Source organism: Pseudophryne corroboree, chromosome 12, assembly GCF_028390025.1.
Source record: "Pseudophryne corroboree isolate aPseCor3 chromosome 12, aPseCor3.hap2, whole genome shotgun sequence".
Taxonomy (NCBI): Eukaryota; Metazoa; Chordata; class Amphibia; order Anura; family Myobatrachidae; genus Pseudophryne; species Pseudophryne corroboree.
In genome coordinates this window covers 108,126,666-108,270,844 of record NC_086455.1, presented here as the reverse complement: position 1 = coordinate 108,270,844, position 144,179 = coordinate 108,126,666, and the positions used below count along the sequence as shown (strand labels likewise).

Below are 144,179 nucleotides of genomic sequence, written 5' to 3'. Positions count from 1 at the left end.
TCCCTTATACGTCACCTGCAGCGCATTCATCATAAGTCAGTGACAAGTTCAAAAACTTTGGGCGACAGCGGAAGCAGTCCACTGACCAGTAAATCCCTTCCTCTTGTAACCAAGCTCACGCAAACCACCCCACCAACTCCCTCAGTGTCAATTTCCTCCTTCCCCAGGAATGCCAATAGTCCTGCAGGCCATGTCACTGGCAATTCTGACGAGTACTCTCCTGCCTGGGATTCCTCCGATGCATCCTTGCGTGTAACGCCTACTGCTGCTGGCGCTGCTGTTGTTGCTGCTGGGAGTCGATGGTCATCCCAGAGGGGAAGTTGTAAGCCCACTTTTACTACTTCCACCAAGCAATTGACTGTCCAACAGTCCTTTGCGAGGAAGATGAAATATCACAGCAGTCATCCTGTTGCAAAGCGGATAACTGAGGCCTTGACAACTATGTTGGTGTTAGACGTGCGTCCGGTATCCGCCGTTAGTTCACAGGGAACTAGACAATTTCTTGAGGTAGTGTGCCCCCGTTACCAAATACCATCTAGGTTCCACTTCTCTAGGCAGGCGACACCGAGAATGTACACGGACGTCAGAAAAAGACTCACCAGTGTCCTAAAAAATGCAGTTGTACCCAATGTCCACTTAACCACGGACATGTGGACAAGTGGAGCAGGGCAGGGTCAGGACTATATGACTGTGACAGCCCACTGGGTAGATGTATGGACGCCCGCCGCAAGAACAGCAGCGGCGGCACCAGTAGCAGCATCTCGCAAACGCCAACTCTTTCCTAGGCAGGCTACGCTTTGTATCACCGGTTTCCAGAATACGCACACAGCTGAAAACCTCTTACGGCAACTGAGGAAGATCATCGCGGAATGGCTTACCCCAATTGGACTCTCCTGTGGATTTGTGGCATCGGATAACGCCAGCAATATTGCGTGTGCATTAAATATGGGCAAATTCCAGCACGTCCCATGTTTTGCACATACCTTGAATTTGGTGGTGCAGAATTTTTTTAAAAACGACAGGGGCGTGCAAGAGATGCTGTCGGTGGCCAGAAGAATTGCGGGACACTTTCGGAGAACAGGCACCACGTACAGAAGACTGGAGCACCACCAAAAACGCCTGAACCTGCCCTGCCATCATCTGAAGCAAGAAGTGGTAACGAGGTGGAATTCAACCCTATATATGCTTCAGAGGTTGGAGGAGCAGCAAAAGGCCATTCAAGCCTATACAATTGAGCACGATATAGGAGGTGGAATGTACCTGTCTCAAGCGCAGTGGAGAATGATTTCAACGTTGTGCAAGGTTCTGCAACCTTTTGAACTTGCCACACGTGAAGTCAGTTCAGACACTGCCAGCCTGAGTCAGGTCATTCCCCTCATCAGGCTTTTGCAGAAGAAGCTGGAGGCATTGAAGGAGGAGCTAAAAGGGAGCGATTCCGCTAGGCATGTGGGACTTGTGGATGGAGCCCTTAATTCGCTTAACAAGGATTCACGGGTGGTCAATCTGTTGAAATCAGAGCACTACATTTTGGCCACCGTGCTCGATCCTAGATTTAAAACCTACCTTGGATCTCTCTTTCCGGAAGACACAAGTCTGCTGGGGTTCAAAGACCTGCTGGTGACAAAATTGTCAAGTCAAGCGGAACGCGACCTGTCAACATCTCCTCCTTCACATTCTCCCGCAACTGGGGGTGCGAGGAAAAGGCTCAGAAATCCGAGCCCACCCGCTGGCGGTGATGCAGGGCAGTCTGGAGCGACTGCTGATGCTGACATCTGGTCCGGACTGAAGGACCTGACAACGATTACGGACATGTCGTCTACTGTCACTGCATATGATTCTCTCCCCATTGAAAGAATGGTGGAGGATTATATGAGTGACCGCATCCAAGTAGGCACGTCAGACAGTCCGTACTTATACTGGCAGGAAAAAGAGGCAATTTGGAGGCCCTTGCACAAACTGGCTTTATTCTACCTAAGTTGCCCTCCCACAAGTGTGTACTCCGAAAGAGTGTTTAGTGCCGCCGCTCACCTTGTCAGCAATCGGCGTACGAGGTTACTTCCAGAAAATGTGGAGAAGATGATGTTCATTAAAATGAATTATAATCAATTCCTCCGTGGAGACATTGACCAGCAGCAATTGCCTCCACAAAGTAGTACACAGGGAGCTGAGATGGTGGATTCCAGTGGGGACGAATTGATAATCTGTGAGGAGCGGGATGTACACGGTGATATATCGGAGGATGATGATGAGGTGGACATCTTGCCTCTGTAGAGCCAGTTTGTGCAAGGAGAGATTAATTGCTTCTTTTTCGGTGGGGGTCCAAACCAACCCGTCATTTCAGTCACAGTCGTGTGGCAGACCCTGTCACTGAAATGATGGGTTGGTTAAAGTGTGCATGTCCTGTTTATACAACATAAGGGTGGGTAGGAGGGCCCAAGGACAATTCCATCTTGCACCTCTTTTTTCTTTCATTTTTCTTTGCGTCATGTGCTGTTTGGGGAGTGTTTTTTGGAAGGGCCATCCTGCGTGCCACTGCAGTGCCACTCCTAGATGGGCCAGGTGTTTGTGTCGGCCACTAGGGTCGCTTATCTTACTCACACAGCTACCTCATTGCGCCTCTTTTTTTTCTTCTTTGCGTCATGTGCTGTTTGGGGAGTGTTTTTTGGAAGGGCCATCCTGCGTGACACTGCAGTGCCACTCCTAGATGGGCCAGGTGTTTGTGTCGGCCACTAGGGTCGCTTATCTTACTCACACAGCTACCTCATTGCGCCTCTTTTTTTCTTCTTTGCGTCATGTGCTGTTTGGGGAGTGTTTTTTGGAAGGGCCATCCTGCGTGACACTGCAGTGCCACTCCTAGATGGGCCAGGTGTTTGTGTCGGCCACTAGGGTCGCTTATCTTACTCACACAGCTACCTCATTGCGCCTCTTTTTTTCTTCTTTGCGTCATGTGCTGTTTGGGGAGTGTTTTTTGGAAGGGCCATCCTGCGTGACACTGCAGTGACACTCCTAGATGGGCCAGGTGTTTGTGTCGGCCACTAGGGTCGCTTAGCTTAGTCATCCAGCAACCTCGGTGCAAATTTTAGGACTAAAAATAATATTGTGAGGTGTGAGGTGTTCAGAATAGACTGAAAATGAGTGGAAATTATGGTTTTTGAGGTTAATAATACTTTGGGATCAAAATGACCCCCAAATTCTATGATTTAAGCTGTTTTTTAGTGTTTTTTGAAAAAAACACCCGAATCCAAAACACACCCGAATCCGACAAAAAAAATTCGGTGAGGTTTTGCCAAAACGCGGTCGAACCCAAAACACGGCCGCGGAACCGAACCCAAAACCAAAACACAAAACCCGAAAAATTTCAAGTGCACATCTCTACATGACACTCCCCAAAACAACCTGGATTGAAAGTAGAGATGTGCGCCGGACACTTTTAGGATTTTGTGTGTTTTGGTTTTGGATCTGGTATCTCCGTTCGTGTTTTGGATCTGGATTGGTTTTGCCAAAACCAAACTTTTCGGGTTTTGGGTTTGAATCTGGATTTTTTTGGGGAAAAAACATTAAAACAGCTAAAATCATAGAATTTGGGGGTATTTTTGATCCTACAGTATTATTAACCTCAATAACATTCATTTCCACTCATTTCCAGTCTATTCTGAACACCTCACACTATTGTTTTTAGGCCAAAAGGTTGCACCGTGGTAGCTGGATGATGAAACTAAACAACACAAGTGGGTGGCACAAACACGTGGCCCATCTAGGAGTGGCACTGCAGTGGCAGACAGGATGGCACTTTTAAAAACTAGGCCCCAAAGAGCACATAATGCAAAGGGGGAAAAAAGAGGTGCAAAATGGAATTGTCCTTGGGCCCTCCCACCCACCCTTATGTTGTTTAAACAGGACATGCACAGTTTAATAAAACCATCATTTCAGCGACAGGTGGTCCCCCTGGAAAAAGCTCACCAAGTTCTCCAAATCATAGCTAGCTACAAATATACCACCTCCTTCTTTGATGAATTTTCACATTATGAGAAGAGGCAAGAGGAAGAGGACAGTGTCAAGAAGGTTGTTAAAAATTAAAGAGGCAAACGCAATCAGGAACAACACACAGGCTTTCACCTCCACGTGGAACCAGAACCACCAATTTAACCAAGCAAATATATAATTACCACATTACTGGAAAAACTGAAAAACTAGGGGCCAAAGCCTCCGAATTTGTACCTGGCTCCATTTTCAGGAATTAAGATAATCTCAGATTTAATGCTGGGATGCAAATAAACAGGAATATACCATAGGATCAAGATTGGATATTTTCCCCTCCACGGAGTCTGGAGACTTATTTTGTGAAAATCTCATGGGTTTCTTTTTTTTACATTTTTTATTGCATTTTTATTTACATATTTTGTGGCAGATGCCTTATTTTCATTTTTCACAGCTCCCAGTTACATGAATGTGAGCATACCCGTGTGTCCCAGTTACACGCATGTGAGCATACCTGTGTGTCTTATTTCTTTTATTCATATTTTATTTTTAAATAAAGCAGCCTCTTAGATGTTTTAGCAGCCCCTCGTGAGCCCCACAGCAGCCCCGGATTGGGCAAGTTGAGTTTGGGTGGGTTCAGTACAGTACAAAGCAAGACTATGCAATGATTTTTTTGTTATTCAGCCCCTGTCCTAGTGGAGATTACCACTCTAGTCAAAACTCATTTCATATTACAAGTAGGACTGTGGGAGGAAGCAATGCTAACCTCTGTGCCAACAGCAAGCCTCAGCCTGGCAAGCCAGACATCTTCCTGGCTGTAAGCCACCATAAGGCTCCATACTGGGACCTTATTCAGTAACTGACTGTGCCTCACAGGAGCCCCTGGCCCATCTAGTGCTGCAGTGAAATGGAAAGCTGATGCAATGCAAGATCACAAACTCTGTTCTTCTAACACCACGAGGTCTTGCAATAACCCTACACAGTCCTTACATTGTACAATAATTAAGGAGAAAACATTTACAAAATAAAAGGAAAAGAACCCTTTACAACAAATGCGCATATTGTAAATAATCCCAAAATGTGGAACATTAATAATAAATAAAAATTAAGGTTGACTAATTGGAGCCATTCATTTGAGTCCCTAACATGAAATAATTGAGAAGAACCTCTAATGCTGGGTACACAGTGCACACTAGAAGATATATCTACTAGAGATGAGCAGGTTCAGACAGGACACCCCTGTAATTATATGGCAGACATATAGACATATATGTGTTTGGAAAATTTAGTCTTCTCTGGCTGTTGCCAGAGAAAATTAAGTAGGAGATGTTGCCATGTCACGTTCCGCTGGATTATTATTCGGACTCTTCTGAGTCTGACTTTCACCACAAATGTAGTCACTTTATTGGAAAATACTTGCAAAATCCACCTTTTTTATTTTTTAAATATGGTTGTGATATTGAAGCTTGTTTCATATTCTGCTCTATGCGTTCTAGGATCAAGAACAGCAGTACCCTTGGAATTATACGGCAGCGCCTCTGTATTTATACAGCAGATAAGCAGCACCCCTGGATTTATTGACAGCATCCGGAGTCTTACCTCCGGTTCTGGTCCCTGCGGCCTTCCTGTTAGCTGGCTGGTGTGGCTGCGGCGGATAGAAGCTGCGGTAGCGAGGTCCTCCATTGCAGCTGCCGGGTGTCTGGAAGCCAGGGTCCAGGTCCTGGGGAGCGGAGCATGGCAGCCGGAGGTGTCTGTTTGCAAGTGTTCTGTTGCTGGAATGTGGCGTCTGGGAGGCTGAGGCCTGCGGTAGTGGCTGTGTGCTGGTTCCACATGTGTCCTCTGTGCAGGGGGCCGCCATGTTGGAGACCAATCCAAGCCAATAGGTATCCCAGTTTGCATCCAGCCAATCCTGTGCAGTCTTCCCTTATAAAAAGGGGTTGATGCTTAGTCATGATGCCAGTGCTTCAAGTTACTTGCTGCTGTAAGGTGCTCATGCTCTGTGCTCCCAGGTTAACCCCTGGTATCCTGGTTCTGTTGTGGCCACCCGGTAGTCAGTTCTGTTATTGCAGTCCCTTGCTCCCAGTCCACCTGCTCTTGCGATTTAACCGCTGGGTCCTCTATGTAATAGAGGGTCTCCATTTGCTGACGGTGTCCACAGCTATCCTTTCTTCAACATCGTTCTTCAAGTCGTCTCTTCATTCAGTGTTCTTCAGCATCATTTACAAATTACAAGTCATCTCTTTATTCAGTGTTCTTCAGCATTGTTTACAAGTAATGAACATTTTGTCTTTCAGAATTCACTCAAACTTATCTCCTAGTCGTTGCGTATGATTGAGGTCTCAGTAAAGCTGAATTAATCTTTCTTCAGTGTATCATTCTCATTCATTGTCCTCTTTGCCTACCCCTCTACATCTTCGGTCCTTTCAATCCATGAGTAAGAACTACATTCAGCCACCTCGTTTCCTTCCTTTGCCGATAACTACTCCCTCAGTCAATTATCAGTTGTCAGATCCCCAAATCAAGCCAGGCGTGACACTTATACAGCAGATAGGCAACACCCCTGGACTCATACAGCAAAGGCAGCACCCCTGGAGAATTACACAGCAGATAGCCAACAGCACCCCTGGACTTAAACGGCAGTGAGGCAGCAGCCATGCCCTGATAGGGTAGAGGGGCAGCACCCCATATAGGGCAGCACCTCTGGAATGATATGGCAGACAAAGAAAAGACATACAAGATGGAATTGTCCTTGGTCCTACCACCTGTGTATGTTGTATAAACAGGACATGCACACTTTAACAAACCAATCATTTCGGCGACAGGGTCTGTCACACTACTGTGACTGAGTTGACTGCTTTGTTTGGGTCCCCACCAAAAAAGAAGCAATTAATCTCTCCTTCCACAAACTGGCTTTACAGAGGCAAGATGTCATCCTCATCCTCATCCTGTGATTCCTCACCCCCTTTAGTGTTTACATCCTCATCCTCACACAGAAATAATTCCACACCGAAGAGGTGGATTTTTTGGTATTTTGCCCAGGCATGACAATGGGGATTTTCATCCCATGGACAACAACTGTCTCCACTGGTGCCTTATTCAAACAAACCACATCACCATCAGAATCCTCATCATCAACTTTCTCCTCAGCGCCAGCTAGACCAATATCGTCCTCATCCTGGTGTACTTCTACAGTGACATCTTCAATCTAAAAATCAGTAACTGGACTGGTGGTGTTCCTCCCAGCACTTGCAGTGGGTGTGCAAATGGTGGAAGGAGCCACCTCTTCCCATGCAGTCTTGGGAAGGTCAGGCCTAGACATTGTAACCGCGGACACACTTGGACTCGTGAGTTGGGATTTCTGTGAATGCACAGTTGCTTTTTTCCTGTGCTTTAACAAGCTTTTTTTTTTTTTTTTTTTTGAGAGGTAGGAGGGCTTCCATCTTCATGAGAAGCGGAACCACCAGTCATGAACATAGGCCAAGGCCTTAGCCTTTACTTGCCACTTCGTGTCATGAATGGCATAATCGCAATTTTACATTTCTTATAAGATCATGTCTTTTTTTTGTTATTAATTTTTGCTTCTTGGATTTTACATGTCCTCTATGACATTGGGCATTTGCCTTAGCAGGCAACGTTGATGGAATTGCATTGTCAATGTCATGACTGGTGGCAGCAGCAGCTTCAGCACTAGCAGAGGCAGAACTCTGGGAGGCAACGGAGTCAGCTGCCGCCGGGCTCCTGCTTTGAAGGGGGGCACCTCTCCCCCTGTTCTATGTGTTCAGCGACATTAATCAATTAAGTTAATTGACAGCAGCCGGTATCTCTTCTGTAGCCGACTTCCCCACTAGTCACTACACCTTACAAATCACACCCTCTTTATTATAGATATACTGGAAGCAGATAACTTACTGATGAAGCTATTTGCTCCTATAAAGGAAGCATGAGAATTCTAACTATATGAAGTTATTTCTCTGACAATTACAAGTAACTTCATATAGTTAGAATTCTCACACTTCCTAAGCAAGAGCAGATATCTCCATCAGTAAGGCGCATACTTCCAGTGTAATAGGTTGTGGGTTCTAATCCTGGATATTACACTTGCAAATGAATTGTCAGAGAAATAATCAGCATTGGGATTGACTGAGCAGATCTATGTAGTATGTGGCTGGACCCCTACATAGATCTGCCTAGTTGCAACGGTTTTGTAGTAGCTTCATATAGTTAGAATCTGCAGGCTTGCTATGCAGGAGCAAATGTGTGTGTGTGTGTGTGTGTGTGTGTATATGTATATATATATATATATATATATATATATATATATATATAGGGGGGCACCAATATTTTCCTTGCCTCCAGGCAACTGGGCCAAATTTACGCCACTGAGCACTAGTACTAGGAACTGGAAGTGGTTTCTGATCTTTTACTATTTTTTCCTCCAAATGTTTGTTCTCCACTTCACAGGACAGCACCCCTTTATTATTACAGCACACAGAACAGTGCCCCTCTATTCTCACAGCACCCCTGTATTTTTACAGCATACAGGACAGGGCCAGTGTACTTTTATTTTCACAGCACTCCTGTATTTTTACAGCAAACAAGACAGGGACAGTGTGCCTTTACAACACTCCTGTATTTTTTACAGCATACAGGACAGTGCCCCTGTACAGCACAGTAACAGGACAGCAGCACCTATGTACAGCTACAGTACCCCTAACAGCACAGTACACCACAGTGAAAGGACAGCACCCCTAACAGCACACAGGACAGCACCCCTAGAAAGCACACACTGACCCCACCTGATGCCACCACCCACAGAGAGACAGAGGTCTGTCTCCCTTACTCTCCAAGTCCGGAGTGAAAATGGCGGCGATTCAAGGCTCCTTATATGGAATCCAAAACCCATGAGAGTCCGACAGCGGGATTATGACGTATTGCCTCATTCTGAGATCAGAGTCTAGTGGGAAGTCCCGAGCCGGACTCGGTTCCTGGCTCGGATCGTGAAGTTCGGGGAGATTCGGATCTCTAAGATCCAAACCCGCTCATCTCTAATTGAAAGTAGTAAAATTGCTGAATTAGCTCTGTAACATTACACTGTGTCCTGGACATTACAACCCAGTATAAGGAACCATTAATCTAATTAAGTATTTTCAGTGAAGTAAACCATATAGAGAGTATACAGGAATCTATGTGACTATATTGATCCATGCTTAAGTAACTAGATATTATTGTGAACTGCTATCTAGATATGAGTCTGATTTACTTACTAGAGATGATTAAGAACCATTAAGTAGGCATTCCTGTGAGATGTACTGTGGGTACATAATATGCATCTGTTGTCTAGTCACTTTGCATTTGCCCTGTACAGAGCTGGCCCAACCATCACACCAGGCACGCGGCCAGTGTTGGACTGCAGCACCAAGGGCGCACTGGGGGAGTGCAGTTGCAGGGTCTCATGTTTAGGGACAGACTTGGACTGGCCCACAGGGGAGCAGGGGAAACCACCGGTGGGCCCCACTGTCTGGGGGCCCACCACCTGCTCTAAGGATCAGGTTTCAGACTGTGCACTTGAATTATGCATCATACATATGTTACCTTATACTGGACTATGGTGTATTTTCTACAGTGCGTTGCTGTTATTAATCTGGTACATTATCTAAGCATGCAGCAGCTGAATTTACTGTATATATATATATATATATATATATATATATGGGGCCCAGATGTTGCACTCTCTAATGGTTAGTCAAACCAATGATGTGGAAGGCCACACCCCCTCTGCAGACTGGCCACACCTATAAACATGGGCCCCTATCACTGCATTCCCCCGGTGGGCCCTACATGTCCCAGTCCGACACTGTTTAGGGATATGGACAGTCTCCAGAGGGGGTGGGGCTATCCGCCTCAGAGGCTTGGCTAATCATTAGTCTGGGCCACTTTATAAATATACAGTATATATAGTACATACTTCTAGGAAGGGATTCAGTCAGTATCTTGGCTGTCGGGATACCAGCGGTCAGAATACCGACTCCAGATTCCTGACACTATTTGGAATACTGACACTGGCATCCCAAATAGGGTCTCCTGCCCGAAAACCGGAATACCGACAGCCAGGAACCTGAATTACCACACAGCACAGCACAGGAGGGTTAAGTGGTCAAGGGGAGAAGGTAAGTATACTTACCTTACCCTGTTGGGATTCTAATCATCGGGATGCCGCAGTTGGTATTCTGACTGCCGGCATCCTGAATATCGGCAAATTATACCATACATGCTAGGACATGCATAATTATGTACCAGATTAATAACTGCAATGCACTGTAGAAAATACACCATTGCCCTGTGCAGTATAACGTAGAGATGTGCTGCCGGCACTTTTCGTGTTTTGTGTTTTGGTTTTGGATCTGGATCTCCGCTTGTGTTTTGGATCTGGATTTGTTTTGCCAAAACCACCCTTCCAGGTTTTGGTTTTGGATTTGGATCTGGATGATTTTTGAAAAGAAACACAAAAACAGCTAAAATCACAGAATTTGGGGGTAATTTTGATCCTACGGCATTATTAACTTCAATAACAGTAATTTCCAGTCTATTCTGAACACCTCACACCTCGCAATGGGGCTAATTCAGACCTGATCGGTGCTGTGAGTATTCGTACAGCAGCGATCAGGCCTGAACTGTCCATGCGCCGGCGCCGCAGTGCTCCGGCGCATGTCAGATAGCCGATGGCTGTCTTCAGCTAGCGATCGCCTCTGCCTGATTGACAGGCAGGGGCAGTTGCTGGGCGGGAGGGGGTGAGATGGCGGCGTTAAGCTGCCTTTTAAGGTGCATAGTCCGGCCAATGAATGCGTGGCCGGACCGTGCTGGGCCGCGGGGACTGCGTGACATCACATGTAGCCACTGCGACCCGGGCAGCGCCAAGAAGCTCCCGGCCAGCATGCATCCTCAATCTAAAAACAGTAACTGGACTGGTGGTATTCCTCCCAGCACTTGAAGAATGTGTACAAATGGTGGAAGGAGTCACCTCTTCCCGTCCAGTGTTGGGAAGGTCAGGCATCGCAACCGCCGACACACTTGGACACTGTGTTGTAAATGGCATATTGGCAAGTTTATGTTTCTCCTCAGATGATTTAAATTTATTTTTTGGGGTCATTTTACTGAGACGACGTTGATGGCATTTCATCATCTATGTCAGCAGCAGCTTCAGCACTATGAGGAAGTGGTTCTTGATCTTTCCCTATTTTATCCTCCAAATTTTTGTTCTCCATTATTTTTTCTGGAGTTATAGAACAATATGCGGCCTTTAAAAATTATTGGGATAATAATAACCCTTTTATTTGGAGTTATTATAATAATATGCGGCACAGGAGAGCATACCCCTACACCACACAGGGCAAACCATGTAAAAATTATTTGGATAATAATAATAACTCTTTTATTTGGAGTTATTATAATAATATGGAGCACAGGAAAGCGTACCCCTAAACCACACACACTCGGCAAAGCCTGTAAAAATTATTTGGATAATAATAACCCTTTTATTTGGCATTATTATAATAATATGCAGCACAGGAGAGCATATCCCTAGACCACACAGGGCAAACCCTGTAAAAAATTATTTGGATTAAATATTAATACCCCCTTTATTTTAAGTAAATAATATACAGCACAGGACAGCACCACTGGACTTATACGGCAGTACCGCTGGACTTATATGGCAGTGCCGCGGGACTTATATGGCAGTACTGCTGGACTGGATTTATATGGCAGCACCACTGGACTGGACTTACACAGCAGCACTACTGGACTTATGGCAGCACAGGACATCACCACTGGACTTATGGCAGCACAGGGCACCACCACTGGACTGATGCAGCACAAGATAGCACCACTGGACTGGACTTTTACAGCAGAACCACTGGACTTATGGCACCACAGGGTACCACCACTGGACTGATGCAGCACATGACACCACCACTGGACTGGACATTTACAGCAGCACCACTGGACTTATGGCACCACAGGGCACCACCACTGGACTGATGCAGCACATGACACCACCACTGGACTGGACATTTACAGCAGCACCACTGGACTTATGGCAGCACAGGACACCACCACGGGACTTATGGCAGCACAGGACACCACCACTGGAGTGACTGGACTGATGCAGCACAATACACCAGACTTGGACTAATGCAGCACAAGATAGCACCACTGGACTGGACTTATACAGCAGCACTGTACTTATGGCAGCACAGGACACCACCACTGGACTGATGCAGCACAAGACAGCACCACAGGACTAGACTTATACAGCAGCACTGGACTTATGGCAGCACAGGACACCACCACTGTGACTGGACTGATGCAGCACAAGACACCACCACTGGACTGATGCAGCACTTGACAGCACCACTTGAATGATACAAAAGAGCAGGTCACCACCCCATGCATCATGCCACTTTTCCGTCCAGACACTGAGGAGACATGTCCTCTCACTACACTCTCCAGGACTGGAGTGAAAATGGTGGCGACGCATGGCTCCTTATATGGAATCCAAAATCCGTGAGACAGTGGGATGATGATGTTTTGCCTCGTTCTGGTTTCCGAGTCTGTCAGGAAAACCTGAGCCAGACCCCGTTTGGGACTTGGAGCGTGAAGTTTGGGGGGTTCAGTTCTCAGGGAACTGAACCCGCTCATCTCTAGTATAAGGTAACATATGTATAATGTATAATTCAAGTCCACAGTCTGGAACCTGATCCCTAAATAAGGAGGTGGGGACTTCCAGACAGTGGACCACAATGGGGGTTTCCACTGTACCCCTGTGGGCCAGTCTGTACCTGCAAACGCCAGCATAAAGCGCCGCACTGTGGAGGGCGCTGCCATGCTGCAGCCCGACAGAGACAGTGTGGGGATATAATCACTTTGCTGTGTGCCTGCTGAGATTTTGTTATCTGCAGGCGCCTAGCAGCTTCTTTCCCTGCAGCTGGAGCTCACTACTGAGCTCTGCCTTCCAGCTCCCGCAGTTTGTTTAGAGAGAGACATCATGTTATCTCTCCCATACAGTACAGCGGGACATAGGAAACCCGATACGTCACACCAGTGACAAGCTGCAATGGTCATTGCTGCACTACCATCTCATGACAATACTTTTACTGATAGGAGTCTATATATGCAGTTAGAGATCGATCATATTTGCAGGTGTCTGTATTTCTTGGGAGATCCCTGACCTAGCTCTACACTAGCATCTATATTTACCACGGTACGTATATTTTTCATAATTCTCTCTCTCATCTGCACTACTGTTATCCCCTGCAATAAAGGGGGTTAATTGCAGAAAGCATAAGTGTTAGCTTTACTTTCCTGTACTATTGTGCTATAGCAGGTAAAACTCATCCGCCATTTACTGCTTTGCACATGGCATCACAGTCCCTCTGCGTATGGATACTGCGGGCATCATGTGTAAGGGGCACTACTGCTGTGGGCATTATGTGTAAGGGGCACTACTATTGTGGGCATCATGTGTAAGGGGCACTAATAATGTGGGCATTATGTGTACAAGGGGCACTACTATGGTGGGCATTATGAGTATAAGCAGAACCACCCAAACATTTCACTGGGTACACAGCCGCATAGAGTGCCACACTGTGGGGGGAGCATCCACTGCCTTCTCCATCTCCAGACCGCTATCTGACCATTGCTGCCTCCCAAGATGAGCTCACGAATAGCCTGAGGCACGCACCCATGCCGCAATGCCCGGACTGCAGGTTGAAGTGAAAGGGGGGGCTGGGGAGGGAAAGCCCTGGGACAGGGTCACATGCTGTGGGTGTCATCTTGCTGCAAGGCAAGCACACTGCCCTCCTGCTGTTGCTGAGAGCAGAGACCACAAGCACAGCATAGTTTACCACCTACAGCCTGCTTCTACTACAGGTTCCCACTATAACAGTACAGAGCCTGGGTGGAAATTCTGAGGTTCCTATCCCACTGGGACTCCTTCTACTGATGATCCTACAGCTGCCTGATAGCTACGTTGCCTCACCAGTCAACTAATATCTCTCTGTCACCAACTATCTCCCTGTCACTCATGCCTCACTAGCCTCCCACTATCTCCCTGTCACCCCTGCATCTCCATTCTCCCACTATATGCCTGTCACTGACTACCTCTCCAGTCACTCCTGCCTCCCCAGTCACCCCTGCGTGCCAAGTCACCTATCTCCCTGTTACACCTGCCTCCCCAGTCACCCACTATTTCCCCATACCTGTGGAAGTACTATTGTGTTGTCACACCCCTTCATTGTCAGACCACACTGCGTTTTCAGAGCTCACTGTCCATTTAGAGAGTTTATCCCATCAAGGAGCACCAAAATCTATACTCTCTTACTAAAAAAATTGCTCTCGGATCGGCCCTGGCTCTGTAGTCAGTGCCACATAGGCATTTGGGATATTGCATTACTGAATCTTATATTTAATGTGAATTAAGAAATTATTGCAATCTGTTCCTTTAATTAAAGTGACTCTTTCTAGCCTGTATTTGTAAACCCTAGATATAAATAAAAAAAATTAAAAAAAATATTGTATCTGGGAAAGGGTAAGTTTCCTTGCCTCTCTGTGCTGTGGTGTGAAGAAGGGAAGAAGCAACAGTGCTGCCAAGGGCAGAGTGCCAGGGCAAGAGATTGTTTCCTGCCAACACTCTGCATCCTGACAACATTAGGGCTGTGATAATCCAACACATTTAAGCATTCTACTATAAATGTATTTGAGGTACCACACACTGCCTCTTCACCCAGAATTAAATTCAAACTCCTCCTGTACAAAGCTCCTCAACTTCACTGCTCCTGTCTACTTCTCCAGCCTCATTTGCTCACACACTCCCTCCCACCCTCTTCACTCTGCTTATGATTGCTGCCCTATATTCTCCCTTATCACGACTCATATTCTCACATTCAGGCTTTCCCACAGGCCATGCTAACCTCTGGAATACCCTCCATTGCTCCATTACACTTCCATTCAGCCTTCATGAGTGCCCTTAAACCGTAGTGCTGCGTGCTGTAATGTATGTAGTGCTAGAAAAATTACAGCGGCAGTGGGTGGATGCAGGTGGCAGGTCACAGTGGATGTGGGGGTGCGGCCGATTCTCTACCCACAAGGCATATGCGCTGCATATGAACTGTGGGCCGAGCACACTTGGCACCACCCTAGTTTGGGCCCTGGTCTTATCTATGCTAAAAGCTTGTTGTATTTATGTATCTATGTGAATTTATATACTGTCTGTACTTATGTATACTGTTGTTAGTTTTATCACCTTGTGCAGCCGTACGGAAACCTTATGGTGCCTTATAAATATAAGAGGATACTAATACAGTACATTTTTCAGTAAGCAAGGTTTTCTCAATAGTAAATTCACTTCTCACCTCAGTGTTTTGCTCTTTGACAATATATTTAAAAACATTGTTATAAAACAGTAGTAGGGTGGGCCAATGTAAAAATGCAAAAATGTGTAAAGCCTTTTGGTTACCCAGTATAAAACCAGGACAACTGCAATTCCAAAGGGGAAAAATTGGCAAAACTGGAGCATCTCTTTTTATCTGGTAGGAGCTTCCGATACTTCTGTCCCAGTGATTTCACACATAGGGTGGGATGTAATGGCGTCTGAGATCACCGGAGTGCAGGATGCTGGCCGATCTCAGACGTTTGTTAAAGGGGCAATCACTTGGCATGATTTAGACTTGTAAGTGATTGCTCCTTTAAAATAACATTCGAGATCGACTGGCATCATGCACTTTCGGCGATCTCGGACGCCATTACATCCAGCTGATGTAATATTTAAGTTTTAGAGAAGATTTGCTAGTTAGGTAAACTAGATACTCCCTTTATTAAAAAACACTTTGATGTGAATAAAAAAAGAAAGCATCAAAATATAATACAATGTTAGATAGCTCACTATAGAAAGTTAACCAGGACAAACAAGTGATATTTAATGGTGAAGCCCAGACATGGCATTACTTTGGGATGGATTAGTGTCTAACGTTTATTTTGAGTTATAAGAGATAGATACGTGGATTCATGGATAATCCTTAATTATCTAATTCGGCCAGCTAGGCACTGACATTTTGTTTTTGATTTTAACCTCAGTTGTAGCTAGACCAGTGATTGGCTGCCTGATATACTCTATAGCCAAACACTCTTGAATCACGGCACCCTAGAATATAAAAAAAAAAAAAAATTCACACCACTACTAGGAAATAGTTATTGATAAATTCAGTAAAAATTATTAAATTAAGAAAATTTGCCTTACCATTCAACCGTAGGTTCAGTTATGTGGTGGTGCACAGGGTTTTGCTTCTGTTTGTCCATATATTTTATGATTGGCAGCTGCCAGCACTGGTTTTTCCTATCACATTGATCAAAAAGTATCTAATTTGATACAAGACCACCAACCCGTGGCACCCCTGCCACAAGGTTAGGAAACTACTGCTCTTGCCAACAAAAGGGCTGCACGTCTCATTATAGCTAAGTAAAAAGTTAAATCAATAAATTTAATGAAAGAAAGCTGAAATTATTTTCCAGCAGGCACTTTAAAGTAGTTTTCAAATCAAACAAATATTACATTAAAGCATGATGGAAATGGTGAATACAGTTAAAAGTTTACAGATATATTTACTAAAGTTCAATTTTCATCAATTTTTATTAATTTTAAATTGATGGAAACTGATCTAAATCAATGTTGTACTTCCAGGGATAAAACACACATTTACAGTACTAACATTTAAAAATTAATATTAAAATAATCATTTATTGGTAAAATGTGTGCATTCATTGATTTGTATCAATGAGAAAATCGACCTTTAGTAATTAAACCCCTTAGAGGGCAACCAGTTGCCCGTCACTGAGCTAGAAAATAATTTCCTTGGTTTTAAAGTTAAAGTGAAGCTAAAAACATTTAAAAAAAAAGAAAACATGTATCAAAGCTTGATGTAAGTGACAAGTATATTTATACCTTTTCAAGTGATAAATGCAGGATATAAGATTGATCACTTGCACAATCGCAGTGTTTACGATGTTCTTACTATGATCAGTATGAAATACATACAAATGTGTAGATACAGTAAGAGAATGATCTCAAACTATATAACCTGGCGCTGTATATATATATATAATAGTATTCACAAAAAAATAGTTGTGAGCTATGGAGCCGCTGAGCAGAAACGCGTTGACGCCCCCTTCCACTATTGAGTTTGTTTGAATAAACAGCACAGCAGCACGGACCAGCTCTCTGTAATTTACCACTCCCACACTTCGTTGCTTATTCACAGCCCAGCCATCCAGTCCATCTCAGCTAAACCTCCGCAGTGAGGTACGATCACCACGATCATCACTGTACAGCTGTTCTCTTGGTACCATCTCCGGGAGCCGGACACCCACAGATTCCCGCTGTAAGGCTGAGACAGCACCGGCCAATTGCGGGTGCATTGCCACTCACCGCTGCCGCCAGCTAAACGGATGACGTCCTCCGGTGTGAGGTTTTCTCATTTAACAACATCCCGCTGATGACTGACGGCCTTCACAGCATCGAGTCTACATTACCAGTGGGTTTGCTCTACATTCAATTTCAAAGGCAACAAACACATCATCCTTATTTACCAAGTGCATTTGCACACAGGACCCTGTAGCAATATTCAGGAACCAGCACGGTGGTAACTATTACAGCTTGTATGCCTTAATTAATTTCACAATCAATGTGGAGCTTTATGATTCAATGTTACACTGGGACGCCAGTGTTTTAATCCTTTATTATTTATTTTAGAGAGAGCTTTTGTCCAAAATTTAACTTAGTACAATTTATGCTGTCTCAACTAGCACATTCCTGAGACAGTAATTACTATCCTCTATTGTGCATGTAAGAAGTTGCAACTTTTGTTTCTTTTAACTTGCTTTATATGTATCAATCACTTCTTTAAGCTGTGTGTCGTGTTCATATATTTTGATATAAAGATATTCATTTTAAAGTGAGTTGCATTGAGTCAATTATTCTCCCTGCTAGACTGCACCTAATTAAACAAATTAATTAATTAATTGATTTCTGGAGCGCAGAGCATTCTCCTTTTTTCTGTTTTGCACTATGAAATACATACAATCAAAATCCCGAAGGTCAAAATCCCGACAACAATTGACCGACGGTCAAAATCCCGGAAAGGTTAAAATACAGACAAGGTCAAAATACAGACATTTAAAATATCGACAAGGTCACAATACCGACATTTAAAATGTCAACAGGTCAAAAGGTCGACAAGAATTTTTAATTGTTTTTTGGTGTGTATGTCGTCATAGGTCGACATGGACACCGTATAAGTGTACCACATCTCCTCGCATGGCTCACTGCGCTCGCCATGCTTTGGGCACAGTGCCTCGCTGCGCTCGTCACACTATTATATTCCAGGGACTGTTATATTCCCCCTCCAGGACCACTGGGATGGTAAAATATGAACAAGTCAAGTTCAATGAAAAAATCATTAAAACTCATGTCGTCTTTTTGACCTGTCGACATTTGAAATGTCGGTATTATGACCTTGTCTATATTTTAAATGTAGGTATTTTAACCATGTCAGGATTTTGACCATCAGTCAATGGTTGTCGGGATTTTGATTGTAGGTAAATTGACCGCATCCCCTTACTATGCTCATATTCGAAGACCATATTCCATAGTAATAATGTATATACATGGAGAAAGTATACTTTGATGCTAATAAAGCAGTTTATTCCCATTAACATAGCAACACATGATGGGAGAATATGTTTTTAGTAAACTGAGTTTTTTGGCAACCAAGGAACAGTAAAAGCAAATCCCGCTTTACTACAACATATTGTTTTAGGTTTAATATCATAGGTGGAATTTTAGATTGGAGATTGAGGGATTTTCTTTCCCTTTCCACTCGTCCACCTATTTAGCAGAGCAGAGCTAGGAAAATATGTACAAGATATAATGATAACATCTTCAATTGGTTTGCCTCATATTTCATTCCATATGGTTGAGTTATACTGTCCCAGCCTATTTTTAAACAATCTTTTGTATGAGGGGATGGAATATATTCAGGTGATTTAGTTTTATTAATGTCTCCTGCGAGGGCTGAAAAACCATCTGGATCCATATTATACAAACAAGCGATTCTGTTTGTACAGTGTATGTCAGAGGCATGCAACCTGTGGCTTTCCAGCTGTTGTGGGCTAGTTGGCTGGCACGGTAGTATGGGGAGCAGTAGTAGCTCCACATCTGGAAGGCAAGATTTATTAAGCATAGGAACATATAACGTGATGGCAGAAGAGAACTGAAAGGTCCATGTAGCCTGCTTGTTCCACACAGGAGTCAGTGTGACCTTGTATAGCTGGTCAGCTGATTACATTATACTGCTCACATCATGAGATCACAGTTTAGCGTTTAATGGTCTTCTGCACCTCAGTGCATGAGAGTGTCTTAGGAGACAGACTGTCTTTTATCCCTTGACTTGCTGACTTCTGGGGAAGGTGAAGGCCTGTATTAGGGCTGCCCTGGTGACACTAGTCTTATGCCATGATGGGCTTGGTGGAGGCCAGTAATAGTGCCGCCCAGGTAACAGTAACATAGTAACACTAGACTTTTCCCATGATGGGTTTGGTGGAGGCCAGTAATAGTGTTGCCCAGGTGACACTAAACTTGTGTCATGATGGGTTTGGTGGAAGCCAATAATAGTGCTGCCCAGGTGTCACTAGTCTTATGCCATGCTGGGTTTGGTGGAGGCCAATAACAGTGTTGCCCAAGTGGTACTAGTCTTATATCATTTGAATCATTTCCCAATATGCAGATCCTTCTAATTGGCTCAGGCAGGGACTAACTAGGAATCTACAATTCAACCTTTAGTTCATCTCAAATGACTGAAGATGGTAGGCACCAGTAGGGGTGTTCTTTTGGAGATGCATTCAATTTGCTGGCTGTTGGGATCCGGTGGTCAGGATACCAATGCCGGAATCCCAGCAGTCGACAATGCCGCCAGCCGGAATCCTGGCAAAACAGGACTATTGTTCACATCCACAGCATCCATAGTGTGGGAATAGCCCACAAGGGGACTCTTTTTGCTTGCCCTGCTGCAGGCATTCTGGCGGCCAGGATGCCGCTGTCTAGATATGGACAGCCGGCATCCCACCCACCTTCTATTGTGTGATAGAACAAGTCTTTTGTTAAGAAGGAGAAGGATGGCACAGTGACAAGTACTGGTGGTTATATTGGTGGATTATATTATACTTACTCTGTAAATATTATTGGACACTACTAACACAATTATTATTATTATTATTATTATTATTATTATATTATTAGTACTACTTGTGGCATATTGTTATTGCTGGTATACTCTAAGGTACTATATAATTGATGGTATAATCCTGGATAATACAACTACATCTGGTACTGCTGGGCTTACAACTATTGCTGGCATACTGTATTACTGGCGGCTTTTTCCTGGACATTATTGTTATCAGTGCCCTATTACTAAACATTACTAATATAGCTGGTGGTTTATTAGTGTGTGAAGATCAGGTGTGGGAATTGATAAGTAGCCAGGGTCAGACTGGCCCATAGGGGTACAGGGGAAAACCCAAGAAGGCCCCACCGCCTCACTCCCTCCTGTGTAATCCTCCAGATTGTACTCTTGAATTATACATTATGCATATGTTACATTATAGTGCACAGGACTATGGTGTATTTTCTACAGTGCATTGCTATTATTAATCTAGTACATCATCATACATGCACTAGCAGTATTTACTATATATATTATTAATCAAGGGGCCCAGACCATACACTAATGTTAGCCAAGCCTCTAAGAATGGGCCCCTACCACTGCATTTCCCCGGTGGGTCCTTCATGCCCCAGTCCGACCACCCCTGTAATTTTACAGTGTACAGGACCAGTGTATTTTTAGTTTAACAACAGCACCCCTGAATTTTTAGAGCATACAGGGCCAGTGTACATTTATTTTCACTGCAACCCTGAATTTTTACAGCATACAAGACAAGGCCAGTATACATTTATTTTAACAACAGCACCCCTGAATTTTTACTGCATACAAGACAGGGCCAGCACCCCTGTATTTTCACTGCATACAGGAGGACAGTGCTCCCTGTAGAACACAGTGACAACAACTCCCATGTACAGTTGCAGCACCCCTAACAGCACATGAAACACAAGTGACAGCCAGGACAGCACCTCTACCATCACAGGGACACTACAGTGACAGGACAGCACCCCTACAGAGCACACACTGACTCCACCCGACGCCACCACCCACAGAGAGAGACAGAGGTCTGTCTCCCTCACTCTCCAAGTCCGGAGTGAAAATGGCAGCGACGTGCAGCTGTTTATATGGAATACAAAATCAGTGAGAAATCCGACAGCGGGATGATGACGTTTTGCCTCGTTCTGGGATCTGAGTCTGGCAGTAAGTCCCAAGCCGGACTCGGATTCTAGCTTGGAACGTGAAGTTCGGGGGGCTCGGTACTCTGAGATCTCTACTCTAATTAGTGTACAAATATTTTGGCTCCTAGAATAAAATAGTAAGCACAGAATGGGGAGTCTGAAGTATTAAGAACATATGGAATAGGAAGCACAGAATGGGGAGTCTGAAGTATTAAGAACATATGGAATAGGAAGCACAGAATGGGGAGTCTGAAGCATCATAAGAAATGGAATAGTAAGCACAGAATGGGGAGTCTGAAGCATCATAAGAAATGGAATAGTAAGCACAGACTCGGGAGTCTGCAGCATCAAGTACAAATGGAATAATTGCCAATTGTCACTAATTTCCCTGGATAATGCCCAAAATGTTTGTGCTTGGAGTATTCCCCATTTTTCAGTACTGACCATCTGCACAATAAAATTGATCTTTTTCTGCACAAGTGATGTAGTTCTTACAGTCTGTTCTTATATGCTATTCTCCATAAATGGCTATTTATTAAAGAGGCGTATCTTGGCAGCTGTGCAAAGGGGAGTTCATTGGATACACTTGAAGGCATTGGGCGCACAGCTATTTCAGAGCATAAACAGGCTGGTCTCCTGATGCCAAGAGGACATTAACCCAGATTTTCATTGGGATGCTGCTTGTACACCTACATTTACATACACACTTGGGTGTATTAGTATGCATTACACAGCAACATATATGTAAAACGTTAACCATGACTTTAACATTGAAATTAATAAGACGCAGCCTGTTTGTTCCCCTACTTCCTCATTTATTTTAAATAATAATAAGATGAGGATGAAATGAACAATTAAACAACAGAACTAGTGAGCAGGCAAAACATTTAAACATCACAGCTTTGTATCTAATGCGCATCGACAGCAGACAGACATATTTCTGACCGATGATCTCTGGCAAACTCATGAAGAGTCACTGTAAGAAAGCAACATTGGGGGTCATTCAGACCCATTCGCACGCAGCGGTTTGTCACTGTGGTGCGAATGGGTCCGGAATGCGCGGCGTGCGCACTGCACATGCGTGGCATTACGACGCGGATTACAAAGAAAGTGGTCGCAGTGGCGGCCGCAAGAAGATTGACAGAAAGAAGGCGATCCTGGGCGGCCGTTTTCGGGGAGTGGTGGAGAAAACGCAGGCGTGGTCAGAAGAACGGAGGGCGGATGTCTGACACCAAAGCCGGGACCTGCATCACTGGAGCCGTCGCACAGGGTAAGTAACTGCAGGGCTAGTCTTCTTTTACACAAAACGTTTTTTAGCTTAGCAGGGCTGCACAAGCATTCGCAGCCCTGCTAAGCTAAAATACACTCCCCCATAGGCGTGGACTAGTTGATCACACCAGCAGCAAAAAGTTGCTGGCTGCGATCAACTTGGAATGACCACCATTGAGCTTGTTTTACTGTTCCAACACACTGAAAACGGCAACAATAAAAATCATTATAGTTAAGCTATAGTCCTGTGCAAATCATTTTAGGAGCTTATTATGAGTTTATAGTTTTACTGCACATTGCTCTTGCTCTCAGTGCATTTGGTATAATGGGGTCAGGGCCGGTGCTAGGTTGTTCAGTAGCCCCCTGCAAACTATAAATTTGTGCCCTCCCTTACATTACAAAGGGATAGCGCGCATCAAAAAGGGATGTGGTCTCACAAGGAAGGGGCGTGGCCACACAATAGTACCCCCACATAAAACGCCCCCAGTAGTGGCGCTGCTTATACATAACGCCCCAGTAGTAGCGCTGCTTACACATGACCCCAGTAGTAGCGCCGCTTACACATAATAAACCCAGTAATGGCGCCGCTTACACATAACAACCCCAGTATAAGCGCCGCTTACACATAATAAACCCAGTAATGGCGTCGCTTACACATAACGACCCCAGTAGTAGCGCCGCTTACACATAATAAACCCTGTAGTAGCGCGGCTTACACGTAACGCCCCTAGTAGTAGCGTCGCTTACACGTAACGAACCCAGTAGTAGCGCAGCTTACACGTAACGTCCCAGTAGTAGCGCAGCTTACACATAACGCCCACAGAAGTGCAGTTTATTCACATTCCCCCTCCCCCACACACATACACATACATACATACATATACACATACACATACATACATACATACATACATACATACACACATATACATACAGACATACACATACATACATACATACATACATACATACATACAGACTTCCTCACTCTCCCTGGCTGGCAGGATCTGGAGCAGCATGTCCTCCTCTGTGGTACTGCAGTCTGCTGATCCAATGTAGCTCCGACCACTCCACCTGTGCAGCTCCACCCCCTTTTCGGATGAACAGTCACTGCCTCCGTCACAGGAGGGGGGAGAGGAAGCTTTAAGCTGCCGGCGCCGCTGCCTGTCATGTAGTGACAGGCATAGCAGCCGGCAGCAGTAGGGAGGCCAGGCGCAGCAGTGGGGATGCAGAGCAGGGAAAGCGCCTCTTCAGCCTGGTGCCTACCTGATCTGCATTCCTTTGCTGAGTGGGTAACGGTGGGCCTGAATGGGGTCTATGTACTAAGCCTTGGAGAGAGATTAAGTGGACAAAGATAAAGTTCCAGTCAATCGGCTACTAACTGCCATGTTACTGGTTGTGTTTGAAAAAGGACAGTTAGGAGCTGGTCGGTTGGTACTTTATTTTTGTCCACTTTATCTCTCTCCAAGTGCATAGACCCATCATTACATCTCACAGTGATAGTTACAAATATACTACTGGTATTTAATACCACTTACTTGTCTGGTGAAGTCTTGCAGGTGTTCTCTGCTGTGTTTATGACAGCCTATTGCTGCTGATGTTGGTAAACTCTCAAATGCATGCAAGTGGTGGCCATCCATGCATGCACACAACCTGGCGGGAACTTAATTAAGCCATAAAGACTTTGCCATTCTGGTGACTTACTATACTTACAGTGAGGACTTTATCTTAATCATATCTGTATACACAGTGGTAAGATTTTACCTATGGGCCCCCCAAAGCCCCTCCCCCCTCAAGGTAAAATCCGCCACCTCAGTTTAGAGTCAGTGAAGCCAGATGCAGTCTTCACTGTGACTGGCAGTGGCTTACTATTGAAATCCCTACCTGACAGTCAAAGACACTACAGGCAGTACCATTGGGAGGTGTTTCCTCCCTCTGGGACTGCTGGACCAGGCTGAGAATAACAGAGTTGGATTCCTGTAGGAAGTCACTCTGTCTTTCGGGCAGCCCTAGCTGGCTTCTATGGGCTGCTGCCGATCCAGTCCATAGAAACCAAGGGTTTGCGCATGTACAGTACCATCACCGCTACTGCACATGCGCCTGTCCCGGCATCTGTGAACTACATTGTACAGATGCCGGGACCCGACTGGTGGTGGTGACAAGGGAAAAGGGACCCGGCAGCATGTCCAGCGGCAGCCCTCCACCAAGGTAGCAGCTGCCGCTGTTTATTGCTGTTTGCTAAATATTGGAACGTGATCATAAACCTTTTTAGTGCCTGAAACTAATGCTTAAGGTGTTATTATCCATTGTAAAATGGAGCCCTAAGTGGGGGTTGGGTACTTTTAGGCAGTTTCTTGCAGGTATAATGAGCTTTAGCCATACACACAGAAACTTGTATCAGTCCCTATTCACCCCTAGTATGCCCTTTATAGTCTGAATCATTATTAAGGACTCCATTTAAAAATTATTCATAACCCCCTTAGAAGAGGCATCAAAAGGTGGGTGCAGACCACGCCCGGCTTTCACCCCACCAGGGGGTGACACCAAAATGCCGTATCCTCCGCTGTCACCGGAAGCAGTGTGCTGCAGCATGACATTATCCTGACACTGAGAAGGAGGAGGCAGTTTTGCCCGAGTCTCTGGGGGTTCCCATCATCTCCGGGGATGCTGGGCACACCACCAGAGTGATGTAAACTGGGGATGTCATGCAAAGCCATGCCTCCATAGAAATATCAGCGGAGGACTCCCACAAGCTCACACCCCCTGGCCTTTAGCATTAGTTTTTGATGCTAAAAGTGGTTATGCCAGCATTCAACAGTCAGCAAACCCTTATGCCAGCTATCAATAGTTTGATCTGTACAATCCCCATTGTTGCAGTGTGGACCCAGCAATGCCTTTCCAGCTCTAGTGAAGCCTCTCAGGCTTTGTTGAGTACCTTCTGGGCTGAAGCACAATGTGCATGTACAGATGGCTGCTGCGTATGTGCATTAATCAGTAACCTGTCTCCACAACACAGGAGAGGGGACCGCGATGGTGGGAGACAGTGTTGGACATCTGTGGATGTGAAAGTGATGGTAGATACTGGCGTTGCTAACGTTAGTGGTAATAACAGACTGAAATCTCCATTCATTCGCATCCACTTATTCAATGGGGGTTCACTACGGCTGGCCGGCGGTCGGGCACCCGGCGACCAGCATACCGGCGCCGGGAGCCCGACCGCCGGCTTACCGACAGTGTGGCGAGCGCAAATGAGCCCCTTGCGGGCTCGCTGCGCTCGCCACGCTACGCGCGCCACACTATTTTATTCTCCCTCTATGGGGGTCGTGGACAATACGTTCTGCTCTCCTGACTCCATCTAAAAATTTAATTTCTACCCTGCATCACTTCTAGTTGTCCCAAAACCAACCACTAAAAGATCTACATAAAAAGGCGTGGAAAAAGAGACCCTTGGGAGACACTGGAGGTATAAAATTAGAATTACACTAGCTAAAACTTAAAATCTAAATTAAAATAAAGAAAACTCATTTAAAATGTACTTTATGTGTGTGCTAAAACGTCTCCACTCATCCACGCTATTATCTAATTGGCTGCAATGAACTCCCGGGTGCAAGTCATCGCAGCAAGAGGCCACACTTTACGGCAGCCTGAATTTGTACAAAAAGTGATCGGTGCCCCATAGGGCTCCAAACTTTTGTATGAATTCAGGCTGAAACGACCCCACATAGGGTGCGAGAAACGCCACTGCTGTTAAAGAAACCTCCACATAGAGCAGCAGTTATATACCACTTGGCTGTACAGTATTTTGTTTTTATAACAGATTATTCTTTATCTCTGCATTAAACACAGATAAGGCATCAAAAAATGTAAATGTAAATAAGAGAAGGACTGAGTATGACAAAGAGGATTTTGGGCCTAATTCACGCTTGTATGCAATTGCGATTTTCTAGGCTACGGAACTGCTAATGTAAGCAAGTGAAGCTGCAGCCCAGAAAAGAAGACAGACGCCCACTGGTGCCATCGCAAGTTCAATCGCAATGGCGTACACATATGCAGACTACACGCAATAATGAGGAACATCGACGGCTAGGGTAGCCCAATGGCTAAGTTGACTGGACATGGCAGTAGCATGGACATAGACCGGACATGGCAGTAGCATGGACATAGACCGGACATGGCAGTAGCGGCACCGGTGCCATGTTTTTGCATGTACGTTCTTGCAGCCAACAGCAGATACACACCCCAAAAACAGCCACAACATGCCTGCATTTTTCCATACACTGCCCGTTAACACCTCCAAACGGTCCCTTCCTGTCAATCACTTTTCCCAAGAAATACTGATTGCGTGTAAGATCGCCGTGGCACCTTGATGCATGCACATTGCGATCGCAGCACATGCACAGTCTGCTGATAATCTGTTGCGTAAACATCAGCCATTGCATACAAACATGTATTAGGCCCTTTATTTGCACAAATGGATCTCAGGCTACTCTCTAGTATTTACCGAGGCAAATGTGGATCCTGACTCACCAGCAATTACTGAGTGCTCAAAATTAGTGCTGCGTCCAGGAAAATGGCATTATACTAAAGATAAGAATTATACATCTACTGCTAACCTGTAATATGAAAATATGGGTTCAGGATTTATATTCGAAGAAAAGTTTTGTATAATATTCTGCATTTCAGAGGATCCTAAACATGGAGTTAATGCATCGCTAATGAAATCTTGCACACTTTCCTAGTACAAACTTTAGGAACACAAATTTATTGCAACACAACCAGTATAATGATCTTACTTTGGAAACACTGCCACTTTGCTTTCTGCATAAATGGGGTTAATAATTCTACTTTATTACTCTGTGGTATGGAATATTGTGAAAATCAAATGTACAGCATGCAGCACATACTTACAAGGGTTTTACACTTCACAAATCAATTTGACTACATTCATTTCTTAACCAACAATAATACTTTGTTGTGAGACTCTCCCTTAGGATCTCCAGGACTCACTGTATTTAGTAAGGTCAATTACATATAGCCAGGATATCTGCCATTCACCTTTGGCGCCTCTCTTCATAGTGGGAGCAATCTGACACAACAGCATGCTTTCAATTACAGCCACTAGTTTGAAGCTCCTGTAACAAAGAGAGCTGTCACTAAACGACTAGTATTGGGAAATTATTCATTACATTTTATTTTTAAAGTGGAATATCTGTTTGCAATTGCATATACCATACTTTAAATAAAATAATACACTTTCAAACAAAAAGGGATATATAGTATTACCCAGACTTTTATAGAGCAGGGGTTCTCAGCTTCAACCCAAAGTTTTCCCAACAGGTTAAGTTTTTAAAGGTTTTTGTTTGTAGATAACGGTGGGATAATTACTGATCCAGCAAAAAAGATGAACTCACCTGTGCATGATTAAAGAAACAGACAAAACATGACCTGCTAGTAGCTAGTAGAACCTGAGGACTCAAGTTGAGAACCTCTGCTCTAGATAGACCAGTGGTTTTCAAACACTGGAACTAATTCAGATCTGTTCGCTCGCTAGCGTTTTTCACTGCGCAGTGATCAGGTAACTACTGCGCATGCGTATGCACCGCAATGCGCAGGCATGTTGCACTTGTACAAAGCGGATCGTTGCTGTGCACTGGTTCTAGCAAAGAATACATTCGCAAGGTGATTGACAGAAAGAGGGCATTTGTGGGTGGCAACTGACCGTTTTCTGGGAGTGTTTGGAAAAACGCAGGCGTGTCGAGGCGTTTGCAGGGCGGGTGTCTGACGTCAATTCCGGGCTCGAATAGGCTGAAGCGATCGCAACGGCTGAGTAAGGTCAGAGCTACTCAGAAACTGCACAAACTGTTTTTGGACTGCTCGGCTGCACATGCGTTCACACACTTGCAAAGCTAAAATACACTCCCCTATAGGCGGCATCTATCTATTCGCAGCGCTGCAAAAAATAGCTAGCGAGCGAACAGATCTGAATTAGGCCCCATGTCTTCAAGACCCCAAACAGCTCATGTTTCCCAGGTCACCTAGCAGGTGCACAGCTGTACTCATTACTCATTGATATATTTTATAAGATCCACAGGTGGAGCTAATTATTTCACTTGTGATGCTGTGAGGAGACCTGGGAAATATGAACTGTTTGGGGTCCTGAGGACAGAGATTGAGAACCTGTGCTCTATACAATGGGTTTCTGGATAAGACCTCTCATACCCATTGGCATTTCTATAATGGGTGCATGGTGTGCACCCATTTCTCCTATACTTACCTTTCCGGAGTCCATTGCTGACCGTGGGTGGGGGCCCCCTCCTCTCCCGTAGCCGTCGCGCCGCTGCGAGTGCACTGACCACTAGAGACTCTGGCACAGTGCCAGAGTCTACAGCACATGCGCAGGACTCCAAAAAAATGGTGCAGTGGACATTTTCCGGAGTCCTGCGCATGCGCTGTAGACTCTGCCACTGTGCCAGAGTCTACAGCGCTCAGAGCGCTAGCAGCGGCGCAAAGGCTACGGGAGAGGAGGGGGCCCAAACACGGAGTCTGCACACGGGTCCCCTCCTCTCTAGAGACGCCCCTGCTCATACCTGTATGCAATTTTTGTTTATAGAGAGAGCTATTTATCAAATCTTGTAAAAAAAGACAAGTGAAGGTGTTGCCAATAGTAACCAGTAATCAGATTCTAGCTATTATTGGTCTAGTACATTCTAGAAAAAAAAATAGAATATAATTGGTTCCAAATGGTAATCCCTTCACTCATCTTCTTTAGAAGGTTTGATAGATCTCCCCCTTTGGTATTATATGCTTTCAGATAAATTGCTCATCAGCAGGACGTGGCCACATTTTCAATTATTTAAATGGGCACTGCTGTATAGGGTACTAGCGTGCAGGAATGCATATACTGTATGTTATGATTTTCTATGTAGTTTCAGGTCCCAGTCTACCACCATACACTTCAGCAAGTAAAACAAATGAGAAATCATGCCGCCGATAGGCAGGAAGTAAATGGCAGGTGCAATAGCATTAGTACACAGCTAAAGCCCCACAAGTAGGCAATTCATTTACCTGCACAAAGTATTAATGATAATTAGTAAATATTCTTAAACACATCATAGAAAAAAAAATTCCTAAAATATTGACCACGTGTGCTGTTATTCCCCCACCCTAATGCAAGCAAATATACATGTATGCAGTAAAACAATAGATGTGCTGCAGTGTTCTATTTCCATGTGCAAGTGACAGAGAAGATTTATGCACAATAGGAACATAAAGAGCTGTGCATTTGTCTTTTCCACAATACTGCTGGAGGAAACTCATACATGTGTACAGCTGTTACCTAATAGGTCAGAAATAGTACATTGCAGTTAATGGAATATAAAATAGCCATTACACTAAACACACGCAGTTATTAAAGAACAAAAACCTCCCTAAATAAATTTAAATGAAAAACATTAAAAAAGCAATACAATAGTATATCATTTCATAAGGCAATAAGTACGCAGAATAAAAAGTTTATGTAATTAGACTGAACATAATTAAAAATATATATATATTAATATCAATACAAATGCTTTCAGTCTCAAAGAAAAAAAAGAGAAATACAAAAAGATAATATACAAATATATCTGTTCATTTGGTAATTAGTTTGCTCCAACATGTAAATTATTTATATAATATAGAGTTTGTGATCAACATATACAGTTCTGTATACTGTACTGCATGTACAAGAGAGGTATGGGGGGGGGGGGGGAGAATGAACAGCGAGTATTTACTCCTGTAGAAACTGTGAGGAGCAGTGCTAAACAACTGAAGTAGGAGTAGAATAAAAGAAAGAACCTTTCAGTTGTGGGCAATAGACCAGCTATCTGCATATTGTAAAATTATCAATACTATACTGTGCTGAACATTGTAGTATATCACTGTGCTGAACATTGCAGTACTGTATATCACTTTATATAACTGTGCTGAACACTGTAGTACTATATATTACTGTGCTGAATATTGTAGTATATCACTGTTAATCACTGTGCTGAACATTGTAGTATATCACTGTGCTGAACATTGCAGTATATCACTTTATATAACTGTGCTGAACACTGTAGTACTGTATATTACTGTGCTGAATATTGTAGTATATCACTGTTAATCACTGTGCTGAACATTGTAGTATATCACTGCATATCACTGTACTAAACATTGTAATATATCACTGTATATCACTGTGCTGAATATTGTAGTATATCACTGTATATCACTGTGGGGAATATTGTACTATATCACTGTATATCACTGTGGGGAACATTGTAGTATATCACTGTGCTGAACATTGTAGTATATCACTGTATACCACTGTGCTGAACATTGTAGTATATCACTGTATAAATATCACTGTGCTGAACATTGTAGTATATCACTGTATAAATATCACTGTGCTGAACATTGTAGTATATCACTGTATAAATATCACTGTGCTGAACACTGTAGTACTGGATATCACTGCAGTGAACATTGTAGTATATCACTGTGCTGAACATTGTAGTATATCACTGTATACTGGCCCTCATTCCGAGTTGATCGCTCGCAAGGCGATTTTAGCAGAGTTGCTCACGCTAAGCCGCCGCCTACTGGGAGTGAATCTTAGCATCTTAAAATTGCGACCGAAGTAATCGCAATATTGCGATTACACACCTCGTAGCAGTTTCTGAGTAGCTCCAGACTTACTCGGCATCTGCGATCAGTTCAGTGCTTGTGGTTCCTGGTTTGACGTCACAAACACACCCAGCGTTCGCCCAGACACTCCTCCGTTTCTCCGGCCACTCCTGCGTTTTTTCCGGAAACGGTAGCGTTTTTTCCCACACGCCCATAAAACGGCCTGTTTCCGCCCAGTAACACCCATTTCCTGTCAATCACATTACGATCGCCAGAACGATGAAAAAGCCGTGAGTAAAATTACTAAGTGCATAGCAAATTTACTTGGCGCAGTCGCAGTGCGAACATTGCGCATGCGCACTAAGCGGAAAATCGCTGCGATGCGATGAAATTTACCGAGCAAACAACTCGGAATGAGGGCCACTGTATCACTGTGCTGAACATTGTAGTCAAGGGCGTAGCTACCATAGGTGCTGGGAGTGCAGCTGCTATGGGGCCCAGAGCTGAGAGGGGCCCAACTTCCCTGTCAAAGTTACATGTTGGGTGGTACGTAGGGGTCCTTTCAAACTTTTTCCTTGGGGCCTGCAATATATCTAGGTACAGTATGCCCCTGGACCTGCACATTGTAGTGTGGTATAAAATGAACTGGAGGGCATTTTAATATTATAAAATATGCACCGGGGCACTGTAATGAGGCACCCTTATGAACAAAAATTATGTAGGGCACTATAATAGGGAATAAAATTAACAACTGTGGCAGAGAAGTGTCTCTCTAGAAGCACTGGGATGGGGACACCTTCAAAAAGTTGCTATGGGGCCCTGATTGTAGTATATCACTGTATATCACTGTGCTGAACACTGTAGTACTGTATATCACTGTATATTACTGTGCTGAACATTGTAGTATATCACTGTTCTGAACACTGTAGTACTGTATAACACTGTACATCACTGTGCTGAACACTGTAGTATATCACTGTGCTGAACATTGTAGTACTGTATATCACTGTGCTGAACATTGTGGTATATCACTGTATATCACTGTGCTGAACACTGTAATATATCACTGTATATCACTGTTCTGAACACTGTAGTACTGTATAACACTGTATATCATTGTGCTGAACACTGTAGTATATCACTGTATATCACTGTGCTGAACATTGTAGTACTGTATATCACTGTGCTGAACATTGTGGTATATCACTGTATATCACTGTGCTGAACACTGTAGTACTGTACATCACTGTGCTGAACATTGTGGTATATCACTGTATATCACTGTGCTGAACATTGTAGTACTGTACATCACTGTGCTGAACATTGTGGTATATCATTGTATATCACTGTGCTGAACATTGTGGTATATCACTGTATATACCTGTGCTGAACATTGTAGTATATCATTGTATATCACTGTGCTGAACATTGTAGTATATCACTGCATATCACTGTGCTGAACATTGTAGTATATCACTGCATATCACTTTGCTGAACATTGTAGTACTGTATATCACTGTCCCGAAATTGTAGTATATCACTGTGCCGAAATTGTAGTATATCACTGCATATCACTGTGCTGAACATTGTAGTACTGTATATCACTGTGCTGAAACTGTAGTATATCACTCTATATCACTGTGCTGAAATTGTAGTATATCACTGTATATCACTGTGCTGAACATTGTAGTACTGTATGTCACTGTGCTGAACATTGTAGTATATCACTGTATAAATATCACTGTGCTGAACATTGTAGTATATCACTGCATATCCCTGTGCTGAACGTTGTAGAATATCACTGTATATCACTGTGCTGAACATTGTAGTATATCACTGTATATCACTGTGCTAAACACTAGTACTGTATATCACTGTGCTGAACATTGTAGAATACCACTGTATATCAATGTGCTGAACATTGTAGTATATCACTGTGCTGAAATTGTAGTATATCACTGTGCTGAACACTGTAGTACTGTATATCACTGTACTGAACATTGTAGTATATCACTGTATATCACTGTGCTGAACATTGTAGTATATGATTGTAGATCACTGTGCTGAACATTGTAGTATATCACTTCTATACTTTTCATTGTCATACAGATAGCCTATGTAAACTGTGTTAATTTCTCACTAGTACACGAAACTGTCATATTCATTTATGTACACATTTAAGGTATTTGTGGTATGTATCAAAGTCATAATTAATGCCAATCTGATAGTATAAATATCAGTATAACATAAGATGGATTACATGACCGCATTAAGTCTATGTACAGTATGTTGTTATATTGAATACATCACCTTAGGCAGTTTTACTCATTTTATACATTTTTCTCTGTTTTGTTTTATGTTGTTTTTTGTTTTTTCTTTGATTTTTTTCACTTTGTTTACAGTATGTTACTTTTCCCATGTATTATAGAGTGGCCACAACAATTGTATCAGAAACGTCCACAGAAGACTATCCAGCTACAATGCAGTTTTAGGTTGTTTGCTCTGATCCCAGAGAAGTGCAGTTTTAAATTGTAATGATTTGGAGATCTTTAATATTATTATGCAGTAGTATAAATGGTGACACTTCGGGCGGTAACTCTGTGAATATCTGTGCATTTACAATAATCCTACAGTAAGTAGTGTAGAGCAATGACATTGAATATTATAGAACATTACATAGTGCTATTACAGTAATCTAAGGATGAACAATCTGAAATTCTCCAATTGTAGTAGAACTACAAGTCCCAGCAAGGAGTACCAATTCCACTGCATCTGGAGAACTATAGGAAGCCTACAGTACCTGACCTATAGCAGATATAGACCGCATGATGTGTGGTTTATGTATTTATACCTCATGTAAATAAACAGTTAGAAAGCATTACGCAGGGCATAGGAGAGTATAAATGTAATTATGTCCCCCAGATGTTTTCTTTTTCCATGAAATACACAACTGGAAGTACTGATTATGAGGTCCTTGCTGGTGTAGGAGTATTTATAGTTCAGGAAGATCACAATCTAGAACATTATCATTATATTGTAATCTTCAACCATAAATATTCGTTTGCCCTTAATAATGTAGATATTTTGCTATAGAATGAAGCGCTATCTTGTGCAATAGGCAACAGATAAACCTTCCTATGTTGGCACACGCAATAGATTGCATCCGGTTACTATATATTAGAGGTTTTATATACTATATTCTCATATACAGTTTCACCCATTAGAATGGACTGCATCGTGCATGATATTAACAAAGGCAAGGATGATTATACAGTTTACAAACGAAATAAAATCACAGACTCGCCTTTTAATATTACATTCCACAGTATACTCGTCTGCATAAGAGTGGACCACTGAGCTGACAATTCAACTGCAGGTTGAGAGATTATATACAGGTGATGACAAGGAGAGAGGGAAAGAGAGAGAGAGAGAGAGGTGACATTTTTACATATAATAATAGTAAGCGTCTTAAACTTCCTTTGTACATATGCTTGACAATTATATCTAGAAAGATAAGGCGTCCTGGGTTTGAGCGCATATTTCAGGGACGCAGCATGTGGCTGTCTGTGTGCACTAAAAGATGGATGTCACGCAGAGTCCCGTCACAGCTCCACAGGGCGAGACACGGTCACTGTAGGGGATGATCAGTGTGGTCACATCCGTAGAAGTGGAAGACTGTGAGAAATGACAGCAATACATGTAAGTCGGGAGACTTGTCACGGTAATATTTCCTTCACTTGCAACCCCTAAAACAACATTAATGCCCATCCATAGGGTGCGATCGGTAAATCTGTATTTGTGAAATGTTTTAGAGATTTATTGCAAAAATGTGCAGTACTGTGTTTCGATTCAGAACAACTCACGATTAATTGCATGGAAATACAATAATGTCAAACGCTCCATAGTTATCCCATAATATAGAATTACAGGGCATAGTATAAATATTATAAGGAGTATAAAAAGAATCCATAAATTAAAGACGCTGACTGGTTTTTATGTTGCTGACTTTATTAAACATTACAGGTAGACATTAAAAGTAATAGTACAAAATATGACATCCCGTTAACTAGGGTCCGTATTAATGATACAATATTTAGTTGAACAACAGTACTAAATAGCAACTACAAAACAAAACAAAAATCAGCATAATAAATAACTCCGTTTATACAATGATAATTTTACAAAATTATATATTAATATTACCTTTCAGATTCGAGCTTAGTCTATAACGTAGATATGTGCATAGCAAATATATGATACAGTAAAAACAAAATACATATAGCATTAATAGTTTGAGAGATTATGGCAATTTTTTTGCATACAACGGAAACGACATTGTCACCCCAATTGGAACATTTTAATATAGATTAAATGTATTCCGATATTGTGTACGGTATCTGAAAAGCAAGGAATATGTAATAATGTTTAACATTACCTATTTACTAGTGTGGTGCATCGCTTTCAGTAGACATAGATTAAAAAATTGCCAGATTTTCACATGAAACTCTTTGGAATAATAATTATCCACCAGCCCGCAGTGTAAAGTTTACAGCAACTGACATCTTATATGGTTAGATTTCGGCTCTAATCTCTCCCATGCTATCATTTATTACAATTTATGCATAAAAAAAATACAAATCGTCCCCCTCTCCTCACAAAAAATTTTTAATAAAATAAATTATGGAGGTGGCTGCTTAAAATAAAATATTACGATTACGATTTATTCCAAGAATAATAACTCAGGTATACTTGACGGATAGTGCTAATGTAATTATTATACTTTTGAGTTGTAGGAAATTATTAGTCCTCTATAAATAGGTAATATTCCCACTAAAATAAATGTTTTTTATATATATATATATATATATATATATATATATATATATATATATATATATTTGCGGTGTCAGGTCAATAGTAAAATTTAACTCACCAGTTCCAGCAGGGAAAAGACAGGGACAGCACTCACGATATCCCTATATATATATATATATATATATATATATATATATATATATATATAGCTGTATTGCTACACTAATACTGTATATATATATATAATTTCACTAAGTCTTATATAATTCACTTTTCGGAGAATCCTATAGAGTGTGTGTGTGTGTGTGTGTGTGTGTGTGTGTGTGTGTGTGTGTGTGTGTGTGTGTGTGTGTGTGTGTGTGTGTGTGTGTGTCATGTACTCATTACTAGATAGAAATGTAACAATTTGGTATTGTAAAACATCTGCTGCGTTATCAATGTGAAATACAGTATATGTATTTAAGAGTACTGTATATAAGAGTGTGTAGTTTTTTTTTTATTTCCAGCAGTTCCAGTATCGCCAGCACTCTGCTACTTCCTCACTTCCAGCACATATCACCTAGTAATAGATAATTGAAGGACTTCGATCATTTAATTCATGAATAAGATATTTCTCATTAACATAATTAGATACATTTTCTCATGTACACTTAAAATCAAGTATTAAGAAGTGACTATATTTTATGCTTCCATGCAATCAGATAAGTGTGTGTACAGTTCCCCCTCATATAATAACACTTCATTGTTGTTGTATGGAAATATTTGTTTGTATAAAGTTTCCCCATTGCCCTTTGCTCTCTGGCTGGGTTTCAGTCCAAGCTTGCAGACCTTCTACCCGCTAATTATCCTGCAAGACCAACAACAATTATACTAATTACTCAAATGGGACCTCATGCTCTATGTGTACAATATGCTAATTCTAATCATTAATAGTAGCTTAGTCCCGAAATGAATCCTTATGCCAGGCCAGGAGTGGAAGCTGCATGGGACTCGTGTGTATTTGTACTGTATACTCCCATATACCACACACACACAAATACACACTTCTCACTCGTGTCACTGTGACTGTGACCTTTGCTGTCCAGGCGACGCTCAGCAGCTTCATGGAGACAAGATGAGCACGTTCTCTGCTCATGGACATTAGCCCCAAATCCCTGGAGACACGAGTACAGGCAGCCAGACAGGAACACACAGTGACAATACTGTATGGGACATGGAGACAAACACACACATCCAGTCTATTTATTACTATACATACATGGCTGCATATGGATGATGATGTAGTAGTAGTGTGGGACCCCCAACTTCCTGGCCATGTGCACTTTGTAAGATTACTCCTGCAAGAAATGGTTAGCCGTAACTATTCCTCAGCCTTAGCCCCTGCGAGCACTAATATGTATATATTAGGTATTTACAAATGGACAATAAATATGCCTGAGATTTTCTAACTGGACCTGACCTTAGCATTTTCCATAAATATATATGAATGTATGTATGTATGTATGTATGTATGTATGTATATACTTGTCACTGAATTACCGCAGCATTTGTTACTAATCTACTTAACCTATCTGTCTAAATAGATAGATAGATAGATAGATAGATAGATAGATAGATAGATAGATAGATAGATAGATAGATAGATAGATAGATCATCGGATTCTTAAAGTTATTTAAGTTATTTTATATAGTCCCCATCTGTGTCACCCCTGTCTGTCTACCCCTCCCCTTAGAATGTAAGCTCTCACGAGCAGGGCCCTCTTCCCTCATGTGCTTATCCTTTCCTACTTTAATAATCCTCAACTGCCCAAATCACGCAGTTTTTTGGTCACCTGGAACTTATCTCTGTCATTTACTGGTGTAATTATGCTTAGTTACCCTGTACTTGTCCTAAATTGTCTTCAACTGTAAGTCACTGTTTTCCTGTTTTGATTATGTGCATTTGTACTCTGTAATTGGGCGCTGCGGAACCCTTGTGGCGCCATATAAATAAAGGATGATAATAATAATAATAATAATAATAGACATATAGATTATATTATAGATCCACAGTGGCTAGATTCTATACATGTAACAAATATATGTATTCTATACATCCATAGATTACATACAGCTATTATATAATAGTATGTTTTTATATAATCACAGACGGAAATAAGATATTTTCCTCATTAAATGCAATCTTCTCATTACCTTCCCCAGCCAGGTAATATTCATCCCATGAAATGAATACGTTATCCCCCAATTATTGCTTTCTAATGATGTATATCTTCTGGGAATGGAGAACAGAACATAAGACATTTCCCCACATCTCCTCATCTTATGAAACAAACAGTAACTTTCTTAATTTCCCTCCCAATAATTAAACACAGAAACTTCCCAACATGTATAAACAACAAGGGGAATCTCTTCCATACCACATAGGTTGGAAATAAGTGTGTGCGTTCCAGCTCTTCAGTTTCCCCCAAACCTCAGCGATATATAACCCTGTGAGTGCTGGAAGGATGTGGGCTCTGTGATGGCTGCTGTAACATTAGCTCAGAGTTATATACCATCCTGTGACCAGAGCCAGGCCACAGCATCATTACATATTTCACATACAGAAATGCTTTCTGTATATTCTATGGATGTATAAAATGTATCACAAATGTCAAGGGCAATGGCTATGTCCCACTGACAACAGATCATTGCTACAGTAATTGCCATTACCTCTCTATGTACTGAGGTCATGACATTATATGGGGATTTGATTCTGCACAATGCCTAGACAGACAGATAATGACTAAGGCTGCAGAACAGTACTCGAAATAAGCTTGAGATTCACCAAGTGGAATATATATGTACATATGTATGTATATATATATATGTATGTATGTATGTATGTATATATATATATATATATATATATATATATATATATATATATGTATTATGGACAACTTAGAAAATTTGGTGTGCAATGTATCGTGTACAAAAATATGCTGTTTTATTGCCTTCTTATTGCTGGGAATCCTGTAGTCCGCTATTAGCCATGGTGATTTAGCCATACTGCTATTGCACGTCTTATAGGATACATAAATAATAATAATAATGATAATAATAATAATAATAATAATAATAATAATAGATGATGCACACTGCTTTATATTGCAGTGGTTGGTGTTGGTGGCTTTCTATAATGTGCCAGCATTTTGTGGCATGGAAATAGTTACAAGGACAATTAGCTGCCCGAGCCTCCTAATCCAAAACATCATTTTCAATGTTTTTGAGACTTACCGCATCTCAGAGGGTACATATCCCTTCCCCTCCTGTAATCAGTAAGCCAGGTGCTGGAAGGGATGAGTGCACAGCATTGAGGAAGCCAGCAGATTGCAGACGCCCAATTGCATAGGGACATTTCTGCAGACAGCCCATGTAGGTGTGACCAGCCAGCATGACAGTCCGGCCCTGCCTGCCCAGCCCACGTTACTATTAGAGGGAAATACAGAAGTGAGAGTGTTGCACCAAGAGGGGAAGGTGCTTATTCACCTTTATTCCCGGGTCCCTGCTCCAGCAGATCGGTCTGACCTGCCCCCGTCAGGTGCTACAGCTTGGTACAGCAATGGGTAAGTGGGCAGCTGGGGGTCCTCACCCATAGAGCTGTCTGCCTATATGTATGCATGTATGTGTGCCCTACTGACAGGATCCTGCAGCCAGCGCGTTAGGGATCACTAGCACAGCCAGGCAGTATAATAACTGACGGTATCATAAGAAGTACTCCTGAAAAGAGTCGCTGGAAATGCTGCTTTGCGATAATAAATGGACGTGAAAGTACGATTTACCAAGCATGGGCTGCCGATAAGACTTGTGGCTTTAACCCCACCACTGCCATGAAGCGGTGCCAGCTAGTTTATTATATACCGTATGTATGAGTATATACATTTTATATATATATTTCACGCAATTTAAAGCGTCCAAGTGTTTGATAGGAATCGTGAGCTACTCTTTCCGCTGCGGTTTGATTTGCAGGCGGATCGCGTCTAATACAACGATATTTTTTCTCTATTTACTCTGTGCACTGTGTGTGGCTAATCTGTCTGTACTGAGAATTGGTTGCAACTGGAAGTTGAACGCCGATTAAGACAATAATTTCCTTATTCTACATACTTTTCGTGATTCTACTTATACAGTTCTCTACACTGATTCTGGGGGGATTCTGAACCTAAGCTGTGCAGACCCCAACTAATTCCTTGTTCTATATCTTTCCACAGAGCCGGCTTTTGGGGAAGTTAACCAGCTAGGAGGGGTGTTTGTGAATGGGAGACCTCTGCCCAATGCCATCAGGCTGCGGATTGTGGAGCTAGCCCAGCTTGGGATCAGGCCCTGTGACATCAGTAGGCAGCTGCGAGTATCCCATGGATGTGTCAGCAAAATACTGGCTCGTTATAATGAGACTGGATCCATCCTGCCAGGAGCCATTGGTGGCAGCAAACCCCGAGTAACCACCCCGACGGTGGTAAAACACATCAGGACCTACAAACAGAGGGACCCTGGTATCTTTGCCTGGGAGATCAGGGACAGACTGTTGGCAGATGGGGTGTGTGACAAATACAATGTGCCCTCAGTCAGCTCTATCAGCAGGATTCTCCGAAATAAGATTGGAAATCTCTCCCAACAAAGTCATTATGACACCCATAAACAGCATCACCACCCTACAGCCGCCTCTGCCCTCCAATACAACCACATCTACTCCTATCCCAATCCTATGGCTGCAGGGGGCAAGGTGCCCACACCTCCTGGCATGTCCTCTATACCCTGCACCATGGCCATGCCCCGGACCTGGCCCTCCTCACACTCTGTCACAGATATACTGGGAATTAGGTCCATCACAGACCAAGGTAAGCGCCCCACTCGCAGAAACATACTGTACACTAATCTAACAGGCCGGTAATATCATACTGTACACTAATCTAACAGACCGGTGATATCATACTGTACACTAATCTAACAGACCGGTGATATCATACTGTACACTAATCTAACAGACCGGTGATATCATACTGTACACTAATCTAACAGGCCGGTGATATCATACTGTACACTAATTTAACAGGCCGGTAATATCATACTGTACACTAATCTAACAGGCCGGTAATATCATACTGTACACTAATCTAACAGGCCGGTGATATCATACTGTACACTAATCTAACAGGCCGGTGATATCATACTGTACACTAATCTAACAGACCGGTGATATCATACTGTACACTAATCTAACAGACCGGTGATATCATACTGTACACTAATCTAACAGACCGGTGATATCATACTGTACACTAATCTAACAGACCGGTGATATCATACTGTACACTAATCTAACAGACCGGTAATATCATACTGTACACTAATCTAACAGACCGGTAATATCATACTGTACACTAATCTAACAGACCGGTAATATCATACTGTACACTAATCTAACAGACCGGTGATATCATACTGTACACTAATCTAACAGACCGGTAATATCATACTGTACACTAATCTAACAGACCGGTAATATCATACTGTACACTAATCTAACAGGCCGTTAATATCATATACGCTAGATTTTATTGTATCTGAAAGTGTTCTGTATATTGTTCATACATACAGATGGACAATATGCAATAGTCTTATATTATTTCCTATATATTTATCTATGAGATTATAATCTAGATATTATAATAAAACATCTGAATATAATCCAGTAAATATAATAATCTATTTTATTGCAATCACAACAGTCATTTTAGTGAAATATTTATACCATATTCTGTACGAGAGGCCTGAGAGATCCCTCCCAGCTAGCCATTCAATTGATAGATATCAAGGATGAACATAGACAAGTGAATCTTCATAGGGAAACACAAAAGACACAGACAGTATTGTAACTGACTCAGTGGCCAGTAACTGCAATACAAATTGGTTTTGTTTCCATATAACTTTCTATTTGCAAATGTTATAACGGTGAAAAAAGAAAAAAATGAAATATCGTTCGTAATGGTTCCTATAACAATTAATTCCCCTGCAGGATTTAAAAAAAAATCTATCTATCTATCTATCTATCTATCTATCTATCTATCTATCTATCTATCTATCTATCTATCTATATATAAAGTATAGATAAATACACACACAGACACACACATGTATAAATATACATAAACATAGCAGTTTAGCGGAATTGTAATTATTCTCATTCATACCTTGTAACATTCTTTCGAAGTGTCAATATTATTCTACATGTTTGAATCTTGATATCCGTAACTAAGAAAATAAAGCTACACTGAAAAATATGCATATGAGTGACATGCTTTATGGCACAACAGTAAATTATATTTGCACACATTAGGTAATTATTGCTTCATATTAATATAAATAAAATCGAATTAATACAAGTCTTGGTGATAAAATACCATATGAATGTGCCATTGTCTGTGAGAATTGGAGCTATCAGTCTCTCAGTGATCTACTGCCTGGTAACCAGCAGTTCTTTGAGGTGTACAATTTATGGCCCTCTCCCTAATACTTCCAGACGTACTAGGAAAACTTCATGTAAGGGAGACGATGTGTAAGAGACATGAGGACTAAGGAACACCAGGAAAAAGACAAGTAACTCTTACTAAGAAGAGGAATTTGTCATCAGCATAATGCCGGCTGGAAATGAAGGAAAAGTTTCACTTCTCCAGTTTGTGCAATCAGACTAAATTCACCCAGACAGGAAGTTCAGATGTCAGATAATTGGTTTCATTCTTAGGCACAAAGCACAACCTCTGGGCATAATCTGAACAGGAGAAGAGATTTGCTGTTCACCTAGAGACTCATTTTCTGCTTATTTTCTTCCTTCCTAATCCATGCAATGATAGGAGCTCTTATTTTCGTTCTGTAAAAGTGTCCCTCATTGACAACCCTCTATAACCAACCATATGCGCTTCCTAAAATATTTAAAAAAAAAACCTCTCTAACAAGAAACTCTCTCTTCCAACCCTTTAAATTAACCAGCCCTTATTAATGACTTAATTAGAGAAAGTCCTGTTTACTAAAGACAGAGTTCTCAGAACAGTCAGAGATCACCATTTCCTGAATTGATGTTTAAAAAAATAACCTAACATTGGAGAATTAGATTACAAATTGGGAATGTTTGTAGATTCCCCTAATGGTTTCCTCTTTTATTAACACCACATTGGCAGTCAGGCCTCCGAGGGAACTGTCTGGATTTGTTCCTCTATGTCTCAGTTTGGGAGGAAAGATTCCTGAGCTGTGTATGGGAGCCTGGCCGGGATTGCACAGGCCATTAGCAGTTTGCTTTCTAACCGAATTGCTAATTTATTGGTGGCACCCCCTCGCCTCTGACACGGGGACACTTCTCTCTAGCAGGGAAAGTGTGAGCTGGCTGTAATAGCAGAGTCTGCAGGAGGGAACCCGGGGTGGGGGGGGGGGGGGGGGGGGGGAACTGTCATACTGTTCGTCTTGGGTGCATCTATAAAATGCCTCATATGTAGTTTAAAACAGAAAACACGACATATCTATATTATATTCAGGTGAACATACAGTATATGCATGTCACAGACCTGTGTATAATAACAGACTATTAGGATTGCTAATTATTTGGTTTCATGCTTTTGATGTGTCAGACGTTCTATTAAATGCCCTACAAGAACAGAACAAAATATTATGCTGGAAGCTAAAGGAGATGAATCTGCTTTATAACGAGCATTACAATTCAACTGAAATCATAAGGTGTGTGTGTGTGTGTGTGTGTGTGTGTGTGTGTGTGTGTGTGTGTGTGTACACACACACACATATATATATATATATATATATATATATATACGTAGATGCTATTACTTGGATGCAAAACAGTTGAATAAGAACACTAGATGACAAACAGAGAAAGAAAGAGGGGTGCATTCACCAGAGATGTGGAATTAAAAATCACTTTATTGGGTCATCATGAACAAAACAAACCGTCGTTTACAATATTTCAGGTTATACAAACCCAACATATATACCAAACACACCGTTTGGTTTTAAACTGTAACGTCTGAAACAACCAGGATTATTATATTATATTGTGTATACATATATATACACAAATATTTATAAAGCTTTGGTTGTTTACAATTATATATATATATATATATATATATACACACATACATACACACATATATACATACTGTACATACACTCACTGTATATAATTGTAGGTCTCATTCAATTATAGATCTTCAGGTGGACCTCTAGATGTTAGTTAGTTCTCCTACACTATTTTTCCACATACTGTATCTCCTCTCCCATTTCTGCAATCTGGACACATTACTGATCTTTCAGCTTTTACTGCATTGTGAGAATAACTTTGGAAAGTTTTTACCTCACTGTAAAATAAACATTTCTGACAAATTCTGGAATGCTAAGTATTTTCCATATTTGTAACCCTTTCTTTAAACACAGACTCGACTTTCTTCTGTAAAATACAGGGGGCTGCAGACTATTTTTCTTGCACACACGAAAAAAAAATATATTTTTTTAAGCGGCTTAACAGAAGGTTAATTGATGTGCATTAATTAATTCTCTCCTCTAACTACATGCTGTCAAAAACAGGTTGTGATTAATTACCCCTGTGATTAATTGGTGATTTTTGTACCGTGTCATTTTCTGACAAGTGATTTTTCCTTCCCCTATTGCAGTATTTATCCTAAATCTCAACAAAATGCCCACATCAACATGTTTTTTTTACTGATTGCTTCAACACTACTTCCATTTTATTTGGATCTGTGAAATTCTGACATTGGGGAGAGTAGGCACCCAGGACAGCGCACAGGAAGCCAAGATATACACTCTCCTAAGTGTTACACTGACCGCAATATTTTAATAACCTGATTTCAAAGCCTGTAATTATATATAGGGCGCAAACCAGCGAGGGATGAAATGAGAGCCTGTTAAACCACTACTTTACAGTAATATTACTTACCATGTATAATCGTAATCTCCCTATCCAACATATGATGCTGTCTTCACTACATTTTAAGTGAGCACATGGTATGTTTCTCTTTATGGGGGGTATTTATCAAAGCTTGGAGAGAGATACAGTTGTGAGAGATATAGTACTAGCCAAGCAGCTTCTGCCTTACTTTTTACAGGCTGTGTTTAAAAAATTACAGGAGCTGGTTGGTTGGTTGGTTCTATATGTCTCACAATTTTATTTCTCTCCAAGCTTTGATAAATAGCCTCCTGTACGTTGGTTAAAGATACATACTTGGTAAAAATAGCAAATTTAATATAACTTAGGACACAAGTTAAAAACACTATATACCATGGTAAGAAAATAATAATAATCCAGTACCAGTAATTGATAAGTAGGGGGGGAAATGATTTATATTTATATTATATATATATATATATATATATATATATAAACATACACACACACACACACACATACTGATTTGTAAAGAATAATTCATTCACTTCTTATATATGACTTCTAAAAGAATATTACCTTGCAACTCTTAATCTTTGAAATAAAACAGAATCTCTATCTATCTATGGGACAGATGTACTATGCCTTAGAGAGACAAGCTGCCAGCCAACCAGCTCCTAAATGTTATGTTTCAAACACAGCCTGTAACATAGCAGTTTATCTCTCTCCACGTTAGCACTCTCCAAGCCTTAGTACATCTACCCCTATCTTTCTTTTATCCAGTTATACAACTGTATCCATCTATTCCGAGCAGTGAGTTGCATACTATCCTCAGCATTATAGCAGGGCTGCAGGGTAAATATGGTCAAATATTTCACCAACCCAAATACAATATGTGCACTTGGTACTTATTGATCCTCAGCTGTTTGGATATAGTCATTGTGCAGTAGATTACATTACATTACTCGGGTGTATCATTTACATAAAGAACGTTTCTGTATGTCCTTTAAAGTGATTAGATGCTGTTACATTGTAAGTGTCAGGTATAATATTTTAGGCTCTAGTCTAGGCGCTAGTTGAGTTATTGCTATTCCTACACATGGAGAGAATGGACTACACCTGTGTACATGGTTTTAGAAGTATTAGTTGAGGCGTGGGGATAAGTATTACTATTATTATTATTATTATTATTATTATTATTATTATTATTATTATTAATTAGAGAGCAGATACCGACTTTCACCGTCGCTCAGTAATAACGTATACCTTGTCTCCTGATAAACGCAATGGTAACGCTCGCCTTGTCCCCACAGACACATCGCCCTACCACAGCCCCAAGCTGGAGGAGTGGAGCAACCTAGGCAGGAGCAGCTTCGCCTCCACCCAGCACATGATGAATGGACTGGAGAAGGGCTCCCTTGAGCAGGAGGTGAAGTACAGCCAGGTGAGTCTGACCTGTGTCCACCATTATTGGCGCAGTCCAGCAATGCAAAGTAAGCCGACCAGAAATCATGGCACTTGTGTACTAAAGTCTCTGCTATCTTTTTAGCTTGGGGATCAATTAGCCAGCGCAATTAATTCCACCTATATATTAACGTTGGGAGTTGTTGTTGTTGTTTTTTTTTGCTACATTATGTTATTTTCATGAATAGTTCTTGGTTGCAAAAAATAAATACATACGTTAATTATATATGTGACGGATTTATAAGTGTGATTTACCAATCTTCAAGTTTCGCCAGCTCAGCGGTTTTCATTTCGCATATCATGTGCCCAAAGAGCAGGATAGGTGCAGAGCCAGAAATGCTGAGCGTCCATTCCTCCTAGGGCAGCCCTACAGAGAAGTGAGGGGCTTGTTACCCTTATTCATTATCGCAGCCCCTCAGACATAGGTCAGGAGCATGCAATGTGCACCAAGCTTTCCCATAACACCTGGACACGGGCTGAGACAGAAGCACATCTGCACTTTTGTCTTTAAATAACTGAAATCAGTACAATTTTAGGAAATTTTTACATGTAAAAAACAAACAAAGTACCTACTAGGAAAAAATAAATAAAACAAAGGATTTGGGGTAATTAATACTATACAATATACACTGTAATATCTGATGACATTTAGAAAGAGTACAACATGTATGAATTAATTGTTTGTAATAAATGGTAGACAGTCTCTCCTGAGCAGGGCCCCCTCTATGCTTTGTTTTCACATCTACATTTATTTTATCTGTCATGTAGGGGGGACAACAATATTGGCATAATAGTGGTTGGCATTACTGACTTTGAGCCCTGAGGTCCTAGGATCAATCCCACTAAGACAATAACTTTGTTAGAGCTTGTATATTTTAGTCTCCCTTTGTCTGTGTATATGTGATAGGGGATAAAGCCTGTGAGCTCCATGACTAAATACTCTCTGTAAAGAGCTGTAGAGTATGAGTGTGCTACAGTATGTGAGTAACTGGCAATGCATGTATGTTATGTATGTTCTATTCCCCCATTGCCCAGCACTGAATATTATTATTAATAATAATAATAATAATAGTCATTTAGAAAACATCCAGAGACACATACACCTAGAGAGAGTGTAGGATTGTGTATAGATTATTGATCCCTGTGCAAAAACATATATGATTGCTTTACAGAATTTATGCAACAGTAATGGACTTCTAGACCCAATTGTGTGATAATTAGATATTCAATCATTTACATTTATTTGCTTGTAATACAAGCGATGTGGGTGCTCATATTAGAGATAGACAATATGAGACACGTTGTTATAACAGAATTGAAAACTGGAACCAGGGCAGGGTCTGATTTTACCTTGCAGTATGATAATTGATAGTTGAGAGACCCAGCTTTTTTTCTTGCCCAGGATCACCTCAGTACATACACCTACAGATACAATTGTCCTACAGCAACGCGTAATATGTTGGCATTTTGTAATCCACCAATAATAATTGTAGTAATACACCAGTGTGAGCTGTATTTGAGATCATACCTGGTAATAATTACGCTAATATTATGTCTATATGAGCAGGGCCCTCTCCCCTTTATCGTCTCTACATAATTATATTAACTGCACACTTTAATTATGCATCTATGTGGATTTATAAACTGGCTACTTATAAAAGAACTATATATATATACATATATATATATATATATATATATATATATATATATAGTAGTCCGGCACATCCCATGCAAACAATACTTTACTGGTTGCCTGCTTAGAGTAATCATACATCACCCATCAGAAGCAAAACTCCACATATGTAATAACCTCAGTCATGGCAGCAATTTAAAGTGCAACATTTCAATGCCTATTTTAATCCAGCTGCATATTCATCGGGATATCATGAGATTCCTGATGAAAATGCAGCTGGATTAAAATAGGCATTGAAACCTTGCACTTTGAATTGCTGCTGTGACTGAAGTTATTACATGCTTGGAGTTCTGTTCATGATGGGTGATATATATATATATATATATATACACACACACACAGGGAAAAAAAACACAATTTAATATCTAACTAAGACTCTGAAATTATTAACTGTAAAAATAGCTTATATTGATGTCATTGCATCAGTATTCAGTAAGGACACTTACATTACAAAGCTCTCTCTGCTGGTTTTAGGATAGCTGAATGAAACATCCCTGCAGTCAGCTCTTTAGACTTTGAGCTGGTCTTTAGACATCACATATGTGTATATATTCTGTAGCCTTCGAGAAGATATTATAACACATACTTGCATGGGAAGAATGGCTAAAATATTTTTCTAATTAAAACCATTTTGCTGTGTTATTATGAAGCTATACTTATGTTTATGCTATTTGTGTTATATGGTTTATGTTGTATCTCATATGTAATTGATCCCAACTACAAATTAATCTGGAACAAATGAACTTTCAGTAGTGGCTTCAGTGTGATAAATTCCTCAGACATGCAAACAGTATGCCAGCAACATTGTAATGTATATACAATATGGGGGGTATTCTATTCTACCATGTGTATTCAATAGCGGGTGTTTTCGCCTCGTTTTTTTTTATCTATTTTCACCCATGCCTTTTCACTTTTGTTTTAGTCGAATCGGCATGGGCAAAAACGGACCCAAAACAGGCTAAAAAAGGCCCGCAAATTCAACAAAACCCGTGTATAGGTGGCAAATTTGCCGATCCACGTGGTTTTCGCCAGTGCCGGGATTTTTGACCAGTTGAAAAATCACCACAGGTATTGAATAGGCCGCATGTAATTCACCCTAAAAATGGGCAAAAAGTGCAGATTCTCTGACTGTCATAAAATTTGGCACAAATTTAATACCCCCTTAAGTGTTTGTTGTTCTCCCACTTATGGTGATATTTAGGGATCACAGTGTCTCAGTGTTCTTAATATATATTTCTGAATAATAAGACAAAATTAAGGCTACATTAAGGGTCCTAGAAGTCATATTAAATTCTGGACCTGTATATTTGACAATGAGATAGACAGATAGACAGATAGACTTCTCTCTATTATTCACATACAAAACAAAAGCAGGATAAGAGTTTTAAGATAATAAAAAAATATACATAGCTGCATCCCTGACACTGCATATTAAAATCAGTACATTAGCTGACATTTCTAATTACATTTATAAAGGAGCAGTTAAATGAACTTAATGTAAAAGTGCCTTAACTTTACAGAACCTGATACTTTTGCAATTTTGTTACATAACTAATCACTAATTGTGGAAATTACCATTTAAATACAAGTTGAAGTATTGAAAGTTTACTGTAAAACAACTCTCACCGTTGGTCAGATAAACAGATGCCATGATACGTTAACACTCTCGGTTCTGTGCACTAAGCCTTGGAGACAGAGATAAAGTACTTGCCAATCATCTCCTGTCATGTTACAGGCTGTGTTTGAAAGAGGACAGTTAGGAGCTGGTTGATTGGTACTTTATCTCTCACCAAGTCTTAGTACATAGACCTTTATGCCACCTGTTTATAAGACTCACCACACATACAGACCTTTTATCCTGCTTGAAATGTGTCTTCTTAGGTGTCCTGTGAATGCAATGTTTCGGATCCATTTTTTCCCCATAAACTGTACAACAGATTGTCCCAACTATGCCCTCAATTTAACCCAGCTATAAGCCACTGTAAGCATCTATATCTAATCTATAGACAATTAACTTTTTTTTGCCAAGTACATAAACATAACCAGTATAATTTCTTCCACATGCAGATTTTATCAGGGAATCAGTTTCGTCATACAGTGATCGCTCGACTATTCTACATGGCCGACAGCCATTTTTGTAGCCTCCTACTGCATATATGTTAAGTGACACATACAGTAACTGTTTGTGGCTGCTGCTAATTTTGTTGAGACAATAGGAGCTGCTAGTTAATGAATAAAGCAAAAAAACAGCAAGTAAAGGTGCACCAGGACAAAGCATGTTGCAATGCAATATACATATTTTTTTTTTACATGCAGGGTAAATGCTGGCTGATTTTGCATGTAGCCCAAAAATGCTGGATAGCTTAGTCTTTACAATTTAGATCTGAGTTTGGACATGTCCCTCCCAAATCTTAGGGACCTCTGTACTAAACCTTGGAAAGAGAGAAATTGAACAGAGATAAAGTACCAGCCAATCAAATCCTAACTGCCATGTTACAGGCTCTGTTTGAAAAATAACAGGAGCTGGTTGACTGGTACTTTATCTCCATCTACTTTATCTCTCTCAAGAGCTTAGTACATAGAACCACTAATCACTCTGCACATTTTAAATCTGCCTCACGTGCAGTGCAACATGGTTGAAAAAGTGCTCTGAACAGCACGAAACGCGTTGGTGGACAAGTGGTATCACAGACAAGAACATCTACGCCGCTTTGCGGACTCGAACTGACGTCGCTATTTCCGGCTTTTCTACAACATCCTTCTCCCGCTGGACGCAGCGGTGAGAGCCGCGACTCACAAAGCCGGCCACGGACAGCCCTCACAGCGATACCAACGGCTGAGGAATCCCCATGGGTAAGTTAGGGACAGTTAGATTCCGGACTTTTACATCTATATCTGGATACCACCAACCTAACCATTTCTCAAAAGAGCTGTAAACAGAAGTTTTTAAGTATTAATCATTATTCTTTTTTACAGGTGCCACACTCACTTTATACAAGCATAATTTAGCGCTCGTTTTAAACCTACAATAATCCATTTTATCTGAGCTGCTTTTACATAAGCGCAGACAACATTTTTTTGATTTTATGGTTTTACAAAGGTGCACAGTTAACTTACTCGATATTGCTTTACTCCCAGCCTAAAAGCTTATTGAGGATGCTTTCTGTATGGAGAGAGGGCCTGGTTCAGAGTAGTGCAGCTGCAAGTGGATTTTCTACGCAATGCAACTGCAGATATCAGCAAGTGAATAAAAAGAGACTCCCACTGGAGCTACCCCAACTCATTTGCAATTGCTTACACATACACAACCTATACGCAAGAACAAGGAACATCGGGCTCAAGGGTAGACCGATGGCTACGCAAACTGGACACGGCAATAGTTACGCAGGTGCCATGTTTTTGTATGTTAGCAGTGTCGGCCTGGCGCAGCTGATGTCATATTCATTGAAAACGGCCATGACACGCCAGCATTTTAACAACCACTCCGCGATAACACTATGTTACCACTCCCAAATGGCCATTTCCTGTCCATCACTTTGCGAAAGTCTTCATTACATGAGGACTCGCTGGGGCACCTTGAGGCGTGCACAATGTGAACGCTGCACATACACAGTCTGCTGATAATCGCTCAGGTCTGTGGAACATTCGCTTTGCATAGTTCTCTGAGTAAGGCCCAGAATGACTGTTAAATAAGTGTTCCTGTAGGCAGGGCCGGATTAAGCCTTGGGGGTGCCCAGGGCACATAAGACAGGGGGGAGCCCTGGGAAAGTTTGGTGGAGGGTGTATATTAGATGCATTAGATTATGTATTTCCCAACACAATCTAATACTGTATACTGTACAACATTGTTCTTAAATGTAATACAGGTTGAGTATCCCTTATCCAAAATGCTTGGGACCAGAGGTATTTTGGATATCGGATTTTTCCGTATTTTGGAATAATTGCATACCATAATGAGATATCATGGTGATGGGACCTAAATATAAGCACAGAATGCATTTATGTTTCATATACACCTTATACACACAGCCTGAAGGTCATTTAATACAATATTTTTAATAACTTTGCGTATTAAACAAAGTGTGTGTACATTGAGCCATCAGAAAACAAAGGTTTTCTCACTCTCACTCTCGTATTTCGGAATATTTGGATATGGGATACTCAACCTGTATACACAATCCATACCTCCCAAAATGACCCATTCCAGGAGCGACAAAATGCTCTCTACCTGGACTTGCCTCTTAATATATGATTGTAGTCCCCTGTGTTGAACAATTTAATTGATAAAAAAGGGGTTTTCAACACATGAGATTGCAATCATAATTTAAGAAGGAAATCCAGGTAGAGAGCATTTTGTCCCTACTGGAACGGGTCATGTTGGGAGGTATGGATTGTGTATATTAAATTTAAAACAATGGTGTATATTAGATTTAAACTAATAGTTTAATAATGCCTGGGTACTATTTTTAGCTCCATCTAATTGAAAAACAACTATTTTATAACATTATCTAGTAGTGGAACAAAGACAACTTAAATGACCTTGAAAAAAAATACACATAGAAAAATAACATCTATAATTTATCTTGTCACATGCAAGAATAGCAGCAGCCTCTGTACTACTTACACACTGGGACAGGGCTCAGGAGGTCTCTCTCTAGACCCTCATTAGATAACAAGTTACACGGGACTCAGACACCCAGACAGGGAGGTGGAGCAGCTGAGATTCTTGTGTCACTTACAGCTCACTCCACCTTCCTATCTCTCCTCTGGTCGTAAAGCTCCATCGGTAATCATGAAACCTGATGCTCCGGTGTCTCTGCCTGCACTGCATACTGTTCTGCTCACATTCTGGCTGGCTGATTCTGTTGCTACATAAGAGGGAAAGCTAGTAACATCAGGGTACTCTGGCTGGGGGGGGGGGGGGCCTGACAGAGGGGGGCCAGGGGTACAGTGTGCCCTGTGACCCCCCTCTTAATCTGGCTATGCCTGCAGGTGATTCTTACAGATGTCATCATTATGGCATATGCAGGTTTGTAGCTGAGCATCCTTCCCCAATGTTGTGCCACGTAAGCATGTTTGAGGTAGGATGTACATGTAATAGCTGAAGAGCACATGTAAGAGACACTTTTAGTGCAGCATTAGCAGCCCGTTGTAATGTAATCTGTCAGATACAGCAGCAGGAAGTATTTACATTGTGGCAGGCAAAGGATTAACATGTTTACTGACTGTGAAGAACAGTTTTGGGCAGGGGCCTGTGAGGCCCGTTTGGACCTCTCCATACAGTGGCTGTAATTAAGCAACAATCCAATAAATAAGTAGAATATATTAACGTAATTAATTATTGTATCATAAAAAGATATATTTAGATAGTGTTCTAGATGATAGATCAACAGTCAATAGGTCAACACCATATTGTCGACATGCATTAGGTCGACAGATACAAAATGTCGACATGGTCAAAAGATTGACATGTAACATATAGATAGTTGAAAAGGTCGACCGGTTCAAAAAGTCATGACAATGGTCGACACATGTTTTTTCTTTTTTTTCATGCTTCTTCGCAAATTTGCCTTGATTTACCATCCACGTGGACTCCAACTGGGAATAGTAACCGGTGCCGTGCGCAGCAAGTGTACACGTTTTTCCACCAATTTGGCTCACATGGTTAATTATACAAAATGACAGAAAAAAACTTGTGTCAACTATTTTTAGGTCGACCTTGTTCACTGTTGACCTTTTCCGTGTCGATCTTTTGACCATATCAACTTAATGCATGTTGACCATACAGTGTCACTCTTTGATCAAGTAAAACTGGTTAGAAGACCCCTGCTGACCCGCTACTGCACACTGGTAATCACTATTTGGAACCCTGGCACAGGGATGCGATAATATCCAGAAAGAAAGAAATCGCCATAAGCTGCAATCTTGATTCTACAGCAGAGAACAGTAGACCTCTCCAGGTGGACAGTGACTGCAGTGATCTTCCTCAGTGGAGATGGTGATATTGCAGATCACTATCTCTGTGCTCTGCAATTGCCAGCAAGTGTGTGCACTAGTTCATATTGAGCCATCCTGAGGAAAAAGAACTTTCTAAATACACTGACCAGCCCAGAGCCAAAGGGAGATAGAATTGTTTCTCCTTTATTTGAACTGTGATATAGGTATACTATGGACACAGGATGCAGTTAAAACGCTGGTTGTTGGAATCCTGGCGGCCGGGATATCACCAGATGGGATGCCACTGTTGCTATGCTTACAGCCGCCATCCCATCTGCCGGAATTTCATAGCGGATTTATGGACACAGTGATCTGTAATGCTGTTGTGTGCCTCTGGACATTCGAAGTTGAGTATCAGAATTCTATATTCCAGCATATGATTCACCTCCTTAGAAATCTAATGATAAATATTGACCTGAGATATTTTATTCTTATGCTTGTTTTATGCAGTAGCAACCGGTTGCTTAATGTACAATAAATCCTCTTAATATTTAAACTTATTTTTGTGTTTTCACATTGTTTCCATACCAGTTTTCACTTGTGATCATAGCGCAGGATCTCTTCAGACCATACAGTGTCAATCTATTTACTGTTGACCTATTTATTGTTGATCCACACTCATTCAGACATTTCAGATATTAAAGGCAATTCGGGATCTATTCATGAAGCAGTGAAAAGAGTGGAGAAGTGAGCCTGTGGAGAAACATGGCAACCAATCAGCTGCTCCATACAATTGTATATTATGCAAATTATAAATGTTACTTCAATGCTGATTGGTTGCCATGGGCAGCTTCTCCACTGGTTCACTTCTCCACACTTTTCACTGCTTCATGAATAGACCCCTTAATGTCTATGGCAGTTGTACTGGTACAGAGGAGTCCTGACTTAGATGCTCCTCCATGGGTAGTGATTCCCAGACTTTAGAGCTTTTCCTGAATTTAGCATCTCTTTTGCATTGTAGCCGCACACAGGTATTTATAGTGTCCTAGGATCAGTATTGTTGTCGCAGAGTAATTGGTATAAAGTAGTAGATTAAACACAACAGTGTGTGGCGTGGGTCAGCCATATCGGTACTCAGTCTTTTGCCTTTGTACCCATGATAGGGTTTGAGCCACATACAGCAGCTGCATGTAATGGCAGAGCCAGTATCGTGTACTGTACATTTGTCACATTAGTTCTGCAAATAAAATACATATTTTGTGTAATGGGCGGTGCTTAGTCACAAAGTCTGCGGCATGCCAGACGGGGCTATTTGGTGCGAGTTTTGTATGTAGACAAATGTATAACTTTAGTGGCCTGCTGTCTCATAGTTAGGAACTGTGGTAGCTAGTACACAATATTTGCAATTATTTGAAAAAAAAAATACTGTAGAATGTGAAGGCGTCTAGTTTATTAATATATTATTATTTATTAGCAGTTTCTTATATAGCGCAGCATATTCCGTTGTGCTTTACAATTAGAACAACAGTAATAGAACAAAACTGGGCAAAAACAGACAGACATAGAGGTCTAGTGTAACGTTGACTAGTACAGAAGTTATCCATCCATTTCTGCTGTAAACAGGCATTGAAAGAGCGGACATTTTTTGTTCATTGGTCAATTCATTTAGGTGCAAGTTATGTCCTGCGAGCCGTTCTCATGGGGGTGGTGGTATGCAAGGTCGACCACACTTAGGTCAACACTGTCTTGGTCAACCACTATTGGTCGACAGTATGTAGGCCGACATGGGTTCTAGGTTGACATGAGTTTTTGCACTTTTTGCACTTTTTGTGTCGTTTTCTCCTTACAGTGACCTGGATCCCCAATTAGTGCACCGTGTTTGCTCGCCATGCTTCGGGAAAGGTTACCGTTCCCAATTGTAGGCCACGTGGTTCGTAAAGTATGAAACAGTTCAAAAAATGAAAAAAGAAATGTGAAAAACTCATGTCGACCTTTTGTCATGTCGACCTAGAAACCATGTCGGCTTACTTACTGTTTGACCTAGACAGTGTTGACCTAAGTGTGGTCGACATAGAGACCGGATGCCCTCATGAGGAACTCACAGCAAATTGCACTTGCAATCCAATTCCAAACTCACATTTTCAGAGGAAATTCATGTCTTTTTTGTGCAAACTCCCCTGAGGGTGCGAAAAAGTAGGAAAAATCTATATTTTATGGTAAAAATGTCAGGACTTGCTTCAGAACCCCTTGGACCCTCTCCCTCCCCCCCTTTCATGACTAACTAGGCATTTGGAAGTTTTTCAATAAGTTTATTTGGGCTATTAATTACATGTAATTTTTGGAGGTTAAAATATGGCCTCAAATTACCCCAAAATCTACTTGTTTTGTTTTTTATGCACCCCAAATTTAAATATTTCCATCAATTAAAAAAATAGATCTTTATCATTTTTAAAAACATTTTTAGTGGCATCAAATTACTCCAAAATCACGTTTTTTCATTTTTCATTTAATTTATTTCAAATGAAATTAAATGAATTTGCTTTTTAGCATTTTTTTACCTTTAACAAAATAATGCACAAACTAGCCATTTTACACCTTTTAAGAGCATCCAGCATATTCCTTATGCCCACTTACATGCAGGGCCGGCTCCAGGCATGTTTGAATTGAGCGGCCGCGCAGGGCGCCGCACGCTGGTGCCGCCATATTGGAGCCTGGCGTCAGCCTGCTAAACTGCTCTGTGCGTGCTGTGCGGCGCCGGCGTCTGATGTCAGATGCCGGTGCCGCACAGCGTGCACTGAGTAGTTCAGCTTCAGTACTCCCGCGGCCCACAGCACTCCCCCTCCCTCGTCGCCGGCACAGGTACTGTGGGGACATATCTGGCACTCTGGAGACGTGTATCTGGCACTGGGGGGGCATTTATGAACCTGGCACTGTGGCAGCATTTATGTACTTGACACTGTGGGGGCATTTATGTATCTGGCACTGTGGGGGCATGTGTATTTGACACTGCTGAAGGGGGCATATCGTGTATCTGGCACTGCTGGGGGGCACATCATGTGTATCTGGCACTGCTGGGGGCACATCATGTGTAGCTGGCACTGCTGGGGGGCACATCATGTGTAGCTGGCACTGCTGGGGGTCCCATCATGTGTAGCTGGCACTGCTAAGGGGCACATCATGTGTAGCTGGCACTGCTAGGGGGCACATCATGTGTAGCTGGCACTGCTAGGGGCACATCATGTGTAGCTGGCACTGCTAGGGGGCACATCATGTGTAGCTGGCACTGCTGGGTGGCATACCATGTGTAGATGGCACTGCTGGGGGGCATATCATGTGTAGCTGGCACTACTGGGAGGAATATCATGTGTAGCTGGCACTGGCACTGCCGGGGGGCATATCATGTGTAGCTGGCACTGCTGGAGGGCATATCATGTCTATCTGGCACTGCTGGGGGGCATATCATGTGTAGCTGGCACTGCCGGGGGGCATATCATGTCTATCTGGCACTGCACTACTGTAGACATTATGTGTATCTGGCACTATACTGGAGACATTATGTGTAAGGAACACCACTGTGGCTGTTATGTGTAAGGCTGCTAATTGTATGCGTAGAGGGGGAGTGAAAATATATTTATTTATAGTTTGATAATATGAAGTTGAGGCCACGCCTACTTTCCCAGGAATGCGCGCACCTTCTGCGCGCGCATTGGGGGGGGGGGTGTACTCTTTGAAATTTACCTGCTCAGGGTGCTAATAGGCCTGAAGCCAGCCCTGCTTATATGATTCTACTAATGAAGTTGTCACTTTTTTGGGAAAAAAAGGTTTCCCCACATTTTCATGCACTTTTCCCAATTCACATTTTATAGAAAATCTTCACACCCATGTCTGAGTAGCATGGATAGGAGTTTATAATTGGATCTCGCATTTCTCGGTGTATACATTTGTTTGAAGTCTGCAAGTTTCATTAAATAAACTTGCATTCGTAGACTCATACTAATTTGATTCAGCCCCATGTCTGTGTGAGTAGAAACTATAGTATGTATGCATATGAAAAATTCCTAGATATTTACGTATCGATATAGCTTACAAATGCATCTCTAAAGCTTCCACACACATGTACAGATACCATCTCTCAGCGGCTTGGCCAGATGACCACGGGCTGGATGCAATGGCTTGCGAGATGGCCGGAGCTCTAAGATTCCAGCCAAACTCGTACTTTTTTTTTAAAGCAGCAAACGTTTATAAGGCAAAACCAACCAGGTTTTGCCTTGTAAACGTTTGCTGCTTTAAAAAATGTACAAGTTTGGCCGGAGTCTCAGAGCTCCGGCTGTCTCACAAGCCATTACATCCGGACCCATATGTCTGTTCTAGCTTATGAATGTTATTACTTGTGGCAATGTCTGACACTGTTCATCCATGTTAAAGATGAGAATCCTATATTTTATCTGCAGTAGATGCCTGCACATACACATTTGTTTTGCTGTATATTACTATAGATTCCATAAGATATAAACATGTACTATATTTATATCTTATGCTTAGGTGCATAACTAATAATGAATGTGTGTACAAAGGGCCTTATTCAGTATGGTCGCATACTGAACTTTTACAAGAGCTGTACTGCGCTGCACACACAGTGAGATGCGATCGCATCTCACTTATGCAAACACTTCTGCCTGATCGCGAGGTGGTCCAGGGCGGCGTTGCAGTCAACTTGGCGTTGCGGGGGCATCCATCGGAAATGGGAATGGGTTCGGGGTAGCTGCGTGACATCACACGTGGCCGCTGTAACCCAAAAAATGGCTAAACAGCACCTGCCTTTACAGCCAAGCTGCGGACGCAGAGGGCATCCACAATCATTTGCATGCTGGGGGGCCTGTGCCCTGTGCAAAACTGCAACTGAAGCTAGATAAGGTCCAAAGTCCATTAATAGTTCATTATGAACATATAGGGGCATAATTGACAATTACTGAGTTTCTTTTATCATTAATAGATCTTATTAGAAAATAGGGGGTACAGAAAGAAGAAAAAGCAAAATGAGTACAGAAGTAAAAAAAAAAAAAAGAAGGGGGGCATAATTACCAATTATACAGAAAATCATAATGACCAATTATCAAGTTTTAGACCGCATAATTATAATTTCTTATCTCCGCTGTTTGTAGCAATAAGAAATTATGGCTTGCCAGCATGTATCATTGGTCACACGCAGGCCAAGTCATCTCTACGATGTGTAAGAAGTGAAATTATGCAATCATTTCACTTCTCTTTTGGGACCCCGAAGCGCTACTGGCTACTGCACATGTGTGGTCACCTATGGCGAATGCTTCTGCTGTTGGAAATGGAAGGACTGCAGCAGATATCGCAGTTTATATTTGCGGTTACCCCATGAAAAAGGGTCAGCAATTATGCAGCTTTGTAATAACTGTATCTAGAAGCACTGAGATCATGGGTTCGATTCCCCCCACGGCCCTATATGTGTGGAGTTTGTATGTTTTCCCGTACTTGCGTGGTTTTCCTCTGGGTACTCTTGTTTCCTCTCACAATCCAAAAATATACTGGCAGGTTAATTGGATCCCAACAAAAAAAAAAATGAACCCTAGTGTGAATGTGTATACATGGTAGGTAATATAGATTGTAAGCTCCACTGGGGCAGGGACTGATGTGAATGGCCAAATATTCTCTGTAAAGCGCTGCTAAACTAAATTGACCACCTACATCTGCATGTGTACGGCATGCTTATCTGGTGATTCATTCCAGTCATTTCCACTGCAAGTGCACCCAGGCACTGGTCCATGTTTTCATCTCTGTGCATATACTGTACTTAATTGTCGCTTTACTATTTTATTCTTGCATTAGCTGAAACCTTTGTGTGATCATGTCTGTTCTTACATATTATTACTGTTGCAGTTCATCCATGTTAAAAATGGCATGTGTGCTCCACTTTCTTAGTTGTTTGCCAGAGTATATACATTGTAGTATATATTTTTTCCCTAGCAGCTATTTGAAAGAATTCTTTTGTTTTACTGTATATTAATATAGATTCCAAATAAAGAAAATATCTATTAAAATGTATGTTTATATGGATCACAGTACATTCAAATTAGTATAGAATATTACAATGTAAATTCATTATTTATACTGGTAGGAATTTAAAAATCAATTGGGAATTTGCAACACATATAATAAATAAGAAACACAGCTCCTATTGTAGGCAGCAGGTTACAAAACTATTACAATAGTGGACATACCATGACGGGGGTATACAGTATCTAACCAGCTGGGTTTCGTGCCAGTGCTAGTTCTTATCTGGAGGTGAGCTGCACAGGAAGTAGAGCCTGTCATCTGTGTTCTTGGGGAAATAGTAATTTATATGTTATATCAGCTACAAATTGATGGTTTCATTAATGCAACACATATGAAAAATTCACTATTGCTCTTACTGTATCGGTTGATCTTCAACAAAATCGCAGATAAGTGTACTTTTATGACGGCTTAGGGGTATATGCAATTAGCGGCGAATCGCGGCAAATTATCGCCGTTTTTTTAATTTGACACAATTCGACCGTCCAATTTCGGCAAGTGGTTGCCGAAATTCACCATATTCAATGGAAAACGGAATCGACAGTCCCGCGGGCGAAAAACGGCCGATTTGGCGGATTTTGCAGCGATTTTAAAAAACGGGGAAAAACGGGAAAAACCCGGAAAAAAATGGCGTGGGGTCCCCCCTCCAAAGCATAACCAGCCTCGGGCTCTTCGAGCTGGTCCTGGTTCTAAAAATCCGGGGGGGAAATTGACAGGGGATCCCCCGTATTTTTATAACCAGCACCGGGCTCTGCGCCTGGTGCTGGTGCAAAAAATACGGGGGACAAAAAGAGTAGGAGTCCCCCGTATTTTATACACCAGCATCGGGCTCCACTAGCTGGACAGATAATGCCAAAGCCGGGGGTCACTTTTATACAGCGCCCTGCGGCCGTGGCATTAAATATCCAACTAGTCACCCCTGGCCGGGGTACCCTGGGGGAGTGGGGACCCCTTCAATCAAGGGGTCCCCCCCCCCAGCCACCCAAGGGCCAGGGGTGAAGCCCGAGGCTGTCCCCCCCATCCAAGGGCTGCGGATGGGAGGCTGATAGCCTTGAGAAAATGTAAAGAATATTGTTTTTTCCTTTAGTACTACAAGTCCCAGCAAGCCTCCCCGCAAGCTGGTACTTGGAGAACCACAAGTACCAGCATGCGGGAGAAAAACGGGCCCGCTGGTACCTGTAGTTCTACTGGAAAAAAAATATCCAAATAAAAACAGGAGACACACATCTTGATAGTAAAACTTTATTACACAACTGCCGACACACACATACTTACCTATGTTGACCCGCCGACTGCCACAGTCTCCGACGATCCGGGGTACCTGTGAAAAAAATTAGACTCACCTCAATCCAGTGTCCGGGAGATAATCCACGTACTTGTTAAAAAAAGAAAACGAACACCCGGCCCAGCGGACTGAAAGGAGTCCCATGTTTACACATCAGACCCCTTTCCCCGAATGCCGGGACACCACGTGACTCCTGTCACTGAGGTCCCTTCAGCCAATCAGGAAGCGCTACTTCCGTGGCGCTCACCTGATTGGTTGTGCGCGTGTGACCTCAGACAGCGCATCGCAAAGCCTCTCCATTACTTTCAATGGTGGGAACTTTGCGGGTAGCGGTGGGGTTACCCGCGGTCAGCCGCTGACCGCGGGTGACCTCACCGCTGACGCAAAGTTCCCACCATTGAATATAATGGAGAGGCTTTGCGATGCGCTGTCTGAGCTCAGACGCACACAGAGCCAATCAGCAGAGTGCAAGGACGTTGCACTCGCTGATTGGCTGAAGAGACACTTCTGTGACAGCTGTCACGGGGGTGTCTGCATTCGTGGAAAGGGGTCTCATGTGTCAACATGGGACCCCTTTCAGTCCGCTGGATCGGGTGTTCGTTTATTTGTTTTGCCAAGTACGAGGATTTATATCTGGACACTGGATTGAGGCGAGTATAATTATCTTTTATTTTCAGGTACCCGTGGATTCTACTTGGAGAAGAGGACCGACTGCTTCGTGTCAACATATGTAAGTATGTGTGTGTCGGCAGTGTGTAATAAAGTTGTACTTGTCACGGTGTGTCTCCTGTTTTTATTTGGGTATTTTTTTCCAGTAGAACTACAGGTACCAGCGGGCCCGTTTTTCTCCCGCATGCTGGTACTTGTGGTTCTCCAAGTACCAGCCTGCGGGGGAGGCTTGCTGGGACTTGTAGTACTACTGGAAAAAACAATATTCTTTCAATTTTGACAAGGCTATCAGCCCCCTATCCGCAGCCCTTGGATGGGGGGGGACAGCCTCGGGCTTCACCCCTGGCCCTTGGGTGGCTGGGGGGGGACCCCTTGATTAAAGGGGTCCCCACTCCCCCAGGGTACCCCGGCCAGGGGTGACTAGTTGGGTATTTAATGCCACGGCCGCAGGGCGCTGTATAAAAGTGACCCCCGGCTGTGGCATTATCTGTCCAGCTAGTGGAGCCCGATGCTGGTGTATGAAATACGGGGGACCCCTACTCTTTTTGTCCCCCGTATTTTTTGCACCAGCACCAGGCGCAGAGCCCGGTGCTGGTATTAAAAATACGGGGGATCCCCTGTGAATTTTTCCCCCCGCATTTTTAGAACCAGGACCAGCTCGAAGAGCCCGAGGCTGGTTATGCTTTGGAGGGGGGACCCCACGCCATTTTTTTTCTGAATTTTACCATTCCATCTAAAAAAAAAAATATATATATATTATTTAAAAAAAAATTATAAATAATATTTGTGCCTCCAAAAAAGACAAACCAAGTACCTAATCCCTTCTAATAGATATGCTATTATCAATAAAAAAAAACACAAAAAAAACATGTTTTAAATTTTTTTTATTAGTTTCACCCACCAAAGTGTGGCGGATTGAAAATGTCGAATTTACTGTCTAAAAGCACTGTTGTCGAATTTCCAAACTTCAATTGAATATACTTTGGTCGAATTGCAGCACTTGTACCATTGCAGAAAAGTCGAATTTGACAAAAGTCGAATTTCAAAAAGTCGAATTTTGAAAGTCCGTTTTTTTGACGGAAAGTACTGAATTGCATTGACGATTTTTTTTTTGGGGCGAAAAAGTCCAGAAATTCGACAATTTCGGGAATTCGATCGCAATTGCATATACCCCTTAGTCTATCTTCTAGAGTGCACAGTGTAATAGCCCAAGGCTGATATAGAAAAGTGTGTCTTGTTGGTAATGAGAGAGTCCTTTTCTTCATTTGCAAAGGCCCAAAATTATGGGCCTTATTAAGGTTTGTTAACACACCAAAAAAGTTAGCAACTGGGCAAAGCCATGTGCACTTCAGGTGGGGCAGATGTAATAAGTGCACAGAGTCAGATTAGGGTGGGTGTGTTCAAACTGAAATCTAAATTACAGTGCAGAAACAATATAAAAAAATCTACACCTCTCTGCACATGTTACATCTGCCACACCTGCAGTGCACATGGTTTTGCCCAGTTGCTTCCTTTTTTGGTTTGCTAACAAACCTGACTAACGCCCTATATGTGGTAACTTGGTAAAGAAGTACAGATGGAGAGGTTCTAGAAAACCCATTATCTTTGCTCCTCTTTCTCTCCTAAGATAAGTAACACTATTTGTAATAGAAGATTTTGTACTTATAAAGGTTACTGATGGTACATGATAAAACAGAATATACTCTCGTGTTAAGGTACATAAGCTTATGCCCTCTAATATGATAAGATTAGATTTCAACTTCTCTCTTAAGGATCTATTCATAAAGCAGTGAAAAGAGTGGAGGAAAGGACCAGTTGAGTAGTTGTCCATAGCAACCAATCAGCTTTGACGGAAGCCTTTATCAAGTACATTCTATAAAATGTAAGGGAGATGCTGATTGGAGAAGTTGCCCATGGCAACCACGTATCTGTTTCTCCACTCTTTTTACTGCTTCATGAATAGACCCGTAAGCCTGAAATGTATTTTACAGAAAGTCCCACAATCCAGATATGGATGGAAGCAAATTTAATAAAATTCATACAGACTGACAATCACCAAGTGTCTCCTCCAGCAAACACTTTTTGGGCAGTATGGATGGTGTAATGGTTAGTAGTAGTACTGCCTCACAGCACTGAGGTCATGGGTTCGATTCCCACCATGGCCAAAACTGTGCAGAGTTTGTATGGTCTCCCCGTATTTGCGTGGGTTTCCTCCGGGTACTCCGGTTTCCTCCCACATTCCAAAACTATACTGGTAGGTTAATTGGCTCCCAACAAAATTAACCCTAGTGTGAATGTGTGTGTGTACATGTGGTAGGGAATATACTGTAGATTGTAAGCTCCACTGGGGGGCAGGGACTTATGTGAATAGTATAATATTCTCTGTAAAGCGCTGCAGAATGTGTGTGCACTATATAAATAACTGGTAATAAATAAATAATAAAGTAGGGGGGGTAGACAGAGCTGGTCCTAGCAGGGCCGGTGCAAGGTTTCTCGGCACCCTAGGCAAAACTTCTGCCTACTGCCCCTTCCCCCTACCCGCCCTTCAGGTGAAAGACATGCTGCTGCTCTCCCCCACCCCCAGTCTGTTGCATGGCTGCTCTCTTCTCCCCAGTCTGTGTGGGTGCCTGCAGCTCTCGCCCCCCCCCCCCCCACTCTGTTAAATGTCTGCTGTTCTATCTCCTCCACCATCTGTGAGCATGCTGCTGCTCACCCCCTCCCCCCCAGACTGTGTGCATGCCTGCTGCTCATCTCTGCCCCCCCTCCCCAGGCTGCTGCTCTCCCCCTCTTTCCTTATCAAATGCAGAGAGTGCACTGTGCAGCCACCTTACCTGCAGGCTGTGATGCAGAGTTGGGACGTCTGCGAAAGAGCCTGAAATGAAGAGCAGCGCCACTTGTCACTCCCAGCCAGTACTCCAGGAGCTGTCAAAGTTATTTCCTGTGCCGGGTGAAGGCGGAGCTGGAGGCTACAATACGGGAGCTTGCCAGTTGCGACTACAGTAAGATACGAGTGCAAGGGGGAATGCGGCGACGGTGAGGTAGGACCACGCTACCTTTTTCAGGCAGCTGTAGCAGGCCGCCCCCTCAGGATCCGACGCCCCTAGGCAGCTGCCTAAAGCTGCCTAGTGGAAGCTCCGGCCCTGGGTCCTAGGCATAGGCAAACTAGGCAAATGCATTTGGAATGCCTAGGGCAGGCATGTCCAAACTGCGGCCCTCCAGCTGTTGAGAAACTACACATCCCAGCCTGCCCTGACACAGCTTTTAGAATTCTCTGACAGTAAAACTGTGTCAGGGCAGGCTGGGATATGTAATTTCACAACAGCTGGAGGGCCGCAGTTTGGACATGCCTGGCCTAGGGGCACAAGCAGCTACTGCTGATTAAAATGATATGCGGCATGCCTATATTCTGTGTGTGACTGTATCTGCATATGAAATGCTACATTACAGTGGAAATCACTGTAATGTAGCATTTCATATGCAGATATAGCCACAGTAGCACACAGACTATAGGCATACTGCATATCACTTTAATCAGCAGAAGCTGCATGTGCATCCTGAACACATAGGAATGCAAATATAATGCATTTTCGACAAAAAAAAGGCACCCAGCATTAGTAGAGCTGGTCTAGAGCTGCCAGGTGACTCACGGTTGCCAGGCATCTCCTGCCACATGGCGTATAGTGGCAAGATGTATGAGGACACAGCTGTATCCAAGCAGAGGCAGAGGTCACAGTGTTAGCTGCTGTGTAAGTACTGTTTGCGGGTGGGTTGGTTGTGCAATAGTATTTGGCATATGTGTAAGGTGCATTACATGTGTCATGTGTATAAATGCATTAATAATGTGCGGAATATGTGTAAGGGGCACTATGGGGTAAATTTACTATGATGGGAGTTCTATTTAAGATGAGATGTTGCCCATAGCAACCAATCAGATTCTACTTCTCATTTATCTAGCACCTCCTAGAAGATAATACCTGGAATCTGACTGGTTGCTATGGGCAACATCCCATCTTAAATAGAACTCCCATCTTAGTAAATGTACCCGTGTGTGTCATTATGTGTATAAGGGCATTCATATGCAGCTTATGTGTAAGGCAGGCATGTCCAAACTGTGGCCCTCCAGCTGTTGAGAAACTACACATCCCAGCATGCCCTGACACAGCTTTAGCATTCTCTGACAGCAAAACTGTGTCAGGGCATGCTGGGATATGTAGTTTCACAACAGCTGGAGGGCCGCAGTTTGGACATGCCTGGTGTAAGGTGTCACAATCCTGACTAAAATCATATAATTTGATGACTTACCTCTGTCATCTGTGCTGTATCCTGTGTGTTTTCTGCTGGCTGTGATAAACAGCTCACCAATACCATGTGTTCTCTGAGTGCTGAGTTTTCTAGCTGGAAAGTGAGAGTTTCTAACGAGCTGCACTTGTGTTGATTAACCTTCTGTGTGAATTCTGAATTCGGCAAGTCTCTTCATGCTGTCCTATACTTCCTTGCCAGCATCCACAAGTCCAGTGGTCACCAGATACACCTCCCTGTGCTCTCAGGGCCTGCAGCCATTACTGTCTGTCTATACACACACCCAGGCCCGGCGCTACCCGCTCAGCAAAGGGATGCAGTGCAGGTAGGCGCTGGGCAGGAGAGGCGCCTTCACTGCTCTGCATCCCAGCTGAAGCGCCGTCCTGCCACCCCCCCCCCCCCCCCCCCCCCTGCTGCTGCGCCTGCCCTGTCACACTGACAGGCAGCCGCAGCAGCATGAAGCCTTCTCCTCTCTCCCCTGTGACAGGGAGAGGAGTGTCCGTGATCGTTCGGCCGAAAAGGGGTGGAGCTACACGGACCAAGGGGGCGGAGCTACACAGGATCATGCTATTGAAGATCTGGCCAGCACAACTGTGGTAAGTGGATGTAAAAAGAGTGAGGGCCAGATGTACTAAGCCTGAAAAGTGATAAATATCACAGTGATAAAGTACCAGCCAATCGGCTCCTAACTGTCATTTTTCAAACAAAGCCTGTAACATGACAGTTAGGAGCCGATTGGCTGGTGCTTTATCACAGTGATATTTATCACTTTTCAGGCTTAGTACATCTCCCCCTGAGAGAGAAAGTGTGTGTGTGTGTGTGTGTGTGTGTGTGTGTGTGTGTGTGTGTGTGTGTGTGCGCGTGTGTGTGTCTGGGTATGTGTATGTATGTGTGTTTGTATTTATGTATATACTGTATTTATGTATGTGTGTATCTGTATGCAGAGCCGTCATGTGTAAAAAGGGGACGCTGTCTGCCGTAATCTGTAATAAGGGGGATGCTGTCTGCCGTAATGTGTAAAAAGGGGACACTGTCTGCCGTAATGTGTAAAAAGGGGGACGCTGTCTGCCGTAATGTGTAAAAGGGGGACGCTGTCTGCCGTAATGTGTAAAAAGGGGACGCTGTCTGCCGTAATGTGTAAAAAGGGGATGCTGTCTGCCGTGATGTGTAAGAAGGGGACTCTGTCCGCCGTAATGTGTAAAAAGGGGGACGCTGTCTGCCGTAGTGTGTAAGAAGGGGACGCTGTCTGCCGTAATGTGTAAAAAGGGGACACTCTCTGCCGTAATGTGTAAAAAGGGACTCTGTCTGCCGTAATGTGTAAAAAGGGGACGCTGTCTGCCGTAATGTGTAAAAAGGGGGACGCTGTCTGCCATAATGTGTAAAAAGGGGACGCTGTCTGCCGTAATGTGTAAAAAGGGGACGCTGTCTGCCGTAATGTGTAAAAAAGGGGATGCTGTCTGCCGTGATGTGTAAAAAGGGGACTCTGTCCGCCGTAATGTGTAAAAAGGGGGACGCTGTCTGCCGTAATGTGTAAAAAGGGGACGCTGTTTGCCGTAATGTGTAAAAAGGGGGATGCTGTCTGCCTTAATGTGTAAAAAGGGGGGCGCTGTCCGCCGTAATGTGTAAAAGGGGCTCTAGCTGGTGTAGTGGCGCTGCTGTGCGGCGTAGTTTGAAAAATGGAGACTACTATAATATGTAATATGAATTGGTGTTATTCTGTGGCCACACCCCTTCCCCATGAAGCCACACCCCTAATTTTTATGCGCGCGCCTGAGGCGCGCAGTGCCCCTGTTCTACATACAGGGAGGCCGCCAATGCCCTCTCTTGCACACAGCGCTAAAATGTCTAGTTACGGCACTGTCTGTGTGTAGGGCCGTAACTAGCGCTGCACAGGGTGTGTATGGGCAGAGAGTTCACATCCATAGGCTTACACGGATCTCCTGCAGCTCAGGGGCCCAAGAGGCCATGGTAACCCTCTGGCCCTGCATGTAAAGTATGGGAGGGCGCAAATTTATATTTTGCAGGAGGGCGCCGAACACCCTAGCACCGGCCCTGCACACACCACGCCGGAGTTCCCTCCAAAACCAGCTATGGACGTTGCCATGACAGTTCCTGGTCAGCTGACCTTCCTGGGCCCAATCTGGAATCACATCCTTGTCATGTTAATACTAGTGATGAGCTACCTCATCCAGTCAGTAGTGAGCAAGGGGTATAAGTTCCAAGTCACAGCACTGGCAAGCTGTCAGTGCTTTTTTTTTATTTTTTGTGTCTCAGTCTGTAGTGAGTTCCTGCATCTCCAGCTGTATTAGACAAAGTGCTATATCCATCACAGCACTACCTGACTCCCTGGCTGATCTTAAAGGGCCATACTGCTATTTACATCACAGTGTATCCAGGTGCACTGGTGTGCCATCCCAGTGCACCAAGAGACTGTTCTGCATTAACCGTGGCATCTGTGCCTTGCTGGTTCTGTCCAGCATTCCAGAAAACCTGCATTGCTGTCTCCATTAAGCAGTCTAAGAAAACATGCGCTGCTGGTTCCACCCAACACCACTGATATAACCTGCATTGCTGACTCCATATAGCATTCTCAGAAAACCTGCGCTGCTGGTTCCGTCCAGCACTCCGGAAAACCTGCATTGCTGTCTTCATCCAGCATTCCTAGAAAACCTGCATTGCTGGTTCCGCCCATCACTCCAGAAACCCCTGCCTAGCTGGTTCCGTCTAGCATCCGGAACTCCTGCCTAGCTGGTTCCATCCAGCATTCGGAACTCCCGCCTAGCTGGTTCTGTCCAGCACTCTGGACAACCTGCATTGCTGACTCCATTCAGTATTCATAGAAAACCTGCATTGCTGGTTCTGTCCGGCAATCCAGAAAATCTGCATTGTTGTCTTCATCCAGAATTCCTAGAAACCCTGCATTACTGGTTCCATCCAACACTCCAAAAAACCTGCATTGCTGTCTTCATCCAGCATTCCTAGAAAACCTGCATTGCTGGTTCCATCCAGCACTCCAGAAACCCCTGCCTAGCTGGTTCCGTCCAGCATTCGGAACTCCTGCCTAGCTGGTTCTGTCCAGCATTCAGAACTCCTGCCTAGCTGGTTCCATCCAGCATTCTAAATATCTGCCTTGCTCCTTCTGTCCATCATTCAGAAAACCTGCCTTGTCGGAAAGCCAATCCCAACATCTGGAAAACCTGCTTTGCTGGTCAAACCAATCCCAGCATTCTGATTAACCTGGTCCTGAGCATCCATCATCGCTGGTCTCCTCATCTCAGTAACATCCCAGCTATCCATTGCACTGGTGATTCCATTCACCAGTGTTCTAGTACCTATATAGCTGGTTACCTATTACATTCCTCTCCAGACTCGTTAGTCAACCTGCCACGTCTGCATGAGTAGGAGATAGCTCAAGCCTGCCCAATTCTGTCCTCAGCTCTCAAGTCCACACCCAGGGGTTTATTTACTAAGGTCCCGATTTTGACCGAGATGCCGTTTTTTCATCAAAGTGTCATCTCGGTAATTTACTAAGCAAAAATCACGGCAGTGATGAGGGCATTCGTAATATTTTGGAAGTCCTAGGAAAAAATCACGAATCAATACACCATCGGTCAAATACGCCTGCAATTTGCTAGAAATCGGGAATTTACTAAAAAGTGCAAAACACAAACACTGCCGACAATAGCCAAACACTGCCGTGATAAAATACAAATCGTGAAAAAGTGCTAAAAAAAAACAGACCTGCTTTTTTATCCCGTGTTTGTATAGGCATGCACGGATCCATGAGATCCGTGCATGTTTTTCAGTGGGAACGGGGGGGGGAATGTTATAAATTTTCTGAAAAAAAATTGCGTGTGGTCCCCCTTCCTAAGGCAAACCAGCCTCGGGCTCTTTGAGCCGATCCTGGTTGCAGAAATATGGGAAAAAAATGGACAGGGGTTCCCCCATATTTAAGCAACCAGCATCGGGCTCTGCGCCTGGTCCTGGTTCCAAAAATACGGGGGACAAAAAGCGTAGGGGTCCCCCGTATTTTTTAAACCAGCACCGGGCTCCACTAGCTGGACAGATAATGCCACAGCCGGGGGTCACTTTTATACAGTGCCTTGTGGCCGTGGCATCAAATATTCAACTAGTCACCCCTGGCCGGGGTACCCTGGGGAAGTGGGGACCCCTTCAATCAAGGGGTCGTCCCCCCCAGCCACCCAAGGGCCAGGGGTGAAGCCCGAGGCTGTCCCCCCCATCCAATAGGCTGCGGATGGGGGGCTGATAGCCTTTGTGAAAAGTGATTGATATTGTTTTTAGTAGCAGTACTACAAGGCCCAGCAAGCCTCCCCCGCAAGCTGGTACTTGGAGAACCACAAGTACCAGCATGCGGCGGAAAAACGGGCCCGCTGGTACCTGTAGTACTACTACTAAAAAAATACCCCAATAAAGACAACACACACACACCTTGAAAGTATAACTTTAATACATCCATCCACACCTCCATATACACATACTTACCTTATGTTCCCACGCAGGTCGGTCCTCTTCTCCAGTAGAATCCATTGTGTACCTGTAGAAAAAATTATACTCACATAATCCAGTGTTTTCGGCTCCTCGGTAAATCCTTTTGTAATCCACGTACTTGAAAAAATAAAAAAACGGATACCCGACCACGAACTGAAAGGGGACCCATGTTTTCAGGTTAGGTTTTCAGGTTAACTTTCAGGTTAGCGGTGAGGTCACTTTCGGTCAACCGCTGACCTGAAAGTTCCCACCATTGGTTACAATGGAGCGCATAGGCGCTACATTGTAACACTGCCGTGTGCCGCCTTGCATACAGTACAGGAGCACACAGCCGATCAGGAGGGTGCTACAACGTGGCACTCCCTGATTGGCTGAAGAAACCCACTTAGACATCAGTCAGAGTGGGTTTCTGGCATTCGGGGAAAGGGGGCCCATGTGAAAACATGGGTCCCCTTTCAGTTCGTGGTCGGGTATCTGTTTTTTTATTTTTTCAAGTACGTGGATTACAAAAGGATTTACCGAGGAGCCGAAAACACTGGATTATGTGAGTATAATTTTTTCTACAGGTACACAATGGATTCTACTGGAGAAGAGGACCGACCTGCGTGGGAACATAAGGTAAGTATGTGTATATGGAGGTGTGGATGGATGTATTAAAGTTATACTTTCAAGGTGTGTGTGTGTTGTCTTTATTGGGGTATTTTTTTAGTAGTAGTACTACAGGTACCAGCGGGCCCGTTTTTCCGCCGCATGCTGGTACTTGTGGTTCTCCAAGTACCAGCTTGCGGGGGAGGCTTGCTGGGCCTTATAGTACTGCTACTAAAAACAATATCAATCACTTTTCACAAAGGCTATCAGCCCCCCATCCGCAGCCTATTGGATGGGGGGGACAGCCTCGGGCTTCACCCCTGGCCCTTGGGTGGCTGGGGGGGGGGACCCCTTGATTGAAGGGGTCCCCACTCCCCCAGGGTACCTTGGCCAGGGGTGACTAGTTGGATATTTGATGCCACGGCCGCAAGGCACTGTATAAAAGTGACCCCCGGCTGAGGCATTATCTGTCCAGCTAGTGGAGCCCGGTGCTGGTTTCAAAAATACGGGGGACCCCTACTCTTTTTGTCCCCCGTATTTTTGGAACCAGGACCAGGCGCAGAGCCCGATGCTGGTTGCTTAAATATGGGGGAACCCCTGTCCATTTTTTTCCCATATTTCTGCAACCAGGATCGGCTCAAAGAGCCCGAGGCTGGTTTGCCTTAGGAGGGGGGACCCCACGCAATTTTTTTTTTACATTTAAACTTTATTTTTTTGTTAAACAAAGTGCACAATGAAGCCCAGCACGGATCTCTCAGATCCGGCCGAGATTCATTGTATTAAAGTCGGCAGTGTTTTACAAGTCACTCACGTAAAACACTGCCAAAAAAAACGAATGACATCGACATCGGAAAACCCGAAAATGCAGAATACGGCAGCTTAGTAAATTAGTCGTAATCAATTCAAAAAGTTGCATATTTACACTTTCGATGTCATTCGTGATTGAACTTTGACCTCAAACGGGAAAACACGAATCTTAGTAAATTTACCCCCCAGTATCTAGTCCCAGTCCGGATTCACAAATACCCACAGTCATGACATAAGGGACTTTATGTGTATAAGGGCATTAATAATGTTCGGCATATGTGTAAGGGGCATTACTGTGTTGTATTATGTTTATAAAGGCATTTATTTATGTGTGGCATTATGTGTATAAGGTGCTCTACTGTGTTGCATAACTTATAGAAAGGGCACTACTGTGTGGTCTAATGTGAATAAAGAGCAATATGGTGTGGTGTAATGTGAATAAGGGGCACTACTGTGAGGAGTAATGTATATAAGGAAAAGTGGTACTACTGTGTGAATAAGGTACACTATTGCATGATATAATGTGAATAAAGTTGCATTACTGTGTGGCGTAATTTGAATTGAGGGTACTATTGTGTGGCCATGCCCCTTCGCAGCAAGAACACACCGCTTTTTTGGCTGTGCGTTGATTGTGCGCACTGTTTCTATTTATAAAATAGGGGGTAAAAGGACCAAAATGAGGACTGCTATGGGTGAGGGTGATGGTGCTGGGAAAGAGGCGCAGGGTCAGAGGTGGAACTAGCGGCAGTGCTAGGGGGCACCAGCCAAAATTTTGCCTAGGGAATCATCTTGGCTAGGGCCGGCTCTGGTGGTAGAGAAAGAAGGTGTGAATAACAGGAGCCATTTCTAAATGTACCCATATACTGTATTCTGAATAAAACCCTAAACTTGTATATTTCAATATGCTACATTTCATTCACATATAATTAATAAGAATGAGAGGCAGATGTACTAAAATGACGGTTAGGAGCTGAATGGGTGTTACTTTCTCTCTCTCGAAGAGTTAGTACATCTCCCTCTCAGTGTGTAAAAATGTTTGTGAGTTGGAAGAGGGCGGGGGATATTTGAGTCATCTTGATAAAAAAGAAAAAGAATCATAATAAATAAGTTGGTCCTTTAACATTTAGATTACAGAATAGTCAGTAAAGGGGGGTACACACGGAGAGATCCGTACTTAAAATCTAAGCAATCTTGCTAGATTGCTTAGATTTTAAGCACGGATCTGCCGTGTGTATGCCCTCCAGCGATAGCGATGCGCGGCCCCGCGCATCGCTATCGCCGATGCTAGATTGAGCTGCATGCAGGCTCAATCTAGCGGGTCGCTCACTTCACCGTTGTGTGAAGTGAGCGGCCCCCCCGTCGGCTTTCCCCCTCGCTCAGCACATCGCGCTGTGCTGAGCGGGGTGAGAGATGTGTGCTGAGCGGTCTGTGTTAAGATCGCTCAGCACACATCTCTCCCGTGAGTACCCCCCTTTAAGCTTTTGATTCTAGTCTAGGTTGGTTTGTTAAATCATTTTAGAACAAAATATTCAGTGATGACAAATGCATGTATAATCTGTGAAATACCTCGCTGACATATGATACATTTACACATACTGCTGGAAATCTATTTATGTATAACTTTATTTACACAGCGCCACAAGGCATTCAATGCTTTTTTTTTTTATTGATACAAACAATATAACATAAATGTTATTAAATAAAGAGAGTTATAAAAATACTGCAATGAAAAAGGGAAATGTAGGTAAACCACTTTCACAGTGAAACTCCCTATATACGACCCAAGAAACTGTACATATGAAGCCGGGTTTCAAGTGTACTTTCACTCCACCAGATGTTCCTGGGTCATCACCACTTACGCTAGATCAGGCCTGGCCAACCTGTGGCTCTCTAGCTGTTGTGAAACTACAAGTCCCAGCATGCCCAGCCACAGTTTTTATATTAGGGAATGCTAAAATGGTGGCAAGGCATGCCGGGATGTGTAGTTTCACAACAGCTGAAAAGCCACATGTTGGCCAGGTCCACACTACATGCTTGGAGCAGTGGCGTAACTAGAAATTTTTTTCTCCCCCAAGCCAAAAAATTATTTGGCGCCCCCCCTTCCCCCATAATTGGCACTAGTAAAGGGACAAACATGCGTGTGCAGCAAAAAGGGGTGTGGCTTTGTTGAAGTGGGCGTGGCTTCGCATAAAGGGTAAAGACTACCTTATACCCCAGTTTTGCAACCTGCACGCCCAGACGTTGGCCACCACAGGAAAGAAAAATAATCCTGATTCATGCCCCTTACATTATTTGTCATTTTTCCTCCTTATAGTAATGCCCAGTATACATTATGCCACATACTGCAATGGCCCTTAGACATTATTCCACACACAATAATGCACATGACACAATATGCACACACCATAATGCCCCAGACACATTATGCCACACACCGTAATGCCTGTGACACATTATGCCACACACCGTAATGCCTGTGACACATTATGGCACACACCGCAATGTCCTTGATACATTATGCCACACACCGTAATGCCCATTACACATTAAGTCCCACAGTAAGGCTTCTAATTACTTTTAAATTACCTGCTCTTGGTTCCATCCACAGTGCATGGGGTTTTCATGCTCAGGGTGTCATGCTCGTTGCCAGGGGTTTCATGCACTGGGTGTCATGCTCGTTGCCAGGGGTTTCATGCACTGGGTGTCATGTTCGTTGCTAGGGGGTAGTGCTTGTTGCTAGGGCTGTGCTCCCAGTGCCACATATGCCCACAGTTCCAGATATTCCCCCACAGTGCCAGGTACTCACATGCCCCCAGTGCCAAATATAGCCCCCCCCCCATGTGCCAGGTACACATATACCCCCCCAGTGCCACATATGCCCCCAGTGCCAGATATTCCCCCACAGTGCCAGGTACCTGTGTTTCATTGGTTGCATCTTCAGCTGATATTTGGAATTGACTCCTGTCTCTCCTTTTCACCAACAGGTAACTAATGCAGAGGGCTGACCACTGTTTCTAGCTAAAGGATATATTTGGTAAATTGTTAAGTGGATTAATATCTGTAGTCAGCAAAAACTTTGTGATTGACTGTGTTTAGTGATCTCACATTTGGTAGTGATTAACACCTTTTGGAGGAGGGTTGCTGTGTGGGGGAGGGGGTTGTAATCACAAGGAGCTTGTGTTTGTAGACTTACTTAACCAGTACAGCATAGGACGCCAGGCCTATTAGGACGCTGCAGTGGCTAGTATATGAAGTGGCTAGTTATTAAGTGGCAGCTAATATCAATAGCAGTGTTATACCTGTGATAAACCGAAGGAAAACAGAAGGCAAACAAACTAATAAGATAACAAACGACTGCATTACAACCTAAATACTCTGGAACTTTATGTGGCCTCTCCTCGCCTCAAACATGAGAACACCAAGACCAGGCTTACCACCTCTCTGGCTGAGAACATCAAGTCTGCCCCTGGGCCTAACCATCAAGATGAACAGGGAACTGTGGGGGAAGAGGACCAGGATCAGCAGGGACATCACCATTGCGTCTGAGTATGCCCCCCACATTCTCCTTCCCACCCGTACTAAGATCTGATCAAAATGTTATCCCACTCCTACTTCTGCCACTAGTTACCTGCTATTGTGTTGTTGTTTTTTCCCTTCCATTGCTCGCTTCCACCCCACCATGTGTTTTCCTGTAATGTTTACCTCCACTGATTGCACACCTTTCCGTTGTGCCCTACATGCAGGGTACATCATACTGCTACATAAGCATCAGTTTTCCAATATATGAACTTGGCCTTGTATGGCTCACCTCCCACAGTGTAACCTTCAAAGTGCGCCCAACATGGCTGCCCCATATGGTACACTTGTGGATGGGATGAAAAATACATGGACCTTGTGGTTTTGTTGGAACCCTACTCTAAACTGTAGGACTCTAAAATCACCCCCATTTTGTGTCATCTCTTCTAGGGGTAGACTATTCCACCCTGGGTAATCCTACGCGGAGCGCCCAAGATGGCTGCTGCACTTGGTACCTGTGAGGGTGGAATACACAACCCTTGGAAGTTATTACCCAAAATACCTACACCAATCCTGCATTATGCTTTCTGTGTGCTTAAGGTTATACTTTTATGTCTGTGTTGCTTGTCTATTGTTGTATTACTCAAATCCTCTGTATCATGTGTATTGTTTTTGATGTCTGTAAAGCGCCTTGAGTCCTGTTGGAGAAAGAGCGCTATAAATAAAATTATTATTATTATTATTACTCACATGCCCCCAGTGCCAAATATAGTCCCCCCCATGTGCCAGGTACACATATACCCCCCCCCCCCCCAGTGCCACATATGCCCCCAGTGCCAGATATTTCCTTACAGTGCCAGGTACTCACATGCCCCCAGTGCCAAATATAGCCCCCCCCCCATGTGCCAGGTACACATATACCCCCCCCAGTGCCACATATGCCCCCCGAAGTACTCCCCCTCCCACTGTGCTAAATATGCTCCCCCCCAGTGCCAGTTAAATCCCCCCCCGCACCCCCCCCCCGCTCTCCCCCGCTGTTTTGTGATGGAGGGACACGAAGGGCACAGCGCGCGCCTCTCCTGTGTCCCTCCTGAGTCTCCGGCGGGTCTGTTAAAGGAAGTGCCGGATCGTGAGCCAATCAGAGCTCACGAACGGCACTTCATTTATTAGACCCAGGAGGGACACAGGAGAGGCACGCGCTGTGCCCTCCGTGTCCCTCCTTACAGCAGCGGAGGGAAGGAGGGAGATGAGACAGCAGATTGACATGCGGACGCTCATCCGCATGTCAATCTGTGCTAAATCAGTGGCGGCGCCCCCGCAGCCCTGCGCCCCCAAGCCACCGCGAGGGCTGCGAGGGCAGTAGTTACGCCACTGGCTTGGAGATAATGTCATCTCCAATACTCCTTAGTCCCTTAATCAGTTCCTTTTAGGCATAACCCAGGTCTGCCTTTCACACAGCAGGCTACATGGGTCAGACCCAGTGGCGGTTTTAAGGGGGGTGGAAAGGGCGATCCTTATGCCTCCGCTTTTGAGCTATTTCTTGTTAATTAATATTTTGTGTTTTATTCCCTTCTTCAATATTGAAAATGGGAGGGGCATAACTAAACAGATGGAGCTATGAGTAGAGGGGAGAAGTCACTATTCTTAAACGCCCCCCCCCTAAAAGAAAAGTCTAGAACCACCACTAGTCGGACCTGGGATCGACCCTTTCAAGCTGAGCAAGGACCCAGTCCGACCAGCTTGCCTCAGCAATAACTCGGGTTCTCTGCTCGGTGTGAAAGAGGTATTTGATAAGTTCAGGTACACTCTCACATCTGGACCTGACACAGCAGTGATGTGTGGTGGGGTGAGGCAGGTGAGGCAGAGCCTTTCCTGTCATACAAACATTTGCGTCAGAGTTTTGACTATATAAAGAATATGAAAAATACAAAGACTACGTTAGAAATATCCCTTTATATTAAGCTAATCATTTCTATAGCCAAAACTCTGGAGTAAAAAGTTTACGGCAGGTGAGGCGCCTACCTTTTCCGCACATCTCTGATAAAAACTTACCAAATTCCAGGCGTTTATACCTCTGTACTTTTGCATAATGCCCACATGAACCTTTTGGCTTATATATTGTGTGTAAATCTGGCTCTGGTACTAGACAGAGCCTCCTGAGCCATTTTTCTCACCGCACGTCCCTGTTACACAGCCATATAAGTTCTGCATAGTGGATGTTGTGTTGATATATTAGGGACCATTTCTAAACATGTATAAAAAGAGCACTTGCCCTAAAACCTCTTAATAGCCCCTTGCACTTGTCTCTTTCCATAAGAGATGCCAAATAGAACCTGGTTTGGGACTTGTATCTTAATAGCAGCAGTAATTCTGGGCCTGATTCAGCGGTGGACGCCAATCCTGTTGCAACTGCGTCTTTGTATGCAGAGATACTGTAAAAGAGACAACCACCAGCTGCACCTCTCATTCATCTCCTGCATACAAAGATGGAACTAAGCTGCTGAGGTCAATGAAACTGCATAGAAAGGTGCGTATACCAGTGTGACATGCCCACAAAGATCTCATGAAATGCCTGTGTTGACTGGCACCCTCCCCCCCCCCCCCCCCCCTCCTCCACCCATACAGGGCTGCCAAGAGAAGTCCTGGACCCCAGTACAACAATTTTCTGGGGCCCCCTGCCCCCCCCCCTGGAGGAGGTGTGACCACAGTATGCGGGGGGAATGGCCACACCTCTTTGGGGGCATGTCTAGCACATGAGAAGCACCCACTTACAGGTGCATGGCATGCCTCCCAGCTAGGGCATTAGAGAGCCTGGCTGAGCCCATGTACTTTTCAGGCGGCATGGCCTAATCAAAGGTGGCGTGGGCCCAGGTAATTTATACCCTCTACCCCACTCTCTCGACGCCACTGCCCCCATACCTCTCACTGACTGTCACTCACTGTGGGGGTCATTCCGAGTTGATCACTAGCTGCATTCGTTCGCTGTGCAGCAATGAGGCAAAAAAAGTCACTGTGGCGCAATGCGCACGCACGGCGTACTATTACAACGAACGATGTCGTTTTACACAGGGTCTAGTGATGCTTTTCAATGGCACTGGCAGCCGCAGAGTGATTGACATGAAGTGGGAGTTTCCGGGTGGCAACTGACCGTTTTCAGGGAGTGTTCGTAAAAACGCAGGGATGCCAGGAAAAACGCAGGCGTGACTGGGCGAACTGCACAAAAATATTTTGTAGCCGCTCTGCGATCCCTTCGTTCGCCCTTCTGCTAAGTTAAAATACAATCCCAGTGGGCGGCGGCTTAGCGTTTGCATGGCTGCTAAAAACTGCTAGCGAGCGATCAACTCAGAATGACCACCTGGGTGTCCTAATTCTCATTACAGCCACAGTCATTAACCATTGCAACCAGGCTTGGACTGGCCCTCAGTGGTACAGGGGAAACCACCGGTGGGCCCCACTGCTTGGGGCCCCACCTCCTGCTCTAAGGATCAGGTTCCAGACTGTGCACTTGAATTATACATTATACATATGTTACCTTATACTGGACTATGGTGTATTTTCTACAGTGCATTGCTGTTATTAATCTGTTATTAATCTAGTACATTATCATGCATGCAGCAGATGAATTTACTGTATATATTTATGAAGGGGCCCAGACGTTGCACTCTCTAATGGTTAGTCAAACCAATGAGGTGGCCGGCCACACCCCCTCTGTGGACTGGCCACACCCCTAAACAGGGGCCCCTACCACTGCATCCCCCCGGTGGGCCCTACATGCCCCAGTCCGACACTGATTGCAACCCATAGACACATGCGCAGCATAAAAACATTGGCCAGCTGCTCATAGTGTCCATCTCTCAATCAGGCCCTCTGTCAGAAGAACTAATAAGCTTTTCCAAATACTTTGGGCCAGGTGTACTAAGCCTTGAAAAATGGTAAAGTAGAGAGAGATAAAGTACCAGCCAATCAGCTCCTAATTGCCATGTTACAGGCTGTGTTAGAAAAATGACAGGAGCTGACTGGCTGGTACTTTGGAGTCAATGGCCCAGATTTATCAAGATTTGGAGAGTGATAAATTGCACAGTGATAAAGTACCAACCAACCAGCTCCTGTCATTTTTCAAACACAGCCTGTAACATTGCAGTGAGATGATTGGTGGCTACTTTATCTCTCTACAAGGCTTAGTACAGCTTACCCTTTATCATGTAATGGTCAATAGGCATCACCCCATTTCTGCTAAACAAACTAACTTTGCACTGAAAGAGGCACAGTAAAATCTGACAAACAGACATAATGTCATATATGGCTTTTAATCTGTACCGTCACTAAGGGGGTGCAGAGTGCACTATCCAAGGGGGTGACACTAAAATAGTAGAGCAGATGAGGCTGAGATGGGAGAGGCAGGGGGCTGCCCAGTAGTAGCTCCTGGAGCATTGGGCAAGCCCCCCCCCCCCCCCCCCCCACCCCACCCCACCCCCGTGATGCCACTAGTGATGCCAGTACTTGTATTTATAGATTTCGGTATGCCTTCAATGTTAAGTAACACAAAGTATGTTACAGTAATATGTGTGTGTGCCAGTACATTTTAGAATTGAAATTATTGCCCAGTTACTGATGCTGTTAGATCAGTTAGATGATCTTTGGGCTTTCTCATGAAACAAGATATAATACTGTACTTTCACAACTCAAGAAACAATAGTTACTTAGGATTGAGTATTAAAACCATGGAGGATAGTTAATAAACATAATTATCTCATAAAAGCTGGAAAATGTGATTTTTATGTTCTCTGGTGATGGAGATTAATAGCTCCTCTCCAGTGACAGTTGCAGCAGAATCCGAAATTCAAACAGGGAACCACAACAACTGCCAGAGAGTCCCGAACAGCAATGTCTGAGAGTGTTTGGGGTGGCAGTTGATGTGTCCCTAAACTAAAAAGCAGGCGATCATAGCAATACAATGACCATGAAATGATACAGTATGTGTAGCTGCCTGAGTTCTCCGCATGCTGATAGGGATAACGTTCTGCAGGAAATGTCACATCACAGCCGTAATGAGTTTTAGGTTCCCTACACTGGCCGCAAGCAAAGAAACGGAATAGACTGCTAGCACAACATTGTAGCATGTGTTCTCCATTCAGTTTGCTTGTGAAAATCTTATCTCTTCTGTGCTTTTCCTCTTGTACTACATTGATTTATACAACAGGATGTGTTTAATGGCATTAATAAGGCATGCATACTTTTTTTTTCTGAACTCTTTTCGAAGACTGAAACCGCAGACATTGCATGTCTGCACTGAGACGTTGCTAATGAAGCAGTTTACCCTTTATATAAAGGATATATTTACTAATGTTAAATATTAAGTCATAATGGGTGAAGTCATCCAGTAACATTACATTTGGAAAGTTTGCAAAACTCTGTAGTTCACCTGATAAAAATGAGGATGTTTTTCAGGTTTGCAGGGAGTCAGCGGTGAATTGTCAGGCAGGGAGAGAATAGTGTCAGCAATATAATCATTATTAATCATAAGTATCACAGTGGCTTTGGAGAATGAAGGCAGCTCCCACACATGTACAATGCATCACACCAAAATAGAACTTACACATACAGCTCAACTGGATTCTGCAGAACTGACAATGGGAATACATGCTACAATAAAGCAAACTTCTAGTCCTGTGAGTAATATATATATATATATATATATATATATATATATATATATATATGATACATCTGATATCCCGGTAGACAGGATGCCTATCATCACTATACTGACAGCGGCAAACCGTCTGCTGAAATCCTGGCAACGAGTCTCCTTGCTCGCCACGCATTGCGCCCAGGGACTCCCTGCATTTGCCATAGGTTCTATTCCCACGCGGTTGGTGGCGTGGATCCACCAACCGAGTGGGAATACCGGGCCATTGTAGGGATTCCAGCTGTCAGTTTATTTTGATAACCGACAAGTGTATGTGTTTTATGTGTTTTATTACTATTATCTCCTTTATTTATAGGGTACCACAAGGGGAGCACTTGGTACCCTATAAATAAAGGATTAAATTACTGTTGTATGTACAGAGAGTATACATAAGTACAGTTCAAACATAACAGGACATAAAATGCGTACCTAAGTACAACAGAAAACATACATAACAAAAAGATACTATATACATGGTAGTCAAAACTGCATTTCAATGCATAGGGTCACTATACCTAGGCAACCGCTGTTTTGTTTATAATGAACTTTGTGCATTTTACAAGGGTGGCGAAGTTGCTCGCTATGGGGCTGTTTATCAAATTTCACGGGGGCTGAATTAGTGCAATAGACATTTTTAAGTTATTTTAATTAAATCAAAAGTGAAAGTAAAGGGGAGACAAATTGCTATCTCCAAAGGATTTTCTGTGATTGTTTAATGTAGTAGAGTGAAAAAAGCTAAAGAAGTGACCAGTAATGGCTGTATTTGCATGCATGGCTTCTCGCTATAGAGAAATGTGGTTTTCATGGTAGTTTCATGAACTGAATCAGCATTCTGGGGTTTTTCCCCATCTGCTTGGTCAGATGAACAAGTCAGCTATTGCTAGGTATTGTCACAATTCAGACTTAATGAGCAGCAATTTGGATGAGTTGGGAAAATCCTGTGTTTAATAATTACAATTTCCACGCATCAAAACTCCACAACAGATGCTATTCCTTTAAAATTCCATTACAGTTGCAGCAATTATGTTGTGGAAATTGCAATGCAATTTAATAACTTAACTTTTGCATTCAGGCCAAGATCTTGAGGAACATGTCGCCCACACCACTAACAAAGGAGATCTATGGTAAAGCACATTAAGTGTGTGTGTGTGTGTGTGTGTGTGTGTGTGTGTGTGTGTGTGTGTGTGTGTGTGTGTGTGTGTGTGTGTGTGTGTGTGTGTGTGTGTGCGTAAGAAATATACCAGGACCGTAGCATTAGAAATACGGTTTTGCTCCTCTTCTTTTTACTAATGGGTGGTCCTGTAATTATGTCAGTAATTCTCTTTTCTCTACAGTATCTCAGGATTGTGATAGCATGTGTAGACCACATAAATACTTCATTCATTTACAGAAACTATTTTCTTTTTTTTTTCTTTTTTTTTAATGATCACCTGTTTGTTTTTTTACAGAAATTGGAACATGAGGGCAGATGTATTAAGCCTAGATAAGTGATAAAGCGGTGATAAAGAAGTGATAAGTGGAAGGTGATAACGCACCAGCCAATCAGCTCCTAACTGTCATTTTTCAAACCCGTAATGATTGGCTGGTGCATTATCACCTTCCACATATCACTGCTTTATCACTTCTCCAGCTTAATACATCTGCCCCATGAAATCCCAAGTCCAGACTATCAGTCCACTACACGTGACTTGGCAAAGCCGGGTTATACATGCACAAAGGCTCACATAGCTGTTTGCCAGTATGCCACTGTGTCATCATCTTAGTAAATTACAGTGATAGCGGAATTTAAGCTCTGAAGTTAAAAAGAAAAATATTTACCCTTGAGATACAATAAAATGTAAATTGAAAACACATTCACAATAGGATGGTAGTGACCAGGAATCAAACTTTTTAGATTTTATTTATAAAAAAAACTGCTTTAATTTACCTCTTTTGACTGTGTCATTATAAAGCAATAAAAAATGGCAGTTCTGTTAAAAGCTGGAACTAAAAAACATTATGGGTGTAAATCAGAGGTGGATGCAGAAGAGCCTGTGCCTGCATCTATTGGTGTTTGCCCATTGGTGACTTTATGCCAGTGCTGCTACAACGTGCTTCCGTGGAGTACATCCATGTGCCCGAATGTGCAAGGACTGCAGTAATACCGATTGTGTCCATACATGCAGTAATACCGATTGTGTCCATACATGCAGTAATACCGATTGTGTCTGTACATGCAGTAATACTGATTGTGTTCATACATGCAGTAATACCGATTGTGTCCATACATGCAGTAATACCGATTGTGTCCACATGCAGTAATACCGATTGTGTCCATACATGCAGTAATACTGATTGTTTCCATACATACAGTAATACCAATTGTTTCCATACATGCAGTAATACCGATTGTGTCCATACATGCAGTAATACTGATTGTTTCCATACATACAGTAATACCAATTGTTTCCATACATGCAGTAATACCGATTGTGTCCATACATGCAGTAATACCGATTGTGTCCATACATGCAGTAATACCGATTGTTTCCGTACATGCAGTAATACCGATTGTGTCCATACATGCAGTAATACCGATTGTGTCCATACATGCAGTAATACCGATTGTGTCCATACATGCAGTAATACCGATTGTGTCCATACATACAGTAATACCGATTGTTTCCATACAAGCAGTAATACCGATTATTTCCGTACATGCAGTAATACCGATTGTGTCCATACATACAGTAATACCGATTGTTTCCATACAAGCAGTAATACCGATTATTTCCGTACATGCAGTAATACCGATTGTGTCCATACATACAGTAATACCAATTGTTTCCATACAAGCAAGACAGAGCATTCCAAAATAGAAAAGATTATAGAGAGGTACAGATGGAGACACACTCATCTAGTACGGCTCCATTGCATATGTGCACTCCCGGTGGGACTAAGCGATCCGCCCGCCTAGCCCCGCCGGGAGTGCACAGGAACACTCCCATTCTAGTGAATGGGGTGCGTGCGCATCACAGACGCATGCGTGCCCCAGATGCGGTGATGGGCAGGCGCACCCAGGCACAGACGGAGCCACGATTAGCGTGGCTCCATCTGTGCTGGCCCGGAGAAGGGCTACAGGCATGACTGAAATTTTTTCTTTGTGGTACGGGTAGTAAAAATGGGCGTGGTCACGTGTCATGAGGGGCAGTGGTCACACGTAATTAGGGGGAGTGGCTGTATGATAATCAGGGCATGGCCACATTATGCCACACACCATAATGCCCCTTACACATTATGCCACACACCATAATGCCCCTTACACATTATGCCAAATACCATAATGGCCATTACACATTATGCCAAACACCGTAATGCCCATACACATTATGCCACACTCCGTAATGCTTATTAAACATGCCACACACTGTACTGCTCATTATACATCATGCCACACCCCATAATGCCTATTACGTATTATGCCACACACCGTAATGCCTATTACATTACATATTATGCCACACACAGGGCCTATTTCAGATCTGATGGCAGCAGCAAATTTGTTAACTAATGGGCAAAACCATGTATACTGCAGGGGGGGGGGGGGGAGGCAGATATAACATGTGCAGAGAGAGTTAGATTAGAGTGGGGTGTGTTCAAACTGAAATCTAAATTGCAGTGCAAAAATAAAGCAGCCAGTATTTACCCTGCACAGAAACAACATAACCCACCCAAATCTAACTCTCTCTGCACATGTTATATCTGCCCCACCTACCACCACCATATTTCTTAATAGTAATCCGTACCACCCTACTTTCAGCACTGCTCGGAGCTCAGGATAATTCATTATAGAAAAATGAAACAACTATGAAACTGTAGCCAAACTACCGTACCTTTATCAAACCGACTCTAAACTTATCAGGGAAGCTACTGCCGTACCAGCTGAAACATTGAACAAGCTACAGAAGTCAGTGGCTATGATGGAAGAACATGGATCAATAATTGCCAAGACTTTCCATGGATAAGTTTGAGTTTCGCTTGCATCAAAAAAAACAATTATATATATATATATATATATATATATATTGTCCACAGAACTTGCAAAACATCATCTAAGCATGGATCTTTAATCCGCGACCCTCCAGCTGCTGTGGAACTACAAATCCCAGCATGCTCCGCCACATTTTTGCTATTAAGGCATTCTAAAACTGAGGCAGGGCATGCTGGGATGTGTAGTTTTACAACAGCTGAAGGGCCGCAAGTTGAAGACCCAAGAAGAGGATACTGCAAATATGTGGGAGAAAGTCTTCTGATCAGATGGGAGCCACCACTGATCAGAAGACAGAGGACACTTTAATCTTATTATTTTGTGATATGTACGATTCAAATACTGTACATCAATGAGTAACACCCCCCCCCCCCCCTAAAGATTTATAGTGATTTTTCATGGTATAGGAATGATTCTCAGGGGTAAAGATTGGCAATCACATCAGGGTTGATGGGAAAATGGATAGAGCCTGTTAGACTAAGTACCCAACTGATTGACCCACCGGCCGACCGACGCCCCACCAGTGGATATACATGTCTACCAATAGACCAGACATCACAACTGGGCAGGCATTTAAATAGGCCTATGAAGTTGTGATGTCATTGTCGGTGGTTCCTGTGGCCAGCATAAAGGACCAGTCGCCAGTACACACCGGAAGGTGTACCTATATATATTGGCATGTCATTCTGCAGGACCGATGTGATAGGTCTGTAAATGACACATATATCTATATGGAGACTCTCAGATCATGAAATTATTGATAAAACTAAACTGGAGAACTTGTACTGTTTGAGTGGGAAAAATAATGTTTATTGTTCATGCCTGTATGATTACCATTACATACATTACACATGTGCATGCTAGAAATTACTTTTCCTGTTGGACCAATGTGTATTTAAGGTGAATATGCCCTTTAAAGGGAATAATGCCCTACATTTTTTATTTTATATTAACACAAAAGCTGACACACTGACTTTTCATTCAAGGTACTGTATAATGTTATTTATTAGCAGCTTTTGTATCCAGCAAATTATTTCCCCTTAAACTTCAACATGCCATGTTAAATGGTAAATAAATACTTGCAAACATTTATCAAGCACTGCTAGATAATATCCCGTCAATTTGGTAATTACCATTGTATAGTAATCTATATTTGTGTTTATTATCATTCTGTGTCTACTATCTAAGTTCTGCAAAGATCTTTAGGGCAAAATTTGTAGATAACCTTTACAGTGTGTGTATGTTACAGTATGTGTATGTTACAGTATGTGTATGTTACAGTGTGTGTATGTTACAGTATGTGTATGTTACAGTGTGTGTATGTTACAGTATGTGTATGTTACAGTGTGTGTATGTTACAGTGTGTATGTTACAGTCTGTGTATGTTAGTGTGTGTATGTTACAGTGTGTGTATGTTACAGTATGTGTATGTTACAGTGTGTGTATGTTACAGTGTGTGTATGTTACAGTATGTGTATGTTACAGTATGTGTGTTACAGTGTGTGTATGTTACAGTATGTGTATGTTACAGTGTGTGTATGTTACAGTGTGTGTATGTTACAGTATGTGTATGTTACAGTATGTGTATGTTACAGTGTGTGTATGTTACAGTATGTGTATGTTACAGTGTGTGTATGTTACAGTATGTGTATGTTACAGTGTGTGTATGTTACAGTATGTGTATGTTACAGTGTGTGTATGTTACAGTATGTGTATGTTAGCGTTTATGATTTCTGAAACATAACTTGAATCCATTTACCGTGTTGTCACTGAGTGAATAAAGTAAACGTAATCTCAGCTCCTACATAACTTGCTTGTGGAATTAGTTGATTACATGGGTAAACAACAATTGTAATTATTTATACATTGTATTAATTTTTGTTAGAAGTAACATAGTAGGTCAGCAACTAAACTATAATTGTACAATTGATTTAAGTTAAATATACAACCCACCTAACCCCTAACAAGTGGCCTTTGTTTTTACAGAAATTACAATTTCATTTCGTATTCTCCCAAAGCAAATGGGATATTTTACTTTTTTGGTCTTTCAACGATCATGGAGTATATAGAGATTTTTTTTTTTAGAACTCATTGAAATAGATTTTGCCTTTTAGTTTGCGTACATCATGTTGCTATCAGAAAGTGCTTCTCTCCACTCCTATCTATTCTCAATTCTGCAGCCCAGCTCATCTTCCTCACCAAATGTACTACAGTATGTCCACCTTCACTGGCTCCCCTTTCCTTTCAGAATCCAATTCAAGCTTCCCATAATCACCTACAAAGCCCTCACCCACTTCTCTCTTATTTATATGTCTCACCTGTCCTCTTCACTCCGTTAATGCACGCCGCCTCTCCTCCTTACTTCATATTATTATTATTATTATTATTATTACTACCAGTTATTTATATAGCGCACACATATTCCGCAGCACTTTACAGGGAATATTTGGCCATTCACATCAGTCCCTGCCCCAGTGGAGCTTACAATCTATATTCCCTACCATGCGTACACATTCACGCTAGGGTTAATTTTGTTGGGAGCCAATTAACCTACCAGTATATTTTTGGAGTGTGGGAGGAAACCGGAGTACCCGGAGGAAACCCACGCAAGTACGGGGAGAATATACAAACTCCACACAGTTAGGGCCATGGTGGGAATCAAACCCATGACCTCAGTGCTGTGAGGCAGTAATGCTAACCATTACACCATCCGTACTGCTCCCTTTCTCTGGAACTCTCTACCTCTCCCCCTCAGACTCTCCACCTCTCTACAAAACTTCAAACGTGCTCTCATGACCCAATTCTTCACCAAGCCCAGCCGAGTCTCATCCTAACCCTCCCATTCAGAATGTAAGCTCTCATGAGCAGGGACCTCTTCCCTCATGTGCTTTTCCTTCTCTTACTCCATCTTCTACTCCATTCTTCCTTTAACGGCACAAAATTCCTCGGTTTCTGCCACCCTGATACTTATTTAAGCACTGTTTGCTGATGCAGCTATGTTTATATACCCTGTACTAGTCCTATATTGTCTTGAACGTCACTGTTTTCTTGTTTTGGTTAATGGTTTATGTACTCTGTAACTGTGTGCTGCAGCTCTCACGTGGCACCATATGGGCTGTTTCACACAAGCCGGTTGTCACCGGATGGCAAAAAGCTGGACGGCTTGTTGCCTTGCAGTGTTTTCAATGATATATGAAAACACACTGCTCCTTTCACACAGCACGACCCCACTGCCGGCTTGCAGCCGGAAATATCCACTGAAAGGTCCGACTGCCGGGCCGAGGCCGCGCCGTCCCTGAAGACAGTCTAGAAAGTGTGTGAATGGGAGCTTTTACACACAACGGCTTTTTTCTTCTTCCGCTGCTGCTGCACATGCGCACAACAGTAAACACGGCTGAAAGCCATTGTGTGTGAAAGGCTTTACCAGCCGGTAAAAAAAACAGACGACTTTTGTCCGACTTTTTGCCGTCCGGACAAAATCTGAGCGTGTGAAACAGCCCTATAAATAAAGGATAATAATAAAAGATAAAAAAATAATTAACTTTAAATTTTACCATGGATACATTTTTATATTTAGATTAACCAACAAAGTTACCCTGCTCTGCAACAAAAGACTGCAGTGGGATTTTTTTTTATTGATTTTGGAATCAAAATATCAGTTCAATTTCAGTATTTAGAAAGAGAAAAACTGAAAAAAAAAGTTACCTAATGACAAAATCTCCAAGTGACAGGAATGTGGCTCTCCCTGTGCTGTGATTGGGAATCCGGGTTGGAGACCTGGGTTACCCGTTCACACTGCCCCGTAACGCGGGTCCTTCCTGGCGCCAATCCTTCAAGCTACATGGGTAACTGGACCCAGGTTATTTTTTGAGGGACTCTTTCACACTGGGCCACGGCCAGGTTTGATCCAGCAATAACCTGGGTAAAAAGTTTGGTGTGAAAGGGGTATTACTAAATTTGGGGAAATTCTGCCTATTTGTAACTTTAATTAATACCATGTTGTATTTTCCTAATAGATCCAATGCAAAATGGATCTATTAGGAACTGTATTGTTATCAACTGTATTACTTTCATACCAGCATGGGTCATTCCTTGCATGTCAATCTGATTCAACTGTAGCTTGCAAAGCAGACAGCCATATGCAATGGCAACATTTTACATGCTTTCAAAGTCTTAAATAGATATCCACTACATGGAACCCTAATGTGTTTAGTTTTAGAAAGGAAGCAAAAAGCAAGGTGTCATTAACATTTAGAAGTAGTAATAAAAATAATACTAAATAATAATAATAATAATAATGATGATACCATGGAGTGGAAAGCAGTATACAGATCATGTGCTGGGAAATATTTCCTTGTTGATCAAATAAAATAACATAGCCTTTAATGCCCCAACAAACAGCTTGTCTCTCTTCCTGAAACTGGAGAAGGCAGCAGTTGTACTTGTATTGAAAAGTTAATTCACCTGCCACTGAAGAGGAGATTTTGGGGCTCTCTAAATGTCCTCCTGTTTACTTAAAATCATTCAAGACGATGTTTAAACAAACAGAATGAGTAGATCTTGGTGGCTCAGGTTTAAAGGATTCTTTGTGTGAAATCTTAAGGTCAAAACTACTTTGCAAACATTGCCTTTGTGTGTGGGTTCCTCAGGATGGAAATTTAGACCGCTAGTCAATGACTTGTGAATTAGTATCTCCAGCTAAGTGATTTACACTCATATAAAAGACATTGAGACCCTTAAACTGTGTTTTGTTCATCCCCAAAACACCTTCTCATACCAGCGAATAGAACAAATCCTTAAATCACTTAGATGAGATGAAGGATGACAGTCTCTGCAGGATAGAATCTTTAGTGACTGACATGAGTGCCATAAGATAATGAGTACTGAGGTGGTAAGAGTAGGGCCACATTAGATAAAGAGACAATATTATTATCCTTTATTTATATGGTGCCACAAGGGTTCCGCAGCGCCCAATTACAGAGTACATATGCACATAATCAAAACAGGAAAACAGTGACTTACAGTTGAAGACAATATAGGACAAGTACAGGGTAACTAAGCATAATTACACCAGTAGACGATACTGAGATAAGTATCAAGGTGGCCGAGAACTGCAGGATTTGGGCAGTTGAGGATTATTAAGTAAGAATAGGATAATCACATGAGGGAAGAGGGTTTTACTTGTGAAAGCTTACATTCTAAAGGGGAGGGGCAAACAGACAGGGGTGACACAGATGGGGTAGACCGAGCGTGGGACAGAGGGTTAGGATGAGATTTGGCTGGGTTTGGTAAAGAAGTGGGTCTTAAGAGCCTGTTTGAAGTTCTGTAGAAAGGTGGATACAATACGGGCTACATTGAGTTCTACATTGTATAAGGAGTTAACACGTTTCTTTGTAACTTTATTGATGTTATTGTATGCTATGTTTGTGTTTTTATAAACTACATTTTTGTATGCTGTGTTACAAGAGCAGGAGTTATATATAAGTGAAAACCTTAAAAGTGACAAATAATGATAAAGAGGAACATGTGGCTTTGAAGACATCATTGTGACATGTCTGTCCTCAAGCAAAGCACAAAACATACCCCACTGCCTATCTCACCTCAATACAGAACATGTTTTATGCTACTCTAACCAACCTATACTATTAGACTACTTGCCACATCAGGATTCAGATTTCCAATAGACAGAAATAGCAACTGTGCTTTCTAAATATATTGACAGCCAAGAGAATGCTTCATCAGATTATATGCACAACACTACATTGCATACACGTTCTACAATATATTATATTATTACAGTATATGCACTTATTGGTGCTGTTGGTAGTAATGGGAATTTACATATATCATTACTGATACTTTACATTTGCTGATAGTTATGGCAAAAAATCTTTTTTTACATCTAGAAATCAAGATTATTGTACGCAATTTTCAAAGTGTGATAATATATATACTTCATTTATGTATATTTCCAGGAAAGAGCCCGCACTCCTTATACCTTTCCAGGACATGGGATGCTTCCTCCATATGCTACACCAATATTGCAATAAACATTTGAGCTATAAAGATGGGTATGGGTCGTTGGGTCGACACAACTTAGGTCAACAGTCATTAGGTCGACCACTATTAGGTCAACCACTATTAATACCATGCATTAGGTCGACAGGGTCACTAGGTCGACATGGTCATTAGGGCAACATGTACGAGGTCGACAGATCAAAAGGTCGACATGAGGGTTTTTTGGTGTTGTTTTCTTTGTAAAGTGACGGGGAACCCCAATTAGTGTGCCGTGTCCCCTCGCAAGGCTCGCTTCGCTCGTCATGCTTCGGGCAAGGTGCCTCGCTCCGCTACCGCTGCGCTCGGCACAGGTTACCGTTCCCAATTGTAGTCCACGTGGATCGTAAAGTATGAAAAAGTACAAAACTTGAATTTAAAAAAAAAAAAATCATATCGATCATTTGAACTGTCGACCTAGTACATGTCGACCTAATGACCATGTCGACCTAGTGACCCTGTCGACTTAATGCATGTCGACCAATAGTGGTCGACCTAATGACCGTATCCCATACAGATGTAGCCATGCTCATCTGTGCTGCAATGCATTCCCATTAGGATTTAATGGTGCGATTGCTGGCTGTGAATAATGGTAGCCTGGCACGCCATGCAGCATGTGGCATCACAGCAGAGATGAGCATAGCTACACCTGTACTGTGCAGGAGATAGAGGAGGACACTCACTCACCATTTGAATCAACTTATAGTCCAGTATTTTTAATTACATACCACCGAGTGTATCACAGGTTAAAATGTCAGTCCACGTTTCAGTCCCATATTGCATGACCTTTGTCAAGACTCACAACAGGAACATCTTTCCATAACAAAGACAGGGGCAAAGTGACGCATGATATTGTGTAATCAGAAAGGGTATAAAAAAACCTGTTGCAGTGTGATTCAGATGTAATTAGGATTCAGTATTAACCATTTATTGTCATTATACGGAGCCTATTGGATGTACTGTATATACTTGCTAAAATCTCTTAACACATAGGAAGTAAAAATAATAATGTATAATAATATATTTATCCAGTGCAAATAGCACAAATAGCGCAATTTGCGGACCCAGAAAAGTACTGCATATAAGTAAATAACTATGGCTCTAACATTTCTTCCTTGATTCCCTCCATATTGAATGAAGCCAACGTTCCACTGTGGATTATAAAGGCCAGCTGTTCCAATAACACAACCTCGGGGAGTGGCTGCATGACATGTGTGCTATATGGCTCAGAAGCTTTATGTTATTGGTGGAATGCCAATGCATTCCCCTGCCAATTGCTAGAAAAAAAATCCCGGTTATATATTAATGAATACAAAGTGCTTATATTCCACATTCAGTTACAAGCAAACATGACATATTTATTAACATCGGAACCTATTGTGTTAAACAGTAGTCCTTATTAACGCCTGACATCAAATGGAATAGATAAGCAGTCCTTACTAATGTTTGCTCTCTCTATAGTATCTATACAGTCATCCACCATGATGGTACGGATGGTGTAATGGTTAGCATTACTGCCTCATAGCACTGAGGTCATGGGTTTGATTCCCACCATAGCCCTAACTGTGCGGGGTTTGTATATTCTCCCCATACTTGCGTGGGTTTGCTCCGGGTACTCCGGTTTCCTTCCACACTCTAAAAATATACTGGTAGGTTAATTGGCTCCCAACAAAATTAACCCTAGTGTGAATGTGTCTGTGTGAACATGTGATAGGGAATATAGATTGTAAGCTCTACTGGGGCAGGGACTCATGCGAATGGGCAAATATTCTCTGTAAAAGCGCTGCGGAATATGTGTGCGCTGTATAAATAACTGGTAATAAATAAAATAAATGGTGGTACAGTCTTGCTTTTGTTCGAAAACTGTACAATTTTCATAAATGCTCTTCATTGACCCTTAGGCGCAGATGACGCTGTCACCAGTTCATCTATTGTCCTTCTTTGGATCACATTTAGTAGGTACTAATACCAGGAACACCCCGACAAGATCTGCCATTTGTGAGATGCTCTGACCAAGTCGTCTAGACATAACAATTTGGCCCATGTCAAAGTCGCCCAGATCATTATGCTTTCCCATTTTTCCTGCCTTCAACACTGATACCTAATACATCCCACCCCTTAACAGGTGCCATTATAAAGAGTATTTATTTCACTTATCAATGGCTTTAAGATGGATTGTGTGTGTGTAAAAAAATAAAAATAAAAATAAAATATATATATATATATATATATATATATATATATATATTAGAGATGAGCGGGTTCGGTTTCTCTGAATCCGAACCCGCCAGAACTTCATGTTTTTTTTCACGGGTCCGAGCGACTCGGATCTTCCCGCCTTGCTCGGTTAACCCGAGCGCGCCCGAACGTCATCATGACGCTGTCGGATTCTCGCGAGGCTCGGATTCTATCGCGAGACTCGGATTCTATATAAGGAGCCGCGCGTCGCCGCCATTTTCACACGTGCATTGAGATTGATAGGGAGAGGACGTGGCTGGCGTCCTCTCCGTTTAGAATAGATTAGAGAGATACTTGATTTACTAATTTTGGGGAGCATTAGGAGTACTCAGTACAGTGCAGAGTTTTGCTGATAGTGACCAGTGACCACCAGTTTTATTTATAATCCGTTCTCTGCCTGAAAAAAGCGATACACAGCACACAGTGACTCAGTCACATACCATATCTGTGTGCACTGCTCAGGCTCAGGCCAGTGTGCTGCATCATCTATTATCTATATATAATATTATATATATCTGTCTGACTGCTCAGCTCACACAGCTTATAATTGTGGGGGAGACTGGGGAGCACTACTGCAGTGCCAGTTATAGGTTATAGCAGGAGCCAGGAGTACATAATATATTATATAGTGAGTGACCACCAGACACACAGTGCAGTTTATTTAATATATCCGTTCTCTGCCTGAAAAAAGCGATACACACAGTGACTCAGTCAGTCACATACCATATCTGTGTGCACTGCTCAGGCTCAGGCCAGTGTGCTGCATCATCTATATATATTATATATCTGTCTGACTGCTCAGCTCACACAGCTTATAATTGTGGGGGAGACTGGGGAGCACTACTGCAGTGCCAGTTATAGGTTATAGCAGGAGCCAGGAGTACATAATATTATATTAAAATTAAACAGTGCACACTTTTGCTGCAGGAGTGCCACTGCCAGTGTGACTAGTGACCAGTGACCTGACCACCAGTATATATAATATTAGTAGTATACTATCTCTTTATCAACCAGTCTATATTAGCAGCAGACACAGTACAGTGCGGTAGTTCACGGCTGTGGCTACCTCTGTGTCGGCACTCGGCAGCCCGTCCATAATTGTATATACCACCTAACCGTGGTTTTTTTTTCTTTCTTTATACATACATACTAGTTACGAGTATACTATCTCTTTATCAACCAGTCTATATATTAGCAGCAGACACAGTACAGTGCGGTAGTTCACGGCTGTGGCTACCTCTGTGTCGGCACTCGGCAGCCCGTCCATAATTGTATATACCACCTAACCGTGGTTTTTTTTTCTTTCTTTATACATACATACTAGTTACGAGTATACTATCTCTTTATCAACCAGTCTATATATTAGCAGCAGACACAGTACAGTGCGGTAGTTCACGGCTGTGGCTACCTCTGTGTCGGCACTCGGCAGCCCGTCCATAATTGTATATACCACCTAACAGTGGTTTTTTTTTTTCTTTCTTTATACATACATACTAGTTACGAGTATACTATCTCTTTATCAACCAGTCTATATTAGCAGCAGACACAGTACAGTGCGGTAGTTCACGGCTGTGGCTACCTCTGTGTCGGCACTCGGCAGCCCGTCCATAATTGTATATACCACCTAACCGTGGTTTTTTTTTCTTTCTTTATACATACATACTAGTTACGAGTATACTATCTCTTTATCAACCAGTCTATATATTAGCAGCAGACACAGTACAGTGCGGTAGTTCACGGCTGTGGCTACCTCTGTGTCGGCACTCGGCAGCCCGTCCATAATTGTATATACCACCTAACCGTGGTTTTTTTTTCTTTCTTTATACATACATACTAGTTACGAGTATACTATCTCTTTATCAACCAGTCTATATATTAGCAGCAGACACAGTACAGTGCGGTAGTTCACGGCTGTGGCTACCTCTGTGTCGGCACTCGGCAGCCCGTCCATAATTGTATATACCACCTAACCGTGGTTTTTTTTTCTTTCTTTATACATACATACTAGTTACGAGTATACTATCTCTTTATCAACCAGTCTATATATTAGCAGCAGACACAGTACAGTGCGGTAGTTCACGGCTGTGGCTACCTCTGTGTCGGCACTCGGCAGCCCGTCCATAATTGTATATACCACCTAACCGTGTTTTTTTTTTCTTTCTTTATACATACATACTAGTTACGAGTATACTATCTCTTTATCAACCAGTCTATATTAGCAGCAGACACAGTACAGTGCGGTAGTTCACGGCTGTGGCTACCTCTGTGTCGGCACTCGGCAGCCCGTCCATAATTGTATATACCACCTAACCGTGGTTTTTTTTTCTTTCTTTATACATACATACTAGTTACGAGTATACTATCTCTTTATCAACCAGTCTATATATTAGCAGCAGACACAGTACAGTGCGGTAGTTCACGGCTGTGGCTACCTCTGTGTCGGCACTCGGCAGCCCGTCCATAATTGTATATACCACCTAACCGTGGTTTTTTTTTCTTTCTTTATACATACATACTAGTTACGAGTATACTATCTCTTTATCAACCAGTCTATATATTAGCAGCAGACACAGTACAGTGCGGTAGTTCACGGCTGTGGCTACCTCTGTGTCGGCACTCGGCAGCCCGTCCATAATTGTATACTAGTATCCAATCCATCCATCTCCATTGTTTACCTGAGGTGCCTTTTAGTTGTGCCTATTAAAATATGGAGAACAAAAATGTTGAGGTTCCAAAATTAGGGAAAGATCAAGATCCACTTCCACCTCGTGCTGAAGCTGCTGCCACTAGTCATGGCCGAGACGATGAAATGCCAGCAACGTCGTCTGCCAAGGCCGATGCCCAAAGTCATAGTACAGAGCATGTCAAATCCAAAACACCAAATATCAGTAAAAAAAGGACTCCAAAACCTAAAATAAAATTGTCGGAGGAGAAGCGTAAACTTGCCAATATGCCATTTACCACACGGAGTGGCAAGGAACGGCTGAGGCCCTGGCCTATGTTCATGGCTAGTGGTTCAGCTTCACATGAGGATGGAAGCACTCAGCCTCTCGCTAGAAAAATGAAAAGACTCAAGCTGGCAAAAGCAGCACAGCAAAGAACTGTGCATTCTTCGAAATCCCAAATCCACAAGGAGAGTCCAATTGTGTCGGTTGCGATGCCTGACCTTCCCAACACTGGACGTGAAGAGCATGCGCCTTCCACCATTTGCACGCCCCCTGCAAGTGCTGGAAGGAGCACCCGCAGTCCAGTTCCTGATAGTCAGATTGAAGATGTCAGTGTTGAAGTACACCAGGATGAGGAGGATATGGGTGTTGCTGGCGCTGGGGAGGAAATTGACCAGGAGGATTCTGATGGTGAGGTGGTTTGTTTAAGTCAGGCACCCGGGGAGACACCTGTTGTCCGTGGGAGGAATATGGCCGTTGACATGCCAGGTGAAAATACCAAAAAAATCAGCTCTTCGGTGTGGAGGTATTTCACCAGAAATGCGGACAACAGGTGTCAAGCCGTGTGTTCCCTTTGTCAAGCTGTAATAAGTAGGGGTAAGGACGTTAACCACCTCGGAACATCCTCCCTTATACGTCACCTGCAGCGCATTCATAATAAGTCAGTGACAAGTTCAAAAACTTTGGGTGACAGCGGAAGCAGTCCACTGACCAGTAAATCCCTTCCTCTTGTAACCAAGCTCACGCAAACCACCCCACCAACTCCCTCAGTGTCAATTTCCTCCTTCCCCAGGAATGCCAATAGTCCTGCAGGCCATGTCACTGGCAATTCTGACGAGTCCTCTCCTGCCTGGGATTCCTCCGATGCATCCTTGCGTGTAACGCCTACTGCTGCTGGCGCTGCTGTTGTTGCCGCTGGGAGTCGATGGTCATCCCAGAGGGGAAGTCGTAAGCCCACTTGTACTACTTCCAGTAAGCAATTGACTGTTCAACAGTCCTTTGCGAGGAAGATGAAATATCACAGCAGTCATCCTACTGCAAAGCGGATAACTGAGTCCTTGACAACTATGTTGGTGTTAGACGTGCGTCCGGTATCCGCCGTTAGTTCACAGGGAACTAGACAATTTATTGAGGCAGTGTGCCCCCGTTACCAAATACCATCTAGGTTCCACTTCTCTAGGCAGGCGATACCGAGAATGTACACGGACGTCAGAAAAAGACTCACCAGTGTCCTAAAAAATGCAGTTGTACCCAATGTCCACTTAACCACGGACATGTGGACAAGTGGAGCAGGGCAGGGTCAGGACTATATGACTGTGACAGCCCACTGGGTAGATGTATGGACTCCCGCCGCAAGAACAGCAGCGGCGGCACCAGTAGCAGCATCTCGCAAACGCCAACTCTTTCCTAGGCAGGCTACGCTTTGTATCACCGCTTTCCAGAATACGCACACAGCTGAAAACCTCTTACGGCAACTGAGGAAGATCATCGCGGAATGGCTTACCCCAATTGGACTCTCCTGTGGATTTGTGGCATCGGACAACGCCAGCAATATTGTGTGTGCATTAAATATGGGCAAATTCCAGCACGTCCCATGTTTTGCACATACCTTGAATTTGGTGGTGCAGAATTTTTTAAAAAACGACAGGGGCGTGCAAGAGATGCTGTCGGTGGCCAGAAAAATTGCGGGACACTTTCGGCGTACAGGCACCACGTACAGAAGACTGGAGCACCACCAAAAACTACTGAACCTGCCCTGCCATCATCTGAAGCAAGAAGTGGTAACGAGGTGGAATTCAACCCTCTATATGCTTCAGAGGTTGGAGGAGCAGCAAAAGGCCATTCAAGCCTATACAATTGAGCACGATATAGTAGGTGGAATGCACCTGTCTCAAGTGCAGTGGAGAATGATTTCAACGTTGTGCAAGGTTCTGATGCCCTTTGAACTTGCCAAACGTGAAGTCAGTTCAGACACTGCCAGCCTGAGTCAGGTCATTCCCCTCATCAGGCTTTTGCAGAAGAAGCTGGAGGCATTGAAGAAGGAGCTAAAAGGGAGCGATTCCGCTAGGCATGTGGGACTTGTGGATGCAGCCCTTAATTCGCTTAACAAGGATTCACGGGTGGTCAATCTGTTGAAATCAGAGCACTACATTTTGGCCACCGTGCTCGATCCTAGATTTAAAGCCTACCTTGGATCTCTCTTTCCGGCAGACACAGGTCTGCTGGGGTTGAAAGACCTGCTGGTGACAAAATTGTCAAGTCAAGCGGAACGCGACCTGTCAACATCTCCTCCTTCACATTCTCCCGCAACTGGGGGTGCGAGGAAAAGGCTCAGAATTCCGAGCCCACCCGCTGGCGGTGATGCAGGGCAGTCTGGAGCGACTGCTGATGCTGACATCTGGTCCGGACTGAAGGACCTGACAACGATTACGGACATGTCGTCTACTGTCACTGCATATGATTCTCTCAACATTGATAGAATGGTGGAGGATTATATGAGTGACCGCATCCAAGTAGGCACGTCACACAGTCGGTACTTATACTGGCAGGAAAAAGAGGCAATTTGGAGGCCCTTGCACAAACTGGCTTTATTCTACCTAAGTTGCCCTCCCACAAGTGTGTACTCCGAAAGAGTGTTTAGTGCCGCCGCTCACCTTGTCAGCAATCGGCGTACGAGGTTACATCCAGAAAATGTGGAGAAGATGATGTTCATTAAAATGAATTATAATCAATTCCTCCGCGGAGACATTGACCAGCAGCAATTGCCTCCACAAAGTACACAGGGAGCTGAGATGGTGGATTCCAGTGGGGACGAATTGATAATCTGTGAGGAGGGGGATGTACACGGTGATATATCGGAGGGTGAAGATGAGGTGGACATCTTGCCTCTGTAGAGCCAGTTTGTGCAAGGAGAGATTAATTGCTTCTTTTTTGGGGGGGGTCCAAACCAACCCGTCATATCAGTCACAGTCGTGTGGCAGACCCTGTCACTGAAATGATGGGTTGGTTAAAGTGTGCATGTCCTGTTTTGTTTATACAACATAAGGGTGGGTGGGAGGGCCCAAGGACAATTCCATCTTGCACCTCTTTTTTCTTTTCTTTTTCTTTGCATCATGTGCTGATTGGGGAGGGTTTTTTGGAAGGGACATCCTGCGTGACACTGCAGTGCCACTCCTAGATGGGCCCGGTGTTTGTGTCGGCCACTAGGGTCGCTAATCTTACTCACACAGTCAGCTACCTCATTGCGCCTCTTTTTTTCTTTGCGTCATGTGCTGTTTGGGGAGGGTTTTTTGGAAGGGACATCCTGCGTGACACTGCAGTGCCACTCCTAGATGGGCCCGGTGTTTGTGTCGGCCACTAGGGTCGCTAATCTTACTCACACAGCTACCTCATTGCGCCTCTTTTTTTCTTTGCGTCATGTGCTGTTTGGGGAGGGTTTTTTGGAAGGGACATCCTGCGTGACACTGCAGTGCCACTCCTAGATGGGCCCGGTGTTTGTGTCGGCCACTAGGGTCGCTAATCTTACTCACACAGCTACCTCATTGCGCCTCTTTTTTTCTTTGCGTCATGTGCTGTTTGGGGAGGGTTTTTTGGAAGGGCCATCCTGCGTGACACTGCAGTGCCACTCCTAGATGGGCCCGGTGTTTGTGTCGGCCACTAGGGTCGCTAATCTTACTCACACAGCTACCTCATTGCGCCTCTTTTTTTCTTTGCGTCATGTGCTGTTTGGGGAGGGTTTTTTGGAAGGGACATCCTGCGTGACACTGCAGTGCCACTCCTAGATGGGCCCGGTGTTTGTGTCGGCCACTAGGGTCGCTTATCTTACTCACACAGCGACCTCGGTGCAAATTTTAGGACTAAAAATAATATTGTGAGGTGTGAGGTATTCAGAATAGACTGAAAATGAGTGTAAATTATGGTTTTTGAGGTTAATAATACTTTGGGATCAAAATGACCCCCAAATTCTATGATTTAAGCTGTTTTTTAGTGTTTTTTGAAAAAAACACCCGAATCCAAAACACACCCGAATCCGACAAAAAAAATTCGGTGAGGTTTTGCCAAAACGCGTTCGAACCCAAAACACGGCCGCGGAACCGAACCCAAAACCAAAACACAAAACCCGAAAAATTTCAGGCGCTCATCTCTAATATATATATAAAACATCCAGCAAATCCAGCACCCACTGCTTATTAGATATTTGTCCCTGTTGCCCACCGTTAATGTAGTATGACTACCATATGGAAAGGTTTCATCAGTGGCACTCAGGAATGAAAACACAACAACTGCCACTTTCAAGCCAACGTTTCAGTGCAGCAACATTTTTGTCAGGGTATATATATATCTATATATATATATATATATATATACATACATACCAATAGCTCACTGCCGGCACTCACTGATAAATTAAACAACGTGCTCTCGTGCCAGGACGTTAGTATCGATATACAGTTCCAAGAAATGAATGTCACTGAAAGCTTTTTTGAAATAGAAAAAGTGCTTGTATTTTCACAAATCTACGTTTCGGAGCTCCCGCTCCGTCGTCAGGACCATACATATCAAAATTTAAGTAATCTTTACTTCACAATTTTCTTTAAATAAACAAACTTTTGCTTACATGTTGATGTGGATAAAGACAATATCTCATTTTATGATTCTTTCATACCAAAGTACACCCAAGTAAGATCCATATATCATTTTTTTTACAATTGATACAAACATTTTTTATTCTAAAACACACTTAAAAATGTACTTTTGATCACACATGCATCATTGTGAGGCAGATACTCACTGTCACCCTTAGGCAGGGCAAGCTTGGTGACAGCTTGTTCAGCCAACTTCTGATCATGATATCCTATCAACCAATGCTATTTGCCAAAAAATGACTTTCTCAAGGGTGTTTAATTCATAGTGTGAACTTCCAATGGGTACTTGGTTCTTATGTTAAAAATGTCAATATCACGTCCTTTTAAAATACTTAATACAACTTGCTGACTGCTCCTATCGCTGAATGAGGAGCTGGTAGGTCTGGATTTTCTTAACATCCTCAGCTGAATAATGACAAGCAGTTTCCCTGCACCAGCGCACAGTTCACAGGTCAGACAGTCGGAAAAAAATGGTACAACACAAGTGAACAGAAAATAAATGCCCAGTCTCCACGCAGGGCACTGACTCACTTCTTCCCCCTGACTAACCTTGGGCAGCTTATCTACAAAGATAATTTTGCATACTTTATTCCTACATTAACTTTTAGGAAATAAAATTCCAATTAATTATATCTAAGTATGATGTTAATAATATTGTACTGATAATTACATTTGGGCACAATGATAAATTAATAAATATCCAAAAATTATAAAAAATGGCGTTGATCACTCTGAAACCAAGATCAGTACAGCTCCCAATAAGCAACCGTGCTTAAATATAAGAAATCTTATACAATAATAAAACTTATCAGGAACATAGCGCATACATGAATAACATATACAATCTTAATATTTAATATAATTTATAATAACATGAAATTTTATATGATTAAAACAGGAATAATATATGCACATTCCCCTCATTGAGGACATGGATAGCCTAATATATAAATTGCCTACTATGACCTATGAACTAATTCTGAAGAAACCACTAGGTTCTGTGGCGGAGAAAGGGTAGAGGCTTGTGCATTCTCTCAATCCTGGAGCTGAGGAGAGCCTGTCGATATCCAGTGCTGGCAACTTCAGTAAACGGACACGTCCTCCCTTCCCCAACTGCCCGCAAAGGACACTTCATTCACCAGTGGTGGCCCCCGACCCATGGAAGCTACAGTAACTACTGGCTGCTTGCAGAGACTGTTGGAGCTACTAACTTGATACTCAGAAATCTAAAGAGACAGCAGGAGGTTGAGCAGAATGCTGGCTGTCAGTCTTGCAAATTCAACTTCCAGTGTTCACATATATCACATGATATCACTAAGGACAAAGCTTTTGGATTATTATAGGCACCTCTGCGGGAATATCTGAATTTGGAGTCTAACCGTTTTTATTATCAAGTCTTGCTATAGACAACTATATTGAATTTAACAGTTTTCGAATTTTAGTATTTTATCTATTAGGCTATCCATGCCCTCAGTGAGAGGAATGTGCACATATTATTCCACTTTTTAATAATATATATAATAATTTTATTATAAATTATATTACATATTAAAAGATTGTATGTTATTGTACTAATAATATATGCCTATATAATTTTCTATATACTTGTTAGGATCTCCTGCTCTGTGCTGCCACGTCGCCATGGCAACCGGGAGGCAAGTGTTAGCGAAGTAACCTGAGCGCAGCTGATACTCCGGTCCGGGTTTTTACTGTGTAGTGGTTACAGGCTCTGTGCACGGCAGGGAATCCGGCGCTGGTTTTGTGCTCACAGTCTGTGAGGTCTGAGTGGGGCGTGGACAGCACCTGCTATATAAACCATCCTCTCAGGCTAGGCAAATGCTGCTGAATCTTTGTTTGTTAGTCAGTTCCAGAGAGTTAGCTAGTACTGTGTGACTTTGTATTTATTTGTTGCTTACTGCGAATAGGCCTTGGGATTCGGTACTTCATTCTGCCAATCCGGACCTAGCAGTAAGACTGGAGTCAGTTGTTTGACCTGCTGGGGTTCTTTTGCTATTCTGTGAACCCAGCAGGTTTGCGGCTGTACTCTCAGACCTGCTTGCTTAATCCTCCCTCACTGTGCAGGGCGTCCAGGTGTCAGTTTAGTGGCAGTAAGCTGAACCTGTGCCCTGCAAGTGGGGGTTAGGATTGTGGATACTCTCCTTGTGTCTATATTTCTATCTCTGACCAAGGAGTTTATTCCCACACCCTATGGGGTTTTTTCTGTTGCTCTTAGCAACATCATTTCAGGTGCTCCACATGTTAAATCACTACACCTCGCTTCATTGTCCACTCTATTCCATCTGAGCATTCCTGACACTAGGGAGACACCCAATTCCTGAGCCTTTGGGCTTCTCCGTTCACTTTGTGTTTATTAGTTATTCCATCACCTCCTGTGTATGTTATGTTATACTGTCTGTGAGTTCGTTTGCTTCGCTTCCCTCTCTGTTCATACACCGGTATACTCCTGTTAGTACTGGTGTGCGTAACATATTCAGCAGCCCTACTCCTGTTGAAATTTTGTGGGAATATGGAGCATACCCTTCAAAATACTTTGCAACAGGTGGTCGATCAGGTGCAGGTCCTGACTCGACAATTTAATGAGATGTCCATTAAAATGAACACCCCGCAGGCCGCTAGCGGAGCTCCCGCAGCAGCAGCGGCAAGTTCAGGGGTTAAGGAGCCGAAAGTAAATCTCCCGGATCGTTTTTCTGGAGATTGCTCGCAGTTCTTTTGTTTCAAGGAGAGCTGTAAGCTATATTTCAGGCTTAGGCCCCAGTCTTCTGGGTCGGAAATTCAGCGGGTGGGCATGGTGATTTCCTTGCTACAAGGAGACCCACAGGTCTGGGCATATGGGTTACAGCCTGACTGTCCGTCGCTTAAAAGTGTTGATGCTTTTTTTACGGCACTGGGCATTTTGTATGATGACCCCGACAAGATGGCTTCAGCCGAGGCTCAGATTACGGTTCTTAAGCAAGGGCGACGGCCAGCTGAGGTTTATAGTACGGAGTTTCGGAGGTTGGCTCATGATACCCAGTGGAATGACCCAGCCCTGAGAAACCAGTACCGAAGGGGCCTTTCTGACCAGATAAAGGACCAACTGGTACAATATCCCTCGCCTGATAGCTTAGATCAGCTCATGCAGTTATCCATCCGGGTGGATAGACGGCTGAGAGAGCGTAGGCTTGAAAGGGAGACTGCAGTTTCCTTTTTTCCCAAGGGAACCTCAGACTCTGAGGAATATTCCGAGGAGCCTATGCAGATTGGGGCTACCCGCCTCTCCTCGCGTGAGAAGACGCGGAGGAGACAGCAGGGTTTGTGTTTGTACTGTGGGAATAAAGGTCATGTTGTAGTATCATGCCCAGAAAAAACGGAAAACTTCAGGGCCTGAGGGTGATGGGAAATATCCTGTCAGGCCAGAAGTCAGAATTTCCCAAAAAGACTTTTCTCATTCCGGTGACTTTGGAGATCCTCGGTCAAACTGTCAAGACTGAGGCCTTTGTTGACAGTGGGGCCGATGGGCTTTTCATGGACCATCAATTCGCCCTGGAACACTCTGTTCCCTCAGTACCTTTGGCATCAGAGATTGAGATCTGTGGGTTAAACGGGGAACCATTGTCCCAGGGTAAAATTACCTCCTGCACCAGCCAAATTCCTTTGTTTATTGGAGCCACACACTCTGAAAAATTGTCTTTTTATGTGACTGTCTGTTCTTTTGCCCCATTGGTTTTGGGGTTACCCTGGTTAAGGGCCCATAACCCTCAATTTGACTGGGTCTCTGGGGAGATTCTTAGTTGGGGTAGTGATTGTTTCAGGAGTTGCTTGAGCCTTCCAGTTAGGCTCTCGCAGCTAAGATTGCCAGGATGTTATGCAGATTTTGCGGATGTGTTCTCCAAAAAAGTTGCGGAGGTACTACCTCTCCATCGCCCCTATGACTGTGCCATTGATTTGTTGCCGGATGCTAAGCTTCCCAAGAGCAAGTTGTACTCCCTGTCACGTCCTGAGACTCAGGCTATGGCAGAGTACATTCAGGAGAACTTGGCTAAGGGATTTATCAGACCCTCACAGTCCCCAGTTGGGTCGGGGTTCTTCTTCGTGGGTAAAAAGGACGGTTCGTTGCGACCCTGCATCGACTTCAGGGAATTGAACCGTATCACGATTAAAAACTCGTACCCACTGCCTCTCATTTCGGTTTTGTTTGACCAGCTTCGTACTGCCACCATTTTTTCTAAGATTGACCTACGCGGTGCTTACAATCTAATCCGAATAAGAGAGGGGGATGAATGGAAGACTGCCTTTAATACCCACTCAGGGCATTATGAATATTTGGTGATGCCTTTTGGGCTCTCTAATGCCCCGGCAGTCTTCCAGGAATTCATGAACGATGTGCTCAGGGAATATTTGGATAGATTCTTAGTTATTTATCTAGATGACATCCTAATCTTCTCTCATTCCCTGGAGGAACATCGGAAGCATGTACGCTTAGTCCTCCAGAAACTCAGAGACCACCAGCTTGGGGCGAAGCTGGAGAAGTGCGAGTTTGAAGTCCAGCAAATCGCATTTCTAGGGTATATTATCTCCTCAGAAGGTTTCCAAATGGAGGGTTCTAAGGTACAGGCAGTCCTGGATTGGGTGCAGCCCACTAGTTTGAAGGCGCTTCAGCGTTTTCTGGGCTTTGCGAATTTTTATAGACGGTTTATCGCTGGATTTTCGTCTATAGTGGCCCCCTTGGTGGCACTCACTAAGAAAGGGGCGGATGTTGCTCACTGGTCTTGTGAGGCCAAAGCGGCCTTTGCCCGTCTCAAAAGGGCATTTGTCTCGGCCAAGGTGCTGCGACACCCAGATCCAGAGCGTCCTTTTGTGGTAGAAGTGGATGCCTCTGAGATAGGTATTGGGGCAGTGCTCTCTCAGATGGGGGTGTCTGATAATCGCCTTCATCCCTTTGCTTACTTTTCCCATAAATTTTCGTCTGCCGAGATGAATTATGATGTGGGTAACTGGGAATTGTTGGCTATAAAGGATGCACTCGGGAAGTGCAGACACTGGCTTGAGGGGGCTAAGTTTGTGGTCTCAATTCTCACCGACCATAAGAATCTGGCATATTTAGAGTCAGCGAAGCGGCTCAATGCCAGGCAGGCACGATGGGCTTTGTTTTTTGCTCGCTTTAATTTTTTGATAACATATCGCCCTGGGTCAAAAAACATCAAGGCTGATGCGCTCTCGCTGAGTTTTGCTCCAGTTCAAGAGACCACCGAGGAGCCATTGCCCATTGTGTCCCCATCATGTATTAAAGTGGACATTACCCAGGACCTCTTGTCATTAGTCCTTAGAGCACAGGAGCAGGCTCCTCCAGACCTTCCGGTAGGTCTCTTATTTGTGCCTCCTAGGTTAAGACAGCGAGTGTTCCTGGAATTCCATGCCAAGAGGTCGGCAGGGCATCCGGGTATTGCCAGAACTCGGGAGTTGCTGTCTAGGGCGGTGTGGTGGCCCTCGGTGGCTAGGGATGTGGATCAGTGGGTTCGGGCATGTGACGTTTGTGCCCGAAATAAAACTCCTAGAGGGGTTCCTGTCGGCCCATTACATCCACTCTCTATTCCGTCTAAGCCATGGACCCACATTTCCATGGATTTTGTGGTGGACTTGCCCAAATCCTCGGGGATGACAGCCATTTGGGTTGTCGTTGACAGGTTTTCGAAGATGGCGCATTTCGTTCCACTGGTTGGGTTGCCATCGGCCAGACGCCTGTCTGAGTTATTTATGCAGCATGTTGTGCGCCTCCACGGGTTGCCACTTGATGTGGTCTCTGACCGTGGATCCCAGTTTGTGGCCAAATTCTGGAGGCCATTTTGTTCTGATCTCCAGATTTCTGTGAGCTTGTCGTCAGGCTACCATCCACAGTCTAATGGGCAGACTGAGAGGGTGAACCAGTCCTTGGAGCAGTTCCTCAGGTGTTATGTCTCCAAGTGTCATACTGACTGGGTTGCTCATCTGTCCATGGCGGAGTTTGCCTATAACAACGCGGCTCATTCTGCTACAGGGATCTCTCCCTTCCTTTGTGTGTATGGGCATCATCCTAAGGCCAATTCTTTTGACCCCCTGGATTCCACGCCTGGTGGTTCCTCTGTTGTTTCGGTCCTTAGGGGTATTTGGAGGAAAGTGAAGAAAGCTCTTGTGTCTGTGTCATTAGTGACCAAAAGGGTTTTTGATAAGCGGAGAAGACCCTGCAGCTTCAAATTAGGAGACTTCGTCTGGTTGTCCACCAAGAATTTGAAGTTGAGACAGCCATCTCATAAGTTAGGCCCCCGGTTCATCGGCCCTTATAAGATCACCAGGGTTATCAATCCGGTGGCATTTCAGTTAGATCTGCCCCGTTCATTGGGTATCAATAAAACATTTCATTGTTCCCTTTTAAAACTGGCAGTTAGTAATCCTTCCAGTGGAAGACCTTCTCCTCTTCTGATACGGGGTCAGAGGGAGTTTGTGGTTGAAAGGGTTCTTGACTCCAAGATGGTTCGGGGTCGGCTGTCATTTTTGGTGCACTGGAAGGGGTATGGCCCGGAGGAGCGGTCGTGGGTGCGCAGTTGTGATCTTCATGCCCCCAGACTGATACGCTCTTTCTTCTCGCAGTTCCCCGATAAACCCAGTGGTAGGGGTTCTTTGACCCCTCGTCAGAGGGGGGGGTACTGTTAGGATCTCCTGCTCTGTGCTGCCACGTCGCCATGGCAACCGGGAGGCAAGTGTTAGCGAAGTAACCTGAGCGCAGCTGATACTCCGGTCCGGGTTTTTACTGTGTAGTGGTTACAGGCTCTGTGCACGGCAGGGAATCCGGCGCTGGTTTTGTGCTCACAGTCTGTGAGGTCTGAGTGGGGCGTGGACAGCACCTGCTATATAAACCATCCTCTCAGGCTAGGCAAATGCTGCTGAATCTTTGTTTGTTAGTCAGTTCCAGAGAGTTAGCTAGTACTGTGTGACTTTGTATTTACTTGTTGCTTACTGCGAATAGGCCTTGGGATTCGGTACTTCATTCTGCCAATCCGGACCTAGCAGTAAGACTGGAGTCAGTTGTTTGACCTGCTGGGGTTCTTTTGCTATTCTGTGAACCCAGCAGGTTTGCGGCTGTACTCTCAGACCTGCTTGCTTAATCCTCCCTCACTGTGCAGGGCGTCCAGGTGTCAGTTTAGTGGCAGTAAGCTGAACCTGTGCCCTGCAAGTGGGGGTTAGGATTGTGGATACTCTCCTTGTGTCTATATTTCTATCTCTGACCAAGGAGTTTATTCCCACACCCGTTGGTAACCCTTTGGGGTTTTTTCTGTTGCTCTTAGCAACATCATTTCAGGTGCTCCACATGTTAAATCACTATACCTCGCTTCATTGTCCGCTCTATTCCATCTGAGCATTCCTGACACTAGGGAGACACCCAATTCCTGAGCCTTTGGGCTTCTCCGTTCACTTTGTGTTTATTAGTTATTCCATCACCTCCTGTGTATGTTATGTTATACTGTCTGTGAGTTCGTTTGCTTCGCTTCCCTCTCTGTTCATACACCGGTATACTCCTGTTAGTACTGGTGTGCGTAACAATACTGTATACAATTTTATAAAACTTGTTTTGAGTGCATAAGTACACCATCTTATACATTTAAATTTTGGAGTTAGAATTCAAAGAAAAACTACTATACTGTGGGTAGTTGTCATTATTTTGTGGTTTCTTTACAAAACTATGGTAGCTATGAAGGTTTTACACCTCAGTGCACAAGTAAATGTTTATTCTTAATGAGAAGGAGAAGGGGCATTTCACATTCTTACAGTCCATGAGTTTGCCTGTATCTAAGCAAAAAAATCTGCAATGATAGCGCAAAGCGTCTGAGATAATAAAATTGCTGTTTGGAATATGAACCTATTTATGAAGAGTACAGTGGGTAGGGTACGAAATGCCAGTGTTAAGGGTCCCAACAGTGGAATCCTTACAGATCCTGGTAAGTATTCCAAAACTGGCCATACACCTAAAGATTGATTGTCCAATTTGGCTGATTAGAACAAAAATCTGGGAATGTATGGGAGCAAATGACAATTGACCATTTGCTCCCAAACATTCAAAAACAGACAAAAATGGTCAATCAAATTAGTTAAATCCGTTTGATTTACCAAATTTGTCTGAACAACTGTTTTTGTCAGTTTTCCAGCATTTCAGAGCAAATGGTCATTTGCTACCATACATTTCCAAATTTTCGTTCCAACCAGCCAAATCGGACAATAAATCGCTAAGTGTATTTTGCCAGCACCTCCCACAGCCTAACCCTAATCATCCCCTCCCACAGCCTAACCCTAATCATCCCCTCCCACAGTCTAACTCTAAAGCTAGGTACACACTGTCAGATTTGTTTTTGATCAGTCCGACAATCGGGCGATTTTTGTGGAAATTGGAAGCACCAATATCTAAGCTACACACTAAATATATATATTTTTTTTCAAGTTAACAATTTTCTGCTATACCAGACTGCATTTGTATATGTCCGCCGACAAGAAGGATTATATAGTGACAGGAAAACATAGGAAATATGGGAGATTATTGAGAATGCACACACACTGCTCAATGTCAGGAGATTGTGTCCAAGATTTTCCAAAATTATTGGCGAAACGCTGAAATGATCCTTCGTACACACTATACAATAAATTTGGCCAAGAACTCAATTGTTGGCAAATCGGCTCAATAATTGTATAGTGTGTACTTAGCTTAACTCTCCCTTTAAACTAGGCATGCACTATACAATTATCTGATAGATCATCTGCCAGATATGGCTGGTTGGAATGAAAATCTGGTAATGGATAAGAGCAACTGACAATCAACTATTTGCTCCCAAACACTGGAAACTGGTTAAATAACGGATTCAACCAACTTGTATGAACGACAGTTTTTGTCCATTTTCCAGTGTTTGGGAGCCAATGGTCAATTGTCAGTTGCTTTCATTCATTAGCAGATTTTCATTCCAACCAGCCAGATCTGGCAGATGATCTGCCAGATAATTGTTTAGTGTATGCCCAGCATTACGCAACCAATCCCTATTCCTCCCATCCTGCAGCCTAACCCTAATCCTCCAATACCACAGAATAACCCTCCCCTCCTGCAGCTTATCCCTAACTGACCCCTCCTGCAGGCTAACCATAACTCTCCCTTAGTGCCTACCCCTAATACTCACCGTTGGGATCCATTGGCATTATGAGAGTCAGTATTCCTTTATCGGAATTATGACTGCCGGTATCCTGACTACATCCCAGTAGTGAGAACTATAAGATTGTACTTTAGAATAATATACATTTCCTTTATAATTGTGCACACTGTCTTGTAAATAACATACCAGAATATTATAATGATAATGCAAATAAACATGCTTGTTAAAACAAACTTTTTTCTTTCTTTGATTCATAGACAGCCAGTGGTTTACCAACAGTCGGTAGTTTTGTGGCAGCTTCAGGCATGACTCCATACCCAACTGCTGCCCCTGTATCCCCATATATGGCATATGGCACAGCAGCACCCACAGGCTATGTGACAGGACACGGATGGCAGCACACCGGGGGCACCCCACTGTCGCCTCACAACTGTGACATCACTGCATCACTTGCATTCAAAGGCATGCAGACAGCGCGAGAAGGTGAGCAGCACTCATACACCCAAGTCAGGTACTCGTGGGACAAAATATTATAAATTAAAGAATATGCAGAGGGGCCTACGGATGCTTTTAGTCCTTAGGGGGAGATGTTTCAACCCTTCTGGAGCATAAATGGAGAAGTTGCTCATCGCAATCAATTGTCTTCTAGCTATCATTTATTTAGAGCAGGCTATAAAATGACACAAGCTGATTTAATAGTGGCTGGTGAAGCAGGATGGTGATTTGAACTTGATATTCCAGTCTACCATGGTATGCTATGATGAAGGCCTCTGTTTGTTATATTTTAAGAGTAGCCACCGCTCTTCACACCCACCCAGTATAGCACAAGGCAAAAACCACATGGGCACAGTCAAGATATGCTGCACTAAAGCACCAGCTACATCAGGGGTGGCTGAGAAGCACCCGGATTCTGCAATTGCTCTGTTCCTGAGCTTAAGTTAATATTTATTTAAATATATGAGACAACTTGAATTGTAGGTAAGCAATTTTGTTATGATACGTTGACTTTGGGGCTTATTTAAGAATATGTGATGCAAACCATAGGGATCAATCTGAATCTAACAGTTACTACTAATTAGAAAATTAAAACAAACTTCTGCATGATAAACACTGGTTAGATACGCAGGTGGCAAAATCTAGATTACGTTCTGTAAACCAACTTTCTAAGTCCAAAGCATTGTGCACTGCAATTTTATTCTTTAAGGGGTATAATGATTAATATCCTTTCAATATCAAGGCATATAAAATGTGTATATTATTGGTTAACACAACATATTATGTATTGTGCCGTATATTTCAGTTCTAGGACTGTGGTGGATTCTGAAATCTCATGTATTATGGAACAAAGCATCTTATTACAACATTATGTACTGTGTCAGGGGCTCCCAAGCGCGGTCCTCAACGCACCCTAACGGTCTAGGTTTTAAAGATACCCATGGCTTAGCACAAATAGTTAAATCCAATTGACTGAGGTACTTATTTAGCCACCTGTGGCCAAGCATGGCTATACTTAAAACCTGGACTGTTAGGGTGCCTTGAGAACCATGTTTGGGAACCTCTGTTGTATACATAACATAAAACATAATATGTTATATAGTAAATGCACCAAAACATTAAAAATTGTAGTCAAGGGTTAGCAATATATTTATCTAAACAGAAAAGTTAATATATAATGTCCAAATTGGCCTGCCATCAATAAAGGATGCTCCTTTAAAACACATAACATGGACACTGTAGGGCTGATTCTGATTTGAAAACAAAGCAATAAAGATAAAGTACAGTTACTTTGCACCGAGGTAAAGCCATGTTGCACTGCAGGTGGGGCACACTGTATGAGCTGGGGCAGGTCTGGAATGCTGACTGACCGCTGAGCTCAGCCTGGAAAGTAAGCGAGGCGGGCCAGCACATCCAGGCAAATACACTATGATGTATGTATGTCTAAGTCAGAGGTGGTGCAGGGCTGTTGGCTGACCGCCTATTAGCCCTGCGCAGCAACTGCACCACTATGCACATGTGTAAACAAAAATCTTACACACAGCTACCATTGATGGTGGGAAACAATCTGTATCATTCTCCACCATCAATGGTAAAACTATGAAATACTGGCAGGCGACCACTTATGGTTTCTAATCATCAATGGTCAATGATCATCCCTAGCCAGAATCAGTCCCTACTACCACCAATGCCAGTCTTGACTGTAAAACCAGTAACACCTAGCAATGTACATATAGCTCTATGCCTGTGACTCCATGGTCATACAGTGCAAATAATACAAAGATGTGTAGATAAGACAGGCAGCTAAACAACATATGTCACAGTTATACAGTAGCTATATTAATCCTAACTAGGGAGCACTTGGGCCATCGTGAAAGCAGACGGTAGAACCATTGGCACATTATATTTTTGCATTTGTAAGTAGTTGCTAATTAATGAAAACATATAATTACTTTATAGAATCTCTTCTTTTTTTATAGCAGAAGAAACAAAAGTAAGCATTCAACCACGCAAATCCCAACAGTCCTACCACATATCCCAACGCCATGGGACAGTTCATATGTCAAGTGCGTAGAAACCATGGACAGACTCTGTGCACTAATATACCAATCTCATGTAAAACATTCCAAGGTCTATTAAACTATCGTATAAAGAATTGGAACATCGAACAACCACATGGATCATAACTTGGACACCTCACTCACTTGGATTTGTGGTCAGCATGATCGATATACACCTAGTGGACATACTGTGAAAGACTCTTCTCAAGATTCATGGAACCACATTTCTGCACCTTGTAATGGAATTTTAAGTAGGATACTTTCCAGCTGAACTACCACAAAAAAAAAACAACTTCCAGTTACCCTTAACTCAGAGTCTATTGCCTTCATAAAACTTGCCTTTATAAAACTTGTGGTTTGTAGCTTTCAAAAAAATTAAGGAGCTCCCACACAAAGAAACCTGAACTTAATGTGAACAGGAAATGAAGGGATGTTGGACTTGTACCTCATGCTGTGTAGAGCTTTGCAGATCTTCAGCAGCTAAATATGGGGTCAACGGGTTTTAAACCCAAACTACACAAAGGATTATGGTCGCTCAAAGTGATCGAGCCAGATGTGATCTGGGAGACTTGTTCATCAAATTCAAAATTTACCATCTTTTATTAGTACATGTAACTTGTCTTGGTCAATGTCTGTTAGAAGAATACGTACATGTATGATAAATGGAACACACAAACAATATTTAAACAGGAAATGTGAAAACATGTTATGTCATTGTAAAAATGTTGATTATTATGGTCCATTTTAACTATAACAAAGTGGGTGGGTGGGCTGGGTAAATATTTTTTTGGTCTTTTAACCTTACAGTTTAGATTTTTCTGTAGATAATTTATAAAGAGCTACATGGCTGTAACCTGTAAAATGTTTAGGGAATGGCCATTTTGTAATAGACATAGGCTGGCCACCATGTGCCATTTGCAGACTTTTGTAACTGCACTAAGTGATGTTGGCATCATGTTATCATTCAGTCGAAGACATTAAATGTTGTGTTCAATTTGCCATACCCATGTATGGGCAAATATGAAAAATCCAGATGTTCTCCTTTTAGAATGGCTGTACCAGCTCATGAAGGGCTAAATCTGTGTGGCTGGCCAATAGCTGTAAAAACACAGTAGTGGTTAAAGGGGCAGATGTACTAAGCCTTGGAGAGTAATAAAGTGGACAGAGAAACAACCAATCAGCTCCCAACTGTCATGTTTGAAAAATGACAATTAGGAACTGATTGGTAGTTTATCTCTCTCCACTTTACCCCTCTCCAAGTATGTACATCTGTCCTTTAGTTTTATGTTTTCTCTTTAAGGAATGATGAAAATCTGATCTGACTTTTACTGTTAATGGCGATCATGAGAGTCTGTACATGACTATAATGGGCCAAATTGGCCTATGAAAATACAATTTGTGAGGCCAGTAAATACACATGATTCAGGATTATTTGGGCCAGGAATCTCATTCACTCTTCTCTTTGTATTAGCTGTGCCATGTCTATGGTGCTTAGTATGCTGACCAGAGCAAACAAGCCAACACTAAGGAGCTCCAACAAAGCAGAAAGAGGCTTGGTGTAAGCTGGATATTCCCTGTCAGCACAAACCAGTGTGATAGTCTTAAACCAAGTGACTCTAGGACTGCAGTAAAAAGGACATTGCCCAGATGTCTATTCTTGTTGACTGGAATGAGAAACTCATAGAGGGGATTCTATTAGCTGTGAGTTGGGTCATGGCACGGATGAGTGGCGCTATATGCCGTACTTACAGTAGCTCTGATCTCGCTGATTTTTGTTTGCAGTCCCACAGGGTTATGTACAAAAAGATGGGAGTTGCAATGCTGTTGCCAATGTTTCCACACTGTTGCAACTATCCCCCCCCCACCACCACCACCACCTCCACAGGTAATTGAATTGACCCAAAGTTTTACATTGTTATGCTTTTATAATCCTAATGGAGCATCTCTGATGATTGTGTAAATTTTGGAACACTTTAAGACAACATGTTGTCGGACCTGTGGTCGCGCCGACAGAGCAACCGATTCAGGTAAGTAGATACACTTACCGATCGGCCACTTCATAGGTCACCCTGATGTCATAGTTGGGTGGGCATTTGAGTTTGCCCACCCAGCTGTGTCGGCTGTCCCTGCAGCAAGTATATGGGTGGCCAGAGGACTGCCCGTACACATAGCCAGATGCGCTGATATATCTGCAGATATATAATTCATTGGCTGTGCTGCAGAGCCAGTGTGATATGCCTGTGAACGACCTATTGTACCCACCCATCGACCCACTTGTGAGATATCTTCTGCTCAATTGAATCGCTCAGTACGTACCCTGCTTAAGATCTTTTTGGTAAAGGGTTATGTGAAACTGTATCAGTTTCAATTTTCAGGCTCAAATCTTTCCTGGTTGCTGTTTTTATTGGATTTAGTCCCTTGATATATATTCCATGCAGTAAATGATTGTGCAGGGAACTTGTCTTACAGGAGTGTCTAACGCCAACAAAGAGATAATTTAAAGCACTTAAAGACATGAGCTGTAAATCAGAGTACTTGCACAGCTGAAGATGTAAGAGGGATATTGAAATATGTCTGTAGGTTAAAAAAAACTCATGTAAGTCATGGGCAGTTAATGTTGGACTGGGTCTGTGAAATCCCTAAAGATTGTAGGCATATAATCTCCTGGTATGGCCTGGTAGTGTAACTTGTTGCATAAGCTTAAAATGCATGGATAGTCCATGAAGTTTATGCCAATGCCACTTTTCTGTTTCTGTCTGTGCCTTATCATGGAAAGCAATAAAGTGAAAGCACTCACCCATATAACACATTTTTCCCTTACTTATGTACTGTATATAGAACAATTTGGATATGGTTATTACAGTATGTAGAAAATGCATGTCTGTATGAATATTGGCAGAGCATGATGAAACTGAAACCCGACCTACTTCATAGGCTCATGTATGTAAGTTTCTGACAGTCCTATTCATAAATACTTCCAAAGGCTTTAAACCCCGACTATGAAACTGCACCTGTAGTGATTGTCAATAGATGTGTGTTTCATTGTTGCCTTTAAAATGGTGCAAAAAAAGAAATAAATCCTATGCTAAACACATTGATAAATACATCACACTCAGGCCCTGTTTGTAAGGCTGTCTTAATAGCATTGTAGGCTCTGGGCAAAGAAATGGACTGGGGCCCATACAAACAGGAACCAATAAAAAAAAATCATAATATGCCCCTCCTGCACTGCCTGTACATGCTTCCATAAATTGAATGGCTACCAGCACTCTGATTGGTGGATAGCTCCAGCCATCCACCAATCAACATGCGGATAGTCATTCACTGTCTGGCTGCAGGCTGGGAGGTAGATAGAGAAGTTGCCTTGCCACTGATTCTGTGACCACTACCCACCCCTGCTTGAAGGCCCCTAGTTGTGGCTATACGCTAAGATGGCCCTGCCTGTTTGTGGAGCGTATCTTGCCTGTTTTTGCCCCTTGCATGCTCCAGAAATATGTTGTACCCATTTGAATCACATCATTACTTACAGCAGAAGGGACATACCATGGCTGTAACTTGGCATTCTCACAAAGGTGATGTTCAATGATGACGTGTCAATGGAATTGTAAGCTATGCAAAGATGGACACAAGAGTAGATACACCAGTTTACTAGTAATCAGACGGTTGACACTCACAATGAGTATGTCGACCTCACCATGCCGGCACCAGGATCTCAACATTGGTGTAATGTTACTTAGAGCATTCTACACATGCGGGTGTTATAACTTTAAACATGATGCGTACCGGCACAGGTAAAATAGATTTACATCCATGTCGAGATCTGGGCGCTAGCATAGTGACGTCGACATACTCTTGTGACATCCTCACTGCGGACCTCCCATCCCTTTTGCATATTATATAGACTGGTGCAAGAATTCTCTGATGATGATAATGACGAGTAGCAAATAGAGTACATATGGAGGGCAGGTGCACCGCAGAATATACACTTTTTTCTTATGAACACAATTGATTCTACTTTACCATAGGTTCTAAAACTAGGGCCTCAAACAGGGCATGTTTCCCAGGTCTCGTCACAGAATCACAGTTGTAAATAATTAGCTCCACCTGTGTCAGTGAGTAATGAGTGCACCTACTGGGTGACCTGGAAACGTGAGCTGTTTCGGGTGAGGACCATGTTTGAGAGCCACTGTACTAATGTGGAATAACATTTACATGGGTTAAACTGGAAGAATGCAACCACCCCACACAAAACTGCTTTGATTATTTATGTTTTAACAGCAAATTTTTTTTTCCCCTATAATACAAGTTTTATTATTTCAGTATCAGTTAAGCTACCCTGCAAGGACATTTTGAACTCTTGGGATGCCATCATGAATTTAAGAACTGGTTACACAGGTTTTCTGGGGGCACATACGTTTCTCCAGCTTGTCAGCTTTGTGTCCACAGTCCATCTCCATCCACCCTATCAGGTTATAAGAAAAGAAAAAAGGACATCAAACAAGCAAGATGCTAAAAAGCCTCAAACTGACACTTTTAAAAGTTAAAAAAAACAACACAAGCAATCTAATAATAAACGCTAATGTGATTTGTGTTATTTTTGAAAATTTATTTCACAATTCAAATTGTCCAATGAACCAACAAACGGTACTACAGACAGGTTTACCTAGCAAATATCATCTGCTGGCCTGTTCATTTTTGCGGAGTTGTTCTATAATGTCACTATGTACTGTATGTAAGTGGGCCGGTCAGAGCTGAGCAAACCGTGGAGGATAAAATGTTTTAAACCCTGATAGTAACCAGCATGCAGATCAGTCACCCTTCATCAGGGCTAGAGATGCTCAATGAAAAGGTATAGAAATCATGTTCCTTCTACCTTTAGGGAAATTATCCACTTTAGACCCACATCACTCCATAAGTGCATGACACCAGCCCCCCACCCTAAGTACAAATAGTGAAAGCCCCCTATCTTACCTGAAACCAGATCACACTATATTCTTCTAATCATTGCTGCAGTGATCTCGCAGTTAAAACCTATGTAGTACAATAGTCCACTGCTCTTCAGCAGAATGGTACTGAAGACTGAGAATGGGACAGTTTGTGCTTCAGGACAAGCTAGTGGAAAAGGAGTTGCATTTCAAGTCAGCCTCAGGCTACATAAAGCCAACTAATGACAGGTATATTTGGCAACATGATTTGCATTCCACTAAACCCTTGCTGAAATAGTTTGCGCCCATGAAGGTAGGGTCTTCAGCATGCACCTTGGTTTTGCCTTCTGTTTCTCATAGATCTATGTAGATGGCTTGTAACATGATCCAAACACTGCTTAAAATGTTGACACATAAAGAAAATAAATAATAATAATAAATAATTTACTTATTTATTTCTATAGTGCCAGTATAGTCATTTGCACTTTAGAAATTATCATTTGATCAGTTAAATTAACAGGTGAATACTTATATAACCTTTTTTAAATGGATATATGTTGTATATGGGAGGAGGAGAGCTTTGGTCTGTGACTGGTAATACCTTTTAATGTGTTAATAAATTGTCTTTAAGGGGCAGAGCCGGCCCTAACCAATATGATGCCCTAGGCAAGATTTTGGCTGGTGCCCCCTAGCACCACCGCTGGTTCCACCTTTGACCTTCCACCTCTTTCCCAGCACCATCACCCATCACCCATAGCAGTCCTTATTTTGGTGTTTGTACCCCTATATTTTTAATAGGAACAGTTCGCACATTTGGCGCACTGTCCAAAAAGGGGTGTGTTTTTGCTGGCAAGGGGCATGGCCACACAATAGTAACCCCAATTCAAATTACGCCACACAGTACTGCAACTTTATTCACATTTGATCATGCGATAGTGTCCATAATTCATATTACAACCCACAGTAGTATCACTTTACCTTATATACGTTGCTCCTCACAGTAGAGCCCCTTATTCACATTACATCACACTGAAATGCTCCTTATTCACATTATACCACACCCTATTGCTCTTTATTCACATTAGACGACACAGTAGTGCTCTTTCTATATGCAATGCCACATAGTAGAGCACCCTGACACACATAATGCCACACATTAGTAATGCATTTATACACATAATTACGCACCGTAATGCCCCTTACACATTTGAGACACATTATTAATGTCCTTATAAACATAATGTGCCTTACACATTATGACAACCTTTATTAATGCCCTTTTACACATATTGTCCCTTACACATATGCCGCACATTATTAATGCCCTTATACACATAATGACACACATTGTGCCCCCTACACATTTGCTGCACATTATTAGTGCCCCTATACACATAATGACACACATAGTGCCCCTTACACATATGTTGCATGTTATTAATGCATTTTTACATGACACACATAATGCTCCTTACACATATTCTGAACACTACAGCACAACCAACCCACTCACATGCACACAGTACTCACACTGCCACTAACACTGTGCCTCTGCTTGGATACAGATGTGTCCTCATAATTCTTGCCTCAATGCTAACGTTGGGCACCTTTTTTTAATGAAAATGCATCTTATTTGCATTGCTATGTGGCTAGGATGCACAAGCTGCTTCTGCTGCTGCTTCAGCATGCCTATATACTGTGTGAGACTGTGGCTGTATTTGCATATGAAATGCTACATACAGAATATAGGCATGCCGCATATCATTCTAATCAGCAGAAACTGCTGATGCCCCTAGGCATATCAAATGCCCTAGGCAATTGCCGAGTTTGCCTATGCCTATGGCCGGCTCTGTTAAGGGGCATATTTATCACAATGTGCATTTTTAATGCAGATGTGATAGTTATTTTAGGCTTAATATTTTTATGCAAACTTACCAAAAAGCTCTTGCCATGAGATGGGCTCTGATTAGAACCCCTCCTGGCAAGAGCTGGAAGCATTTCCTGGTTCAGAGTCCAGTGCGCAAACCACGAGCGACTGGCACATACAGTACATTAGTGGGAAACAATGATGAGGGGTCTGGAGGATCCCTCTCTGAAAAAATCTCCAGAACAGTAGTAGTAATTCAGACCTGATCGCTCGCTAGCATTTTTGCAGCGCTGCAATCAGGTCTGAACTGCGCATGCGTATACACCACAATACACTGGCGCGTCGCACAGGTACAAAGCGGATTGTCGCTCAGCTATGGGTTTGTGCGAAGAATCCATTCACACAGTCGTTCTCAAGGAGATTGGCAGAAAGAAGGCATTTGTGGGTGGCAACTGACCGTTTTCAGGGAGTGGTTGGAAAAACGCAGGCGTCCCCAAGCATTTGCAGGGCGGGTGTCTGACGTCAATTCCGGGCCCGGATAGGCTGAGTAAGTCCTGGGCTACTCAGAAACTGCACAAACTCTTTTTGTACCGCTCGGCTACACATGCGATCACACACTTGCACAGCTAAAATACACTCCCCAGTGGGTGGCAACTATGCAAACGCTGGACTGTACAAAAAACCCTAGTGGGCGATCAGGTCTGAATTAGGCCTCATATTCTAATGCTCTATTCTAATCTTTAGGTAGCATTAGCTACCAGGGCCAAGATCTGGAATGCTTTGCATTCAAGAGCATGGGTAATGGGACTGCATAGCAGCACCCACAGAAATTTATAGAGGCTGTTTTGAGGTCACAAATGGGGGGGGGGGGGGGGGAGATGTATCAGAGATATCTGCTGCTGTCCCTGCTTGCTAAATCCCAGGGATCCTTAATATTTGCAGGATATCTCACATATATTGTTTAATAAATATGACCCTAAAGGTATACAGAAAATAATGTCTCTGCTTTTGGTTTCAGCAATGCAAATTACAGAAATCATATAATGGTGCCTGTCACCATCATGAAATATGGATAGAATAAGAAAAGTGAATTGTAAATGACATGAGTAATAGGTGTCAATCTGCAGTAACAAAGGACATATACTGTAGATGCTATCATGTATTCAAATGAAGTATTGACAAAGGAAAAGAAAATACGACAGACCACTGTTAAATTCCAGACACAATTTTGTCTAAAGGGGGGTACACACGGAGAGATCTGTGTTTAAAATCTAAGCAATCTGACTAGATTGCTTAGTTTTTAAGCACGGATCTGCCGTGTGTATGCTCCCCAGCGATAGCGATGCGCGACCCCGCGTATCGCTATCGCCGGTGCTAGATTAAGCCTGCATGAAGGCTCAATCTAGCGGGTCGCTCACTTCACCATTGTGTGAAGTGAGTGGCCCCCCGTCCGTCCATCCCCTCGCTCAGTACATCGCGCTGTGCTGAGCGGGGGGAGAGATGTGTGCTAAGCGGTCTGTGTTAAGATTGCTCAGCACACATCTCTCCCGTCAGTACCCCCCTTAAGGGGCTATTTCAATTCAAGGCAACATGCTGCCATCACCACGACACAGGCTACGCTAATTACTGTTGAATAAGCTAGGCAGTCTTTCTAGATTTCTTGCTTGCTTTTATAGGGTGCGAAGTAGAGATGTGTGGTTCGGATCTCCAGTAATCCAAATGTAACTGAATTTTGTGGATCTGAACTGAACCAAAACCCAGTCTAGATCCCCTGAGGCGGTCCAAGCTGAACAGAGTGCCAGTTCTAATCTTCCCATGGTTCGTAATTCAGATTTTAAATCTAAATTTCAGGTTTTGGATTGGAAAATTATATGAGATTAGCTGTTTTTATCTATTTTTATCAATGGTTATCGATCTTAAACCAAACAGATATCCAAACCAAAAGACTTGAGGGTGATTTTGCCAAAACACACACAATGATATATTAAAACTAAAACACGGGGGTACACACACATTTTTATAGCAAAGGAAAAATCCTGAAGATGGATCAATCAAAAAGGTCCTGCAACCAACAGTACCCAGATGTTAGCTCTCCTTTCCATATAGGTTCTACCCTATATCCTATAATTATTCCCAATTCTGTCTTGCTTGCATGAAGCAATCTTCAGATTGTTATGGCCCTTGGGTGCCCAACTACTTTCAAATTAGAGATGAGCGGGTTCGGTTCCCAGAGAACTGAACACCCCAAACATCACGCTCCGAGCCCGGATCTGAGTCCGGCTTGGGACCTCCAGCCAGACTCAGAAATCAGAACGAGGCAAAACGTCATCATACCGCTGTCGGAATCTCGCTGGTTTTGGATCCCATATAAACAGCCACGCCTTGCCACCATTTTCACTCCGGACTTGGAGAGTGAGGGAGACAGACCTCTGTCTCCCTCTGTGGGTGGTGGCGTCGGGTGGGGTTAGTGTGTGCTCTATAGGGGTGCTGCTGCAGTCACTGTGGTGTACCTGTGCTGTGATAGGGGTGCTGTCCTGGCTGTCACTGGTGTTTCATGAACTGCAGCTGTACATGGGTGTTGCTGTCCTGGCTGTCACTGTGTTGTACAGGGTGCACAGGCACTGTCCTCCTGTATGCTGGAAAATAAAGGGGTGCTGCTGGCCCTGTATGTTGTAAAAATTCAAGGGTGCAGTTGTTAAAAATTAAAAGCTCATTGCTCCTGTATGCTGTAAAATATTGGGGTGCTGCGGGCCCTGTATCCTATAAAAAATCAGGGGTGCAGTTGTTAAAAATTAAAAGCACACTGCTGTATGCTGTAAAATATAGGGTGTTGCTATTCAAATAACATTACACTGGCCCTGTATGCTATAAAAATTCAGGGGTGCAGTTGTTAAAAATTAAAAGCTCACTGCTGTATGCTGAAAAATATAGGGGTGTTGCTGTTCAAATAACTGGCCCTGTGTGCTATAAAAATGCAGGGAGGCAGTTGTTAAAAATTAAAAGCACACTGGTCCTGTATGCTTTAAAATATAGGTTTGCTGCTGGCCCTGTATGTTGTAAAAATTCAGAGGTGCAGTTGTTAAAAATTAAAAGCACACTACTCCTGTATGCTGTAAAATATTGGGGTGCTGCTGGCCTTGTATGCTATTACAATTCAGGGGCACAGTGAAAATCAATGTACACTGGCCCTGTCTTGTATGCTGTAATTATTCTAGGGTGCAGTGAAAATCAATGTACACTGGCCCTGTCTTGTACGCTGTAATTATTCTAGGGTGCAGAGAAAATCAATGTACACTGGCCCTGTCTTGTATGCTGTAATTATTCTAGGGTGCAGTGAAAATCAACGTACACTGGCCCTGTCTTGTATGCTCTAAAATTACAGGGCTGTTGTGAAAATACAGAGGTGCTGGCACTATCTGCGGTTGCGATGTCTAGGCCTGACCTTCACAACACTGTATGGGAAGAGGCGGCTCCTACCACCATTTGCACGCCCCCTGCAAGTGCTGGAAGGAGCACCGCCAGTCCAGTTGCTGATATTGAGGAAGTTGATGATGAGGATTCTGATGGTGATGTGGTTTGTATGAATAAGGCACTAGTGGAGACAGTTGTTGGCCATGGGATGAAAAAGCCCATTGTCATGCCTGGGCAAAATACCAAAAAAGCCACCTCTTCGGTGTGGAATTTTTTCTCCACAAATCCGGACAACAGGTGTCAAGCCATCTGTTTCCTTTGTCAATCCATAATAAGTAGGGGTAAGGATGTTAACCACCTAGGAACATCTTCCCTTATACGTCACCTGCAGCACATTCATCATAAGTCATTGGCAAGTTCAGAAACTTTGGGTAATAGTGTAAGCAGTCCACTGACACCTAAATGATGTGGTTTTGTTTGTTTGAATATTATTTCTCTGTGAGGATGAGGATGTAAACACTGAAAGGGGGGGGGGGAGATTCTGAGAATGAGGGCGATATCTTGCCACTGTAGAGCCAGTTTGTGCAAGGAGAGATTAATTGCTTCTTTTTTGGTGGGGGGTCAAACAAACCAATCATTTCAGCCACAGGACAATTCCATCTTGCACCTCTTGTTTTTCTTTGCATGATATGCTCTTTGGGGCCTAGTTTTTAAAACTGCCATCCTGTCTGACACTGCAGTGCCACTCCTAGATGGGCCAGGTGTTTGTGTCAGCCACTTGTGTCACTTAGCTTAGTTAACCAGCGGCCTTGGTGCAACCTTTTGGCCTAAAAACAATATTGTGAGGTGTGAGGTGTTCAGAATAGGCTGGAAATGAGTGGAAATGAATGTTATTGAGGTTAATAATACTGTAGGATCAAAATTACCCCCAAATTCTGTGATTTTAGCTGTTTTTATGTTGTTGTTTTTTTTAAATCACCCAGATCCAAAACCAAAACCCAAAAGGGTGGTTTTGGCAAAACCAATCCAGATCCAAAACACGAGCCGGAATCCAGATCCAAAACCAAAACACGAAAAATGCCGGCCGCACATCTCAATGCATGCTTTCTCTGGGTCCAAACTATGAGATGACATAGAATGAAATATGAATCAATTATGCTGCAAATGAGAACAAGCATACTGTTACCAAAACCCTCTTAAAACAGCTTTATTGAAGAATCACCCCATAATGCTTTTTCCTGTCATTTGTGGTATTGTTTAACATCCTCATACAAACTACTCCCTAAGCTGTGTGCATTATGTCCCCTGTGGAACAATCTGCAATTTCCGCCTGGTCCTTATCTGCATTCCTAGTATGGAGTCAAAGTAACTTTAAATTCTTCAAGAAATAGCACTACTTTGTATTTTACTAGACTGTATTGACATGCAGTTATACACTGGATAATAAACATTTTTTCATTAATACCTGCAGATCAGACACTTCTATAATTTCAAATATTTACATGGTCACAGATCAACAACGGAAGCCCTACACATCTTTCATTCAGCTGTAAAAGGATCTCACATCTATAATGTACAACAAGCAGATAGAGATGTCCCCTCTTGCAAAGTTGCAATAGTATGGGAAGAGAGCACTATGATCACTCTCCAAACACGATGACTGGGTGGCAATATGCCGAAACTTACCAAAATCATCACTGTGTGTCCGTATAAAAGAACAGCTACAAACTGTATTACACATGCTGTTCCCTCCAGAATTCGGCTCTTCACTGCATTGGCTTTGGAAACATGTTGGTGTTCCAAAATCGAACATATGCGCACAAGTGGTTCCCCTGCCCCAAGCTGATGTTGCTATGAGTAGAAATGAAAGAACTCATTCAGGTCCTTAATGATATTATAGGGTAATATAGGGCGCTATTCACAATCATATAAATATATATATATATAGGGTTGAGTATGCGTGATCAGCAGTCGGGATCATACCTACCATCCCGGCAGCAAAATGAACCTGAGTCAGCTGTTCTTTAGTAATTTATCAGCCAGTGTCAGGTGACTAGTGTACCTTTAAAAGCCATGGAGTATGTGGCAGGTGCACATTAAACCAAGTAGGCATATTTGCAGTTATATTATGTGTGATACAGTTGCCAGGTTTTAATTTTTGAGACTCTGTGATAGTGTAGGACCTGCATGAAGGTGGGGCACCTTGGCGAGCGGTTTGCAGGCTTCCGTGCATTGGCCAATTCACTAACTAAACCCCCATCATTTATTTATTGATGTTGTGAAGATAAGTGAGCTTGCTTTGGTGAGTGCTGAACTTTCTGTTTGTATATCTTTAAACAGGTGGCCATGGGCTACATGCACCCCACCCTATGAGTGGTGAGTGCAGACACTGCACCCGGCTTCTGGGGTGGCGAGTGCTGTGGTTTTATATTTGTTGGTATATATATATATATTTATATATATATATATATATATATATATATAAACGTCCATAGGAAGGGCACTGGAGACTCTCATATAGCAAAGAAACTTGTATTAAGAGGTAGACGTTTCAGAGCAAACGCCCCATCCTCAGTACCACATACAATTACAATACAATCACAAACAGACATTTAAATACCTGGTTCCCATCCTCACCACCGCACACCTGCGCCATCCTCACCACCGCACACCTAGTTCCCGTTTCCGGCCGTCGCATCCCTGTTCGCCTCCTCTCCTGACGTCACTGTTGCCATGGTCACACAGTGTATGCGTGTCACAGGCTACACCACCCGGAAGCAGAGGGTCTCGGGTGCGTCACAGCCAGGAGGGGATACACTCCGTGTCTGCGGATGTGGACTGATTGGTCCTTTAAAAACATAATACCAACATATAAAACATAGAAAACCAAAAATATCAGAATACAGTGAATAACACAGAAACACACACGGTATGCAGGGGTGTTTACACTATCAGAAATATCCATGACCATATTAAATCCTATATTACATATCAATATCTACTGACCCATATGCTGAAATATATATCTCAACATACTAGATAGCACCCAGACCTAAGGAACAAATATTATTAGTGGGGTCGTCATCTCTCCCCAGACCAGACAGGATATAGCCACTATTCCTCACTCTTTATAGCACATTCCAATTAATCTTATCATTCAGACCGTGGGGACAAAAGTATTAAATCTCATAATCCACCTAGACTCCCTCTCTAACAGTACCTACGCCCTATCTCCCCCTCTTAAAGTAAGAGGCACATGATCTATACCAAAGTACTGGAGGTTGTTCAAAGTATGTTTTGCCATTTTGAAGTGGCGCGCTACCGGTTGGTCAATAGTTTTCCCTGAAGGGTCAGCTTAATTGCAGATCTATGTGCTGCCAAACCGCACGGACAGACCACCACGTAAACAACAAAAGCAGTACTACATGTGATCACATGTCTAATGGTGTACCTTTTATCAGTATGTGGATGTTTAAAATCTTTTCAAACCACCATGTGCTTACATGTAGCACATTTCGGGCACCTATAGCATCCCGGTGCTTTATAGTGCACATTCGGAATTACTGCACTACCCATTCCTGTTATGTCAGACTACACCAGGCGGTCCCTCAAATTGCTACCGCGCCTAAAAGTTGCTATGGACCTAATATCTTTAAACACTGGTAGGTCGGGGCCAGAGGGCCTTCGTTGCCCTGCGGATTATAGGACTAGCTACCGAATAGTCACTAGTCCACGGAAGAGTATTTTGATTCTTTCTATTCCCAGACTTTAGTAAATCAGATCTGGGCTTCTGCAATATCCACTGTTTCTGGTCATCTAACAAGTTCCTATCATATCCCCGACGCTCAAACTTAGCAATCATATTATCAAGTAACACTGGTACTTTGGTACTATCACTGGTTATTTGCGCCACCCGCATCATCTGTGATGCTGGTAGGCCCCTTTTTAAGGGCTCAGGGTGGTGACTAGAAGCCAATAACAACGTGTTCTTATCTGTGGGTTTGGAGTAAATCTCAGTATGGATTTTTCCATTTTCTAATAGGATCTTAACATCCAAATAATTAGTTATATATTTGGATGTTAACTTGTGGGTGACCCCAATTAACTTTGCGGTTAACCGCAGACTGCAAAGTTCCCATCATTGGTTACAATGGAGCGCCGATACGCTACATTGTAACCAGCGCGCTCCTCCTGATTGACAGGGCAGGAGCGCACAGCCAATCAGGAGAGTGCCATGGCGTGCCGCTCCCTGATTGGCTGGCAGGACCTTCACTGACAGGAATCAAGGGGGGTCCCGCCAGTCAGGAAAAAAGGTTCCATGTGTAAACATGGAACCACCTTAAGTGCGTGGTTCGGTTTATTCATTTTATTATTTTAAACAAGTCCCTGGATTACAAAGTTAAAGAAGAGGACCGATCTACACTGGATTGTTTGTGAGTATAATTTTTATTTTCAGGTACCTCGTGGATTCTACTGGACAAGAGGACCGAGAGGCTCCGTATCAACATAGGTAAGTATGTGTGTGTGAAAGTGTGCATGTATGTCAATTAAAGTTATACTGTCACAGTGTGTGTATTTTTTGGGGTATTTTTTGTAGTAGAACTACAGGTACCAGCGGGCCCGTTATTTTCCCACATGCTGATACTTGTGGTTCTCCAAGTACCAGTTTGCGGGGGAGGCTTGCTGGGACTTGTAGTTCTTCTACAAAAAACAATATTTTATTTTACACAATGGCTACCAGCCTCCCATCCACCACCCACGGATGGGGAAGACAGCCTTGATTTAAGGGGTCCCCACTCCTCCAGGGTACCCCATCCAGGGGTGACTAGTTGTGGGGGTAATGCCACGGCTGCAGGGACCTATATAAAAGTGTCCCCCGGCTGTGGCATTATCTCTCTGGCTAGTGGAGCTCGGTGCTGGTTTAAAAAATATGGGGGACCCCTACGTGTGTTGTCCCTCGTATTTTTTGAACCAGGACCGGACGCAGAGCCCGGTGCTGGTTGTTTAAATATGGGGGGACCCCAGTCATTTTTTTCCCAGTATTTTTTCAACCAGGACCGGCTCAAAGAGCCCGAGGCTGGTAATGCTTAGGAGCGGGGACCCCACACAATTTTTTTTCCGATTTTTAACACTTTACAGACTTCATATAATGTACACAATGAAGCCCTGCATGGATCTCACTGATCCGGCCGGGATTCATTGTGTTAAGTCCGGCAGTGTTTTACTAATCACTCCCGTAAAACACTGCCCGACAATACGATTCACATCGACATCGGAAAATACAAAAGAAGACAACTCAGCAGCTTAGTAAATTACATGCACTTTATTCAAAAAGTTGCAAAATAGCACAACCGATGTCATTCGAGTTTAATCTCCCACCAAATCCCTACAAATACGATTCTTAATAAATATACCCCATAGTGTTTTGGATCCTGTAAGTTGTTTGATTTAAGATATTCCACAGCTCTTTATTTTAATAGTTTTTCCATTACTTTCCCTACCACTGATGTAAGGCTTACTGGTCTGTAGTAACTTGCTTCTTCCTTGCTTTCACTTTTGTGAAGTGGAACTACATTCATTCTTTTCCAGTCCACTGGAATGGCACCTGCATCTAGTGACTGGTTAAATAATTCTGTTAATGGTGCCACCAGCACATCTTTTAGCTCTTTTAGTATCCTTGGGTGTATCCCATCTGGCCCCATTGATTTATCCACTTTCAGTTTTGAAAGTTCTGTTAGGACCTTCTCCTCTGTAAATGTACTTTCATCTACCTTATTTTTATGAGTGTCCTTGCAACTTAACTGTGGCCGCTTCCCTTCTCCTTCTATAGTAAATACTGAGCAAAAATAATTTTTTAGATGATCTGCTATTGCCTTGTCTCCCTCCACCAAATTATCACTCTCTGGGGTATATTTACTAAGCTCCCGATTTTGACCGAGATGCCGTTTTTTCTTCAAAGTGTCATCTCGGTTAATCTCGGTCATTTACTAAACACTAATCACGGCAGTGATGAGGGCATTCGTAATTTTTTGCTAGTTCAGGTAAAAAATTACGAATGAATACACCATCGGTCAAATTACGCCTGTTTAGATATGAATCTCGGTCATTTACTAAGAAGTGCAAAGCAAAAAAACACAAAACACTGCCGTGAAAAATTACAACTCGTAAAAAAGTCCTAAAAAAAACAGACCTGCTTTTTTTTCCCGTGATTTGAGATGCATGCAGGGATCCATGAGATCCGTGCATGTATATCAGTGGGAAGGGGTGGGAAAGAGCTTATTTTTGCCAAAAAAATTGCGTGGGGTCCCCCCTCCTAAGCATAACCAGCCTCGGGCTCTTTGAGCCGATCCTGGTTGCAGAAATATGGGGAAAAAAATGACAGGGGTTCCCCCATATTTAAGCAACCAGCATCGGGCTCTGCGCCTGGTCCTGGTCCCAAAAATACGGGGGACAAAAAGAGTAGGGGTCCCCCGTATTTTTAAAACCAGCACCGGGCTCCACTAGCTGGACAGATAATGCCACAGCCGGGGGTCACTTTTATACAGCGCCCTGCGGCCGTGGCATCAAAAATCCAACTAGTCACCCCTGGCCGGGGTACCCTGGGGGAGTGGGGACCCCTTCAATCAAGGGGTCCCCCCCCCCCAGCCACCCAAGGGCCAGGGGTGAAGCCCGAGGCTGTCCCCCCCCATCCAATGGGCTGCGGATGGGGAGGCTGATAGCCATTTGTGATAATGAAAAGATATTGTTTTTAGTAGCAGTACTACAAGTCCCAGCAAGCCTCCCCCGCATGCTGGTACTTGGAGAACCACAAGTACCAGCATGCGGCGGAAAAACGGGCCCGCTGGTACCTGTAGTACTACCACTAAAAAAATACCCAAAAAAACACAAGACACACACACCGTGAAAGTATAATTTTATTACATACATACACACATACATACATACTTACCTTATGTTCTCACGCAGGTCGGTCCTCTTCTCCAGTAGAATCCAAGGGCTACCTGTTGAAGAAATTCTACTCACCAGATCCATGGGTCCAGGCTCCTCGGCAAATCCAGGGTTAATCCACGTACTTGAATAAATAAAAAAAAACGGTGTCCCGACCACGAACTGAAAGGGGACCCATGTTTGCACATGGGTCACCTTCCCACGAATGCCAGAAACCCACTTTGACTTCTGTCTAAGTGGGTTTCTTCAGCCAATCAGGGAGTGCCACGTTGTAGCACTCTCCTGATCAGCTGTGTGCTGCTGTCCTCACTGACAGGCGGCACACGGCAGTGTTACAATGTAGCGCCTATGCGCTCCATTGTAACCAATGCTGGGAACTTTCTGCTCAGCGGTGACGTCACTTTAGGTCAACCGCAGGGCAGAAAGTTCCCATCATTGGTTACAATGTAGCGCATAGGCGCTACATTGTAACACTGCCGTGTGCTGCCTGTCAGTGAGGACAGGAGCACACAGCTGATCAGGAGAGTGCTACAACGTGGCACTCCCTGATTGGCTGAAGAAACCCACTTAGTCAGAAGGCAAAGTGGGTTTCTGGCATTCGTGGAAAGGTGACCCATGTGCAAACATGGGTCACCTTTCAGTTCGAGGTCGGGCAACCGTTTTTTTGTTTTATTCAAGTACGTGGATTATCCCTGGATTTGCCGAGGAGCCTGGACCACTGGATCTGGTGAGTAGAATTTCTTCAACAGGTAGCCCTTGGATTCTACTGGAGAAGAGGACCGACCTGCGTGAGAACATAAGGTAAGTATGTATGTATGTATGTGTGTATGTATGTAATAAAATTATACTTTCACGGTGTGTGTGTCTTGTGTTTTTTTGGGTATTTTTTTAGTGGTAGTACTACAGGTACCAGCGGGCCCGTTTTTCCGCCGCATGCTGGTACTTGTGGTTCTCCAAGTACCAGCATGCGGGGGAGGCTTGCTGGGACTTGTAGTACTGCTACTAAAAACAATATCTTTTCATTATCACAAATGGCTATCAGCCTCCCCATCCGCAGCCCATTGGATGGGGGGAGACAGCCTCGGGCTTCACCCCTGGCCCTTGGGTGGCTGGGGGGGGGGGGACCCCTTGATTGAAGGGGTCCCCACTCCCCCAGGGTACCCCGGCCAGGGGTGACTAGTTGGATTTTTGATGCCACGGCCGCAGGGCACTGTATAAAAGTGACCCCCGGCTGTGGCATTATCTGTCCAGCTAGTGGAGCCCGGTGCTGGTTTTAAAAATACGGGGGACCCCTACTCTTTTTGTCCCCCGTATTTTTGGAACCAGGACCAGGCGCAGAGCCCGATGCTGGTTGCTTAAATATGGGGGAACCCCTGTCAATTTTGTCCCCATATTTCTGCAACCAGGATCGGCTCAAAGAGCCCGAGGCTGGTTATGCTTAGGAGGGGGGACCCCACGCATTTTTTTTTGGGGATTTTACATTGTTTAATTAAAAAAAAAAAAAATAAGAACCCCAGCACGGATCACACAGATCCGGCCGAGATTGATTGTAAAAAAAAAACGGCAGTGTTTTGCTAATCACTGCCGTAAAAATAGGTAAAAAAAAACGAATGACATCGACATCGGAAGAAAAGAAAAACCCGAATACGACAGCTTAGTAAATCCATCGTAATCAATTCAAAAAGTTGCAGTTTTACACTGTCGATGTCATTCGTGATTGAACTTTGACCTTTTTTCGGAAATTACGAATCTTAGTAAATTTACCCCTCTGTCTTAATTCTTATTATTCCTCCATTTGATTTTCTCCTTTCACTTATATACTTCAAAATAGTTTTGCCCCTTTATCTACTGACTGGGCCATTTTCTCCTCAGCTTCTGCCTTTGCATGTCTGAACACTTTCTTAGCATCCTTCCGTCTGTCAAGATACACCTCTTTGTCGTTAATATTTTGAGTCTGTTTGTATTTCCTAAATGCCATCTTTTTGCTTTCACACTAGTTGATACTTCTTTTGTTAACCACACTGGATTCCTTTTCCTGGTGCTTTTCCTAACCCTTTTGATACAAAAGTCTGTTGCCCTTAGTATTGCACTTTTTTAGTTTTTCCTACCTCTCCTGCACCTAACTGTAATTTTTTAAACACAGCCTGTAGCATGGCAGTTAGAAGCTGGTACTTATTTTTCTCTATTTTATCTCTCTCCAAGGCTTAGTAAATAGATCCGTTAGTATTTTATGCCTCATGCCTTCTTAGGCAAATATTTCTACGAAGTCTGATGATTTTTTTTATTTAATTATTTCGCTATGTTGTCATTTTGTTAAACTTCTGTACAAGCATGCCAATTTTCAGGTTAATACCTGTATTGTTACTTTTTATATGTGCAATAAAATAGATTTCTTTAAAAAAAAGTCACAGAGCAATGATGAGGCAGACTGATGATATTAAAACCCACTAAGGTAAGGAAATGGACAGAAAAAGCAAAATACTTGATTAATCATGAAAGTTAATCTAGTTAAATTAGTACTAGAAATAAGTTGTAACAGAACATTATGTGTGAAGGCAGTGGACAAGTGAGGGGCGTACAGTCGATGTTTGACAATAAAGATACTACGTACAAATTAAACAGTGTTCAAGGGGGTTTGAGTTTAGCCTGAACATACATGGTCCAAGGTGTTCAAACTGTGACAAATCTAACATATAAGCTATAATAATTACTGATAAAGAGAGCGCAAATTAGTAATATTTAATGAATTATGTAAACAATAAAATAATCCATTTAATAAAACTATACATACTAAAAATAAATGTTTCTTGTGTATAAAAAAATATGCAATTCACACAATTAATGCATAAGTATGCAATAATTGTGTGAATTGCGAATGGTCCATTTACAGAATTAATAGAGGGCATTAGGAACGTAGATTAGGAACGTAGAAAAGAGCAAGAGCAAAAAAGTAATTTAAGGCACAAATCTATGTAAATGTGAACCTATAACAACATTATTGTATTTTCTATCTAATTTTTTATTAACAGTTGTATAACACTTACATAAAGAAAAATAGTAGATGAGCCATTCAAAATAGAATTTTACATTTTCAAATTTAAATACAAATTGTAGGTAACCTACCTTTGCAGGCATGTGGAATTGTTATTTTTCTTTTTTCATCAGAGTTTGTATTTTTATTTGTAAATATTGGAAATTAAACATATATAATTCTAATTATAAATATATGCAATCATTACACCTTAACATACAATTTTGGGGAGTTTATGGTCCATTATAAATTGGTTTGATATACAAAGACAGACATAACTTTGACCAATTATCTTTGAATAAACTTGACCTTAAAAATTTAGATAATTGTCATGCTTACTAAACAATTAAGGCATGTGTATGTGACCATGGTGGCACCTGACAAGTTGCCAAAAGCATCAAAGGCTGGGATACAATGGCTTCAAAATAAAAACCATCAAAGCACTCAAGTGGAAAAACGATATATAGTATAAAAATAGGATATCACACTGTTGTAGGATCTACATAGGAATGTTACTGTGAAAAGAGAACACTATCTTAAATATACTGTATGCTTGCAATTAATTCTGTGTCACTAGATATTTAAGAGAAAATGCAATTACGGAGATTCAAATGCAAGTTAGTACTGATAGAAAAATAAATATATTATTTATGTATATAATCCACATATCACAACTTATATTATATTTTGTAATTGATATCAAATAAATATTAAATTATTACTATTACTTCTGCCAATCATTCAGTTAATAAGCACATTAGGAATATTGAAAAAACAATGTTAACTGTTGAATTAAAATGTTATTGGCGGGTATCCTGAATAATAATTACAAAATTGTACACAGACACAAACTATTATTTTATGACTTCATAACATTTTCATGCTACATCCTTATTTTATAAAGCTAAAATTCTGTCAAGAATAACTGTACATCAGATAGAAAATCTTGCTATATTTTTACATGCATATAGTGGAAACATACAAATCATACTGGGCTACTGTATTATAAATTTAACATTTAATTTATTAGAATGGGTTTACAGAGTTGAAAGATTTATTTCAGAAATTTTCTAACTGTTTAATATTTCTAGATAATATGAAAGTGTGTGAAATATTACAATATATTATTGATAACCAATTTAAATATTATTTATAAGGCCTAGAAATTAAAATTGAATATTGTGATGTTGACATTTAATAATAATCTTTATTATAAAATAGGTTACTATATCTAAATGTTATTAGAAAACTTAACTAGAACGTAAAAAAGTTTAATTAATGTTTCAAGAACAATTAAGTTTTCAATAATTAGTCAAATCACTTAAGATTAATTTGACAAAATATATGAATAATATGATAAAGTATAAATTGCATAATAACTTATTCAGCAATTATCAATTACAATATTCTTACACTAAATGGATGGACCACAGTAATCTTGATTTGAAACTTTCTATAAGTAAAAATAAATGGAGTTTGCCTATTTTTACACATGGCAGCACAGTGGTTACATTGCTGTCTTCACAGCACCAAGGTCTTGGGTTAGATTAATTCCTAGCCTATATTATGTGTGTATTTTGTATGTTCTCCCTGTGTTTGCAGTGGTTTCCTTCAGATTATCTAGTTTCTTTCAACTATTGAAACATATACTGGCTTCTGAAAAAAATGACCCTAGGATGCATACCAGTAATTTTCAATCCTTTTTCAACTCACAGTACACAGAACAGATTTTAAAATTGCCAAGGCTCACCATCGGTCCCCCATGGGGAAAAAATGCACACATTGTCCCCATAGGGAAAAACACACACACATTGGGCCTCACAGGGGAAAAAAGTCAAATTTGTTCGCACAGGAAAAAAAACACTCCCACATGGCCGACATGATAAAAATAACATACATATGCCCCCACAGGAAAAAAAATGATAAATACATCGGCCCCCACACAGATAATAACAAAGCCATTGGCCTCCACATAAAAACCCAAACACATTGGACCCAACATAAACAAATAAAACAATGGCCCTACCTGTCTGTAGTATAGAAAGGAGCTCCTGGTCATCCCTATCCCTCAGTCTCAGTCACACGCAGGAGTCACTGCAGCCTCAATCACATTCACTATAGAGTGGTGGGATGGCAGCATTCATGGCCTATGATGTCACACTGCTACATCTCCATAGGTGACAATCTGGGCTATGTCTGAGCCATCTGGAAGAGTTCAGCGGTAAAGTAGCGGGCATCTCCTGTGGCACATTTGAGAAACGCTCACAGCACACTGGTTGAAAAACACTGGTGTATACATAGGATATATATAATTGTAAGCACCACTGGGGCAGGGTCTGATATGCATGCCTCGGTTATATATGTGAAGCATGGTAATATAGTATGTGTATGCTATGTTAACTGATAATAAATAATTCATAACTAGTGTACATCTATATAAAATTAGACACTTTTATAGGTAACATTTTTGCCATTTAGTTGACATGATTTCTACTTACCAGCAGACGTGATATGGATTTCTACCACCAGCAATTCCAAAGCCATTGGCTGACTTTTTGTTCCATTCTATCATTTCAATAGTTAAAGAAGGATCATCCACTGTTGCTTTGGCATGTTGATATTTTTTGGGCTAGCTTGCACTTTTCTGTATATAAATATATACAGATTCCAGCGCTGTTGCTATCTCATCGATTAAACGGATATGTTTAAAAGAACATAACATTTATTTGTAAATGAATTAACAATTATAGATAAAAGTTAATTTCCAACAGTAAAGACTCACTATATATTACTGCACTGTAAATATGGGCTCTTTTTAGCAAGCTTATACCTTCTCACAGGTCTAATTAGACTTCCAGATTGTCAAAATTTTAGGATATTACCATAGCATGGAACAGTTATGTTGTAGTCTCTTTGACAAACGTTTTTAAGGCAATTACACAGAATATTCAAGGTGATTGTTGGTTATCTGGATTGCAAAAAGAAGGTTGGCAGGCCGCTGGATAAATATCCGTTTGGTAAGTACCAGGTGTTATAATCCAGTGTATATGGTGACTGGAGTCAGCGTGGAGATCGTAGCTTGACGCATTTCTCTGGGCACGTGTCACCCAGTTTCCTCAGAAGCCATAACTCTGGCCAGAGAGCCTTCCAAACTATTTATTACAGTAAGAGTGATGACATTGTCAAATAAAGCCAATCAACATAATTGAAATAAGGTGATCTTTCCTTAGCTTCTGAGCTTTCTAATAAAAATATTTCTCCCCAATCGCTGCTTTCCAGGGTGCTGGGTACTTGTGCAGACAAAGCGGACTTCCACTGCATTTCAAGAAGAGGGTATCAGAGCTGCAATGACTTACTGGGATTCTGGCGACTTTATTGTAGGAAACGGTAACTGCTGTTCTGTCTGCACTAATCTGATACATATGGCAGGAAAAAAAAATGTCATTGCCATTATTTCCAGCGATGACATACAATACTTTACTGGGAGAAAATAAGGTTATTGGCACATTGGCGCCTACGTTCACTAATAGAGATAAGTCTTTTGCCTGACTGACATATTATGTACAGATAAAGCATTTCCTCTGTAAACAATAATATTTCTAAAATTCTGCTCAGTAAAAGTAAGGTGAGGATGTGACGGGAGAAACAAACAAAGAGATGATGGTAAGGGAATATAAACTCTTTTTCTGCATATAAAATGCCACACAGTAATTATAAAAACAATCTTCCCAAACTTTTATTGACCTCATGAACAGCAAATTGCCACAATACAAAAACAAAACAAAAAAAACCCATTTGGAACAGAAGTTAAATAATCTCTTTTAAACAGGTGACCTGCAAATCAGTGGACCCTATACCATTGTTTAATGACAGAGATGTGAATGTTTACTATCAAAACAAATTACTCTACGTATCAGTGTTTTAAGTAGAGCAGGTATCATTTATACATTTGTATATTAGGTTCATATTGTGTACACCATTAATTGTTCAGAAAAACACATATTTTCAGATGCTACATTTTATTAGTTATTTATTCTAGTATTTCTTCTTCTTCTTCTTATCCTTTATTTATATGGCGCCACAAGGGTTCCGCAGCGCCCAATTACAAAGTACATATGCACATAATCAAAACAGGAAAACAGTGACTTACAGTTGAAGAAAATATCGGACAAGTGCAGGGTAACTAAGCATAAGTAAACGACATAGAGATAAGTTCCAAGGTGGCCAAAAAATTGCGGAATTTTGGCAGTTGAGGATTATTAAAGTAAGAAAAGGATAAGCACATGAGGGAAGAGGGCCCTACTCGTGAGAGCTTACATTCTAAGGGGAGGGGTAGACAGACAGGGGTGACACAGATGGGGTACATAGAGAGCGTGGAAGTTAGGATGTTAGGAAGTTAGGAAGTTAGGATGTAGAGTTAGGATGAGATTTGGCTCGGTTTGGTGAAGAAGTGGGTCTTAAGAGCCCGTCTGAAGTTTTGTAGAGAGGTGGAGATAGGAGTGGGAGGAAGTAATCAGAAGACAGGAGAGTCGGCGTGCATTAGCAGAGCGAAGAGGACAGGTGGGAGAGTAAAGGGAAATAAGGTCAGAGATGTAAATGGGAGAGGAGTGGGTGAGTGCTTTGTGAGTGTGAGAAGTTTGAATTGGATGCTGAAAGGGAACGGAAGCCAGTGAAGGGCTTGCAGGAGAGGGGAGGTGGACGTAGTGCGTTTGGTGAGGAAGATGAGCCAGGCAGCAGCATTGAGGATAGATTGGAGTGGAGAGGCCAGTTAGGAGATTACAGTAGTCCAGTCTGGAAATAATCAGTGAGTGAATAATGATCTTAGTGGCAGGGAGGCCAGTTAGGAGATTACAGTAGTCCAGCCTGGAAATAATCAGTGAGTGAATGATGATCTTAGTGGCATCCTGGGTAAGAAAAGGTCTGATCCTGAAATGTTTTTGTGATAAAAATGACAGGTTTGTGAGAGGTGCTGAATGTGTGGTTTGAAGGAGAGGGAGAAGTCAAGGATTACGCCAAGACAGCATACTTGGGGGCTAGAGGAGATAGTCATGCCATCAATGGATAATGAGATTGTGGGAGGTGAGGTTGTACGGGAGGGTGGGAAGATGATCAGCTCAATCTTAGACATGTTGAGTTTAAGAAAGCGCTGGGACATCCAGGAAGAGATTGCAGAAAGACAGTTGGAAGTACGAGTGAGGAGAGCGGGGGAGAGATCAGGGAAGGAGAGGTAGATTTGAGTGTCATCAGCATAGAGGTGGTATTGGAAGATAAAAGAACTAATGAGTTCACCTAAAAAGGATATATAGAGAGAGAAAAGGAGAGGACCAAGAACAGAGCCTTGAGGGACACCAACAGTTAGTGGAAGTGGGGGGGAGGTAGCATCATGAGAGGAGACAGAGAAGGAACAATCAGAGAGGTAGGAGGACAGCGAGGAGAGGGCAGTATCACACAGACCAAGAGAGTGAAGGATTTGCAGAAGGAGAGGGTGGTCCACAGTGTCAAAAGCAGCAGAGAGGTCAAGAAGAATAAGCAGAGAGTAGTGGCCCTTAGATTTGGCTGCATGGAGGTCACTGCAGACTATTGCAAGGGCAGTTTCAGTGGAGTGGAGAGAACGGAAACCAGACTGGAAAGGGTCAAGCAGTGAGTGAGAGGAAAGAAAGTGAGGCGATTATAGACAATACGCTCAAGAAGTTTGGAGGCAAAAGGGAGGAGAGAGATGGGTCGATAGTTGGGGAGAGTGTTTGGATCAAGGGTAGGTTTTTTAAGAATAGGGGAGACAAGAACATGCTTGAAGGCAGAGGGGACAGTGCCTGATGAACGGGAGAGATTGAGAAGGTGGGCAAGATGGGAACAGGCAGAAGGAGATAGGTAGCGGAGGAGGTGGGAGGGGATAGGGTCAAGTGGGGTGGTTGTGGGGGGGGAGGAACGGATGAAGGCCATGACTTCCTTGCCAGATACATGGGAGAAAGATGTCAGAGTTGGTAAGAGGGAAGAGGAGGGGTGGCAACGGGTGGTGGCTGGTTGCTTGTCTGGTGAGATGTGATGTCCTGACATATGGAGTCAATTTTGGATATGAAATAAGTGGCAAAGTCAAGCGCAGACAATAAGGAAGGGAGAGGAGGTGGTGGTGGGCAGAGGAGGGAGTTAACAGTGCAAAGAGGCACCAGGGGTTGGAAGACAGGGTAGAGATGAGGATTTTGAAGTATGATTGTTTAGCGAGGGAAAGGGCAGTACTGAAGGATGAGAGCATAAATTTGAAATGGAGGAAGTCTACTTTAGAGCGTGATTTCCTCCACTGTTGCTTGGCAGTACGTGAGCATTTTTGAAGATATCTGGTGCATTTGGTGTGCCAGGGTTGAGGTGTTGATCTGCGAGGGTGAATCGTGGTTGGCAGAGCAATAGAGTCAAGGGCAGAAGTAAGCAGGTGGTAGTCAGAGAGGGGAAAAGGGGAATTGAAGAAATCAGAAATATCACAGCGGTGAGTGAAAACCAGATCCAGTGAGCTCCCATTCACATGGGAGGGGGAGGTGGTCCACTGGGAGAGACCAAGTGAAGACGTGAGGTTAAGGAGTTTAGAGGCAGGTGATTTTGCGGGGTTATCAATAGGGATGTTGAAATCACCTAGAATAATGGAGGGAATGTCAGAAGAGAGGAAGTGAGGTAGCCAGGAAGCAAAGTTGTTGAGGAATTTGGAGGAAATGCCAGGTGGATGGTAAATGACAGCAACTCGAAGATTAGTAGGTTGGTAGAGGCGTATTGCATGGACCTCAAATGTAGAGAATGTAAGGGATGGTTCTGGAGGTATAAGTTGTGTAGCTTGAGGGTAAAAGGATCCCAACACCACCCAAATGGCGACCCCCGGGTCGGGGTATGTGTGAGAATGTGAGGCCCCCAGCATAGAGAGCAGCAGGAGAAGTGGTGTCATAGGGAGTAATCCAGGTTTCTGTAATGGCCAGGAGGTGCAGGGAGTTGGAAATGAAAAGGTCATGAGTGGGGGCCAGTTTGTTGCAAACAGATCTGGCATTCCAGAGCGCATAGGTTAGGGGGTAGGAGTTTGTGGGAGAGACGTGAATGAGATTATCAGGATTTCTGTAGCGGTGAGGTAAGATTAATGTGGAAGGAAGGGATAAAGAGGGTGTAATGAAGGTGCTGGGGCATTGGATGGGAAGGTAGACTGCAGGAGTGAGGCAGGGAGGGAGTGTAGTATGATACTGGTGGAGGAGAGGTGAGGTGACAGGCAGAGGACGGAGAGAGCATGATTGAGTGGTGGGGTAGAAAGGGTGTGAAGGGGCAGAAGTAAATTGCAATGGGGAAACAGAAGAAGAGGGGAAGGGAGGCAGAGGGGAGGATGGTAGACAGAGCAGAGGAGAGAGGATGAGATGTAGGAGACTGGGAGAGAGGGCTAGAGGTGGTACCAGGGGACATAATAAAGGATTAGGAAGACAAGGATTAATGGGGGATGTTGTCAGCCTGGCCATAGTGTGGATGGGGTAGATAGTGGTAGTAAAATGAGAATAGGAGGAGGAGTGGTGGCTGAATGAGAGAGAAGTGGAACTGCAGAAATAAGTAAGATTTGCAAGTATTTAAAATGTGGTTATTGTCTACAGCGTAACAGTAAGTCAAATATTTGGATGCTGTTAGATGGAAAAATACACAGTCTTAGCAAACCACAAGTCAGTGTTACTTCATTAACAATGCTTCTCAATGAAACATTTGTTTTCCAGGTATTTGCAGGGTCTGAGTCAAAGTTGCATTGCAGGTGTGTTTGCAGAAAGTGAATGTATAGTTTCCTGAGTAAGTGAGGATTGGAGAATATTAGGAGTGGACAAACATTTGTAGCTGCAGTCCCAAATATTTTTGGTTTGTGAAGGTTTTTTTTTTTTTTTGCATTTATTTGGAATTTCCTTTTAGTTGACGTCCAGTATAAGTCACAAACGGCACCTCTAGAAATTTTCACCCTTTGAAATCTTTCAACCCACACTGATTCAGCCACGCTGATTCAGCTAGACTACACACTAATATCAAGACCAAAAAATGTGTATGTAAGCACATTGATTGATTGGACCCTCCCCTAGCCCATCACCCATTTGAAGCAATAAAACTTACACAAACAAATGGTGTGTGGGGATGAAACCATCACACATTCCCCAAATAACGAATAATAAAACTTGCTACACTTTGCTAATAATTAATACACTTGTCATACCTATAGCTAAGCATTCATGGTAGTCATATATGATAATAAGGAGATGCAGTACAGCTTGCTGGTAATTGTTGTCCCACTAGTCATACCTATAGCTAAGCATTCATGGTATTCATATATGATAATTAGCAGATGCATTACAGATTGCTGGTAATTGTAGTCCCCCTAGTCATACATATAGCTAAGCTTTCATGGTATTCATATATGATAATTAGCAGATGCAGTACAGCTTGCTGGTAATTGTTTAACACCCTGAGGAAGGAAGGCATTCTGAAACGCGTTGGTGTTGAGGTATCCTGGAGTTTGGCATTCACTCATTGCTCACCTATTGGCTTCTTTTTGATTAAGGTTTGCTCATTATTTGAACTTAAGGAGGTACTTTGGTCCCAAAATTGTTTTTCCCGGGAACAATGTGGTGATAAAGTTTAGCTCCTCCTTTTTTTGCATTCCTTTATGCCTTAGGGTTTAGAGTGAAACAAAATTTGGTGCCATGCCAGGATTCCGTGTTAGTTTTTCTTATATATAATTTTTAATATATACTATTAAAAAATATTTTTTTATATACATGTGGACTTCTATATGGATTTTTTAAGCAAATAAAACACTTCTTACTTGGAACTGTTGCAGATACCATTCCTTATATTCGGTCCATTTGAAGTCACTGTGGAGGATATTACGATGGAAAGAAACCTTTTGATGCATATAGGGTCATATGACCCAGGTGAGTGTTGTTCCATATGTAATAAGTGTAGAAGGTGTATATTTATCAACAAAAGAAACCTTTATGTGAACGCATCTCACTGCTTTATGGTGAGTGAGAAGGTTCCCTTCTATAGTGGCCACGTTTGACATCTGATTTTGGATATATTGTGTCCTTTTCTCTTCCATATACGCCAACAGTGCAGATCGTTGTCTACAGGACTAGTCTGAGAAAATCTAGCAGCGCTTGAGGACCGCTCTCTGTTGTTTATGTATGCTGATCAAGATTTGGTGCTCTTGTGAGCAGGGACTGAGCTGCAGCTAGAAAGGCGCAAGTTACTTCACTCTATAGTTACTATCCATTTGCTGGTAAATGTTGTCCCACTAGTCATACCTATAGCCAAGCATTCATGGTATTCATATATGATAATTAGCAGATGCAGTACAGCTTGCTGGTAATTGTTGTCCCACTAGTCATACCTATACCTAAGCATTCATGGTATTCATATATGATAATTAGACATTCTCTGTTGAGCTCTCAGTGAGGGGAATGGAATGGACCCCTGCTTGGTGTCTGTGTTAGTAACTTCTAATTTCTTTCATTTTTCCTCTCAAGTTACAGGTACAGATGTTTATATCCTCAAGCTCCTTGCTGGTTGTCTGTGGATTCAAACTCCCAGTGAAAATCCAAACTGCGATGGTAATTCTAGCTATAGCTTCTGCACTGTGATTCGCCATTACCAGCAGAGATTCAGGTTGGAAGTTTGGCATTACTGACATTGTATATGATGATGCAGAGGATTCATGGCACTTGTGAACAATGCCAGCATGTTAGTGACTTTGACAGTCAGGCAGAAAAAAATAAATATCTTACAACTAATGGTGTCTGTGATGTGAACAGTGAAACAGACAAAGTGGAAGGTTTATTTCAGATCTGTTTTATTCAGTAAAATACTATTAGTATTAAAACCGCGCTTAATATGCATTCGTTTAAAGTAGAGTATGCAATGACATCACAAAAACAGTAAGGATAATTAATAATAACCCAATGATTTAACTCTAATCTTGACTCCGTGCTGGACTAGTACGACACTCAGTATGATGGAAAGGCCAGCGTTTTGCAAACTGGCTAAAAATATAAAAAATATAAACATTGTATACTTCTAAAGCATATATGTATATGAAAATATTGAGATACAATCCATAGAACTATTGTTCTATTTTTTTCCCCACGTAACTATATCTGTTGTAATCCTGATCAGCATTTAAATACTAAAGCAGTTCATTAAAAATATATCTAGATCCTGTGGCATCCAAATCATTATCCAGTGAGAACGCTGTTCTGCAGACGTTAGCATACGGAAAATTGATGCGTCAATGTAAGTCACCAGTGCTTCTGCAGCCAGGCATAGGAGTATTCATACACTAACAGCATCACTGCTCCTCCTGCACATAAAAGAACACAACAGGGACATGAAGTCATTTATTTGCATGACTGCTCATTGCTTATATTAGGAAGGGAATGTGAGTGAGGAGTAAAATACAGGTAAGCGCATACCAGAGAAAAGGCCATAGGGGCAGGTTAATATATTTCGGGACATTACGTGTAGGAAAAAAAATACAATAGCTGCTTAAACTCCTGTTAACCACTGTGCTTACAAACACTAACAACTCGTATTCACATCCACATGCATTATGAATTAGCTGGCTTGTAATATATATTATATAAAAAAAAAGGTGATACGGCCCTAGAATGTTTTTTCTGACCCCAATTTGTCAATGAAATCCCATAGTATGGTATCGTTTCTCTTAGTGGACCTGGCCT

General features: G+C 42.7%; 2 protein-coding genes across 5 annotated transcripts in view; one reads left to right on the top strand and one right to left on the bottom strand.

Moving 5' to 3' along the window:
• Window positions 1-39,636: 39,636 nt before the first annotated feature.
• On the top strand, window positions 39,637-114,027 carry PAX9 (paired box 9). 2 transcript variants are annotated; one of them, XM_063947854.1, is made up of 5 exons: window positions 39,637-39,759; window positions 40,405-41,031; window positions 46,415-46,545; window positions 110,973-111,198; window positions 113,193-114,027. In XM_063947854.1, exons 1-5 carry the CDS (start codon window positions 39,756-39,758, stop codon window positions 113,282-113,284), a joined length of 1,080 nt encoding a protein of 359 aa, XP_063803924.1. In that variant the 5' UTR covers window positions 39,637-39,755; the 3' UTR covers window positions 113,285-114,027. The 2 variants fall into 2 exon arrangements, with proteins under 2 accessions (XP_063803924.1, XP_063803923.1); XM_063947853.1 differs by having other exon boundaries at window positions 113,190-114,027.
• Window positions 114,028-143,276: 29,249 nt separating this feature from the next.
• SLC25A21 (solute carrier family 25 member 21) overlaps window positions 143,277-144,179 on the bottom strand; it is a 1,082,402-nt gene continuing 1,081,499 nt past the window's right edge. For all 3 annotated transcript variants that reach the window (XM_063947851.1, XM_063947850.1, XM_063947852.1), the window contains one exon: window positions 143,277-143,800. In XM_063947851.1, coding sequence (XP_063803921.1) covers window positions 143,739-143,800 — 62 coding nt within the window. In that variant the 3' untranslated portion in view covers window positions 143,277-143,738. The remainder of the gene's footprint in view (window positions 143,801-144,179) is intronic.

What these genes read in the sequence shown, in the direction of transcription:
- PAX9 (XM_063947853.1), top strand. An exon ending in AGGAGGTGAAGTACAGCCAG is followed by an intron (nt 46,546 to 110,972) that starts GTGAGTCTGACC and finishes TTTGATTCATAG; the next exon opens with ACAGCCAGTGGTTTACCAAC. An exon ending in CATGCAGACAGCGCGAGAAG is followed by an intron (nt 111,199 to 113,189) that starts GTGAGCAGCACT and finishes CTTTTTTTATAG; the next exon opens with CAGAAGAAACAAAAGTAAGC.